We start from the raw sequence: 133306 nt of genomic DNA on the forward strand, positions 1-133306 counted from the left end.
TTCCAACTGAGTTCTTCACTGTATTATTTGCGATACCACGTATGGCTGGCTACCTGGCTCACTGGCGCGAGTCCCTTGATGACCCTGATACCAAGATCGCGAGGCCTCAGCAGGTTTGCTTTGTTTAAATAAGTTAGTTTATTTTTGTTCTGTAGAGAGATTTGGTTGGAAAATATAATTTGTAAAAGCAATTGGCATGACCCAAACAAGTGAAAAAGAATCACTGTGAATTGGAACATCAAAAGCACACTTGGATCAAATGAGGGATAATTTGAGCAAATCCGGTGATCTTATATTTTGGAGGCAAAATTGTTCTCTAGGTGGAAATTTTCACACACACATTAATGGGATATGGTTGGTGTCTTTCACAACTGCTGGAATATGCTAATAACCCTGCAAAAATAGTAATTATCATACTTGTTCTGTTAAACTTCAAGTAGTCTACACTCTATAACCCATGTCGAACTTTAATTGGAGTTTAATTAGAAGAAGATTGTTTTTGCATCCAAGCAAATCAGCTAAACATACCCTTTAATTAGAACAAGATTGTTTTACATTGTTACAATTGTTTTTGCATCACTTTAGGGTACAAGGGGCGCGTGTTTAACTCTCTGTCTACCATTTAAGATCTCAAAATATAATGTTGAAGTATAGAAATTATTAAACACCAACAACCCTCTATCTACGTTGTTTGAGTAATTGAGTATTACTTTGATAAATTTGATCCGTTGATTCTACAGGTATATACTGGGGTATGGTTGCGCCATTACATGTCTCTGAAAGAAAGAGGAATGTCAAATGACGGTGACTGTCTCGGCCAAGTGGCAGTCTCCAATGCCTCTAGACGCCGACTTTCCGGCTCCCGCATGTAACTTGCTTGCAGTTTTCCAAGAGAAATAAATAAATTAGGACATGTTGATAAGAGAAAAATAAATTTGAAGGACATGCTAATAAAGATGCCACATTTTTTCTGCCAAAATATTATAATAATTGTATTGTTGCACTTGCATGGCTCGAATTTTAGATGGACCAATGTATTTATTTAAATTACTAAAATGAAGAAAAATGTTTAATTCAAAAATAAAGGTAACCACTTGGTTTTTTTTTTTGGGAAAATTGACGGTGTGTCCATCTAAACTTTCAAAACAGCCAATGTTTTCATAAATATATCATAATAGCTAATGTCTCCATATAAACTCAATTTTATATCTTTTATCCCCTTTAATTTATTTTATCTTTTATTTAATTATTTTCAAAATAAAATTGACAAATATAACCTTATTCCCTCTCTCTTTCTGTCTCCCGCTCTAATTCACTGCATACACACAAAAAAAACTAATCTCATAGCCCCATGGCTTTCTCCACGACCTGGGGAGAATTACCCCAAGACAAAAAAACCAGTCTCATCTTGCTGCAGTTTGCTCCCATCACGGCGGTCAAAAAGGATTTCTCTCTCCTCCGGTTTCAATGAATCAAGGATCTATCGCAATCCAAGAAAGGTTGAATTAGTAGCGAACGCTGCCAAGAGTAGAACTCCTCACCGTTGATCAGTTGTATGTAAAGCTTTGAGACAGGTTTAGATGGTATTAGTCAGTTTTATAGCTACGAGGAATAATGTTTTTTTTATAAAGGATTTGGGTGAGAAATTTTATAGAATAAGATGCTTTCTCTTTTTTCTTTTGTCGGACACAGATAATCGAAGTTAGGAAAAAATGATTCATTTCTACTGTAATTTATTTTCGTTGATTGTTTAGATCCAATCAGGGCCTCATAGAGTAGCAATTAAGAAATTAATCAACAAAATATAAAACGAAGGATGGCATAATAACTCTCCAGAATTCATTGTAAATCAATTAAACTTTTTTTTTTTTGAAGAGCCAAATCAGTCAAACTTAATATGCTGTCGTGTATAGTGAAGGAGAGAGATGAGAGAGGAGGGTAAATTTGTCAATTTTATTTTAAAATGATTAAATAAAAAATAAAATAAATAAAATAGAATAAAAGAAATAAAGTTGAGTTTATACTGAGATATTAGCTATTATGATGTATTTATGGAGATATTGTCTATTTTCAAAGTTTAGATGGGTACCCTAGAAATTTTTTTTTTTTTTTTTTTCCTTGTATGCATTTATTTCTTATGGAGGAAAACATGACTCAACAAAATTGAAAGGGACGGCCCAGATTTACTCTCAGCTGGCGCCTATTCGGGATGACGCAAGGGGCCAGTATTATTTATGCTTTGAGATTCGTGCCAACTTAAAAGACGGATCCTGGACCGTCCATTTCAATTGTACTCGGTCAGGCAACCTGAGGGGATGTGAATTCAGGAAACACAGCAAATTTTGCATTCTTTAGATGAGGCAAAACGCAAATTGGCCTTCTTTAGATGAGGCAAAATGCAAATTTGTCTTCTTTAGCGTAAGCGGTAAGCGGCACCGCTAGCCCATAAAATTGGCTCAACCTGTTTTCACAAGGCACCAGTTGAGAGTTGAGACGCAGGATTATTGTAGATTCCTATCTTTTTTGCTCGAGAAAATTGTACAACTATGCTGATTGTTTTGTTCGAAATGTATAAAAAAGAACTATCAATTCTACATGACTACAACATTAAGCCTGATTCTTAAGCTGTATGCAATCGCAACTATATGTCATAACTTGTGGCTGGTCACGTGTAAAGCGGCAAGGATCAAGAGTAGTTGACTGCATATTGATAGAAATCCAGGAATGAGATTCTAAAAACATTTTGAATTTGCCATATTTAAGGATTTATTTTGATAATTAAGGTTCAAGAGGTAATAAATTCAAATCAATCCATATTCAAAGGAAAATGATCAAGGGTTGAGTCAGAAAATAAGATAGAATGGTAAAAATTTTCAGAATAGAACATAATTGTTTTATTATTTTAAACACAAGAAACATTTTTTTTTTTCAAAATTAAAGGTTGGACCAAGAGTAGACAACTGCTCTGCCACTGAAAATTATTTGTTTTCACCCGTAAGTTTTATTTGATTTATGAAAATGCAAGTCCTTGATTGCATTTTTTTTTTCGTTCTGCTGATTAGGTTTTCTTTGATTTGTCAAAATCTAGGTCCTTGACTTACTCCTTGGTCAGTTGGTCTTGGTCGTATATTTTTATTTTTTAATTTTAATTTATCCTGCTTAAGCGGGCTCAAGGCTATTGGGTTGGAATAGCAGAAGAGTCCAGTCTTTACTATTCTAAAATGCTAGTGTGTGTTTGGCACTGGATTTCAAGCGGAATAGCGTTATTTTCCAATGTTTGTCTTCCAATGCTAGGGGATTGCTGTTTCCAATTTCAGCTCTAATAATAAACTTTTCTTCTTCTTCTTTCTTTCTTTTTTTTTTTCTTTGAGAGAAATAAACTCTTCTTCTTCTATATAGAAAAATTCAACTAGTTTGATCATATTCCGATTAGCAGCACTCTTTTGAACAGATTAATGCACATTCTGATTCTTAACAAGTATCATTCTCACGAGAAAAAAAAAATATATATATATAGAAAAATTCAACTAGTTTGATCATATTCCTATTAGCAGCACTCTTTTGAACAGATTAATACACATTCTTGGTTCTTGACAAGTATCATTCTTACGAGAAAATATATTCGTTCTTCTACGCAGATCATTTTTTTTATATTCTTGTGAAAAGAAAACATTGGAGAAGTTGTCACATACTTTGACTAATTTTATATTTGAAAGTATCAAACACATCTGGTCCATTTTAGGATTTATTATTTTGTATTAGTTTCAGTTTTCTCTTTTAAAAGTATGCACCGTTGAAGAAAAAAGTCTAGCACAGTTGGTTAGAAAAAAAAAATTCTAAGACCTTTGATAGCTCCAATAAAAAACTAAAAGTTTGATTTATTCTTCACGACTTCGCAATCTCTGTAAAGGTTTTAGAATATATATATATATATATATATATATATATATATAGGACTTGGCCACGGTGCTATGGGTTGCATAGAGGCCTCCCGTGCTACGGCTCAATATTTGACTTTTTAAAATTCTAAAGGTCGATCCGAACCGTTCAGCTTGTTCTCCATATTAATATGTGTTTGGAGACCAAATTTTATATTTTTTGGAAATTGTTTACTATTTTTTTTAGATTTATTGAAAATCGATGTTTTTCAGACAAATCTAGACCATAAAAAACAGCGATATTCAATAAATCTAAAAAAATAGTAAAAATTTTCCAAAAAATGTAAAATTTGGTCTTCAAACACATATTAATATGGAGAACAAGATGAACGGTTCGGATCGACCGTTAGGATTTTGAAAAGTCGAATATTGAGCCGTAGCATGGGAGGCCTCTATGCAACCCATAGCATATTAGCCAAATCCTATATATATATATATATATATAGAGTTAGGCTGGGGTGCTATGGATAGTATAGAGGCCTCTATGCTACGGCTCAATATTCGAGTTTTCAAAATCCAAACGGTCGATCTGAACCGTTCATCTTATTCTCCATATTAATATCTGCTTGGAGACCAAATTTTACATTTTTCTGAATTTTTTTACTATTTATTAAGTATTTTACAAAATTGTTGATCCAACGGTGGCTGCACAAAACAGTAAAACCGTTGGATTAGAGATTTTCAAAGTGGCTTAATAAATAGTAAACAAATTCAGAAAATTATAAAATTTGGTATCCAAGCAGATATTAATATGGAGAATAAGATGAACGGTTCGGATCGACCGTTTGGATTTTGAAAACTCGAATATTGAGCCGTAGCATAGAGGCCACTATGCTATCCATAGCACCCCAGCCTAACTCTATATATATATATATATATATATATATATATATACAGAGAGAGAGATGGGCTACAGTGAGCCATGGAGTAAAATGAGTTGGTGCTCCATGGCACTATATTTTTATTTTAAAAATTCAAACGACCGATCCGAACTGCTCAACATGATCTCCATATTAAAATGTGCTTGGAGACCAAATTTTACATTTTTTTTAGAATTTTTTTACTATTTATTAAGCAATTTTGAAAATCGCTGATTCGATGGTCCAGAAATTTTTACTGTTCACAGTAAAACAACAATTTTCAAAATTGATTAATAAATAGTAAAAAAAATCCAAAAAATGTAAAATTTGGTCTCCAAGCACATTTCAATATGGAGATCATATCTAACGGTTCGGATCGGTCGTTTGAACTTTCAAAATGAAAATACAGCGTGGAGTACAAACGCATTTTACAGTAGCGTAAGCCCATCTCTCTCTCTCTCTCTCTCACACACACACACACACACACGTATATGCACTGCTGTCGGTTTGACCCATTAATAGCTTGCTTCTCTATTTTAAAAAAAAAAACAGAGAGTAGATTTTACGGGTGGGCTTCTTCACATTATTTTTAAAACTATCATAGAGTTTAATGCTGCTTAATTAAGATCTGACGGTCGATATTAAAATTCAAATTTTTTACGAACACAAGCTGGTATACTAAAATCATCATTGGGCCCATAATTGTTGCGCAATATTTTGACAAATCAATAATTTAATAATACTAATTAACAGTTTAAACAACTTACCTCATGTCGTATAATAAGAAATCCGATGTAGACTTGTGTAGAAAAAAAAAAAAAAAAAAACAAGACCACAGAAGTACAGAACTTACCAGTCACCTCATTTCAATTATTCCATCTCTATCAGGCTATCACCTGAGTCAGTAAATTTTTTGTAGTTTTTGGCAGGTTGTAATCAGCAAACAGTATGTCATGATATTTCTTTAGATTTCCTCAAAAAAAAAAAAAAAATCTTTAGATTAGGTTTGGCGCTACATAACTTTATTCGAACAGACAAGAAATTGATTTGATTTGTCTGATTTGTCATCTATCGCTCGTTAATACTTATCACCAATTCACCATCCCTATTCCCGAAAGGCCGAAACTCGTATCCTCTGCATTAGCAGATCGTGCGTTTAACATTAAAGGGACCCGGGCGTTGTAGTCGTGGGCTGGATTTGGTCGGATTCTGATCAGACGGCTGAGATGTATTAAATTCAAAAGATGCTCTTTTGAGTTAATGCAGATCGAAGATGCGGGCTTGCCGCCTTCGGTGTGTCCAGTTGGCCGTGGGCCCGTGGCCATAACCTCTCTGTCCCCACAAACTTGATTCCCAATTCTCTGTGGCAGTCTCCGTACTAAATTTATATACCGGATCAACGTTCAAGTGTTCAACTATTCGGCGGACCTAACTAATTGGTCCAAAAAAAATAAGCGCCGTGCTAAGTGATTCAAATCTGCTCATTTTTTTGAGAAAAGAGTACATTTTTATTTTTTCATCTGTACCGTTTAAAATTGATCATACTGTTTCAATTACTTTTTTTTTATATCAATATAATATATTAAAATGAATCAAATATAATTAAAGTCGTGTCATCAATGCTCGAATCAAATAATAGAAGGATACTCATTTTCTTGAGAAAATGAGCAGTTTTGAAACCCGTACTAAGGTAGCAATCGAATTGCCCTAATGCTCTTCCCTTGTGGGTCCCGCAGGACACTATTCCTGCGATCGGGCAGTGGCATCTACCTCGTGACAAGTCCTTGTTTTCCAAAAATTCGTCCCGGTGACACACTACGCAACTTGATTTGGTTGAATTGGAACGGAAAGTTTACTCAATGCTGTATGTTTAGCGTACTGTTGCGACTTGCGAGTCAAAACTGGTTACTCTGATAGTCTGATTCATTCAAAGAATAAATTGGTTTCCTCAAAAGAAAAAAGAAAAAAAACAAAGAATAAATTGGAACCCTGAGTGGAATATTATATGGTACTCTAGAAAAAGCGAATCAGTCGTCGCAGATTATTTATTTGGTATTTATTCGGGAGTAGTTGGCTGGCAATTGATATATGGTTCATTTATTACCCCTATGGCACTTATTATATGTGTAATTTTAAAACATTTTAGCAGCTTATGTATTACTTAAAAAGGGAAATTTGTATTTATTTTAAGTATTAAAAAGTTGGTCCTCTTACATTTCTACTCCGTGTAAATTTTCAAATTGTTTTGGAGAAAATTAATATATATCATTCTGAAGCATGACAAAAAACATTACATTTGATCATTAAAATGAAGTTAGTACTGAGTAGATACTAAATCATTTTAAAACAATAGTATTGATAATAATAATAATAAAATAAGTAGATGAATTTCTTTTTACAAAAATAAGTAGATGAAAAGGATATTATATAAAAAAAATGATGTTATGTTACATATTAATAAATAAAATAGTACGGATTTATGCATAAAAAATTAAAGCATCATATGCTTTAATTTGACTCCAATATGAAAGTCTTTAACTATAAAATCAAAACTACTTATCAAGCTGAAGCCGAATTTTTTATTAATATCCAAATTTAATATTAAATTTAAAAAAATAACCGGATCAGTAACGTTTTTCGAAATCTACCCTTTCCGGAATTTTTTTTTCCGGAAACAGCACAGCCTACAAATGCCCCCGCGATGTATGCCCGTCCCCGTCCCCATCACTTCCTCTTCACTGTTTTTTAAGGTAATTTTTTTTTAATTTAATTTATTTAATTTTAAATGGTTTAAAATAATGTCCAAATAATTTAGGAAATACCGAATGGTCTAGAATAATTTAGAAAATACCAAAATGGTTTAGAATAATTTAGAAAATACCGAAATAGTCTAGAATTATTTAGAAATTACCGAAATGGTGTAGAATAATTTAAAAAATACCAAAATAGTCTAGAATAATTTAGAAAATACCAAAATGGTTTAGAATAATTTAGAAAATACCGAAATAGTCTAGAATTGTTTAGAAATTACCGAAATGGTGTAGAATAATTTAAAAAATACCAAAATGGTGTAGAATAATTTATAAAAATACCGAAATGGTGTAGAATAATTTAGAAAAATACCAAAATAGTGTAGAATAATTTAGAAAATACCAAAATAGTGTAGAATAATTTAGAAAATACCGAAATAGTCTATAATTGTTTAGAAATTACCGAAATGGTGTAGAATAATTTAAAAAATACCAAAATAGTCTAGAATAATTTAGAAAATACCAAATGGTGTAGAAAATTACCTTAGTAATATAGAAAATTGTTCGATTAATTTAATTTTTTTTAGGAATCTCTTTTCCTTTCGGGTCCCTTTCGGAGCTCTGATTGTCTAATCGATCGGATTTGTGATTCAGGTTTTTACATTTGTATTTTTTTAATTTTAATTTAAAATATAATTAATCAGTTCATTTTAATGGTTAAGAATATTGTCTGATTAATTTAGAAAATACCAAAATGATGTACAATAATTTAGAAAAATACCAAAATAGTGTAGAATAATTTAGAAAATAACAAAATGATGTAGAATAATTTGAAAAAATTTAAGGTGATTTACAATATTGTTCGAATTTTGTAGTATGACAGACCCAGTACTTAAGCATAGATTTAGCCACCTGTTGTGGATAGTTCACGGTAATCACAGGATACCTGAGGTGTCTAAGGAGGTAAACATTTACTTATTTCGTTTTTCATAACTCTGTAAGTAATCAAATAAATATTGTAATTAATTTTTTTCTTATTTTAGAGTAAAGAGATTTTAACCGTGAGACATTATTGGCACAAATGCGAGTATAATGAGAGGTACGCACCATTTTTAATTCGAATGGGCTTATATCAGCTCGCGACATTGCCCGATATCGCCCTCGATGCGGCCCTCATTCATGGACTTGTCGAGCGGTGGCGTCTGGAGACGCACACTTTTCATCTTCCATTCGGAGAGATGACAGGTATTAACTAATTTAAATATATATTTTTTTTGATTCCTTACTGACAAGTCAAATATATTACAGTTTCTCTGGAGGATGTGAGTTGTCTCTGGGGTTTGCCTATTACGAGGGAGCCGGTAACGGGATTTACAAACTCGGTGAGTTTTCAAGGCCGACTGTATGAGTTGCTGGGGGTGAAAGATAATGAAGTGAAGGGGTTCATGAAGAAGAGGGGAAATGATACGTACGGCATGCTTATCGCCAAAAAAGCTGTCCGTGAGCGCTTCAAAACATTACCAACATGCAGAGGATCCGTCTCAGACACCACATGCAGTGGATCCTACTGACGGACACCACATGCAGTGGATCCGTCTTCTTATCCACCTCCTGCAGAGGATCCGTCTCAGACACCACATGCAGTGGATCCCACTGACGGACCGCGACGTTCACAGCGTGCTAGGGTTGACACTTCTCGCTTCTCACATTCGTAGTATCCGGACCACCATGTACATGCACAGCGTCGCTAGTAGGATTTATAGATTTTATCTTGTTATTTGCGTTATATCTTGTTATTTTTGATTATCTTGTAGGACTCCTCATATTTTTTTTATTTATAGATTTGTGTTATATTTTGTTATTTTTGATTTATCTTGTCATGTGTGTTGCATGGAAACCATATCCTATAACTTAACAAAATAAAATAATTCTCAACACATACAAATAAAATAATTCTCAACACGTACATAATAAAATAGTTCTCAGCACATACATAATAAAATAGTTCTCAACACATACAAATAAAATAATTCTCAATACATACAAATGCTTCACAAAATAACGTACTTAACAATGCTAGCTGTTCTGCTACAAAGGTAGGCTACAAAGTCTCAGGTATAGCAAGCTATACCATTTTAAACCTTGAATCTACTCTCGTCTAGGGTTGCAAGTGCACAACCCTATCCGTATAGTATATTAAGGTATCGATCCTCAGGGACGGTTTAATTCGATTCTAAATCACCACTTATCCAAGCTAGGTACTAGAAGTGTGAAAAGTTGGGTTTGGTTTGTTTATGTTTCCTAATTTTGGGTGTCAATTCAATTAACAGTAAATGAAAGCAATTAAAGGTTTTGGTTTTGAATCAAAGATAAAAGGCGTTCCTAGGGTTTCAGGTTTCATCCCAAACTTTGCCTTCTCTGGACCTATCATGCGACTCGCATCATCTCTGATGCGACCCGTATGATGCGACTCGCATCATCTCTGATGCGGGTCGCATGGCCCTCGAGCAGAGCTGACATGTGTTCGTATCTAAGTTGATTTCTTGTGCGAGGCTTCAACCTGTGGCTCTCGCCTACTGGTATCTAACCTAAATTGATTGTCTGGTTAACTAGAGGTATCTACAACCTTTCGATAATAGAAATTTCACCTCTCGGCTACTATTGATCTTAGATCTACCTCAAATGCTCAATCACAATTACAAGATACATCAAGGCCAAATTACTAGAAGAGATGCTATAGACATCTAACAGTAGACAATCAAGAATCAATCAAGAAATCACAATCAAGCAAACAATGAATACTCAAACAACAATCACACAAGTTCAAACTTAGATCAAAACATCATTCAACTCAAAGACAAGGTTTAGAGACTACATCCTAACCCTAAGAACTAGAGATCTACTCAAGCATAGCAAAAGAAAGCATAAAAGAGAGAGAGAATAGGCAGATCATGATGAAGCTCAAAGATCCAAGGTGGATTGGAGAGGATCTTGCAATCTTCTCTTCTTCTCCAAGCGATCTCCAATCTCTCTCTTCTCTCTTGATCTTTTCTCTCTCCTTGAGGCTTTGAATCTTTAAATTTCGGAACCCCCTCTCTGGTAGCAGGGGTGGCCTATTTATAGGCTTTTTAAAACGAGTGCTTCAATTCTGGGCCTTTGCTGTCTGCTCTGGAAACTCGCGATGCGACCTGCATCGACTCTGATGAGGGTCGCATCGGCTCTGATGAGGGTCGCATCGGATGTGATGAGGGTCGCATCAGATGTCTCAGATTTCAGTAACTTCCCTGATTTTGCCCGTTTTCGCCTGATTCCTGCAAAGTAAGAACCAAAACATAGCAGTACCACATTCTATGGATATTCAATGTAAAAGGCACCATTTGTTGGTTCAAAACATAGATTTTTGTATGGAAACAAGTCGAAATAATAGGTATAATAAAGTGATATCACTAGCCATACTTTTTTATCTCCCCCAGACGACGTGCTAGCCAGACTTTTTTATCTACAAAATCATCATCAAATATTTCAACTCGAAAATATTCCTTTATCTGCACACATCTCGGACAGTCATTTTTATCTCTTCCACAGAATTGACAAATGTTTTTATTTTCCTCGGTCTTTTCTCGATTGTTACTGTCCATCTTGGTGGTCTACAATTTCATAATCAGCAACATTAAAAAATTACAGAATAAAATAGTTCTCACCACATACAAATAAAAAAACACACATGTTAATTTCTACGACGCATATTGAAATGTTGTCCGAGGGTGCGCCAAACGGTTGTACTTGTTCTTGCTGGTTGCTCTGCCGCTGCTTGCGCCTGTCTTGCTGCCTCCTCTACATGTAGTGTAAAGCATGCATTAGATTGTGAATTTAGTTAAAAAAATTAACAACAGTTGGTTGATCAGTTATACCTGCAGCATTTCGATCAATTGTCTCACGATGAGCTTGGTGTCCTAGTCTCCGACCACGCATTCTGTCCATTTCCATCGGTATGCGGTCGTGCCGTCTCCTTCCTTTTTTTATCAGTCTCGACTCAGGTTTAATTTTCGGGCCCTCATACACAGGCCATTCACATTGGTTGCCTTTCGGTTCCCAATCGCGTACATGTCTGCGGACCACACTGGAACTGGGTCGGGATCTCATTGGTATATCCACAGAGTGCCGACCGGTACTAAGTCGGGATCTAACTGGTATTGGGTCTTGATCCACATGATTCTGACTGCTACTGGGTCGGGATATAACTGGTTGATCCACAGAGTTGCTACCGATACTGGGTCCGGGTCTCATTCTTACATCCACAGAGTACCGACTGGTGCTAGGTCGGGATCTAACTGGTATTGGGTCGGGTTCCACAAGATTCCGACTGGTACTGGGTCGGGATCGAGGTTCAGGAATCTGACTGGTACAGTTCTGTTCCAATTCTACATATAACTCCATAATCTGGAACCTTTGTGAAAAAGACGACACAATTCCTAAAATCATTTCGAATGATTGTTGGTCCATTACCGGTACTAATTGATAGTCACGTTGTCCATCGGTGGACATATTAAACCTGGCTTGAATTTCCAGATTTGCTTGACTAGCATTGTACCCAACAAATTTATAAATCTCATTATGAAGATAATCAAAATTGTGGTTCACGGTTAGCGGTAATGAGTATTTAGCTCGGGTACTGTAATAGACCCGTCATCATTATATTGGATTTCCCCTCCAATATAAATTTTCGCACAAATAGTTGTCATTTTTAATTTCGATTGGTCTGGCAATTTCAAAAATAACAACATATAAGTAATTAAAAATTGTGTTGCCATTGGTAAAAATATTCTATATTTTTTAAATTATTATAAACCATTTTGGAAGGTTGTAAACAATTCTAAATTTTCTGGACAATATTATAAAAAATAAAAAAATATTTTGGAATGAAGTAATTAATTATAAATTAAATTAAATTAAAAATAGCATAAAGAAAATAAAATTACCTCAATCGAAAACCGGTCGATCTGACTGTCAGAGCTCCGTAAGGAATCCGAAAAGCAAAAAGTTCCTAAAACAATTCTAAATCATTTCAGAATTAATCAAAATTATTTCATAATTAATAAAATTATTTTAGAATTAATAAAACTTTTAAAATTATTTTGCACCATTTTTTATTTTTTTCAATTAATATGACAATATTCAGAATTTAAATAATTTCAAATTAAATAGTTACATATTTAAATAATTACAAATTAAATACTTCTAAATTTAAATTATAAATAAAATAAATTTAAATTACAAATAAATTAAATTTAAATTATAAATAATGAAATTAAAATTATAAATTAATTAAATTTAAAATATAAATAAATTAAATTATAAATTATAAATTAATTAAATTTAAATTATAAATAAATTAAAACTTACTGTGAGAGAGCGGGTGCTGTGAAAGTGACGACACTCCGCGGATTTATAAACTAATTGAATGCATTTCCGGAAAAAAAATTTCTGGATTCGGAAACCGGAATTTTTTTTTCCGGAAACAGAGACCGTTTCCGGAAAAAAAATTTCCGGAAAGGGTAGATTTCGAAAAAGGGTGCTGATGCGGGTATTTTTTGAAATTTAATATTAAATTTGGATATTAATAAAAAATTTGGAAGCTGGAGTGATGAATATTATGTGGTCCATTTTACACGGAGAAAATGTTTAAAAGAGGAAACCAAAATTACGGCTAGTAATTCAATTGCATGAGCATGGGCAGGAGAATAGTTGACTTCTCTAAAATTCTGACCTCCATGCACCATGCTCACTTGTCACTGGGTTGATGAGATTTTAAATTATCATACTAACAGCACAATTTTTCTAAGAGATTCAGTTTACTTTTGTTAATCTATTTAATGAGCCACGTTGAAACACAGAAAAACCAACATAAAGAAAATCTACGTTCAAACTCTTACATATTATATATGATTATGAGTATGACCAGAATTTTTATCGAGTAAATAAAAATATTACTAATACGACTAGCGGGATGCGGGCTGCTGTGAATTAACTTATTCAAATTGTTGACTATTTAAAAGTAAACAAAATTTTATCCAAAAACAGATAACGATCAGATTATACATAACTCTGATGTGACTCTATGAGTCTATGGCTGTATACGAAATATGATGATGATAACGATGGAGGTATGACAGAAACATATTGGTGAATGGTGATAAATTAGACTCTTCTGAACAGTGATTTTTTTCTGAAGAACAATGATTTTTCTGAATAATGATTTTGATTTCCTGTATATTTTCTTTGATAGATACGAAGACAGTAACAAAATAATAGGACCGACTCTTTTTAGGCTCTACTAGCCACAAATTCCTTGTCAAAATAACTGTTACGAGTCCAAGGAGCATGGGCCCGCCAGAACCAAATGGCCATACCTAAAACAATAATTTTGGTTTAATAGTTTTAGTTGCGTGGATCCGGTACGAATACGTATCCTCTACATTAACTCTGAAAGAAATCTCTTGAGTTAATGAATTTCAACTGTCTGATTTTAAACAGAGTCAATTCGACCCTTACTTATTAGAGGTGTCAATGAGTACAATAGGGATAGAATGAAAGTATTTTCGTACTCATACCCCGCTAAAAATGATCTTACCCATACCCTATTCTTACCCGTTAAGATTTGACCTTACCCTATTTTATCTTTACCCGTTCAAATTATCGGATAACGAAACGGTAGCGGGTGAATAACGAATAATACGACTATAATAATTAGTTTTATTATATTTTACAAATAGAACATCAAAACTCATTTATTTCGCACATATACAATGATATTACTATTAAAAAATAAAAATAATTGTGCAATCAATTTCAAATAAATTAGATTATTTTATAAAACAAGAAAATTCAAAAACAAAAATATATCTTTCAAAAAAATTTATTATTTAATTAAAGAACAAAACATACAAATAAAAATAATATGTTTAATATTTTTCTTACAACAAAAATAATACACTAAATAATAAAAGTACTCACTAATTATTGCTCAAATATTATCATATTATTATATTTTATATAATTACCCTAGGTAACGAGTACGAAATAGTTTTTATCCGTACCCTTACCCATTTAGCTAACGAAAGAAATATTTTTACCCATACCCATATTCAATAAGCTAACGAAAAAAAACCTTACACATATCCGCCTTATCGAATATGATACGGGTCGGGTAAACGGCTAAAAGGGTATCATTGACACCCCTACTGCTTATGATATAGGGAGCCCTTTAATATTAGTGCAAATCTAGTCTGCATGAATCTTAAAACAAATCGGATGGTCAGGATTCATTAACTCAAAAGATTCCCTTTTGAGTTAATGCAGAGGATACGAATTCAAACAATACGAATACGTATCCTCTGCATTGACTCAAAAAGAAATCTTTTGAGTTAATGAATCTCAACTGTCTGATTTTAAATGGAGTCAATCTGGCCCATGCTTGTGATATAGGGAGCCCTTTAATATTAGTGCAGATCTAGTCTACACGAATCTTAAAACAGATCGGATGGTCAAGATTCATTAACTCAAAAGATTCCATTTTGAGTTAATGTAAAGGATACGAATTCAAACAATACGAATACGTATCCTCTGCATTAACTCAAAAAGAAATCTTGTGAGTTAATGAATCTCAACCGTCTGATTTTAAACGAAGCCAATCCGGCTAATGCTTATGATATATGGAGCCCTTTAATATTAGTGTAGATTTAGTTTGCATAAATTTTAAAACAAATCAAATGATTAGAATTCATTAACTCAAAAGATTCCCTTTCCAATTAATGCAGAGGATACGAATTCTTATACAAGAGCTCTAGCCTCTAGTTGCTTCTTTTCTCGATTTACTCTCCTGGCAAGTAAAAGTAACACCCTGCTTTAGTTGGAATTTTTTTATTTTTTTATTCGACTTTAGTTGGAATTAAAAAGATTCTATTATCGCTTTAACTAGTTTAGTCTAACATTGTCACCAGCAGCCATCCAAAACCAGGGTCTAATCACTAAACCAATTTTACCTAGTTCAAGCAACAACACAGCACAGTCACACTCAACTTTTTGTAAAAGAGTAAAGTAAATTTCTAAATTAGTGACACTTCTTTTATCATTATTTAGCTAATGCACCATCTCCTAGAACACAGATTATTTAAAATGCAAGAAAAGTTAAAATTCGTCTCCAAATTTACATGGGCTCAATTACGAGTAGACAAGGATTTGCGTGGATTTAGCCCTTTCTTGCTCGGTTTAGTTTTTTAATCTAATGATGATTGTCAGTTGTACACTTGTACTGTTATTAAAAAATAGATAAAATATTGGCTGTTGTCAAATATGAAGAAAAGTTGGGTGGTGATTTATCAATATAATTACTGACAAAAAATCCTTGAACGGGTTTACAGAATTGCAGTTTTCTTAACAGCTATCATCGTGGCCCCGCATGTCAGCAAACAAATCTATAGCACGCGGTCGTACTGGTCCATGCAATTTATCCTCAGTCAATATACTGACAAGATCCAAAGACCCAATGATTTGAAGTTTTTCATTTTTATAGAAAATAAAAAATTGGGGGAATTTCATATATACCACTCAAAAAATGTTAAATTACATATTTACCATCTAAATTTCTATAATTACGTATTTACCATCTTTATAACTCACATATTTATTCAATATAACTTTAGTATATATCAAATATACCCAAAATTCAGATTAATTATGTGTAATATTCTTAAAACTATAATTAATTAAGAACTAACTTAACACTTTATCTTATTTTCCTTGGATCCGTTCTCCTTTATATCCAATATAAGAGATTAAAAACAGATATATTCCAAACTGAGCTAGTAACAAAACACAGATTCTCAAACTCAATACTACTTTGATAACAGATTGTGATATCAACATTAAATTCAATTAGAGTTGTTATGTTAGAAAAGGTGGAGTAGTTACATTGTTTTTAGACGATCAAGCTGGAGTTGAAATCCTAATTTTCGAGTCTATTGCTCCCTTCTCTCCGAGTTTTAGCGGGAGAGACGAGATGAGGAGAGAATTTAAGCAGGAAGGGAAAAGTTACACCCAAAAAAGCGAGGGAAAATATGTGCACAGAAGAGGAAGGAGTAGAGAAGAAAAAGAGACTAAATAAACTTTTTTTATATAACATTAAAATTAATTAATCTCATTTTTTGACTAATTGAATAAATATGTGAGGTATTAGATTTTTAGATGGTAAATATGTAATTACAGAAATTTGGATGGTGGATATGTAATTTTACAGTATTTGAGAGGTACATATGAAATTCTCCCTTAAAAATTTCAACACATGCTGCTAATCCAATTAACAAACGGTAAAAAAGGCTTTTTACTTGACAGAATGTCTCGCACCTATCAACACGTGCGAATTCAAAGGCATCAGTCTCCTTCAACCAATTAAAAACAAAAACAAAATATCCAAAGAACACACCGAATTTGACAATTTGATACTGATACAGTCATACAGTGGATACTGGGGTGTTTATCCTCTTGCGCTGGAGAAGAGAAGAACAAGAGGGAAAAATGAAGATGGCATTGCAAAAAATTTCCCGTAATAATTACCATTATTTTCTCCTGATCTTGCTTAGCTTCACTTCTTTCGCTTGTATAAGATCTCAAGCTCAGTCTCTTCCCAAACAAGAAGGTAACTCCCCTTGTCAATTTTTTTTTTACCCTATTTTAATCTTTTTGGATCTAGAAGTACAAGTGTTCAATGAAAGATTGGTCCTTCTATTTTCTTTGTTTCCGTTTGGATTATTGCGATAATGAGAGTAGTGGAGCGTGGAACTTCAAAAAATTGAGGAGTCCAGTTTATAATTTTCATAATAAACATTCTCTATCTATCATTATCTTTGCATGAAGCGTTTATAATAATTTGGAAATGTTAATTGTCAAACACAAAAACTTAGAAAGATAGCTTGCCCATGACTTTATGTATTTTTATGGCGGTGTAAATAAGAATTGGAGGTGTCCAGTGATTTATCAAGTTGACGAACCCAATTTCCTCTATTTTTATTATTTCTCCTTTGAAATTATTTAGTGGAAGCTCTGAAGGCAATAGGGAAGAAGTTGAATAAAACGGACTGGGACTTTAGTGTGAATCCATGCAATGGTACCAATGGCTGGATCAATGGGACTTCTGAATATAAAACAAGTAATGTGACCTGTGATTGTACCTTCGATAACAATTCCACTTGCCATGTAATCAGCTTGTAAGTCCGCGCCTCTCTTCTTTAGATAATCATTTTTTATTTTATTTTTATCACTCTTTCTTTTATGTGAATATGTTGTATTATGGAGAGAACTATTTTCTAGGTAGATGTCAAGCCAATCTATCTATAGTTAAGAAAACTATGTTGTAGCGGGTACATATTGATTCCACTGTTAGGTGTTCAGGTCAAATACCGGTTTGTACCAGTGAGTGTGGAACCTATACTGGTTTTGAAACCATTTGGGCTTAAGTTGTTTATTTGTGTCAATTTAGTTATTTGCAAAGTTCAATGGGACCAAAATTGTAAATACAAGGAACTTTACTTCTCTTGTTATATTTGCAAAAACAAGATATACCTAGAGAATGTAAAAGTAACCGAGAAAACTAGGGTATGATGTGATTGGTGAGCACACATCCAAAAGGCTATCGGATTGACTTCGAACTACGAATCCAAACCGTTGAAATTCATGTACTTCGTGAGTGATGCATGTACATGCAAAAATTTTAAAATTTCAAATTCATTTAGTACATGGTCAAGCAATAAAAAAAATGATGAAAAATGAATACATAAAACAATTTAAAAAATAACTTATAAAATGTTCATTTTTTTTACCACTTGATCATGTGTTACATGAATTCAAAACTTTAAAATTTTTACATGTACATGCATCACTCATGAAGTAGATTAATTTCAACTGTTTGGATTCGTTGTTTGAAGCTAATCCAATAGTCTTTTGGAGGTGTATTCACCAACCCCTCTCGATGAACACATCACAGCCTAGTTTTGCTCAAAGTAAGCATATGTAAGTAACAGTGAGCACATATTGTTAACCAATGCTGGTAGTCAGGTTTGACGTGCCATCAAACCTACAATTTGCCACTTTGGTAGCTCTTTCTGAAATATTCCTATATCAGCGACCTAATATTTTGATATTTCTTTTATATTGTAATATTGTATGCCATTTAGACAGCTTACACGTCAGAACCTGACCGGAGTGCTGCCTGAAGAAATTGCGAATCTTACATATCTGAGATATCTGTACGCAATCCCTTCACTATCACATATATTCTTGGTACCCTTCGGGTCGTGTCCAGTACTAGCCCTAATGACTGTTGGCCAAATCTCAATTTGATCTTTGATTTTGGATTTTCTTGGCATTTTTCAGTGCTTAAGGATATCAATTTATTAGATTAGTAGTTGAGCAGTAGTTAATCTCTAGAAGATTTCTACAATAGCAGCTGTTTTTTACACATTGCTATTTTACAGTACCACTTAGTTGGTAGGGCTACACTTATTACCTCACATTTTGAGTCTCTGACTTGGTGTAAACTTAGAGTGATGCTGTTACCATATCAACAATTATCAGATCATTGGGCCATGCTTACCAGATGGTACTCTTTAATGTCTTAAGAACAAAAAATTATCATTTTACAGCGATTTATCTCGAAATTGTTTGAGTGGTACGATCCCGTCAGTGTGGTCCAGCCTTCCCCTGTTTAATTTGTAAGTACTCATTCCCCTTTCATGTCTCATTGAATATGACCATCTCAATAGCTCATTTTTCTTTTTAAGTTTTTCTAACTACAAAAATGTGAAAATTACAAATAGGTCCCTCCAAGGGAATCAGTTGTCCGGACTTATACCGAAGGAGCTTGGGAGCATGCCTGCACTTAAATCTTTGTCAGTTATATTTTTCAGAATTAATTTTACTACACATACATAAGTGCGAGCAATGCTAGATTTTAATGCATAACCTCGAACAATTGATATGTCAAAAGTATATTTATTTTAAAAGTATCCCCTGCCATAACATCTTAATGAAAAACAATCCCCTATTGATGTTTATGAACTTGAAAGAAAAAAAAAAAATATAACTTCCAGTATTTTGAATTTTCAGGCAGTTGGAAAACAACCGTCTTGAAGGCACTATCCCTCCTGAGATTGGAAACATATTAACCTTACAGAGACTGTGAGGCCTTCTAATCTTCTTCCTTTTATAAACCTCGAATCTGTATTCTTCTTCCAGCTTTCCTAAAGTATGCAAACATAACTTTCTTCTTTGGATTTATACCTCTTCCCTTACAGTTTCATCACTGCGAATAACATCACAGGCGAGTTGCCTTCTACATTTTCCAAGCTCACTAACTTCACCGATTTGTATGTATTTGGTTATTGTGTTTCACACTTCTACATTCTTTTATGGTTATATATATAGACACACACACACATTATTCATCTGATAAAAACATACTCTTTCATGTATATATAGTAGGATAGATGGGACTGGCATTTCTGGAAAGATCCCTGATCTCATTCAAAATTGGAGATCAGTCAACCGAATGTAAGTATTTTGTTTTTAAATGCCAAAAAAGGACAATACTTGTGGTTTTGGAACCATGGAATCACATATTACCCTTGTAAAGATATTCACAATTCATCATTTCTGTATGTCTCCTCAAAGTAAAACAATGTTGATAATCATCTGGCACAAGCCATACAAAATACTGGTCCATGTTCTGTCCTGGAGTGAACTCATGTTCTGATATTCATATAACCATAGTAACTTTTGATACAAGTAAAACTTCAATAATTTCATTTTATTATCTCTGTCTTGGGGATTTTTCTGCTACTCTGCAGAGTTCAAAGTCAACGGATGCTTAATATATGGATACATTAAATGTGCTATTTTACAATTTTTGCAAACTAAACTCTTTTGCTTGTGTAAAATCAAAATCTTCAGGGATATGCAAGGAACTTCCATGATTGGACCCATCCCAAGTAGCATTTCTATGCTTTGGAATTTAACTGAACTGTATTTTCTACTTCTTCTCTTACATATTTTTTTTAATTAAAATCTTGTTGTGCAGAGCAGAATTGTGTCCCATTTTAGCACATATGAACTATTTTCCGAGGTTTATGTAAATTCTTTTTTTTTTTTATTATTTTACAGGAGGATCGTTGACCTGGCTGGGCCAAAGACAACATTTCCACCATTGCAAAATGCTAACCACCTGACAGAGCTGTGAGATAATCTTACCTAATTTCATAGCTTTTGAACGTCTGTCTTCTCCTTATCATCATTTCAAAAGTTATAATTTATAATCATAATTGATTTAGTGTTTTGAGGAATTGCTCGATACATGGAGAAATCCCTTCTTATCTTGGCCAGATGATGTATCTTGTAGTTTTGTAAGTCACCATTCCATTATCTTTCTTTTTCTTTCTCAATTTGTTCTTCTTCTCTGTTTTTTCCTAATTTGAAATTGTTTCTCTAATTTTGCTGCTGCTCATCTATTTCGCCTAACATATCCAGATGGCTCACCTTTAGCACATCTAAAGTTGCTGTTTCTTAATAGATGGATTTAATAACTTTCAGGGACCTAAGCTTCAACGAGCTGACTGGACGAATACCTGCTAACTTCGAACAGCTATATACACTTCAATATTTGTGAGAGATTTATTTCTGTGAGATTGATTTTTCATTTTATCTTTTGTACTATATCAAATTGTAATATTTGGAACTCTAATCTGGCATATGCCTTCTTGACAATTCTCTTTATTTATTTGATAGGTATCTAACCAGTAATATGTTTACTGGAGATATACCTCCTTGGATGCTGAGAAATAGAGCTAGCAACAAAGTTAACATGTGTGTTCTCTCTATTGCAGCATGTCTAGATTTTTTGTGTTCATACAAAACATAAATTGACTTATGAACCAGTACAGCACTTTTATATTCATTTTTCTTTGCTCATTGTTTGATTAGGCCTAAAGCTTTCAGATAGGGAAACTCACAAAAGAGTTCAACTAAATTAATAGTCTTTCTTAACTTCTTTTACTTATTTATTTGCTTGTTCACAAAACTTAATAAATCCAGGGACATATCATACAATAACTTCACTGGTAATCCCCCAACTGACTGTCAGCAAGGAAATGTGTAAGCATGAGGCTTCTGGATTTCTTACATGCATTTTGGATTTAACTATTTTCCCTGTAGACTTGTACTTAAAATATTTGTTCTTTAATTTTTAAACAGGAATATGGTGTCCACTTTCTCTTCTCTAAATAACAGCATGTAAGTTTTCAGTATTAATCTTACACATTATTGATATTCGTACTTTGTTGCTCTTTGTTACCTACTTATTCTCATTGGTTTGCTGGTTTAATAAATTATTGCATTAATGATTTTAGCAATAACTTGGTGATTTCCGAGTAATACATTGGCTTCAAAAGTAAGTTTCTGAAACCAAATTAGTTTTTTAAAATATTATTTTTTTCTCCAGAACTCCATCGTGCTTGCGAAAGAACCTCCCATGCACCCACAAAGCAAAATGTAAGTTGACTTCCACAGTTACCTCTGTTGTTTTGTCAATTGTTTCTTATTGCTATTATAGCATACTTCCCTTTCCAAGTGATACCTATTTGTGTCAGCTTACTCTTTCTTGTGCATAAAAGTTTTGTTGCATGTGTCTAAGAATCTTTTACACAGATCAAAGTATTTCTTTGAGTGGTTCAATTCTCATCTGTTTTTCGGTACTTAACTTGTTCATTGTAACCAGATAACTCCTTATTTATAAACTGTGGGGGCAAAAGTGTAACTATCGACGGCAAAGAGTATGAGGATGATACAATCCAGATAGGCACCTCGTCTTTTGAATCAGCATCTGACAAGTGGGCCTACAGCAGCACAGGGGACTTTGTCGGGAATGAAGATGCTAACTACATTCAATATAACTCATCAAAGCTTTTAAATGTGCCACATCCAGAGCTATATACTGAAGCTCGCCTCTCTCCGTTGTCTCTAAAATATTATGGACTCTGTTTGAAGAATGGTGATTACAGGGTGATGCTTCACTTTGCTGAGATATTGTTCACAGATGATAAAACCTTCTTGAGCAATGGGAAGCGTGTCTTTGATGTTTTTATTCAGGTAATTTTGTTCTTACCTGCTGAAAATTTTAATTTGGTTCTATAAGGCTTTGTTGGGATTGATAAACCTTGTACCATTTTTCTTTAATCTTTTTTTTTACTGAAATAAGGATCTTATTGTGTATAATGATAAAGAGGGTTTTTTTTCTGAAACTTTTTATGCTGCAGAGACTTTTCAAATTTCCTGTTATAACTTGATTTCTTTTCTGTTTTATCCAGGAACAAAAGAAAAAAATCATGTGCTTCTTTTGAAACTTGAATTTAATGTAGGATGGTAGTACTAATTCTCTTTATTTGCCAGGTCATTAGCTGCTTCTATAGGTTTACACCAGGCCAATAGCAACCTGCCTTTACCTCATCTCATATTATAGGGACTTTTTTTTGCCTTTTGGTGCCTAATTGTGGAAGTTCCAGCACAGAACTCTGTGGAAATACATATCACTCTTTCACGAAACATAATATGAAATGACCTCGAATGTCATGTAAATTACTAAAAGACCCCTTGATGCAGGGTGTGAAAGTATTAGAGGACTTCAACATAGCAGAGAAGGCCAGGGATGCTGGTCGTGCAATTGTGCAGAATTTCAGCACTCAAGTGACAGATAATACCCTAGAAATTCACTTTTATTGGGCTGGAAAGGGTACCACTGCCATCCCTGATCGGGGCTTTTATGGGCCTCTTATCTCTGCCATTTCTATTGAGAGTAAGATTATAGTATTTTCTATTTTATTTTGAAGATTTTCTGGTATTCAAGTTCTTTATATTGGTATGCACAACATTTCCAATTCTCATTTTATTGGTTTCCGGGATATTATAGATATAAATAATATATAAGTGGAGATGGTAAAAAGCCCAGAGAGAAAGGTATATTTGTAAAAAGACTTAGTGCTTGTTTGTCAAACATAAAAGGAGCTATTCCATGTTAAATTATAAACTTAATTATTTGGAAGATGTATGAACAAAACAGTAATTATGAAGGGAGTCCTAAAGGTTTTTTGGAACTTGAAAAAAAAAAAACTGAAATTTGGAATTCAACGTGTTGCTTAGGAAAAAGTGGGTGGAATGGACATTCCATGTTTTGTTGGAAAGTTCAATATATATCTTAGGTCTACTTATATATGAGAGAGTCATTTTGTACGGGTGAGAGAAAAATGACATGAGAAATTTGAGAGCTTTGTGTTGAACTTGTCTCTCTATACCCCACCAAAATTTATCTTATTTCTATCATTCATACATTTTTCTCTCAATGCAAATGCTTTCTGTGTGCTAGCCAACTAATAATGAAAACAAGGAAGCACAATTTACAGTATTTCCTCCTTTTTCTTGTTTCTTTTTTTTAGACGAACACCCAAAGAACGACGATATTGTCTCTACGGGATTGATTATTGCAGTTGTGGCATGTTTTGTTGTCGTCGTGCTTATCTCCTGGATATTGTATATCAAAGGCTGCTGCCCTAAAGTGCATTTTAAATTAAATGGTGAGTACATTTCCCAAACTTTATTTGAGCTAAGCTGTTTTCTATTTTGTTATATATATTTGACACCTCTTACATACAACTTAACAAATAGTCTCACATAGACCTTAAAAAAAAAAGGGTCTCACATAACTATAGTTAAACAGCTTGGAATATATGGTTTGTATGAAGGTTGACTAGGGGCACAAAAGAGCCAAGGGAAAAAAATATTAGGACTCTGAAAGCATAACCCCTCAAAACCAAAAAATGAAACAATATAAAAAGACAAAAGGACCTTGCTAGCCTTCAAGTATCACAATGTGACTGTTTTATTGCTGTTCACCTATTAAGTTCTTAACCAAAGTGGTGCTAATATAAAAAACCTGGCTTCTAACCCACGGAATCTAGGTAAATCAAGCAATATTTTCCATGACATAAATACTTCAGAGGTACAAGCGCGTGTACACTATCTATTCAGCTTGAAAGAACTAGAAGATGCCACCAGGAATTTTGATCCCTCCAATAAAATTGGTGAAGGCGGGTTTGGACCCGTTTACAAGGTAACAACATCTAAGTTAGTCTTGTGGTTTCTAATTCTAGTGGCAAACATGTGTTATCAGCTAGTCAATAAAGCATGAGCGAGTTTGTTCGCATTCTTATTCTCTTCTAGTTTTGAATCTTATTCTCTCCTAATTTCGACGTGCTTTAAGAATTATTTAAATACTTTACATGAATCTTGGTTACACTGTAGAAGTTGGAAAAGTAGCAAGTTCTGACTTGCTTTTTACTTCCAGCTGGATGTCCATATTCAAAATCAATTCTAAATAGCTCTGCTCTGCATGTTTAATTGAACTCCCAAAATATCCAATAGAAGCCAAACCAAAGGAATTTAGCTGTACTAGCTTGCACATACTTGTAGTAAGCTTGTACTATTAGAAAATATAAAGAGAGAAGAATATTTGGCCTAAATCGGTACATTTTGTAGGGAGTTTTGACTGACGGCACAACAGTAGCTGTCAAGCAGCTCTCTGCTAAGTCAAGACAAGGAAACCGAGAATTTTTGAATGAAATCGGGATTATTTCAACTCTGAGGCATCCAAATCTTGTCAGACTCTTTGGTTGTTGCCTGGAAGGAAATCAGCTCCTGCTAATTTATGAATTCATGGAAAATAATAGCCTCGGCCGGGCATTGTTCGGTAAGAGTACAATTGTGCATTTCAGCATTCTTAAAAATTAGTTTAGTTTGAATACTTGCGGTGTGGTTGAGGTTTGGGCTGATGTGATAAATTGGAATAAAAAAATCTCATTGCCGGGTTATTTTACTGTACCGATTATGAGCAGCATAATTGGTTCCATTGAATGTTGTGGCATTAATCATGACACTCGGTGGTGGTACCTATTGGAATCAATCAATCAACATGTGATCCTTCCCTAAAATCTTATACTGTCTTCAGATATGACTATTACTTCTCATTAAAATATCTCTTTCTTGTGGTTAGGTCAAGTTGAACACCAGTTGAAATTAGACTGGAGTATTAGATATAACATTTGCATAGGGATAGCAAGAGGACTTGCATATCTCCACGAAGAATCAACCTTAAGAATAGTGCACCGAGATATAAAACCAACCAATATCCTTTTAGACAAAAATTTGAACCCTAAAATATCAGACTTCGGCCTTGCAAAACTCACTGATGACACTGGTGGGCACATCAGCACCCGCGTTGCTGGCACTGTGTAACTCTCTCTCTCTCTCTCTCTCTCTCCTTTTTTTTTCTGAAATCTTGGCAGGGGCCTCCCCTCTCTCTCTCTCTCTGTTTCTTGTTGAGTTAACATATCTAGGTTAAATATTGTCTGAATATCCAGGGGTTATATGGCACCTGAATATGCAACAAGAGGATCATTAACAAACAAAGCTGATGTATATGCTTTCGGAGTCGTCACTCTTGAGATAGTTAGTGGCCAAAACAACACTAGTTGCATGCCAAATGATGAGTTCCTTCATCTTCTTGATTGGGTAAGGTTTACAAATTTGTACACATGTAACCTTGCTGAGCTTTCATTTCACATTTTTGAACACTAAAATGCTTACTAGTGCAGAATGACATCTCCGAAACAGTTTAATGTGCACCAAAGTCCATGAGCTAATGATGCATGGTATTGATGCTTCTTTGTTACCCTATGCTGACAGATGCACTTCTTGCAGAACAGCTTGAAATATTTTTAGAATTTCATGAGCTTAGTTCTGATGCATTTAGCTTTATGCCAATTTTAACCTTTTTAGGCTTCATTGAGGCTTTTCTATTGAAACTTTTTCCTGGACAGGGCACTTGTCAATATAGAAAAGTTATGGTAATTTTAATGCAGGTACTCTATTTTTCATTATTTCACCTGTCTGAGTTAAATAGCCCTATGCTTGTAATTCTAATTTCTTCAATTCACTATACAAATCAGTGGGTTCTGTTCTGGAATGAAGTACCTGTTATGTACCACCTAACCTTGCCAGCTTTGTAAATTGCAATGCTTTTTTATGACAATCAGATCATTGACTATTATTTCTCATTTTCAGGCTGAAACACTGAAAGAGCAAGGAAACCTTCTAGAATTAGTTGACCGGCGCCTTGGTTCAAGCTTCTCAGAAATAGAAGCCCTTAGAATGATAGAGATTTCCCTTCTCTGTACCAAATCGAATCCGAACCACCGACCTCCCATGTCATCAGTGGTTCAGATGCTGACTGGAAAAATCCCAGTTCAGTACTCACTTAATAATCAGGAATCAAGTGGAAGATCAGGTTCTAACAACACTAATTCTTCTATCCAATTTAGAGACAATGAAGACAGTAGACGAATAGATTGCATATCAAGTGATTATTCAAGTGGTTCAGTTTATTATAATAATCACGAGATGGGTATTCTACCTTCAACCAGCATTTCTTCATCCCTCGAAGGAAACAGCCAGAACTGAAAAGTGCGACAATATTGTAAGTGTTTGGTCTGTTGTGTTATTTGTGCATAGGTACTTAATAACTCCTTTTTATTTATTTTTCTAAAGGTCTCCTACAAAATCACTGTACTAAATTTATATACCGGTTAAAAAAAAGAAAAAAAAAAAAAGAAGAAGAAAGAGCTGTAGTAAGTTAAGTAGCAACCGAATTGCCCTAATGCTCTTCCCTTGTGGGTCCCGCAGGCGACTATTCCTGCGATCGGGCAGTGGCATCCACAGTGACAAATGAATTATTCGGGTTCGGTTCGGCGAGATCAAAAATTCGTGATTCGGATATAATTCGGATATAATTCGGGAATGATTCGGAATTATCCGGATCAGAAATCTCAGTCCTGCAAGGGAGCAAAAAAATAAAAAACCAAAAAAATAATTGTTCTTGGAAAAATTCAGGAAAAATTAGTGAATAATTCGTAAAATTCGGAAAAAGTTTGTAAAATTCGGGAATTATTTGGGTTTAATTCGGTCAAAGTTCGGTCAACCGAATAATTCGGTGTTCGGTTCGGCATCACCCCAAAAAAGAATTAAACAGGTATAATTCGGATATAATTCGGGTATCTTGTCACTATGGCGGCATCTACGGATCTACCTCGTGACAAGTCCTTGTTTTCCAAAAATGCGTCCCGGTGATACACTACGCAACTTGATTTGGTTGAATTGAAACGGAAAGTTTACTCAATGCGGTATGTTTAGTGTACTGTTGCGACTTGCGAGTCAAAACTGGTTACTCTGATTACTTCAAAGAATAAATTGGTTTCCTCAAAAAAAAAAATAATAAATTGGAACCCTGAGTGGAATATTATATGGTATTCTAGAAAAAGCAAATCAGTCGTCGCAGACTATTTATTTGGTATTTATTCGGGAGTAGTTGGCGGGCAATTGATATGTATGGTTCATTTATTACCCCTATGGCTCTAGTTATATGTGTAATTTTAAAATATTTTAGCAGCTTATGTATTACTTAAAAAATAAAATTTGTATATATTTTAGGTATTAAAAAGTTGTTCTTCTTACATTTCTACTCCGTGTAAATTTTCAAATTGTTTTGGAGAAAATTAATATATATCATTCTGAAGCATGACAAAAAAAACATTACATTTTGATCATTAAAATAAAGTTAAAACTAAGTAGATACTAAATCATTCTAAAACAATAGTATTAATAATAATAATAAAATAAGTAGATGAATTTTTTTTTAAAAAGTCAAGTAGATGAAAAGGATATTATATAAAAAAAATGATGTTATGTTACCATATTAATAAATAAACTAGTACGGATATATGCATAAAAAATTAAAGCATCAGATGCTTTAATTTGACTCCAATATATAAGTCTTTAACTATTAAATCACAACTACTTATCAAGCTGAAGTGATGAATATTACGCGGTCCATTTTACACGGAGAGAATGTTTAAAAGAGGAAACCAAAATTACGGCGAGTAATTCAATTGCATGAGCATGGGAAGGAGAATAGTTGACTTCTCTAAAATTTTGACCTCCATGCACCATGCTCACTTGTGACTGGGTTGATGAGATTTGAAATTATCATACTAACAGTACAATTTTTCGAAGAGGTTCAGTTTACTTTTGTTAATCTATTTAATGAACTACGTTGAAACAGAGAAAAACCAACATAAAGAAAAACTACGTTCAAACTCTACATATGATATATGATTATGAGCATGATCAGAAATTTTATCAAGGGTAAATAAAAAATATTACTGATATGACTAGCGGATTGTGGACTGCTGTCTGCTGTGAATTAATTGATTCAAATTGTTGGCTATTCAGAAACAGACAATCGGTTGTCAATTAACTGATTCAAATTGTTGACTATTCAGAAACGGACAAGCGGTTGTCAAAATTTAGAAGTAGACTGTTTGCTTATCACTATATACGAAATAAGATATATGATGATGATGACGATGGAAGTATGAAAGCAACATATTGGTGATAAATTAGGCAACCTTTGTGGATCTTCTGAGCAATGATTTTTTTCTGAAGAAAAATGATTTTTCTGAACAATGATTTTGATTTCCTGTATATTTTCTTTGATAAATACGAAGACAGTAACAAAATAATAGGACTGACTCTTTGTAGGCTCTACTAGCCACAAATTCCTTGTCAAAATAACTGTTACGAGTCCAAGGAGCATGGGCCCGCCAGAACCAAATGGCCATACCTAAAACAATAATTTTGGTTAATAGTTTTAGTTGCGCGGATCCGGTATGAACCCAAAAACAATACAACAGCTCTGGCCTCTAGTTGCTTCTTTTCTCGATTTACTCTCCTGGCAAGTAACACCCTGTTTGGATGGACAGTAGAGGAAAGAAGGAGAGATGAAAAATAGAAGGGAATGAAATGGAATAGAAATAAATATTAAGATAATTTAATTTTTTTTTGTTTAGATGATTAATGAGAGAAAATAAATTTAATTTTTTTTTCAGTTTTATTTATTGTTAGGTTAATTAAAACTTAGAAGGTTAATGAGAAATTTAGTAGTTGTTGTAGGTTTGTGATAAAAAATTTGTATGATAATTATCTTGGTAAGATATAAAGTTGGACATTTATGTTGTTATTTCTAAAAATATTTGTAACAAAATTTCTTTCTATCTATTACACTTCAAATTAGGAGAGAAATCGATTCTATTAATTACAATGATATAAGGTTAAATCTTTCACATCCGACATAATTTTATCAACCAAATACGATTCGACGGAAAATTTTCTTTTCTTTCCATTCTCTCCCTTCTTCTATTCTCCATCCAAACAAGATGTAAAAGTAACCCCTGCTTTAGTTAGAATTAAAAAAGATTCTATTCTCGCTTTAACTAATTTAGTCTAACATTGCGCCAGCAGCCATCCAAAACCAGGGTCTAATCACTAAACCAATTTTACCAAGTTCAAGCAACAACACAGCACAGTCACACTCTTTTTGTAAAATAGTAAAATAAATTTCTAAATTAGTGGCACTTCTTTTATCATTATTTAACTGATGCACCATCTCCTAGAACTCAAATTATTTAAAATACAAGCAAAGTTAAAATTCGTCTCCAAATTTACAAGAGCTCAATTACGAGTAGATGAGGATTTGCGTGGATTTAGCCCTTTCTTGCTCGGTTTAATTTTTTGGGAAAATTTCTAGTGTATCTATTCAAACTTTCAAAATAGTCAATTTGCCCATGAATATATCATAATAGCCAATATCCCTATACAAATTTGATTTTCTTTCTTCTATCCCCTTTTATTTATTTTAAATGTTATTTAATTATTTTAAAAATTGTATTGACTAATTTACCCTTTTAAAATGGAGGTGTCCATTTAATTTCTATCTCCTTCCAATACAACTGGTCTCCGCTCAAAATCAGTCTGAGAGAATGTCAAATTTCTAACTCCTCCTGCTTAATAATAATTTAATTGGTTCTCAAATGAGAAACTTATTTTCGTTGGATTACTTTCATTTTCTTCTTTGTTTTTGCCTTCGTTTATTAGATCAAATCCACAGTGTGCAAATGCTGTGAAAGACTTCACCCAGAGTATCCAATTCTAAAACCAAATAAAAAAAAAATAAAGAAGATTTTGAAAAACGGACCACTGCAGCTTAGAAAGATTTTATTTTTTCATAGCAAGAGTACTAGATGTGCTTCTTTTTGGTCTATTATGGCAACATGGACGCTATTGAGAGAATGCTTCGAAAATTCCTTGAAGATGGCTAGGCAAGTCAACACATATAATTAGCTGGGATACCATTTGTCCACCGAGAAAGGAGGGTTAATTGGGCATCCCAAATGGAGTCAAGCTCGCCTGATTTGTTTGCTTCAGAAGAGAGATGTCACCCAATCTGTCCCATCGAATGTTTGATGGATGGACCTCTTTTTTAGACCACTGCCGGCGGCTTCACTTGGCTCATTTTGAACGCTTGAGCTCCTTGCTATATTGGGAGCACTAGAACTCATACTCTCAGTACCCTTGAAAGAGAGAGGTCAAGATATAGGATAATGAGCCAATAACACACGAAGAAAGAAAGATCGAGTGTTTTCTGATTAATTAAGCTCTTATTCAACCATCAATAGAAATTTAATGGACCCTTCATTTTTATTAAAAGGTTAAATTGGTCAATTAAATTTTCAAAATAATTAGAAGTAAGTTAAAATAAATAAAAGGGGATAGAAGAAAGAAAGTTAAATTTATATGGGCATATTAGCTATTATGATGTATTCATGAGTAAATTGGCTATTTTTAAAGTTTGAATGGGTACACCGGAAATTTTCCCTAATTTTTTAGTCTAATGATTATTGTCAATTGCGATTAATTAATGGGTACACCGGAAATTTTCCCTATAAAACATTGGTCGTTGTCAAATACGAAGAAAAGTAGGGTGGTGATTGATTAATGTAATTACTGACAAAAAAAAAAAAAAATCCTTGAACGAGTTTACAGAATTGCAGTTTTCTTAACAGCTATTATCGTGGCCCCACATGTCAGCAAACAAATTTATAGCACGCGGTCGTATTGGCCGAAATTTTTATTAATAGAAAATTAATTAAATAAATAATGATAATGGAGAACGAGTTTGAGTTTTTTCAAGATATAGGACAAACGTGATAGTTTACAACGTTCTCTGGACTATATACTATTACGACCTGATTAGCGAAAAACTAATTACCCTCTTTTCTAACTGAACCGTGCAAAAAAAAAAATCACAAAAAAAAACCTAGAAGTTATTCTCTATCATGGTCAGAGATAGAAAAAAAAAATTCGAGCCATGATACTCCATCACGGCAGAACAAAAAAAAAAAGAAATTTGGACTTTGATTAAAAAATAATAATATTTGTTAAAGTTTGAGACAGCCAATTGAGGGAGCCTTTGTGGTCAATGTGAGTTTTAATTTATAAATAATTATAATTTAAATATTTTAAAGTTTTCAAAGTTTAAACAGTCGATTCAAACCAGTGTTGCAAAATGCGGTATGCGGAAGGTATGCGGAAGGGCACCGCATACCGCATATACGGTATGCGGCCGCATATGCGGATTTTAAAATAAGAATTCATATATAATTTGTATCATTATATGCATAATCTCACAACAAAAATAAAAATACAAACATAAATGTGAAATAGTGAATAGCTGTAGTCAATATATCAGTTATCACAGGCCACAACTCACAAGTCAGTTATCACAGCATAATACATAAATTTCATAGCATACAAACATAATGCGGTTCTATGCGGCCGAATATGCGGCCGCATATGCGGAACCGCATATGCGGAACCTCATAGAACCGCATATGCGGCCGCATATGCAGAACCGCATATTAGACCGCATATGTTTTTTCCTATGCGGTTTCCAACCACATACGCATATGCGCCGCATAGAACCGCATTTTGCAACACTGATTCAAACCGTTCAACATGATAAATATATTAAAATATAATTGCAGATCAAATTTTATATTTTTTGAGTTTTTTTTTTATTATTTATTAAGTATTTTATAAAATTATTATTTTCATACCATTGAATTTTTATACACATTTTAATAAATAATAAAAAAATTTCAAAAAAAGTCTGAATAGTCATTCAAAGTTCACTATCTCTGCAATAGTCAAAGTCCACTGTCTCCGCTAATTTAATCAAAGCCCAATGCATCTCTGGCCATGATACTCATTACGGCCAGAATTTTTTTATTTTCTGCACCTCTGACCGTGGCAGACGATAATGTTAATTTTTTTTTTCTTTTTCTGGAAAAGTAATTAGTTTATCGCTAATCAGACTGTGATAGTCCATAACGTTCAGATACACTATCATATTTTCTCTATGTTTCAAAAAAAACTCCAATTCATTCTTCATTATCAATATTTATTTAATTATTTTTTTATTAATAAAAATTTCGGTCGTACTAGTACATATTGAATTCTAGTTTGTTTGAACCTAGAATTTGGAAATTTGGACGAAAATAGATTTTTAACAAATTAAATGAGTATATATTGAATTCTAGTTTGTTTGAACCTTTGGATGCAACTCACCACTAATCTTGAAGCACCTAATATTAATAAAATTTATGCATACTAAAAATACCGTTGACTCTTAGCTAGCAAAAAAATTGAATCTGATCTTGAATCGCTACATGACAAATTAGAAATTATAAAATAAATTAACCATTCAAATGAGAATAGCATGCAGCCGTTTAATGAAAATAGCACAAATCTCAAAGTTGGATTTAATTTTTGGAGAGGATTTAACCCAAATCAATTCCCTACTTCGGGTCCGGACCCCTATTCTTTCCCTTCTTCTTCCTCTGACCGACGGACCCACAGCAAAAAAAAATCAGAAAAAAAAAACCGGAAGTGTCGTGGCCTCGTGGGGGAGAAAAGAGTAAAGGGCATTTTGATCCGTGAAAAATTCAAACGCTGTACGCACAGAATTTTACGTTGTAAAAATGGGTTTCCGAATTTTAGTGGTTAACGGGTTTCTACGTAAATTCAATTAAATCCATTTTAGATTTAATTCGTTAAGTCGCCAGACAGTTTGATCTGAACTGGATCGAATTTACGGTGGATGCTTCCCATCGGAACCAACCGAATTTTTTATTAATAGAAATAAAATAAAAAAATTATCGAAAAAGGGGATTACTGTTGGTTATTATCGAAATATAGGTATGACGGGCCGTGAAAACCCGTCCACCGGACGGGTCTAATTATCCCGTCCGGGTTAGCAACCTCTTAATCACCTACAAACTAAATCAATATCAATGTCGCGCAAAAAAAATTAACAAAATCCGGACGGGTTGTGGCGTCCCGTCCAGGCACAAAAAAAAAATTAGGACGGGTTGTGGCATTCTGTCCCAGCGCAAAAAAAAAAAGGAGAGGAGTATTGAATTTTTTTATATGGTATTGAACTACTCTATTTAATAAAAAATTCCAAAGCAGCAGAGTAGTTCATTTAAGTTTGCCGTGGAGTTCCCTAGCGCAAAAAAAATCAATCCAAATGATATTGAACTACTCTATTAATAAAAAATTTAAGGGGGAATTTCACGTATACCCCTCAAAAACTTCAAAATTACGTATTTCCCCCTCTAAAATTTGAAATTACATATTTCCCCCTTTAAACTTCAAAAACTCACATATTTACCCATTTTATTGTCTTTTCTATTAAAATACATTCTAAATTTATAAAATACCTATTTTACCCTTTTATTAAAAAGCATAAAACACCCATCTGACTCCAATTTGAATCTAAAGGTTCTTCTACCGTCTGAATTGCTTTGAGATCCGTGCGCGCTAGATTAGCACGAATCTTGAAGCGAACAAACACTGAAATTGATGCAATTTACACAGATCTTAATGCGATGCACACAGATCAAAATTGCTTTGAGATTCATGCGGGCTAGATTAGCACGAATCTTGAAGCGAACACGCAATAATCTTATTGCAATATGTTCGGATCGGACTGTAGAGAAACCCTTCAGATTCAAATTTGAGTTTGATGGGGCATTTTATACTTTTAATGAAGGGTAAAATAGGTATTTTATATATTTAGAATGAGTTTTAATATAAAAGACAATGAAATGGGTAAATATGTGAGTTTTTGAACTTTAGAGAGGGAAATACGTAATTTCCAAATTTAGAGGGGAAAATACGTAATTTTGAAGTTTTTGAGGGGTATACGTGAAATTCCCCCAAAATTTAATATGGTATTTTACTATTCTGGTGCTTTGGGAGGTGTAACTGTTTACTCCATCAAATAGTTTTTTTTTCCTGAAAAGAAGAGATTTTACTATTCTGGTGTTTTTGTTCTCATCTGATAATGCAATGATCTTTTTGTTCTCATTGCAACTCTTTACCATACGCTTCCTTTGAGTTTACCTTTGTGCTGTTTAGTAATTGTAGGTTGTCTAAGGCAGATTTTTTTTTTTTTGGGGACGGGATGCTATAACCCGTCCGACTTTCCGGATTTTTTTTTTTAAGTGGGGGACGGGACGCTATAATCCGTCCGGGTTTTTATAATTTTTTTTTCTTTTGCGCGAATTTGATTAAGAAGCGTATTAGGGGATTAACCCGGACGGGTTTTCACAACCCGTTATACTTATATTTCGAAAAAAACTAACATTAATCTCCTTTTTCGATAATTTTTTTATTTTATTTCTATTAATAAAAAATTCGGTCGGAAGGTGCCGAATTTTTTATTAATAGAAATTAAATAAATTAAATATTTAAAAACAACAATACTGTTGAGTTTTATCGAAAACTAAGTAGACCGGGTTGCCTAAACCCGTCCCACCGGACGGATCCAAATACCCCGTCCCGGTTAATCCTAATACCCTTTGCCGTAATAAAAAAAAAAAAAAAAAAAAGACACCCGGACGGATTTAGAAGACCCGTCCCGGAAAAAAAAAGAAAAAAAAAGAAAAATGCGGACGGGTTAAGGCGTCCCGTCCAGACGCAAAAAAAAAAAAAAAATTAACCCGGACGGGTTAAGAGACCCCGTCCTGTCCCCAGCGCGTAAAACCCCCCTCCTTCCCTTTCGCTTTCGCTTTGCTCTCCTCACCCGCTGCTCTGCCTTTTCCTTCTGTCGGACCCAGCCAGCAGCGACGCAAACCGCAAGAACTGTCGGACCAAACCGGACGAGGCTCAAGGACGGACTAACACAATCCGTCCGGATTTCACCTTGGTGGCTGCTGTGCTTCTCCATTCCTCAATTCCTCATTAAAGGTTTGTTTTTTTTTTATATATAACTAAAATAAATTAGTGTTAAAATCTGTTAATTAATAATAATTTATATTTTGATTTGTTATCAAATTATGAATTATAGTAAATTTTATTAATTTGTTAATTGCATTTTAAAAAAACTAATAAATTAGGGTTTTAGAATTTGGAAAAATTGATTTATTTTTAAACTCATTTGATATGGTATAAATTAATTTAGTTTAAATTAGTTCATAGCATAGAATTAAGAGTGTTGATTAGGGTTGTTCAAATGGTAAAAATTTAAAATCGAAATAGATGAACCGATTGAACTTTCATATAATATGAATTTGATCGGAACCACCCCGGTTTATTTGTTAATATCCCGGTTTATGAACACCCCTAGTGTTGATAGCATTATTTTAATTATTCTTGAGATTAACTATCTACTCTCAATTATTAGTTGCAATTTATTAGATATGAATAATTCATAGGATTATTTGGACAATATTCTAGGCTAAAAGTTCATAGTTCATTAATTTTAGATTTTTTGGTAATACAAGTAATTTAGGTAATGTAGGTACTTATTTTTCTAATCTATTATGAAAATAAATTGAATTAATTAGATTTCATTTTATTAGTTTGGTAAGTGTATTTTGCAAGAAGTGATAAATTAGATAATTTATTCAACTCGTATTTTATTTATTTCTCAATTTATTTATTCTTGTGAGTTTTAGAGTTCATAGGTAATTGCTTAATTTAGTAATTTATTTAATAATGTTAGTGGTTAGTAAATTTAGATTGTTATTATTTTTTTTTTAAATATCATGCATGCAGAATGTCAATTAGTCGTGATTCGGGTGGCCCTTCACATGCTGCAGCTGCACATGATGATTTTGGTCTTGAATCGGCATGGTCAGCAAATAATTTTAGCAAATTATTATGGATGCTGCATGACCAACATAAGGTCTCACGAATCCATGATGTTGTAAGTTACTCCATGAATCATATAAATTTTTTTTTTATAGAATGATATAACTATTTGAATTACAATATTTTACTTTAATTAAATTGTATGACATTGACAGGATTACAGAGATGTAGGAGTGGACCCTCGAGGTATCTGGACTAAGATTAAGTACAACGACCTTTGCAAACCATTCTTGCTTAGTCTCGGTTTGTATCAGGTTTCTCAAATGGCTCACATAAAGATTGACCCATCACTCCTCGCTGGTCTCGTGGAGCGATGGAGACCAGAGACCCACAGTTTTCATCTTCCCGTGGGAGAGATGACAATTACGCTACATGATGTTTCTTGTCTCTGGGCGCTGCCGATCGTAGGGTTACCGGTGACAGGTCCTTCAGACCGTACTTGGTCTATCTTAGTGGATCGACTTCTTGGAAATGGAACCGCAAGTGCGGTGCTTAAAAAGAAAAAGAGATCGGGGCCAGACGAAACGCAAGAGGTTCGAACAATTTCTGGGTATGCAAAAGCCAGAGGAAGCAACTGGTTCTCAGCATCGTAACCGCACGCTATCAGCAATCTGCCTTGATACCTACCAGAAAGGAAGCATGCATCAATACTAATGATTGGCCTGAGATGAGGCACTGCAGCAATGCACGGACCGTAAGCCCACGCAGCTGCCTTAAACAACCTTTCTGTTGGATCATCTGTGGGTTCGTGCGCAACTCCGAATTTTGTTCCTGGATTGTCTTTTTTAATTGCTTCCAACAATGGAGTGAGAAGGTCGTAAGATTTTTCCCAACTACCGAATAGTTGTGCGATTGCCAGCTCTCGACCACGCCACAACTTGTTATATTTGGGAATGATTCCCTTGTATTTTTTACGGACTAGCCCTTTAACGCTTTTAATGGTTAAGGCAACATTTTCCCTAATATCTTCTCGTATAACATCGGCGACAATTTTTGCAGTTAATTGTGCATGATCGGTACGAGAAGCATCGGCATGGCATGTATGTGGTCCTGAAATTGTTCTAATTTCCCACTTAGATGAAAATAATCCAGACTTAGCATACAAACGCCACGTACACCTGGTGTCCTTGCAATTGACCACCATGCTAGTTCTATTGCTCCCCGTAATTTTTACTTCAATATTCTTTTTGATGTGATAACTATTTATTTTCAATTGTAGGGCCTCTTTTGAAGAGAACTCATTACCTACAGCAAGTGTATCATGAACATGATTCGGCCTACTGAAGAAGTTGACATCTGCGGGTTGAAATGCTGAGGTGTCATTGAAGCTTGCCACAGGGTGACTTACACCGCGGTCACTTATGGGAAAATGTTCAGCCTGAACGCGTGGTGTTTGGTGTGATTGCGTTGAGGTATCATCCCGGACATCCCCTTCTGAATCATCTTCATTATCCCAGTCAGCGTCATCCTCACATGAGTCAGCGTCCTCTTCATCATCACTTTGCGGCACATCATCAAAATCATCATTAGGATCAGCTGCCTCCGGTGGATCGATCCATGGGCTATTCTGATTACTGTATTCTGTCTGAACAGGCGGTGACAACTCGTTCATATTGGGATAAGGATGTAGATAAAGGTCTCGCCTCGGTGTTTGTTGTGTTGGATAGGGTTCGAAGAAACTGGGACCCGCATAGTTACCACTATATTGGGTCTGTTGAAGGTCTTGCCTCGGTGTTTGTTGTGTCTGATAGGGTTCGAAGAAATTGGGACCCGCATAGTTATCACTATGTTGGGCCTGTCGAGGTTCTGGATTTGGTTCTGGTACCATACTATTAACAAATAACTGCGGTTGTATTTCACCGATGATAGGAACCAACTCAATGTATAAATCAAGAAAAGTATACTGTGTTTGGGCACGCATACTTTGGATATAAATACCTCTCCAACTCTGATCGCACACGATTTCAATTTTCTCATAATAACGTCGGGTTGTTGTACCAACATTAACCCGTGCATGTGCTTTTAGGTTATACTCATTCTCGGAATATCCAAGTTGGCGATAAATTTCACCTTTCACATCATACCAACCGTGTTCATCAGTCACACTCAATGAGAATTGAGGACTAATACTGTACTCTACTCCTTTACGACCGTGTCGTATTTCACCACCAAAATAAATCCTCAGCATCAACATGATTAATTATTTTTATAAATTAACCTACACAAAAATGAATAAATCACATATTATTATTATTACAATAATAAAAACTAATATTAATTAAATTATTCTACGATAATTACTAAATGACACAGCAGAAAACAACAAAATCATTTAATTGAACAAATATAAATTTCAATAACTACATAAAAACAAATTAAATTTGATAACATTTTAGTCATATACAACAAAATTTATCTATTGAAATATATTTGATGCTAAAAATACGGTTGATATTAATTAAAATATTCTACAATAGTTATCAAATAACAAAGCAAAAAAATATAATTAAAGAGTTACCTGTTTAAAATTCGCTTCACACTGACAATAACCTCTGCTTTTATCTTAGCTTCTGTTTCTTTCTATCTGAGTTCTACCCGTTGAGTCTTCAATCGGTATTACTGATTTTTGTAGAATGAGGTGAATATGACTATTTTAATCTGCGGTTGATGATATAGGGTGCCCGGACGGGTTAAGTAATCCCGTCCGACTTTTTTTTTTTTTTTTTAAACCCGGGACGGGTTGTGTAGAAACGTCCGCCTTTTTTTTTTTTTTTTTCGAATTCGGGACGGGTTATGTTAAACCGTCCGGAGTTTTGTTTTTATTTTTTTTTCGGACCCGGGACGGGTTATGTAGAACCGTCCGGAGTTTGGTTTTTTGTTTTTTTTTTTCTTCGTCGTTAACAGGGTGATTATCGGACGGGGTGATTAGCGCGGACGGGGTGATTAAACCCGTCCGGTGGGACGGACTTAACTAACCCGTTCTACCTAGTTTCCGAGAAAATTCAAAATCATTTTTCTTTTTAAATATTTAATTTATTTAATTTCTATTAATAAAAAATTCGGTCGGAAGGTGCGATGGGCATCGAATCTACACCGATCGCAGTTCAGTCGCCTTCAACCAATAAAAATATCCAAAGAATACACCGAATTTGACAATTCAGATATTGATACAGTGGGATACTGGGGAGTTTATCCACTTGCGCTGGAGAAGAAAAGACGAACAAGAGGGAAAAATGAAGATGACATTGCAAAAATCTTCCCATAATGATTACCATTATTTTCTCCTGATCTTGCTTAGCTTCACTTCTTTCGCTTGTATAAGATCTCAAGCTCAGTCTCTTCCCAAACAAGAAGGTAACTCTACTTGTCAATTTTTTTTTTACCCTATTTGAAATGAAAGATTGGCCCTTCTATTTTCTTTGTTTCCGTTTGGATTATTGTGATAATGAGAGTAGTGGAGCGTGGAACTTCAAAAATTGAGGAGTCCAGTTTATAATTTTCATAATAAACATTCTATATGACTATATCCATCATTATATTTGCATGAAGCGTTTATAATAAATTGGAAATGTTAATTGTCAAACATAAAAAACTTAGAAAGATAGCTTGCCCATAACTTTATGTATTTTTATGGCGGTGTAAATAAGAATTGGAGGTGTCCAGTGATTTATCAAGTTGACGAACCCAATTTCCTCTATTTATTATTCCTCCTTTGAAATTATTTAGTGGAAGCTCTGAAGGCAATAGGGAAGAAGTTGAATAAAACAGACTGGGACTTTAGTGTGAATCCATGCAATGGCACCAATGGCTGGATCAATGGGACTTATGGATCTAAAACAAGTATAAGTAATGTGACCTGTGATTGTACCTTCGATAACAATTCCACTTGCCATGTAACCAGCTTGTAAGTCCACGCCTCTCTTCTTTAGATAATCATTTTTTATTTTATTTTTATCACTCTTTCTTTTATGTGAATATGTTGTATTACGGAGAGAACTATTTTCTAGGTAGATGTTAAGCCAATCTGTCTATAGTTAAGAAAACTATGTTGTAGCGGGTACATATTGATTCCACTGCTTGGGTGTTCAGGTCAAATACTGGTTTGTACCAGTGAGTGTGAAACCTATACTGGTTTTGAAACCATTTGGGCTTACATTGTTATTAGTTTCAATTTAGTTATTTGCAAAGTTCAATGGGACCGAAATTGTAAATACAAGGAACTTTACTTCTCTTGTTATATTTGCAAAAGATATACCTAGAGAACGTAAAAGTAACCGAGCAAAACTAGGGTGTGATGTGCTCACCAAGAGGGGTTGGTGAGCATATCACACCCTAAAAGACTATTGGATTGACTTCAAACTACGAATCCAAACCCTTGAAATTCATGTACTTCGTGAGTGATGCATATACATGCAAAAATTTTAAAATTTAAAGTTTATTTAGTACATGGTCAAGCGGTCAAAAAAATGATGAAAAATGAATACATAAAACAATTTTAAAAATAACTTATAAAATGTTCATTTTTTTTACCGCTTGACCATGTGCTAAATGAATTCAAAACTTTAAAATTTTTACATGTACAGACATCACTCACAAAGTAGATGGATTTCAACTGTTTGAATTCATCGTTTGAAGCTAATCCGATAATCTTTTGGAGGTGTGTTCACCAACACCTCTTGGTGAGCACATCACACCCTAGTTTTGCTCAAAGTAAGCATATGCAAGTAACAGTGAGCACATATTGTTAACCAATGCTGCTAGTCAGGTTTGATGTGCCATCAAACCTACAATTTGCCACTTTGGTAGCTCTTTCTGAAATATTCCTACATCAGCGACCTAATATTATGATATTCTTTTATATTGTAATATTGTATGCCATTTAGACAGCTTAAACGTCAGAACCTAACTGGAGTGCTGCCTGAAGAAATCGCGAATCTTACATATCTGAAATATCTGTATGCAATCACTTCACTATCACATATATTCTTGGTACCCTTCTGGTCGTGTCCAGTACTAGCCCTAATGACTGTTGGCCAAATCTCAATTTGATCTTTGATTTTGGGTTTTCTTGTCATTTTTCGGTGCTTAAGGATATCTATTTATTAGATTAGTAGTTGAGCAGTAGTTAAGCTCTAGAAGATTTCTACAATAGCAGCTGTTTTTACACATTGCTATTTTACAGTACCACTTAGTTGGTAGGGCTACACTTATTACCTCACAGTTTTGAGTCTCTGACTTGGTGTAAACTTAGAGTTATGCTGGTACCATTTCAACAATTATCAGATCATTGGGCTATGCTTACCAGATGGTACTCTTTAATGGCTTAAGAACAAAAAAAAAAATCATTTTACAGCGATTTATCTCGAAATTGTTTGAGTGGTACGATCCCGTCAGTGTGGTCCAGCCTTCCCCTGTTTAATTTGTAAGTACTCATTCCCCTTTCATGTCTCATTGAATATGACCATCTCAAATGCTCATTTTTCTTTTAAATTTTTCTAACTACAAAAATGTGAAAATTACAAATAGGTCCCTCCAAGTGAATCAGTTGTCTGGACATATACCGAAGGAGCTTGGGAGCATGCCTGCACTTAAATCTTTGTCAGTTATATTTCTCAGAACAATTTTATTACACATACATAAGTGCGAGCAAAGCTAGATTTTAATGCATAACGTTGAACAATTGTTATGTCAAAAGTATATCTATTTTAAAGTATCTTGTGCCATAACATCTTAATGAAAAACAATCCCCTATTGATGTTTATGAACTTGAAAGGGCAAAAATATAACTTCCAGTATTTCGAATTTTCAGGCAGTTGGAAAACAACCGTTTTGAAGGCACTATCCCTCATGAGATTGGAAACATATTATCCTTACAGAGATTGTGAGGCCCTTCTAATCTTCTTCCTTTTATCAACCTCAAATCTGTATTCTTCTTCCAGCTTTCCTATAGTATGCAAACATAACTTTCATCTTTGGATTTATACTTCTTCCCTTCCAGTTTCATCACTGCGAATAACATCACAGGCGAGTTGCCTTCTACATTTTCCAAGCTCACTAACTTCACCGATTTGTATGTATTTGGTTATTGTGTTTCACACTTTTACATTCTTTTATGGTTATATATATAGACACACACACACAAACACACACATTATTCACCTGATAAAAACATACCTTTTTCATGTATATATAGTAGGATAGATGGGACTGGCATTTCTGGAAAGATCCCTGATCTCATTCAAAATTGGAGATCAGTCAACCGAATGTAAGTATTTTGTTTTTAAATGTCAAAAAAGGACAATACTTGTGGTTTTGGAACCATCAAATCACATATTAACCTTGTAAAGATATTCACAATTCATCATTTCTGTATCTCTTCAAAGTAAAACAATGTTGATAACCATCTAGCACAAACCATACAAAATACTGATCCATGTGCTGTCCTGGAGTGAACTCATGTACTGATAATATATAACCATAGTAAGTTTTGATACAAGTGAAACTTCAATAATTTCATTTTATTATCTGTTAGTGTCTTGGGGATTCTTCTGCTACTCTGCAGAGTTCAGAGTCAATGGATGCTTAGTATATGGATACATTGAATGTGCTATTTTACAATTTTTGTAAACTGAACTCTTATGCTTGTGTAAAATCAAAATCTTCAGGGATATGCAAGGAACTTCCATGATTGGACCCATCCCAAGTAGCATTTCTATGCTGATGAATTTAACTGAACTGTATTTTCTACTTCTTCTCTTACATTTTTTTTTTATTAAAATCCTGATCTTCCGAACAGAATTGTGTCTCCTTTTAGCACGTATGAACTATTTTCTGAGGTTTACATAAGTTCCTTCTTTTATTATTTTACAGGAGGATCGTTGACCTGGCTGGGCCAAAGACAACATTTCCACCATTGGAAAATGCTAACCACCTGACAGAGCTGTGAGATAATCTTACTTAATTTCATAGCTTTTGAACGACTGTCTTCTCCTTGTCATCATTTCAAAACTTAAAATTTATAATCATAATTGATTTAGTGTTTTAAGGAATTGCTCGATACACGGAGAAATCCCTCCTTATCTTGGCCAGATGATGTATCTTGTAGTTCTGTAAGCCACCATTCCATTATCTTTCTTTTTCTTTCTCAATTTGTTCTTCTTTTTTTTCCTAATTTAAATTGTTTCTCTAATTTTTCTTCTGCTCATCTATTTCGCCTAACATATCAGAGGGCTCACTTTTAGCACATCTAAAGTTGCTGTTTCTTAATAGATGGATTTAATAACTTTCAGGGACCTAAGCTTCAACGAGCTGACTGGACGTATACCAGCTAATTTCGAACAGCTATATACACTTCAATATTTGTGAGAGATTTATTTCTGTGAGATTGATTTTTCATTTTATCTTTTGCACTATATCAAATTGTAATATTTGGAACTCTACTCTGGCATATGCCTTCGTGACAATTTTCTTTATTTATTTGGTAGGTATCTAACCGGTAATATGTTTACTGGAGATATACCTCCTTGGATGCTGAGAAATAAAGTTAGCAACAAAGTTAACATGTGTGTTCTCTCTATTGCAGCATGTCTAGATTTTTTTATGTTGATACAAAACCTAAACTGACTTATGGACCAGTACAGCACTTTTATATTCATTTTTCTTTGCTCATTGTTTGATTGGGCCTAAAGCATTCAGATAGGGAAACCCACAAAAGGGTTCAACTAAATTAATAGTCTTTCTTAACTACTTATACTTATTTAAGCTTGTTCACAAAACTTAATAAATTCACTAATCCAGGGACATATCATACAATAACTTCACTGGTAATCCCCCAACAGCTTGTCAGCAAGGAAATGTGTAAGCATCAGGCTTCTGGATTTCTTACATGCATTTTGGATTTAACTATTTTCTCTGTAGACTTTACTTGTAGTTAAATATTTGTTCTTTTAATTTTTAAACAGGAATATGGTGTCCACTTTCTCTTCTCTAAATAACAGCATGTAAGTTTTCAGTATTAATCTTACACATTATTGATATTCGTACTTTGTTGCTCTTTGTTACCTACTTATTCTCATTGGTTTGCTGGTTTAATAAATTATTGCATTAATGATTTTAGTAATAATTTGGTGATTTCCGAGTAATACATTGGAGTAGAATTTCAGCCAAAATGAATTGTATTTTATTAGAGAGCCTTTAGACTTATATAAAGCTTACAACTTACAACCAAGTCCCTAAACTTCTCTATATTGTCTTTTTATCATAAGGACTCTAAAAAAGCTACTAAACACACAAATAACAACACTCCCCCTCAAGATGGGCGAAAGATTTCAATCAAGTCCATCTTGTCACAAAGTCTAGCTAAATCTATCGAACTGAGTCCCTTTGTGAGACATTCTGCAACTTGCTCTCCAGTAGCAATATGACCCAGATCTAGTAGTCCGCTGCTCAACTTCCCTTTAATAAAGAACCGGTCTATCTCCACATTCTTGGTCCGATCATGCTGCACTGGATTGTTGGCTATGCTTATGGCCAACTTGTTGTCGTACCAGAGCTTCATTTGGGCCCCTCGGTCCATTTTTAGCTCTACCAACAGAGCTTTCAGTCAAAGCATCTCAGCGACCCTAAGACCATAGCCTTGTATTCTGCCTCAGCAGTCGACTTCGCCACTACTGACTGTTTTTTGCTCTTTCATGAGACCAAGTTGCCCCCTACAAATATACAAAACCCGGTGTAGACCTCTTGTCATCTGCACAACTCGCCCAGTCAGAATCGCAATAGCCCTCAATGTCAACATAACCATTCTTTAATCAATCCCTTTCCTGGTGCACTCTTCAGATACCTTAGAATCTAGTACACTGCATTCATGTGGCCCTTCCTAGGGTCATGCATGTAGCGGCTCACCACGCTCACTACAAATGATATGTCGGGACGAGTGTGACTCAGATATATCAACTTGCTTATCAATCTCTGGTATCTCTCACGATCAACTGGCTCTCCAGCCTCTGCACTCAACTTGAACTTCTGATCGATTGGAGAAACTACAGGCCTGCACCCCAACATGCCCGTTTCTGTAAGCAAGTCTAGGACATACTTCCTTTGATTCCCATTACTTGCTGCTTTTTGCTTCCTCTTCAGTATCTCCAGAAGCTCGTGATCCTCACCGGTAAAGACCGTAGTCTTCTCACTCTCGCCCTCTGCTACCATTTGATTTGCCCGGTAGCCTCCTCTTCCACCTCTCCTACCACCACGGCCTCCAGACTACCCCCTCCCACATGCATCTCGCTCCTTAGGTGGCTTAGGGCAAGCCTGTTTCAGGTGACCTACCTCACCGCAGTTGTAGCACTGTCGAGTCTCGCTCCTGAACCCTGTGTTACCTGAGTTGGAGATCGCTAGTGCTGACTTCACACATGGAAGTCCTGTTGCCTCGCCTTGTAGCCTAATTCGACTCTCATTCTCAGTCAAGTACCCCTCTAGTTCCTTCCCTTCTAGAATGTGCTTCACCCGATGTGATCAACTCAAATACGTAGCTGGCCCATCGAGTTTCTTATCGATAGGTGACAGCTCAACCTTCTGCAGCTTCGACTTGCTCTCACTAGCTGACATACTGAATGCTCACATGAGGATCGCGACCTCATCAAGGCTCAGCTTTGACATAGCCTCGGCTAACAGATTTGTGCTAACACTGTCACTCCCCTTTCCTTTTGCTGTCTCCATTGATCCGACTCAGATAGACTTCTCACACACTGTTCTAAGTCCGGATCCCTTCTACTTCTTCCCTAGACCCGATCTTGCACTCTCAAGATCTAGATCCACATCACCTCCATCATCTTCTTCTTCTTCTTGACCCGATCTTGATCTATCTCATCAAGATTCGAGTTCAAAACCCAATCAAAACACGATCTAAACCCGCTTCTCGGGTATCGTGTGGTATAGGTCTCCCACGCCGGCCTAAGCAACACAAAAACACAAACTAGGTGGTGGCCGGCCTAGAGAAAAGAGAGGACTCGGCTAGAGAGAAGAAGAGGCGGCCGGAAAAGAGAGTGGCGGTACTGTAGCGGATGTTACTGTAGCAGTACGGTTACGGTTACTGTGGCGCCTAGGGTTAGTGTTAGATTTTTAAAGCTCTGATACCATGTAGAATTTCAGCCAAAATGAATTGTATTTTATTAGAGGGCCTTTAGACTTACATAGAGCTTACAATTTACAACCAAATCCTTAGACTTCTCTATATTGTCATTTTATCATAAGAACCCTAACAAAGCTACTAAACATACAAATACCAACAATTGGCTTCAAAAGTAAGTTTCTGAAACCAAATTAGTTTTTTAAAATATTATTTTTTTCTCCAGAACTCCATCATGCTTGCGAAAGAACCTCCCATGCATCCACAAAGCAAAATGTAAGTTGACTTCCACAGTTACCTCTGTTGTTTTGTCAATTGTTTCTTATTGTTATTATAGCATACTTCCCTTTCCAAGTGATACCTATTTGTGTCAGCTTACTCTTTCTTGTGCATAAAAGTTTTGTTGCATGCGTCTAAGAATCTTTTACACAGATCAAAGTATTTCTTTGACTGGTTCAATTCTCATCTGTTTTCCAGTTCTTAACTTGTTCATTGTAACCAGATAACTCCTTATTTATAAACTGTGGGGGCAAAAGTGTAACTATCGACGGCAATGAGTATGAGGATGATACAATCCAGATAGGCACCTCGTCTTTTGAATCAGCATCTGACAAGTGGGCCTACAGCAGCACAGGGGACTTTGTCGGGAATGAAGATGCTAACTACATTCAATATAACACATCAAAGCTTTTAAATGTGCCACATCCAGAGCTATATACTGAAGCTCGCCTCTCTCCATTGTCTCTAAAATATTATGGACTCTGTTTGAAGAATGGTGATTACAGGGTGATGCTTCACTTTGCTGAGATATTGTTCACAGATGATAAAACCTTCTTGAGCAATGGGAAGCGTGTCTTTGATGTTTTTATTCAGGTAATTTTGTTGTTACCTGCTGAAAATTTTAATTTGGTTCTATAAGGCTTTGTTGAGATTGATAAACCTTGTACCATTTTTCTTTAATTTTTTTTTTTTTACTGAAATAAGGATCTTATTGTATATAATGATAAAGAGGGTTTTTTTTCTGAAACTTTTTGTGCTGCAGAGACTTTTCAAATTTCCTGTTATAACTTGATTTCTTTTCTGTTTTATCCAGGAACAAAAGAAAAAATCATGTGCTTCTTTTGAAACTTGAATTTAATGTAGGATGCTAGTACTAATTCTCTTTATTTGCCAGGTCATTAGCCGCTTCTATAGGTTTACACCAGGCCAATAGCAACCCGCCTTTACCTTATCTCATATTATAGGGACTTTTTTTTGCCTTTTGGTGCCTAATTGTGGAAGTTCCAGCACAGAACTCTGTGGAAATACATATCACTCTTTCACGAAACATAATATGAAATGACCTCGAATGTCATGTAAATTACTAAAAGACCCCTTGATGCAGGGTGTGAAAGTATTAGAGGACTTCAACATAGCAGATAAGGCCAGGGGTGCTGGTCGTGCAATTGTGCAGAATTTCAGCACTCAAGTGACAGATAATACCCTAGAAATTCACTTTTATTGGGCTGGAAAGGGTACCACTGCCATCCCTGATCGGGGCTTTTATGGGCCTCTTATCTCTGCCATTTCTATTGAGAGTAAGATTATAGTATTTTCTATTTTATTTTGAAGATTTTCTGGTATTCAAGTTCTTTATATTGGTATGCACAACATTTCCAATTCTCATTTTATTGGTTTCCGGGATATTATAGATATAAATAATATACAAGTGGAGATGGTAAAAAGCCCAGAGAGAAAGGTATATTTGTAAAATGACTCAAGTGTTTGTTTGTCAAAACATATAAGGAGCTATTCCATGTTAAATTATAAACTTAATTATTTGGAAGATGTATGAACAAAACAGTAATTATGAAGGGAATCTTAAAGGTTTTTTGGAACTTGAAAAAAAAAAACTGAAATTTGGAATTCAATGTGTTGCTTAGGAAAAAGTGGGTGGAATGGACATTCCATGTTTTGTTGGAAATTTCAAATTTATCTTAGGTCTACTTATATATGAGAGAGTCATTTTGTACGAGTGAGAGAGAAAAATGACATGAGAAATTTGAGAACTTTGTGTTGAACTTGTCTCTCTATACCCCACCCAAATTTATCTTATTTCTATCATTCATACACGTTTCTCTCAATGCAAATGCTTTCCATGTGCTAGCCAACTAATAATGAAAACAAGGAAACACAATTTACAGTATTTCCTCTTTTTTCTTGTTTCTTTTTTTTAGACGAACACCCAAAGAACGACCATATTGTCTCTACAGGATTGATTATTGCAGTTGTGGCATGTTTTTTTGCCGCCGTGCTTATCTCCTGGATATTGTATATCAAAGGCTGCTGTCCTAAAGTGCATTTTAAATTAAATGGTGAGTACATTTTCCAAACTTTATTTGAGCTAAGTTGATTTTGTTATATATATTTGACACCTCTTTCATACAACTTAACAAATAGTCTCACATAGACCTTAAAAAAATAACAAAGTCTCACATAACTATAGTTAAACAGCTTGGAATATATGGTTTGTATGAAGGTTGACTAGGGCCACAAAAGAGCCAAGGGAAAAAAAATATTAGGACTCTGAAAGCATAACCCCTCAAAACCAAAAAATGAAAGAACATAAAAAAGAGAAAAGGACATTGCTAGCCTTCAAGTATCACAATGTGACTGTTTTATTGTTGTTAACCTATTAAGTTCCTAACCAAAGTGGTTCTAATATAAAAAACCTGGCTTCTATCCCACGAGATCTAGATAAATCAAGCTATATTTTCCATGACATAAATACTTCAGAGGTACAAGCGCGTGCACACTATCTATTCATCTTGAAAGAACTAGAAGATGCCACCAGGAATTTTGATCCCTCCAATAAAATTGGTGAAGGCGGGTTTGGACCCGTTTACAAGGTAACAACATCTAAGTTAGTCTTGTGGTTTCTAATTCTAGTGGCAAACATGTGTTATCAGGTAGTCAATAAAGCATGAGCGAGTTTGTTCGCATTCTTATTCTCTTCTAGTTTTGAATCTTATTCTCTCCTAATTTCGACGTGCTTTAAGAATTATTTAAATACTTTACATGAATCTTGGTTACACTGTAGAAGTTGGAAAAGTAGCAAGTTCTGACTTGCTTTTTACTTCCAGCTGGATGTCCATATTCAAAATCAATTCTAAATAGCTCAGCTCTGCATGTTTAATTGAACTCCCAAAATATCCAATAGAAGCCAAACCAAAGGAATTTAGCTGTACTAGCTTGCACATACTTGTAGTAAACTTGTACTATTAGAAAATATAAAGAGAGAAGAATATTTGGCCTAAATCGGTACATTTTGTAGGGAGTTTTGACTGACGGCACAACAGTAGCTGTCAAGCAGCTCTCTGCTAAGTCAAGACAAGGAAACCGAGAATTTTTGAATGAAATCGGGATTATTTCAACTCTGAGGCATCCAAATCTTGTCAGACTCTTTGGTTGTTGCATGGAAGGAAATCAGCTCCTGCTAATTTATGAATTCATGGAAAATAATAGCCTCGGCCGGGCCTTATTTGGTAAGAGTACAATTGTGCATTTAAGCATTCTTAAAAATTATTTGTTTAGTTTGAATACTTGCGGTGTGGTTGACGTTTGGGCTGATGTGATAAATTGGAATAAAAAAATCTCATTGCCGAGTTATTTTACTGTACCGGTTATGAGCAGCATAGGTGTTTCCATTGAATGTTGAGTTGTGGCATTAATCATGACACTTGGTGGTGGCACCTATTGGAATCAATCAACCAACAAGTGATCCTTCCCTAAAATCTTATACTGTCTTCAGATATGTCTATTACTTCTCATTAAAATATCTCTTTCTTGTGGTTAGGTCAAGTTGAACACCAGTTGAAATTAGACTGGAGTATTAGATATAACATTTGCATAGGGATAGCAAGAGGACTTGCATATCTCCACGAAGAATCAACCCTAAGAATAGTGCACCGAGATATAAAACCAACCAATATCCTTTTGGACAAAAATTTGAACCCGAAAATATCAGACTTCGGCCTTGCAAAACTCACTGATGACTCTGGTGGGCACATCAGCACCCGCGTTGCTGGCACTGTGTAAGTCTCTCTCTCTCTCTCTCCTTTTTTTTCTGAAATCTGGGCAGGGGCCTCTCCTCTCTCTCTCTCTCCCTCTCTCTGTTTCTCATTGAGTTAACATATCTAGGTACAATATTGTCTGAATATCCAGGGGTTATATGGCACCTGAATATGCAACAAGAGGATCATTGACGTACAAAGCTGATGTATACGCCTTCGGAGTCGTCACTCTTGAGATAGTAAGTGGCCAAAACAACACTAGTTGTATGCCAAATGATGAGTTCCTTCATCTTCTTGATTGGGTAAGTTTTACAAATTTGTACACATGTAACCTTGCTGAACTTTTATTTCACATTTTTGAACATTTAAAATGCTTACTAGTGCAGAATTACATCTGCGAAACAGTTTAATGTGCATCAATGTCCATAGCTAAGGATGCTTGGTATTGATGCTTCTTTGTTACCCTATGCTGACAGATGCACCTCTTGCAGAACTTCATGAGCTTAGTTCTGATGCATTTAGCTTTATGCCAATTTTAACCTTTTTATGCTTCATTGAGGTTTTTCTATTGAAACTTTTGCCTGTACAGGGCACTTGTCAATATAGAAAAGTTATGGTAATTTTAATGCAGGTACTCTATTTTTCATTATTTCACCTGTCTGAGCTAAATAGATGCTTGTAATTCTAATTTCTGCAATTCACTATACAAAGCAGTGGGTTCTGTTCTGGAATAAAGTACCTGTTATGTACCACCTAACCTTGCCAGCTGTAAATTGTAATACTTTTTTATGACTATCAGATCAATTGACTATTATTTCTCATTTTCAGGCTGAAACACTGAAAGAGCAAGGAAACCTTCTAGAATTAGTTGACCGGCGACTTGGTTCAGGCTTCTCAGAAATAGAAGCCCTTAGAATGATAGAGATTTCCCTCCTTTGTACCAAATTGAATCCGAACCACCGACCTCCCATGTCATCAGTGGTTCAGATGCTGAATGGAGAAATCCCAGTTCAGTACTCGCCTAATAATCAGGAATCAAGTGGAAAATCAGGTTCTAACAACACTAATTCTTCTATGCAATTTAGAGACAATGAAGACAATCGTCGAATAGATTGCATATCAAGTGATTATTCAAGTGGTTCAGTATATTATAGTAATCACGAGATGGGTATTCTACCTTCAACCAGCATTTCTTCATCCCTTGAAGGAAAACAGCCAGAACTGAAAAGTGCGACAATATTGTAAGTGTTTGGTCTGTTGTGTTATTTGTGCATAGGTACTTAATAACTCCTTTTTAATTATTTTTCTAAAGGTCTCCTACAAAATCACCATACCTGACACTGAAGCTATAACCAAGTTGAAAGTGTTTAGTGGGTCATAACTCCTTGTAAATCTCCTTTTCTATTATTAATAAAATTCTTGAGTAGGCGAGACCTACTTTCCTCACAAAATAGGGTTTAGTGGGTCAAAATAAGAACATTCAAGGGTACATTTATAACAAAAGGGTAACTGGAGTGGTAGTCTGTTAGATCAAATAAGAAAAAAATAACTAGCGGTGGTTTATTGATGGGTTCTTTCTTCTGTGGCTTAGAACATATAAGGTTTTACATGCAACTGCAATATTTTGAGGTTTGCATTTTGTATCTGGAAGATACTTACAGTTGGTTTATTGTGGTCTAAAAAGATACTTTTTGAGCATTGACGAGATGGATGTTAACTCTAGTGTCTTTATCATGCTCAATTTAACTAAAATCAAGCCAAGAAGATTGTTTGCTTGGTTACAAATTTATATGAGCTGATCATAAATATATTTTTTGTTAATTGGGCAATTTGGTCCACTTTTCTGTTTACTGAACCTTAGTTTCGAGGATCCACTCAATCCTGTTGTAATATTCTGGAATTGTACTCGTACAAAATAATATTTTCTGGTTTGCTCACAGGCTCACAGCACAATTGGATCTGACTGGTACTTTGAATTGCAAAGAACTTGATCGTTAAAATTGTGCTCCGAATTTTTTATAATTTTAAGTTGATCAACTATTAACATTATTTATGTTCATTTGCAATCACCAGATCAACTCATTTATGAAGCAGCCGCAATAGACCAAATATAATTACCGCGAGGGGCAGCATGTCATTATGAGAAGATGCAGCCGCACAAGAGGTTAAAATTAAAGGAAAGCAGCTTAGTTATATACTTGCTAATCTAACTTTGAAGGATCATTAGCTCATTATATGTAAACTAGTATTATTCCCTTGCGTTGCAACGGAATACATTATAAGAGAAAAAAAATTTCATACAAAATAACATATTTTTATGAAAAATAGACTAATAAAAAATAATTATTTAACAATAAAAGAATATGCCAACGTATTCTCATATAAATAAAAGATGCAAGATATGCATGTAGATATCTGAAGAGGAGAAACAAGGAAACAAAAAAAAATCGTTAAAAGCCAGATAACTTGTTATCAAATATCCTGATATGTATAGAAACAAAATTGATAATATTTCTAGATTTTTCACGGTAATAGTTATAGAAACATAGAAGAGAAATAAGGAATGAAAGAAATAAGAAAACATAATTATATCGCTAAATTGGAGATGAAGAAATAAGGAATGAATGAAATAAGGAAATATATTATATTGCTAAATTTTAAAGTTTATTTAATTTTAATTGTAATGCATCATGTGGCGGTACGTGTGGCGAGTATATTTTTAGTTAAATTTAGACTTCTACACATTATTCAGATGCATTTAATCAAAAAAGACATATTATGTAATTGAATGGCTGAGATTAAATCTGAAATTTTAACTTTCAATCGTAGCCGTTGGCGGATTGGACACCCAACGTGCTTAATAATAGAATGGAGATGGAGATATACGTGTAATTTAACTGTGCACTGTTAGTCTAACACTAGTATTTTTGGGAGATGTCATTGTAAATACACTTAGATTTAGCTTCTCCAGCCAGCTTATTTTGTTGTAAGTTGCCTCGAGTTTTGTCACAATAGGTTTATCGATTGGACCGTTTTTTTTTTCTTACAACCCTCAAAAATCAGAATTAAATGAATACTACCCATTAATTTTGAATTTAGATTCCGTCACGTTCGCAGATTCAATCCGCACACGGATTGCCAACCCGTTCGCGTAATGGGTCTGCGAACTGACCCGCTCGCGTGACCCGTGTGCGTATTGAGTCGGCGCACCGACCCGTTTGCACCCTAAATCTGTGAACGTGGTAGATATGGATAAAAGGCGCTCCGCACTCATTTTTACCATTCTGAGCCGAGCCGTCCCTGTCTGTCTGCGCACCCGAGCACAGTAAAAGGTAATTTTTTTTAAGTAGTTTAGTTTTTTTAAGTAGTTTAGTTTAGTTTAGTTTAGTTTTATTAAGTAGTTTAGTTTAATTGGGTACCAAAATAGTAGTATATTGTAAATTAGACCAAATTTTTTTTGTAATTTTGTAAATATTTGTGTAAATTAGACCAAAATAATATATTGTAGTATATTTGTAAATATTTGTGTAATTTACAATATACTATTATTTGTGTACATTTTTTATTAAATAGTAGTATATTGTAAATTAAACCAAAATAGTAGTTTAATTTAGTTTAGTTGGGTACCAAAATATTTGTGTATTTAGACAAATTTAGAATTGTAAATTGTATTTAGAATTTAGAAATTATATTTAGAATTTAGAAATCGACAAATTTAGAAATGTCCAAAAATTGTAATATATTATTATTATTATTACATTATTGTATTTAGACCAAAATAGAGTAGAAATGCACCAATTTGGAATTATTTTTCTGAATTAGCGTAGATTGTATGATTTTTTACGGATTAATCCAAGAACGGTGATATATTATTGAATTACCATAGATATTTGTATTATTGTTAGATTTTTACTGTTTGAAATTATCGATAGAGGCCAAAATTAACAAAATTGATAAATTTGATGTTAGTATGGCGTCAACAACGGTAGCAATCAAAACCGTACACAAGATGATTTACAGTTGAATTTATCACTGACCCGTACCATATTTTCAAATATGAGGAAAGAGAGTATCAGCCCTCTTTGCTGGTATAAATTCGAGGAGCACTAGATCAGAAACGCATATGTAAGTTTATGTTTTGAGAAATGCAAATAATTTTAATTTTCATTTAGATAAAAATATGTAAGTTATGTTTGTTTGTTTTGAAATTGAATGCAGACTCATACCTTGACGACGACGCGGAACAATCAGATGAGTATCCTCTACGACGACTGATACGCTCCCGCGTTAAAGAGTTTGGGTCTGTGGCATGTCTCACAGCTGACCCCCATTGCCGCAGATGTCGCTCTTCTATCTGCGTTGGTCGAGAGGTGGCGGTCGGAGACACACACATTCCATCTGCCCATTGGAGAGATTACGGTGTCTCTCCAGGATGTCAGTTATCATGTTTGGGCTGTTATTTAGTTGACTTTTATGCTATTCGTACTGTTTGGACTGTTATTTCTTATATCATGTTATTCTAAATAGCTAGCTATAGCGGTTTTGGACCTAGAAAGCTAAGCTACGGGGTAAAACTGCGCTAATCGAGCTACGACCGCTATAGCGCTAATAGTGGTCCGCTATGCTACATGAGCTTATAATTTTGCAATTTTAATGGGCGTTAATGTCCAGATGAACTTTTTTTAATTTATCAAACTATATCAATATAATGGAACATGTGCGGGCTATACCGCTATATCAATTAAATTTTGTATTATGCATTATTGTTGGGTTTTCCAAAAATGAAAAATTAAAACAATGTCTAGGGACCTTGTCCGTGAGAAATTGAACTTCAATATAAATATTATAACTTCTTAATCAATTTAGTGTTTTTTTTCTCGATGAGACATGTTTACTATTAGTAGAAATATAAAATATAATTTTTGAAATAAGAAAATGCTATTTATGATAGCTTCCGCTATAGCTGCGCTATTCGCTAAAGTTTTTTTTTTGTCTCCCCGCTATGCCGCTATAAACGCTATTTAGAACCTTGATTACGACTGATGCAGCATTTTTTAAAATTCGACTTCGAACAAAACATGAGTTCTACATCATTTAAACTAATCACTTCGACTTAAAAAAAACATAAGTTATACTACAATAAAAATACACATAAGTTGTACTACAATAAAAATTAACATAAGTTATATTGCAATAGAAAATAACATAAGTTCTATCACCTCTTGAATGATGAAACTGCAATGAGAAAACATATATGTTAAAACAATTGTTAATGCATCAAAATTATTGATTTAGCAACATCTAAAAAAACAGTATTAGTTCTTGGTCAAAATAGAGCTGTTTTTTGCCATTTTTTTAAAAAAAATTTACCCTATTGCGTATTTTCTCTCGCATTCATTCTTCTTCTCGCATTCCTCTCGAGAGTTTCTCTACTGGTTCGGTGACCCCTTCATCGTCCTTCCAATACATCCATTCACATTTGGATTCGGTTATGCCGTCTCCTACCCAACTTCACCATCCTATGCTCGAGAACTAAGAGATCTCCTTCGTGCACCGGTCAATCACATTGATTGTCATACACATGAAATTCACCACTCCATGTGTCAATGAGTGTTTGAATGTTGTAATAATAATTGACGAAGTCATTTGGATTCAAATTCCTATAATGTTAACACATTAGTAAGTAATACCGTCCCTAATATGAAAGTTTTAAATTAAATAAAACATAATTTTACCTTGAAGGACACACCGCCATCACATGAACACATGGTATTCCGACCATCTGAGGCTTCTGGCACATACATTCCACCTCATGGTTGTTCTTCAGAATTACCTTGTACCTGCAGTCGCTAGACGTGTGCACCCATCTGCCATTCTTCATGTCAAAATCAATATTTTCACCATGTGAGGTCACCATAAACTCTCCATGATGGCCGTATGCAAGCGTTGATATTTTTTAGTCTTCTCAATGTGCTTATCCAGCTTCTTATGTACGCGAGTGGAAAAAAGCTGACCTGCTTTTTGCAATTGCACAACCGTCTCTCTTCTTTGAACAAACCAGCTGACACACTTGTAGAATGTCTGCTCAGTGATTGCAGCAACTGGTAACCTACGAGAATTAAAAATTACAATTAAATGAAGAAAATGATAATAAAAAATAGGAGGATTACAAAATAGGGTACCTGCGAGAAGTTTTGAAGACATGGTTGAGCGATTCGGAATCGTTGCTAGTCATTATTTCCCAACGAGATCCATCATCCATAGCTTGATACACCTTTCATGGCTTAGGCGGTTCTTCCTCGTCATTTTTATTATATTTGCCACATGTATCCAAATAAGCCAACCAAGCAGGATTTCGCCTCCTGATTGCATCAAGTCCTTCTTGCAATCTTCTTCTCTTCTTCTTTTTAACCATAACCTTGACAAAAGTGGAAGCTACCTTATCCTTAGTGTGCTTTCCAAAATTCTCAAACACATGTTGAGAGCAGTAGCGGTGAGCACACTCCCCTTTCTTTTCACACCAACCCAAATCATCTTGAATAAACACCTTTTTTATGCCTTTGTGTCGGTCAGATACCACACACATGTATCTGTTTCGCCCAATTACAATCTCCCGCACCCATTTCATGAACCATCCCCAATTCTCAAAATCCTCGTTCTCTACCAGTCCAAATGCTAACGGGATTAATTGGTTCTTTGCATCATATCCGGTTACAATTAACAGCTTACCTTTGTATCTGCCAGATAAGAAACAAGCATTGATACTGATGACGGGTCTGAGGTGACCGACTGCGGCAATACATGGTCCCCATGCCCATGCTGCTCTCATGAAAAAAATGATATCCTAGCTTAGTGGTTGGCTTTAAAACAATTTTATATTAGGTTCTTGGATTTGACCTTTTTATTGCCTCCAACAAAGGGACAATCAGCCCGTAAGACCCCTCCCAACTACCAAAGGCCCGAGCAATTGGTAACTCTCTACCACACCATAATTTGCTATACTTTGGAACGATGCCCTTGTACCTTTCAGCGCATAAGTCAGCGACTGTCCGGATAGAAATATCAACATTTTTTTCAATGACAATTTTACACAGTTGGCGACCATAGCGGACGTCAACTGTGCATGATCTAACCTGGATGCCGATGCGTGACATGTGTGCTTAGCCATATTCTTTGTGATAGCCCAAGTATTACCAAAGCCTGTAGCCCTCGCAACCAACGCCCACCTGCACCGGGCGTTAACACACTTGTACCTCAGCTTGATGGTATTGCTATGTGTATTTTTTATCTCCCTATTTTGTTTGATGTACCAGTGGTTAATTGTATCTTTCATCTTATCATTGATGTCATATGTCATCCCCTCAGACAATTTATGTCTTTCTCGCTTTTAATTTACAAAAGAAACATAAAAAATTAAACAACATCAATTTAATAACAACAATTTAATAATTAAATTAAATATAAATATAAATTAACAAACATACCTCACAAGTCGCAAAAAAAGAGCTATCGACCTCTTCAAATCCTGATGTGTCATGAAATTGCTCAAACAAATGTCTTTCCCCACGACCCACTATAGGCCACTTCCGTCTACCAAGCACATGAATACCAGTATCCTCATCACTGTGATCTAATATCCCACTGTCCCCATTATCATCCCAATTAGCCTCTGCCTCCCTTTCTTTAGGATCTTCGTCCGTATTGTCAACATAATAAAGTCGTTCAGGGGTTTTAGATCGGTCCCTTTCAGATTGGACTCGACTAGAGGACGAGGATGGAATCTGAGATCGACCCCTGTCAGATTGGACCCTACTAGGGCCTGCTACACATGGGGCCCGACTAGGACCCGCTACTGATGGGGCCCGGCTAGGACCCGTTACAGATTGCTCGAGCCCCAAGCCCTGAGTCAACTGCAATAATTGTCTGGTATTCTGTCTGGAGTTCTATCTAGGGTTTTGTCTGGGGTTGGCTACCACATATAACTCTAGGAACTTGAAAGTCATATTCATTGTCATTTGGATATATAATTCCCAACTGTTATCGTCTTGTACCGGTTTCTGTTGGAACCAGGTTTGGTTGCCTTGGCCAATATTGATCCTTGCGGTAATTACCAGTTCATAATTACGGTGGTCAATACCAAGTTGTTGGTACACTTCCTTATTTAAACCTCTAAAATCCAAACCTAAGCCGATATTGAACATTTGGTGGCTATAATAAGCGTCATTTGGTCCTTGTAATACTTCACCACCAAAATAACAAGCAATCTCAATCATAATTGGTTGAATGAACCTAATATTACAAAATAATGCACTAAATTAAAAAAAACTAAAAAATATATATATATTTTTTAAAAAGGATGAAAAGGTAAAAAACGCACCTATGCAGCAGCCTTGGTGAAGAATGAGTGGAGAAATAGAAGACAGAACTGATCTGCTGCGTATATAGCCTAAACCAAATACGTGCGCAGATCAGGGATGTGAACGGGTCGGTGCGCAGGCCCAATCTGCGAGCGGGTCGGTCCGCAGGCCCAGTACACGAACGGGTTCAGGATCCGTGCGTGGATTCAATCTGCGAACGTGGCGGAATTTGAATTCAGAATTAATAGGTGGTATTCATTTAATTATGATTTATTGTGGTGGTAACTAAAAAAAACGGTCGATTGGACAATAAATGCATAATTATTAATTATCTTGCTAAGAGTTGCTTTGTCAAAAGGTAGTTCTAGTGTATATTTAAATTTGGGAAAATTTCTAGTGTGCCCACACAAACTTTCAAAATAGCCAATATCTCCATTAAAACACCATAATATTCAATATCTCCATACAAACTTAATTTTTTTTTTCTTTTATCCCCTTTATTTTATTTAACATTTTATTTCATTATTTTATAAATGAAATTGACAAATATACCCTTCTCCCTCAACTTTGTCCTTCTCCTTCACTGTATATGTATATGTTTTTTGTTTTTGCTGCTCAAATGACAAGGGCCATGTCAGATCTCTTGTAATTTTAGAGCTAAAATCAAATATTTGATCTCAGTCGTTCTTTTGATTCAAAGGCTCAGATCGGTCTTCTCATTCTTCGTTGTTTTGATTTAAAGAATGATCAGTAGTGCTCTATAGATTAATTTCTGACAAATTTTTCAGACCAAAGATTCTTCCTTGCTTTGCGGTTTGAAAATTTTCAAAATAAGTTATTACTTTTAGAATTGAAATGCTCCTGTTAGTAGTTCTTATCAAGGCATAATCGATATAATTTTTTGTTGTACATAATTATATCGCAAAAAATAAAAAATAAAATCCTGGAGATCATGAGAAGTCAACTCTGATCTAATAATTTAATACCAGTCGGACCATTTCCATAATATTCCTTCACCAGCATTTTTAAGTAACAGAACAACAAAAATATGTTCGCAATAGAGAACGCATCCCTTCTTCAAGAGCAACTAGATACGATGACTCCTTATCTCGCACTACAGACAAAATGCAAGGCCAAATCGCCTTTGAATCAAAGCAACGACTGAGATTAAGTATTTGGTTTGAGCTCTAAATTAACAATACAAGGGGTCTGACATGACCCGTTTTGTTTGAGCAACAAAAAAAAATGTATACGGTGAAGAAGAAGGAGAAAGGGGAGGAAGAAGGACATATTTGTCAATTTTATTTCTAAAGTAATTTGTTCGCGTGAAAGCGCAACGCAAGTTTCGGTACGCTTGGGAGCGTACCTTTTAAAACCGCGGTTACACCTTCCGATTAGGGTTGCAAGTGCACAACCCTATCGAGGAGTATAATCGGGTATCGATCCACATGGACGGTTTCTTTTTCTAGAACCTACTTATCTTGACTAAAGACTAGAAGTGAGAAAGAATGAGTTTTGGTATTTAATCTTCCTAAAGAATCAATTCAAGCAATCAAACAATGCAATAGAATAGTGACTGTGCAAGAAAAGGTATAAGCTGTGTTTTGATTTAGGATAAAAGATGTTTCAAGGGTTTCAGACTTCATCTCTGATTTGCCTCTAGTGGTACGGGTCTTACCAAGTTGGTACGGCTAGGCCGCACCAACCTGGCCCGACCAAGCCGTGTGGGCTTGGTACGGGTAGACCGCACCACTCTTGTAAAACCCGTACTGATTTACCAGAACAGAGCTTACAAGTTCGAGTTGATGCATTTCTTGCTGGTACCTTGTATTAAACTCTTGAGAAATGTTCAATTGACCATACCTAAGGTTCCTAAACCTCAACTCTCGTTTGTTGGTTCAAGATCTAGGTTTTGGAGTCAATTCTTCACCTTCTAGGGTTTCTAAACCTCAACTCTCGTGTTTTGATCCAGATCCTCTAGTTGATTGATTGGAGATCTAAGGTATCCTCTAATCTGTCAATTAGGGGAGAATTCAACCTTTCGGCTTCAATTCGAACAAGTCTACCTAAAGGGATTGGTTTGGTTGAGAGAAAGCAATGGTCACATGACCTTGTTAGGGTTGATCTACCACTATAGACACACCACATGCAATCACAGCAAGACAAAGCAATCAAGACAAGCAAATACACAATCAATACAATCAAAAGAGTTCATACAAGATCCAAATCAAGAAAAGCAACACAAATCAAGAAAATCCATCTACAAACCCTAGAAACAATGATCAACTACTCACAAGTCATAGATATGTCCAGAAATACAAATAAAGAGATAAAAAGAGGCATGATAGAACTAGATCGAAGATCGGGAGTGGAGAAGGGGTTGATCCGTCGATTTTCGCCTCTTCCTCTTCCTTCTTCTTCTCTCCTTGCTCCTTTGCTCTCTTTCTCTCTTTCTCTGAGCTCTCAATCTGGAATGAAATGTGTATATCCGAAAATGGAGAGATCCCTCGCTTTAAATAGCCTCTGCCAAGATTTGAATTCTGTCAGGCGGCATCTATGTACGGCCCGTACCAAGGTGGTACGGCCAGGCCGTACAAGATGGGAGAGAGGCTGGATCGGCTAAGTTTGGTATGGCCCGTACCAAGCCTGGTAAGGGTCGTACCAGGGAGTCCAAAAATGTCGTTTCTTCATGTATTTTGCTCCAATCCTACAGAAAACAAACAAACTCTCAGCAGTACCAAATTCTAAGGATATATCAATGAAATGCACATGATTTTGACAATTTAGAACGTGAATTTGGTACGAAATCAAGTCAAATATAGGCAAAATATGCGAGGTATCATAATTAAATAATATGTTAACTAAACTAGAGGGGATAGAAGAAATAATTTCAAATTTGTATGGGGATATTGGATATTATGGTGTTTTAATATATTGGCTATTTTGAAAGTTTGTATGAGTACACCAGAAATTTTCCCTTTAAATTTTATGTACCTCAATTTGATATCTTCAAAAATATTGTTTAATTAAAAAATGAACTTGTAGATATATAATTTATTTCATAAATAGCACGCTTATCAAGTTTGGACCGATTTAAAAGTTGGTTAGCTTTACATTAAGTAATTTATAAGTTTTAATAATAGAGTTTTATGATTTTATGATGAATGACCAACCAAATTCTAAGCCTGATCTAAATAATTAAGAATACATTTATAAATTTACTTTTTCAATTTGAATATTTTTTTAAAGATATCAAATAAATATATGCTAAAATTACCTAATTAAAATCTTACTTGATTATGTCAGTTTCTCAACAGATAATAATACGACATAGAGTAGAAAGTAAAATCAATCCAACTTCCATTGTTGATAGTATGTGGCTCCAATTAATAATGGCAAGCTATACCAAGTGAAATCAATACTTTTTAAATGAATGAAATTATATTAGAGTAGAACTAGGGTGTTTTTAAGTTCACGAAGACTTTTTGTAAATTTAATTTTAAAACTTATTGAATTGACTTTAATGACAAATTCAAACTTTTTTTTATTGTGAAAATGCACGTAGGCCTTACAAGTCTTACATGCTACATAAAAATATTGTTAAAACAACATATAGTAATTTTGTTGAATTTTAAACTATACATCCCTAAATATTGGATATAAATATGACAAATTCAAACTGTTAAAATCTATCTATCTTATAAGTGATGCGTCTACATAAAAAAAATAATAATAAATTTTCAAACTAATTATGTATAGGGTAAACTAGTAAAAAAAAACGTTTAAAAAATAAACACATTAAAATTAATTTATAAACATTCTAATTTTGACCACTTGACTTTATACTAAATTAATTTGAAAGTATAAAATTTTTACATTTAGACACATCACTCGTAAGGTAGATGAATATTAACGGTTTAAATTTGTTGTTTAAAGACCGATAGATTTCATAGTTGAATTCACAATAGAACTTTACGAACTTAAGAACACCCTAATTCTACTCATTATATAAAGTACTTAAGGTATGCTTAAAAAGAAATAATTTCCAATTTGTTCTCTCTTCGATATGAAGTTCCCAACAACCATATTTGAAAAAAGAGGACTTGCAATTAAGCAATGCCGAATAAAATATACCGTTCCTGCAAACATCATAGTAAATATCACATGGCATATCTGACAACTGTCATAATTGTCATGGTTGAGCCAATGGCCATTATATGTTATCTTAATATGCCTGTATTTAATGAATAACTTGGTGAAACCTTCCTATCCGACATATCTAACCAAGATTTCTCCCCTCATAATTATCTCCAAATAGCTGATCAGATATATTATACAACTTGCTATTGTTATTTCAGTCAGTGTTTGCTGATTCATTCCCAAGAAATCTGGAGTTTGTATTACTATTTCTCGTATAAATTACAGTGTAAGGTCGAAACTGTTCCAACTTCTCTATTATATCTAATACATGTGACGAATTGCTAACTTAATCGCCATGTAGAGACTAAACAAACGTTTTGATTGTAGTTTGGATAGCTGCTGCTGATGGTAGGTGAGCAATATTGATTGGTATTTTACTATTTTAGTTGAATAGTACTGACAAGATAAGTTTTTCTACTTTGCATCTTGGGCTTTTAATGAAGGAAACCGTAAAAGGTGCACACTTAATTTTTTGGGCCCGGTGAGTCGGTGACAAGACCCCAATTAAAAGCTCCAGATCTCCTTTAACTAGCGAGGAGCAGAATTTTCTATTTACAGAAATTATATTAAAATATTATAATTAAGCTATTATACTGATTGATTTGAAATTTCAATCTAATAGTCCTAAAGGAGATTTAAATAATTTTTAAAGGGACTGAAGATTTCAATTTCTTTCTAAGGGACTGAAAAATTTGTTCGTTTTCTTGTACATAATCGAAATTTTAAGACAATTATTTTAATAACCTATATTATGTTATTATGCAACACAAATAATTTTTCTTATTTTCTTTACCTGTTGTTTTCTTATTGTGCGTGCGTGTGTTAGTGTGTGAGTTTAGGTGTTTATGCTGGTTTAATTGGTCTTGAACTTCACAAGAAATACTATCGCAAGCTTCATCTTAGTCTTTTTTAGAGCAAGCAACTTGTGAAGCTTCATCTCAGCCGGACCTCAAAAATCTTGAGCAACTTATCTTGTCCGCACTTGAAAGCAAGCAACTCTCTTGAGTAACTGTTTGTAGAGTAGAACTAGGGTGTTCTTAGGTTCAACCGTTCAATATAAAGGTAATAAATTGAATACATTTGTGAGTTTTTAAAATTTAGAAGGGTGAATATGATATTAAGAATTCTAGAGGGGTAAATTTGTAATTACACAAAAATGAGGGGTATAGATGAAATTCCTTGGGTTTGGGAATTTGGGATCCTTGATAGTATTGGAAAGTTCCAATAGAGATCCAATGGATGAGATTGCATCAAGATTTATGCTAAATCCCATCGTTTTTTGTCTTAAAAGATCAAACAATGTTAATTAAATTGGGCTGAGAAAATTCTAACCATGATGAGAGTAGGGCCATACAAATATACAATTGAGAAAAGGAGCCTACATAAAAATAAAAAATAAAAAGAGAGAATTAGTCTTTAGTCTAGTGACAGAGACACATAATTTTCATGTAAGGGATCATGAGTTCGAAATTTACAAAATGAAAATTTTTTCTTTAATATAAATATGGATTTGAAGGAAGCTGGTAGGCTATACCTCCACTTTTCATTTCGAAATAAATAAATAAATAAATAAATAAGAACAAATTTTGATTTCCCATATATTTTTTTAAAAAATTATGGTATCTGGCCGGGTAGTTGATTAGAAAATTTTGACCTTTATTTTTTTTTATCTATACATAAAATGGGACGATTTAATATGTTACGTCGCTTGATCAATTCGCGCGGGGGATACAGCAGAGTCTCCGCCAAGTAGTGCACTAGAATTTCGTACCAGTGTTGTATTAGTGTAGATTAGAATCAAGCGATACTAGTTAGTATAACATTTGTACAAGTTATTAAGATTTTATAAATCCTTTAAATATTTTAGAGTCGTAATCCTTGGGTTGAACCTGGAGGACACCGACTGCTGCACGAATTCGTATCCTCTGCATTAACTCAAAAATAAATCTTTTGAGTTAATGCATCTGGACCGTCCGATCAACTTTAAAATTCGTGCGAATTAAATCTGCACTAATATTAAAGATCCCTATATTTTAGACGGAGATCAGATAAACTCTGTTTAACTCAAAATGCTCTTTTGAGTTAATGCAGACGATGCGGACTCCTGGTGCATCAGCTGATTCCGAAAATCCCAATTTCGTCGCCAGTACCTATACGGATGCCGTACCGGTACAGGCTCTTTTCCATGTTTAACGTGCGTCTCTTACACTACCAAACAAATAGTCAATTTTTTCGACCCACCATACTCTTTTGACCGTACCCCTTGACCCTCCATTGACCAAAACGGTAATTTATTTCATCGTGCAGTTTTTCCTAGCTATTTGGGGTTGTTTTTTAATGTAACACTAACAACTTTTGTTATTCTAGAAGTTTTGTTTCTCTGTTCAATTTTTGCATAGGTATATTTACGAGTTAGATTCTGAGCAGTGTTGTCCTTGAGGTTCTCTGTTTTTCTTTTTATAAGGGATGTGATGAGTTCCGTTGGTATCTTTTGTAAAAAAAAAAATTTAAAATTGAGATGACTATAATTAATGTAAATAAGATATATTTTGAACTCTCTTTTCTGAAAATGCATGAAATTCATGTGCTTAATTACAGCAAAGTCTTCGTCTCATTGCTAATACGGTTTGTATGATTGTATCTGCCGTATTCAAACCCTCTTGTAATAATCACATTCTAAGAACCATCCAAAATAAATATCTATCTAATATTAATCACTACTAAAGACCCATTCAAACTCAATCATATTAGAGACACATCAGCATCCAAAGGAAGCAACCATCTATTAATTAAAAGATAATCAGTACAAGCTTTGAAGTCACGGGATCAACCAAAAGTACCCAACACCTTATCACCTCATCTACATAGCAACATGATTATATTCCGTTGCTACTCTGAGATACTGTCAACTAAACATGTCGGCTGTGTGTTGTTCATTACTTGATATTCTCTCCATACATACATACATACACATAGAAGTAAATAATTAAAAAGAGGGGATAATTCAGATACTTTAGGAAGACACCATAAGAGGAAGGCTTGATACAAGAGATGAAGAAGTTAGTTTGAATTAATCAAGTGGTGCTCCTTTCTCTGTAGCTCTTGAGGAAAGAAGAACTCTTCGTAAGCTCACGTAACGGCTTTTTTGTGAAACGGATCAGGTTGTAAGCCCATGCACCCGCAATCGTACCGCATATGGGTCCCACTATGTACACCCATATTGACTTGTACCTGTGTTGGATAATCGCAGGACCGAGACTCCGGGCAGGGTTCATTGAGGCACCCGATATAGGCCTGTCAAGGGCAGAACAAATAGGAAACAAAATGTTCAAATTTGTTAGCGAGCTGACTTAATATGTCATGCAAGTCAATGCAACAAAGGAGAGGAAAAATTGTACTAAATTACTGAGTTTGTCATATTTTAATATTTTCCATGCATACCCACAAACCTTGCAAATGATAAAAGGTAATTATTTTAACAGTTTATTTGATAACAATAATATTATTAATATTACTAATAATAATAATTACCCGCCAATGAAAACGTTAAGCAGGATTGTAGCTCCTACAGCTAACCCAGCCAACTCTCCAATCTGTTTCACACAATAAAAAAATAGACAGAGAATCAAAATGTGATGGCCGTAAGCGGTACAGGAAAATTGGTACTGGTACAAGCCAAGGGTGGTCAGAGAACAAAGAAAACCAGTACCTACTGGGAGAGATTTCGGTTTCTGCAATTTACTGAGTTTTACCTTTTTTTTAGTTAATTTACTTTATTCTAGACTTTCTTCTGCTCAACTTTTTTGAGCCTTCGTTTTTTGTTTTTTTTTTAACTTCTGTAAACCGGTTACAAAACTTTTTGTAACTAATTAAATGAAATCAAATGTGTACTTGATCCACGTTTTTTCTCAAAAAAAAAATAAAAAAATTAATTTAGTTGCAGAGTATGCATGGGACCTATGTCCAAAGATTTATAAACATCAACCTAATAAATTTAATGCTACAAGTCCAAACCACTGTACCTGATTTAATTTTTAAAAAATAAGAGTGATGAGACTGTCAAAAGAAAGTCAATTACGAAAGCACAATGAAAACTCAAAACAAATTTTTTCCTCAAAAAAACTCTAAAAAACCAAAATGAACCTAGATATTGCATGGAAGTTCAATTGGGGCCAGTTTGGATCTAAGGTGAATTTTTTTGGGGGGCTAATATTTTTTAGCAAATTAAAGTCAAGAAAACCCAAGTGTTTTTGTCTAATATTCACTTAGACAAAAACACTGTCCTGCAATGTTTTTGAATTTGGAATATGAAAAAGATTAAACTAAACCTCCTAAGTTTCCTAAGATCTGATGATAATCTAGTGAATTGCACAAGTGGAGAGTTATTTGGAATTAGCAACAAACTTCTAAAGTAGGTTAGACTATAAAGATGAAAGAGAATATTGTTCATACAGCTCGGTTATCTGTGGCAACACCAGAGATGACGAACATGAGGTAAAAAGATATAATGAATTCCACAACTAGAGATTGCACATCGGACCCCGTTGGCATTGTTCCGGGGAAGTGTTCGTGCTTCTGGCCAAATAATAACCAGAGGGTCCCGCTTGCCAGTATCGAACCCAACACTTGGGCTATTATATAAGGTGGCACCTACAAGCAAAGTTTTTGAGTCAGAGAAGTACTAAACAAAAAAGAAGAAGATGGAATTCTGTTTTCTCTTATGCCTTTGAAATAATTTTGGAAATGCAAAATCATATCCTGCACAAATAAAATTTTAACAGAACCATTTTCATTTTTAAAGGAAAAAAAAAGAATTTTTTTTTTACTTGTGCGGGTTTGCCAGAAGTCCAATATATACGGATTCTTTCAATTTATATTAATTAAAATCAAGAACCTCAGCCTCAGGTAAGAAATCTTAAATGAAAGTAAAAAAAAAATTGGAGGGTTGAAAAGAGAAACCTGTCTCCAAGGAAACCTTCCACAAGTGGCGAAAGCAATGGAGACGGCAGGGTTGAAGTGTGCACCAGAGATATGGCCCACAGAGTAGACCATGACCATGACAACAAGGCCCCACACTATGCATATCCCAGGAAATGTTATGACTCCAGTTCTTTCGTTTATTGTCACTGATGCACATCCAGCAAATATGACAAAGTAGGTCCCAAGTACCTCTGCTATTAGCTGCATATAAAACAAAAATTAACATAGAATTAAAATATTTTTTGTACAAGAATGACATTAAGACAAGATCCATAGTCAGCACTAACAATTATAAATTAGAGATATTGCATCATTTAACTAATTTTAAGACAAACAGTTGTACCAAAATATTGACCAACAAATAACAGTATTACGATTCAAGAAATCGTGAATTATATATACTCTCTGGAGAAAATAAATAATTTCAAACTACTGTCAACTTCCATTATATGTTATTTTTTAATGTAAAAATATGATAAATATTGGTACAAAACTACAACATATGTCATTTAACTATGAAAGGTCAAAGCTGAATCTAGCCACACAACAGCAGTTCAAATTAACTTCTTGCTTAAACAAGGAAAGATATTTGTCAAATTAAACCCTCATTTATGAATGAGATACTTTTCAAGGGACCAATAAGTGCGCTCTTAATTAAACCTTAATATACGAGCAAAATGGAAGTTAGTTTTGTAATAAGTAGATAGTAACTAGCCAACTACCTAAATATTTTGTGACATAAATACAATTTCGGACCCGGCCAGACAAGGTCAGTTAGGTCAGAAAAAAAAGGGGATATGTTTTCCAACTTAGACCGAGTTTTGAAGACAAAATGTGTAATAAATTTCACTCTTACACGGCTTACAATGATAAGAGAACAAGGAAAACAAATAATCCAACCATGCTCTACAACTACAAGCAACAAAATACCCACAGAGAAATCAGACTGTCGGTACCGGAGCATCTTTTGCCATTAAAGGGGTGGCAAAACAAAAAAGAAAAAGAAAAGCAAAACCATAGTTATAATGACTAGTATATATGTTGGTGAATCAAAACATCAAATCCAAACGGATCAAATCACAGTTTTTTATTAATTTCTTTTAATCTGATATAAATTAACCGCCCAATTATCATGATCTGATGGTCTATGTGCAAACAATGGCACATTTGTGCCATAATTCTTATGACAGCGGCTGTGGAGTCCTTGAAAGGGAGCCCAAGGATCAGATTTGTATTTCTGTTGCTGATATACATAAAAAGAAAATATCCAAAAAGCCAGTTCTCATCGTGTAATTTAGGTTTGTAATTAACTTAGCATATCTGCAAATTTTACATGAAGTATGCTAACCTTTTGAGCGAATTGTACAGTTAACATTCCAGAGTTGTCTCTTGGGGTAGAGCTTTTCTCTAGGCATCTTCCTTCCTCCATCACTACCTCATCATGCACCAATCCATTTGCTCCAGAGATCTCTGATTTTCCTCCCATCTCTCTCTCTCAAACAACTCCGCTTAGAGACTTAAATAAAAAAAAAGCTCCGAGAAAAGTGAATGGTATGTCAAAGAGAAAGTCCAATTGAGATCAACCCTTCTCGTATACAGAGAGATGAACTGGCGTAGGTTCCTATTTATTGGCCTCGAACCCAGGAAAGTGGATGTTTATCTAATAATTTTATCCGATTTTGGATTCTATTTTTGTTTTCTTTTATTTTATCTCTAAATTGACTAGTATATGGTTATGACACTAATCTGTCACATGAGTGGAAATTTAAGCGCTTGACAAGGTAGAGGGGAGATGGAAATAAGTTGGAACAGAGTTAATTAGTAATCGGTTTGCATCCGCTGCAATCATCGCCGAGCTCCGAGATCCATGCTGTCAATTTCATTGTCGTCCGATCTGGATTGGACGGTCTGGATTGAGTGGTCCATGTTTAATTCATACGCTACTTAATCCGAACCGTTTTATGAATAGTGAGTTGACTGTTAAGAGTGTCTAAATTTAGAGGGTCAGACTGGGGGGTGGGGACAGAACGCGACCGAGGCCATGCGGCCATGACAACTGCCAACTTTGAGGAAGGGATCAAGAGAGAGAGAGATGGAGAGCATTGAAAGCTGATCCAACAACCCACCAACGACAAATTTTAAAAAAGTAAATTATTTTAGGCACTTAACCAGACTACTGAATGCTGACGGGACTGGCGAAAGAGGCGATTGAATGCTAACGGACTGGCGACTGAATGCATGGAGAAATATCCGAAATATTCAAAAAAAAAAATGGATGCATGGAGAAAAGATTGTATTTTTATTTTTATTTTTCACAGAGGCTACGAAATAGAAGCGGGATTAAACTCTTAATTTTTAGATAGTCACAGTTTTAATTTTTTTTTTCTAAGCAACTATGTAATTAAAATTCAAAATCATATCGGTACAACTATCTATACGAATATTCAGATATCAGATAATGATTTTTGATAGGAGGAATATGATAAATTTGCTGCAGGAGTATAACGGTGCCATCAATTTTTTTTAGTCATCAAATATATATCACTATTTGTTTCATATTTTTATTTTAAAAATATAAGTTTAATCCAAATTATTGATTTGTGTTATTTTTCATGATGAATGCATTCATATAAAAATTTATGATTATTAGAATATGTTGAAATTAACAAGAGCAAGACTTCATAAGATGCGCACAAATAATATTGACTATAATGGATAATATGTAATGTTTTCATTTTATGTGATCTCCATCTAGTATAAAATGTACTATAAAATTATAAAATCATTTAGCTTGTTTATAAACTTTTTGTTCATTTAAAAAAAAAAAATTATAATTTTTTTAACCGTAAGGTAAATCCCCATAAATACCAAGGTACGGTGCACCCACCAAAGAATAGTTGCACTGAAGCTGGGGGTCATGACCACTATTTAAAAGGTACACATAATTTTATAAAAGACACATTCTTAGTAAAAATCAACAGATTTATCTACATGGATTTTAAATTTTATGTAGACACATTTGACATTCTTTAATTTTAAGAGGAAATTTTTTTATCTCCATGCTTATATTACGCACGTAAATGTTCTGATTCGCCAACGGTATTAATTAAAATATGAAATTTCTGATTGAATAACAACCTTTCAATCAATTATTCTGATTTTATGTATTTTTTAATATTTTTATGTGTATAAGTCCATATTTATTTAGATACGTAATCGCCACACATACTCTCTATATGCAAATTGTATCATCTTTCTGGTTGGTCATGATTTCTTTCTATTTTTTAAATGTCATTTATCAAATTTTTGAATTGATTGGTCATGTCTTCATTTAGTTCTATTTTTTATACGTAAAAATTATGAAAACATGCCAAAAGGTTTAAAAAAAAACATATGTCATTTAATATGTCATTTAAGAAATGTTATTTGCGTGTAGATGTTATTTAAGAAATATTAATTGACATATAGTCTAAATTTTTTTTATGAAAATATGTCATTTTGTATGAGATTTTTTTTTCTTATAATATATCTTCGTTGCAACGCACAGACACAATACTAATATTTTAATATTAGTCCATTATTAGAATTGAAGTCTAGACTTAATTTAAGTAATAAAGTTAAGTAAAGAAGTAATATCTCCGTAATATAACTTCCTTTTTCTAAAAAATAATCCTCTACTGAATTTATATAACATAATGCCCGTCCTTCCTCTGCTAGTTCAAAATTTCGAAGATTAATAATAATAAAGAATTAAATTTTCATGAATATAAGTAAAATAAATAACTAAATAAACGAAATTGCCAGAAAAATGTAAAAAGACTTGATAAATTAAGAATAAATGAACATTGGCAAAATAATAAAATAGTAAAGCAAAGGATAATAAATTAATAATGCGTTCTGCATAAGTAGCAACTGTGCCATGTAATGTACATGGTTTCCAAATATTTTCTCAAGGAATTTGGAAGGATCTAATTACGTGGCAAATGGCAATGGATGGAACCAAGCGTTGATTCTCAGGAGATCAATTCAGATTGAGTCTGATCTAGATTTCGCAAATAAAACGACAAATTCGAGCTGTTGTTTTTCATCAGCTTGCATCATAAATTGAACATTTATTACTTTTCAATTTTAAATTCTTTTGAGTCTGTTTTTCTAGAAGATTAAATTGTCACAAATTGTCAAAAGATATTTATTTTTTAACCTTTTGGTATTGTACAAAATGAATTTAATTATAAAAACTCTAATGTAAATGTTCGCGCATGAAGTAAAATAATATTAATAGTTAAAACTTGTCATTTGAAGCTAATATAATAATTTTTAAATTAAAATCATACACCTCTCTAATGATTTTGTATTCAGTCAGCAATAACAATTAAACTTAGGAATGAAATATGCTGCTATTTAAAATCCATGTTATCCGTACTCTTCTTTCTATCTCTCTCCTCTTTCTCTCTTTTATTTCTCTTTCCTCTTTTTTTAAGAAAGAGGTAGAGAAAAAAATGAAGAACACCACCGTGCTATTCTTTTTAAAATAACAACATTTTTGAATCCTTAAACTTAGGGGAGATTGGGAGGGGTTGCAACTACAATCCTCCTGAATCTTTGATTTATGTATTAATAACAGATCCCAATACATATGCAATCATTATCTATTAAAATTTAGTAAAACGGCTTCAAACTTTCTTGTTTTTTTAAAGTCGATTATTAAATAAAAGAGTATTTGTCCGGGATAGAGACACGTGGGTCCAAAAGGTGATACTTGTCCAAAAAAAATTCAAAAATATATTTATGTTACTATACTTTTTCAGAAAGAAATTTGTTAAAATATGTTCGTAGATCAAAATAATTATGTGAACCACCGCCAATGACTATTAATTAATGAACGGAGCTTTTTGGAATTGAATATATAGTTGTATACATATTTAAATTAAAATTTTAATATTATACACAATATGTAAACTAATTTGCCAAACACATTTAATACAAATATGAACCTTTCACTTCACATATGAATAATGTGATTGTGAACATATGACTTTTCTAAGAGTATGACTTTAGTTTTCAGTTCACATACGAATTTTAAAATTTATATTAAAGTTTTATGCATTGATTATTTTACTAGATACGTGTACTCATTTAATAACTCAATAATCAAATTTGCACAACAAAATTAAAGAACATTATTCGACGACGTAAACTAGTCAAAAGGAATATTATTCGACGACAGAATGGAACGAACCAACCCATAGATCATGTGAAACATGGAAAATTGTGATATTTTGTTTAAGAAATATATTATTTTTCTTTTTTATGTCATTCTGATGGAGAACTCAACGACTTATCCGAGTTTGAGTTTGAATTTGAATAAGATTCGAATTGAACTGATTTGATTTGTTTCAGAACGAACTAATTTCGATTCGAATTAATTGTAAACTACAATTTTTTCGAATCGAAATTAATGGAATTATGAACTACACATTTTTTTGGTAGCCTTTATGCATTAATTTGCTTCTCACAAAACAAAATTCACACGGTTTCCTTTTACCTTTTACGAATTCACACTAATGGATTATGGGCCAGTTTAAGATTCCCTTACTTTTTATGCTGCTGGATTGATTAAAATTATGGCATGGACCTAGTCAAATGAAACTTATTCCATTGTTAATTTGTTATGATGTTGAAACATTTTTCTATTATAAGTTATCATTATATTAACAATTTTGAGCTCTCATATAAGTTTGGTTCTTGTATTATTAAAAAATTGATTATTGAACCTATTAGTTGCATTATTTGAGATTTTAACCTAAATAATTTGCGAATCATTTTGAACAAATTATATCCAGTTTGAGTTTGGTTTGAATACGATTCGAACCGAACTAGTTTAATTTATTTCAGAACGAACTAATTTTGAATCGAATTAATTGCGAATTCTTTTCGAATCAAACTCAAATTGAATCACGAACTACGAACATTTTGTGCGGCTCTAACTTCATCAGTCGCAAGTCAACTTAGGTATAAACTAAATGATTAGAAAGATGTACATTTTGATGTTATATTATATATTGAGGTGTATACTTGACGAGTCAGGTCAGATTATGTTTGTATTTTCAATGTGATTGAATCATTGAAACCAATCAATTTGCAATATATTTTATTTATAATTAAATTATCAAAGATTAAGAATCAACGATCTCAAGCATTTATGCCCCGATATTTTTATTCATAGCATATATAAATAAAAACATAAAACATGTACCAACAATTTTTACAAATTTTAAATTTATACTACACAACTGAATAATTCAACGGTCAGCACTCAGCATTGACGATCCCACCAAATTATTTAGCAGTTCATTTCTGTTTTTCTAAATATGTTGCTTGTTGAAACTTAAAGATATATATTTAATGTTTTCTTTTAACATTATGCATGCAACAACTCAACAAACAAATTTAGGTCGCATTTTCAATATCCAGATAAAACAAACTTTTTAAAGGTATTAAATTAATTTAGGTGGCTAGATCCCAACCCAACTTCACTAAAACAATAACTCAGCAAACTTTAAAAAAAAAAAATGTTTGAAGGAGTATGCATTTAATATTTCTTTTGGAAATTAGAAAAATGAGTTTGAGGAGACATACCTTTAATGCTTTCTTAAACATTATGTCATCAACAAATAAAATACACTATATACACAACGTCAAATGGCCATGCTAGTTCCTACCGACACCCAACAACCTCACCTCAACAAATTCAGTGAGGCCTTCGACGGTCTATTAGGGCCTGTTCCGCCGACAAATGGGAATGGGCACGGGCACGGGATTTGAACTGAAAAACACTGTTTCCGTGGGAAAAAAAAAAATTCAGTTGAACTGAATTTTTTTTTTCCCACGTGAATAGTGATTCGGCCGAACAGACCCTTAAGGAATAGGAATGAGAATATGAATCAAAAGTTTTGAACTAATTTTTACTGTTCACGTGGGGACAAAAAAAATAGTTCGAGTAAAAAAATTTTTCCCACGTGAACAGTAACCTGCACTCTTCTGCCGAACAGGCCCTGAGAGAACTCATAACCTCTGAAGCCATATAGACCGCTAAAATATTAAGCAATCCTGCTATAAAACGAGATTTGATGAAAAGTAAGATATATAGATATTATTTTATTTATATATTTATTAATGGTACTAATAAAAAAATATTTTTATTCTAGATTTAGCTAATGCCCAATTTTCCAACGTGATTTCATAAAAAACTCACTGTCTAAGAATGGACTAGAATAAACACTTTGTACCGTTAGGATATGCATTTTTCTGAACTAAAATAACAAACTAAGGTCCTGTTCGTCATATTGCTGTTCACACGAGGAAAAAAAAATTCATTCAAATCAAAGTTTTTTTTTTTTCCAAACAGTAAAAATTAGTTCAAAATTTTTTATTCTTATTCATATTCCTTAGCAGGTTGCCGAACAGAACCTAAATTGTTTCAGAAGAACTGCGGTGTCATGTGTTTTGACTTTTGATAGTTATTAACATTTCTTTAAAATCCTAGACTCATTATTCTAACTTGTAAAAAATACATACTTCTTTCAATTAGATTAATTTACATCTTTTTTTAGCTAAAATGCATATTTCTTTAAAATTGAAATAACATTGAGTGGTACAAAATAATTGATAATTGTTACAAAATAACACATCATGCAATAGGAACACGCGCTTTTTAAACTGAATTGACACTTAATAGCTTAATACGTCTTCATTATTTTTATTAAGGTGGGACCAAATGCATGATGTATTTGGAAGCAGAGACTTGAGGAATAAGTATACACCATAAAAAAATTATAATATTATCCAACCAACAATTAGTGAAGTAATTAATTAAATTAAGATGGCTTGTATCAAAAATCTAAAATTTACAAAATGCCACGTTATTCTTGCATTACGATTAATAATATATGTAGTAATATTATATATAATCAAATTATGCTAAAAGAAGATGAATTGCTTGCATTTTATTTACTTCCACCAATATTTTGTGTAAAATCCATGTTCGAAATTTGTTTGCCCAATTTATCAGTATTCAATATTCAGATCCAACCAATAATATCGAAATCCTTGATTTTATAATTTCAGTGAAATGGATCAGTCAGGTTGTTCGAATTCTATTAATTTGTACTCCCAAATAGGACTGGAAATTTTGATCTAGGCTGATCTGGTAATTATATGAAACTTGAGGGTACTTTCATTAACAAATGACTACAAACGGATCGGATACGGAATGGATAATGATAAAATTATACCCGTATGTGCTTTTATTTTTCGGATACAGATACTGATTGGATATTTGACGGATACAAATCGGATATACGTTTTTTTTTTTTTATAATGCTGAATAACATAATATTTTTAAACTATATATATCTACTATTTAAATACAGATAACTAAAATTTACAACTATATTTGTATTTAATCCGCACAGATATTCCGATATCAAATATCTGTATTTAATTTTCAGATAAAAGTTTAGATACAAACAGATAATATCCCTATATGTGTCTGATCTGTTTGCACCTCCTAAGTTACAGGATCTGTATCCTCCCAGGTATAGGATCCAGCTCAGATTTACTCTCAGCCGATGCTTGCTCGAGATGGCGTAGGGCAGTATTATTGTGCTTGGAGATGACATGAATATGATAGTTTGGACTTTGGAGGATATATCATTTAAATAATATATTTAAGTAGGTACATAATTTGGATAAATATACCAAGGTAGTTGGTGTTTATATTTCAAATCATTCCGCAAATCAGGGAGGAAAACTATCAGTAGACGAATCAGGTCAAGTCGCTCAATTTCCTCATTTGGTAATTCAAAAAATAAAGAGCCAATAACAAGATTCATTTAAAATCACAAATTTTAAAAATTAAGCAGTTCGGAAATTAAAATTTGCATACTTATTTGACGGCCAGTTTTTCAATAATGAATCAATTTACAGTAATTTCGTGTCAAGTTAAGAAGAAAATTTTGGACCGTCTATTTCATTTCATTTATTTTTTTATTTATTTTCTTTTTGGTTCTAGTCTAATTCAATTGTGCTCAGTCCGGTAACCTGAGGGGATGTGAATTCCTAATAAGTTACAAATCACCAACCACGAGTGTTGAAATTTGCAATGAATAGAGAGAAACTAGGCTGACTAGCTGATGCATTTAATCATGTCACTTTCTATCACGGATTCGGCCGCATTAATTGTTTATAATATTCAACCAAGAAGTAAAAACGAGGCTGCATTATTAATTTGGATCTCAGCTACCAATCTACCAGTGAAATGCACTTTTTCATTTATTTGGTAACAAGACATGACGAAGTTCGAATGGGATCCACAAACAAAGATGGAGATTTTAAAAGTTGGATGTTTTTATTTAGGAAGCACCTGGCTATCTTTCCATAACAATCCTTCATTTCATCTCTAGTAATTAACTACTTCAATAATTACTAACTACTTAGGGGGGTCACTTACTATTTAGAGCCAAAATTTTAAAAAATACCATTTTATTAAAATTAATAAACCAAAACACCAAATTGGACTGGAATTATTAAATTTCGCATGGCCGCTGCGAGGGGAAGCGGACACTTATTTGGGCCGCTTTGGGGGCCAGCGACCACATTGATTTTGCCTTCTTCTTTTTTTTTTCTTTTTTGGAAAACATAATTTTTTTTTGTATTAAAATATTAAAAATGTTGAATATATTTCTTTGAAAATAGATAAAATACAATATAATTTGATTTATTAGAAAGACTGCAACAAATAACCCGGATCAATATTTTTCAGATAGGATATTTCGCGGCTATAAGAAAAATTAATATATTTCTTTATGTGTTATTGGAAAAAAATAAAAATAATTAGATTTTGAGTTATTGATCCCGGTTCAAAAGTCACTTCTAGGTAATCCAGAAAATATTGTGACCTTTATAGTACATTTAATTTATAAAAAGTTGTATCTATTTTGATAATTCTTTTTGAAAAACAATAATTAAATAAATTAAAGATTTTGATTTTTTTTCAAAAATAGATACAACTTTTTATAAATTAAATGTACTAGAAAGGTCACAATATTTTCTGGATTACCTAGAAGTGACTTTTGAATCGGGATCAATAACTCAAAATCTAATTATTTTTATTTTTTTCCAATAACACATAAAGAAATATATTAATTTTTCTTACAGCCGCGAAAAATCCGGCCTGAAAAATATTGATCCGGGTTATTTGTTGCAGTCTTTCTAATAAATCAAATTATATTGTATTTCATCTATTTTCAAAGAAATATATTCAACATTTCTAATATTTTAATACAAAAAAAGCAAAATCAATGTGGCCGCTGGCCCCCAAAGCGGCCCAAATAAGTGCCCGCTTCCCCCCGAAGCGGCCCGGTTCCAAGTGCCCGCTTCCCCGGGAAGCGGCCATGCGAAAAATATAATTTCCAGCCGAAATTGGTGTTTTGGTTTAATAATTTAAAAAAATGGTATTTTTAAAAATTTCGGCTATTTGGAGACCACATAATATTTAAAAGATTTTACAACTGGCGCGCGCAAGTATTCATCTATAACACGTCAAATATTCATACCTAATATATGTTAGTTTGTAATAATCTAGAAGTCAATAATACGATAATTTATCATAAAGCTTTGTTCATGAATTGAATGTTTATTTATATAGCATTTTGTTGCCTTGAGTATTATTGAATTTATGGATCATTTCGAGTTCATGACTGAAATTGTGAAACTCCATAATATAGATGATATATACTCTTAAAAGGTCACTGACCAAGGTAATTAGCAGGAACACTAATTACCGCGATAAGGTTAGTATGTGGATTAAAAGATGGTTAAGTTTTACAAACCACCTGACACAAGATGTCATTTTAATCACATAGATACATGTTTTAGAAACATGGTATTTGACAGACCCCGAATGAAACATTAAATAGAATTGTGTTCGTGTCATTTATGTTTTCATTCAGTGTCACGTTCTACAGTATGAGGTATTTATCGTTCCCACTGAGAAATATGTATGTGTGATTGTTATCCACCGCTGTCCGTAAAAAGCAGTCATAACGGTAGTTTTTCCATATGTATAGCTTAGCTGAGGAAGTGATAGTTTACCAAGAATACTATTTGTCCCTCGTATCTCTATACGAGCTATAGCATCACTGGGCCCCTTGATAGAGTAAGATTATCTGCTAGCGGTATAATTACAAGAGTAATTATATTTGATAATCTGCTCAAGATCAAGAAAAGATTAAGTTAGCAAGGATGACACACATCTACCTTGAAACTAATCTGATAGCTATGAGACAGAAGAACAGACACAAGTAAATTGTTTACTGGATCGTGATATTGTACAGTACAGCATCATCTGTGTAATTGGATGGTCATGATGTGTTGCCAGACGCCACCCATGATTATAGAAGTTAAAACGGTTTTAACTCTATTTACCAACATAACACAGATCCTATTGGGTCACACCATATAGGAGTTAATCGGAGAATCTTATTTTGATTGATTATAAATTGGTTATGATCAATGATAAGATGGTTATAATTAATTATACATGTTATAATTAAATTATAAATGTTATGTAAAAATAACAAGCAAAAACATTGGTTAATTTATAAACGTGTATGACACGTTGTATAAAAGTTAACCGGTTAATTTATAAATGTGCATGACACATTGTATAAATTACCGAAACAACAACCGCAAGAAAAATATATATAATTATTCAGAATAATTATACGAATATTATTTGTGTTCGGGCCGAGGGCATTCGGATCTTTTCAGATTCGTCCTTATCCGCATGACATGTCATCGATCCTATCCAGATGACACGTCATCGACACCGAAACAAATAACCGAAAAAAAAATATATATATAATTGTTCAGAATAATTATACGAATATTATTTGTGTTCGGGCCGAGGACATTCGGGTCTTTTCAGATTCGACCTTATCCGCATGACACGTCATTGATCCTATCCAGATGACATGTCATCAATCCTATCCACAAGGGCAAAATGGTCATTTCACACCTATGCCACCTTGCATGTGTAGATGCATGGAGAAGAATGTGGAAGGGTGTGGAAGGGGTATTTTGGTCATTTCACATATAAAAGGATGAGGTGTCAATGGCATATCTTGTAAATAGGCCGAACTTGGAGGGCATTTTGGTCTTTTGCAACCGAATCTAAACACTATAAATAGGGGTGGAGGGGTAGAGAGAAATATATATATATATGCACATTCACATGTATCTTTTCGTGCAGAAACGAATCGGTATTTTCTCTCTTTCTCGGTTTCTCTCCCAAATAGTGTTTCGGTTGAGAAAAGAAAGTTATACGTACTTGACGTATAATCTTGCGGGTTGTTGTGGAGTATATTTACGGGATCGATGAATAGTGTTTTACCGAATTTAGCGGTATGTCAGTTTTGCATATTGATGAAACTGAGCAACCGAAAATTCGTGTTTACGGGTTTTCGTCTTTTCCCCGTGAATAGTGTTTTTGCAGAATTCCGCGGTTTACGGTAATTCTGGCAGAAGAAACAAACCGCTCTCTGGTTAGTCCTGGTGGATAACCGATAGAGGCATCAGACGTCTGATGCTCCGTTCCGAGTCGATTCCTTCCCTGGTGAGGCTCTACTCGCTCGGTCTGCATTCCAACTGTGATTTGGAAACAAGGTATAAATATGTTATATTAATCTATTTAATTGGTAAGTAGATTAAAGTTTTAGAAATCAATTATGGAGTAGATCTGTAAAAGGATTAAATTGGGTTTTGATGCCAAAGGAATACTGAAGGTGGACCGCCTTGGAAAGTTTCTTGACATACCCCATTTAATCCTGAGCTTAAGTTGGCCGTAGAAATTTTTGTTCTACGGTCATTCCGCACCTTAAGCCTAAACGGGTTCCGGTTAGCACCGCGTGAACCCCAACAATATATCAATGTCACACCCCGGAACAAGGGGTCGCGCAGTTTTGTTTTAAAATGCGGTTTTGTTCATGCGGTATTTATATATATATTGTTTTGTTTTTGTATGTGGGTCTGATTCTAGGAGTATGCGGGGGGTGGCAGGGGGGCGGCAGCCCCCTGCGAGCGTTGTCTGAGGTTACGAAGCACCGCTCAATAGAGCCCGGAAAATTTTATTTCGGAGAAGTCAAATTGCATAAAAATCCTTTAACTGACGGCCCAGATTAGTCAAATTATCATATGATTTGATTTAAAACAAGTTTGGTTCAAATCCGATTTAATTTGGCTAAGATATACCCAAAACAACATTTTTCAGAACCCATTACGGCCCGCAATAGGGCTGTTGCGGCCCGCAACAAATTCCAAAATTTCCAGCCTCTGCAAATCGCCTCTGCCTCCATTCATTGCGGCCCGCAATAAATGTATTGCGGCCCGCAATGACCTGGTTGGATTTTAATCTGTGAAATTCCCTCTGTCTACTCTCATTGCGGCCCGCAATAGGGTTATTGCGGCCCGCAATAAGAGTACTGTTTTTCATTCCTTTGCCCATTTTCGTGAAATTTCACCCCGTTTTCAAACCCGATCAAATCCCCGTATAATTAAACAATTATTCCCCATTCACTAGCAATTTTAATGACATTTAATATGCAATTTCAACATTTAAGTCATAACAACAATTTAAAACATATCGTTAGGGTTTTATAACATAATACGGTTCGATAATAACCTATACATCAAAATAACCGACTACGGGTTCAACTACACATTCAAAATGGGCATAAGGGGTTTGGCATAACCTATTAGCTCGGCCTAAACTCACGCGTCGAGCCCGAGTCCCACTTCACTCGCGTTTACCTGCACATTTCAATTCAAAGGGAAAAATTCCCCGATGGGAGGGGGTGAGAAAACCTGTCATCCGTTTTCTCAGTGCGGAATTTAAAAGGGCTACTGGATTTGTGAGAAATCCATCACCAGAACTAAATATACTAGCAAAAGGATATCTATTTATTTATTCACCAATAATAATAAATGCACATGTACCGAGAATAGATTCAAACGGATTTCAATTCACAGCTCATCAACATCAATCAACGAATTTCCACAAAGATTTGGTTTCACAGATATAATATATATAAGTCTGGTTATGAGGTACAGATATCAACTATCGATCACCTCCGGCTTAACAGTTCTATTTTCTGGTTTCAAGTCATACAATCTCATCAATTCATCACTTAAAATATAAACGGGCATATTCCGCGAATATGCAACAGAATACCACTTTTCTCAAAAGAAATCACTGACACTTTCACTGAATCACTGAACCACAGTTCTACCTAAAATTACACTGCACTTCCCTTACCCAACCGGTACTGGGTTCACTAGGGCCATTCTCCAGATGCGCATAAGGGTCCTGGATGAAAGTCTAGTAGCTAGCTAGACTTTCCACTATGATACACTTTTCACTTCACACAATCAATCCAAGTCATACTGTGGTTCCACTCACTTATTCAAAACGACAGATCAACAATCGATAAACCGTACCAACATGAGAATCATAACAGTTATACAATTCAATTACACTAATATCACAATTAATGCAATGCGGCAACAAATGCTTTCAATCAGAGATTCAACATGCTATGCACAGTTTATTTAAATCAAGCAATCAACATAAATATAATAATATGCACCGTTATTTAGTTCTACGAATAAACCCCAAAACAGATCCCGTGAACCCCCGCACCTGGTTACGTAGGGCACATAGAGGGTCCGTGATCTCGCGACTCGGTAAGCTCGTCAATCCCGCTAGCCGTGCTCGTTAGGATCTATACATAGGTCAATTTATTAAATTCCGGCACTTTTACAATTTAAACCCTAATCAATTTTTGGGAAAATCCGTAAATTGGAATTTGGTTGCACTTTGGAACACGGAATCAATCAATTTACACTATAGAAACAACAAAGGCACGGAATAATCAATTTGGTACGATTCTACGGGTTTTCACCGAAACCCTAAAAATACGGAATCAAGAAATGAGAGAGAAATAGAAAGGAGAATTACCAATGGAACGGATGGATGTGCGAGGTTTGAGCTCCTCTTCCTAAATCTCCGTTTTCGGGCAATACGGTCACCGGGGTTGTCTCTCTCTCACTCTCTCGTTGTCTTTCTCTCTTGGCGGAAACAAAGGAAAAGAGATAAGGGGTGGGGCGCAGGAAAGGAAAGGAAGGAGGGGAAAGAGGAAGGAATGACAAGGGCCCCCACTTGTAAGTGGTCTTTTTGCAAAATAAACCCTCCACTTGTTCGATATTGATTAAATGATTTATATAACACCTATTGCTCCTCTTTCTTAACACAATTAATCGTATAATTATTGTTCACCATCCACGTCACTAATTTCGTATATACGTATATATATATTATTCGATTTAACCACTTATTATTTTAATTAAATCTGAATTTTAAAAGTTCACAGTGTTACAATCAAGTATTTTAAAAAAAAACTGGACACGTTTTTAGAGGTGTGATTTTTTTTCTTCGTTCAATCTAATTAATATTTCTGACGATCAGTGAGAAATTTTGCAAATCTAATACTACGAATATTTTTGACATAATTTTATCTTTAAAATGAGATCCATGATGATATACTTTCGAGTTGTCTGTTGTACAAGTATTCATCCATTTTTTACACGTTTTTGCAAATCTAAGGGCCTGTTCGGCACCTCTGAAATTGATGGGAATTTCGTCGGTTGGGATTAGATGGGGGCAGTAATTCCAATAAGGTGTTCGGCAGCCACAATTTGTACCCAAAATTTCCTTTGGGATGTTCCCATCTGTCTCCAATATAGTGCAATTTTTTTTAAAATTGAACCCGCACTCAGAGTGCATTTTTTTTTGCCAAATCACTCTCTCTTCTCCTCTGTCCTCCACCTCAGCATTTCTTGCTTATTGATTCACTTCTTTTAAGACTCTCTCTCCTCTCTCTACTACACTAACAACTCAACGGGATAGAAGTTCTATATATGAAGATTTATATCTTATTTAGTACTTTTCTTGTGGGACTATTGAATAGAGACGGATCCGAACTTCCTCTCTGATCGTTTTTGGTTAATTTTGAAATATGATGCATGATGCATTCTTATTTTTAATTGATGGTAGGACATGCAACTAAATCGATCATTTTACCAAAAATATTTTTATTTAATACTTCTTATTTAACCTCATTAAATATTTCTTATCTAATTATAAAAATATTTATATTTTATAAAAGAATAATTAATATGAATGTTATGTTATTATTTAATATATTTTAGTTAATTACATTATTAATAATTTTATTTATAAACATAATTGTATAATATCAAATATTTTAGAAAGAAAAATAAGATTTCACACAACATAATTAAAAAAATATGTTTACCAAATGTTACAATTTACAATCCATTAAAATATTAAATTTACAATATATTATTGGTCTAAATAAATAGATGGTGGCACGACAGTTTTTTTCATTGTAATTTTATATTTAATTATTTTTTTATATTAAGCTAGCTTTAACTTAATTGGTTAAAATCAATACAAACAAAACGCTATACTATTCAAAAACAATAATTAAATAAAAATTATTTATAACTAAACTAAACTAAAACAAATAAATATACATATTTTAAAATAAATAAAGATTTCCCACAATTAATCCCATGATACAAATGAACAATCATTTTCTCATATTTTCGTAATTAATCCTGTGCATTCTGTACCCGTGGGTTCCCACTTTTTCAAAAGTGAATTCCTATTCCCATTCCCATTCCCATTCCGTAATCCCGTGACATCCGAACACGCCCTAAAACTACGAACGTTTTCTACACAATTTTATCTTTCAAATGAGATCCATGATGACATACTTTCGAGTTGTCCGTTGCACAAGTATTTATTTCTTATCGAGAAAGTATTAATCCTCATCGTGTAAGTGCAAATATAAAAACTGGACACATCACTCATCCATCTTTTACACGTTTTTAGAGATGGATTATTTTTTCTCCGTTCAATCTAACTAATATTTCTGACGGTCTGTGAAGAATTTTGCAAATCTAAAACCACGAACGTTTTCTACACAATTTTATCTTTCAAATGAGATCCATGATGACATACTTTCGAGTTGTCCGTTGCACAAGTATTAATATCTTGTCACGCAAGTATTCATACCTAAGATATTAAGTATTCATTTATACACATTGAAGTATTCATATCTAAGACATCAAGTATTCATTCATATATCTCAAAAAAAAAATTTAAAATTTATTTTTATGTCATTTATTTAATATGCAATGGCCTAATTCACCATTAATAAAGTTTTGTTCTTTGCAAAACTCGCTATTTCATGAGGAAGGAGAACATAAACATGAAAGGGATTAATTGCATATACATATACAAAATTATTTTGATACGATTAACAGTGACGAATTTGACCCGGTAGAGACGTGCTCTAGTATTCATTCATACACGTTGAAGTATTCATTCCTGGCAGAGGCGTGCTTGATTGGGATGGAGTGACGTATGATCTCCGGCAGAACGTTCGCTGGAGCAAGAGCAGCAGGCATAGAGGAAAAAAATCGAGGCGAAAGTGTAAGAGGGAGGGAGCTTATTGTATTTACCATTTTGATGTGGGAGAGGGTGGGAGGTGGGAGAGGGAGGGGAGCTTATGGATGAAAAAACAGAGGCGGAGGAGGAGGTGGGATGCAAAGGTGGGAGAGGGAGGTAGAGGCAGAGGTGAGGTGAGGTGAGGTGTGGGAGGCGAAGGTGAGAGAGGGAGGTGGGAGGCGGAGGTGGGAAAGGGAGGTGGAAGGCGGAGGTGGAAGAGACAGAGGTGGGAGAGGGAGGCGGAGGCAGAGGCGAAGGTGGGAGAAAAAGATGGAGGTGAAAGAAAAAAATAGAGGTGGAAGAGAAAGAGAGAAAGATGAAAGAAATAAAGGTTGTTAGAAATAGTAGTTATAGTTATAATTAAAATAGAAAGTTAGTTGAAGAATGAATAGGTGAGAGAAATTATAATTATCATTTTATTTATTGACAACAAATTAACCTTTTCAATTCGCAGACATCTATACGGAAAATTATTACAACTCTCAGAAGTCAGAAGTAAAAAGTTGGTACAATTGTACACGTGCCAAAGACTGACTTCTTTTTGTTCGCAACATCTACATTTTTTTTTTCTCAAAAAATATGTACAAATTTAGCTATATTGTATTGCATCAAACGGATTTGCAGACATCCTATTACCAAAAGTAAATTCATGCATAATGACTGTGAAGTTTTAGTTCTAAAGAAATTCAAATCGTACTTTAAAATTTTAAATTATCAAATAAAAAATGCCTTAAATAACTTCCACCACAAGACTTCTTTTGTTAGAATGAAACTTTTTTTTTTCAAATTTAATATAAAATGAGTATATATGGCTAGAACAAATGACAAATTCATATCAATTGATTAATTCATTAAATAAATTTATATACCTCACAAATTTCATACACAGTGAGGAGGTATTACATATCAACGAAATCTAACGTAAAAAACTTTACTTCTGCTTTGAGATTTATTAAAACAATAGATCAAACAATTAGTTACCATTATATAATATCAATTGCAAAAACTAAATGTTCTGGAAATTTCATTCCCCTCAATGAAAACCAAGATGGAAATATATGTTGTACTTCAAATTTGAGAATTCTTGGCGTGTATTAAAACAATGAAACAATTCTAAATTGAAATGATGAAATTTGTATGAGAGAACTGTACAAACTAAGTACAAATTTTATACCCACTTGAGATTAAAAGAAAACAATTGGGCAAAACACCATATTATTTGAATCTAATTTATCCACATTTGGCACTGATTTTGCACTAAAATTTTGGACAGATAAATTCCTCCTTATTAAACACACATTAAAAAAATTATATAATCCACTTGAGATATTAAATTCGTATTGTTAACTTAATTTTAAATATTGAAAATATGATTTCTTGTCATATTTACAATGGAGGATATATGACCGTACTTTTCACTTATTTTTAAATAGAGTAAATTACATCAGAGACTACTAAATTTTGCTCTTTGCCACACACTTAAGTTTGATTTGTCATTTTATAATTATTGAACTTTTTATTTGTTTTAATCAAATTACTATGTAACTTTTTCTTTCCGAATATTAATGAGATATGTTTATTTCGTCCAAAATACTAATGAAACATATAAAAGTTCAATAACCACTTATGAATAAATTAAATTTGAATGAACAATTTGTAACAAATGAGAAAATTTAGTGACCTCCAATAAAATTTACCCATTTTAATAATATCACAATTATACAAGCCAGACCCAGATGTGAACTGTTTTTATGCTGATTTATTCTTCTTTACCTTTTTTCTGGAGCATTTAGCCTTTATTTTCTGTTCCCAACCTTTGTCTCCCCACTCCCCGGGCATTCTGATGTTGACTAATGGTAATATGATTCTATGAAATGTACTTTCATTATATTTTAGTGGTCGAGTAAGGCTTGGGTGCTATGGATAGCATAGAGGGCTACGGTGCTACGGCTCAATATTTGAGTTTTCAAAATCCTAACGGTCGATCCGAACCGTTCATCTTGTTCTCCATATTAATATGTGTTTGGAGACTAAATTTTATATTTTTTGAAAATTTTTTACTATTTTTTTAGCTAGATAGAAAATCAAATATCTGAATGGTGCAGAATTTTTTAGATCAAGTGATTTTCTACCTAGCTAAACAAATAGTAAAAAAATTTCAAAAAATGTAAAATTTGATCTCCAAACACATATTAATATGGAGAACAAGATAAACGGTTTGGATTGACCGTTAGAATTTTGAAAACTCAAATATTGAGCCGTAGCACCGTAGCCCTCTATGCTATCAAATTTGCAGCCCCATTTAGCAGGTCACAGGGGGTGTTTTGGGTTGTTGTAATATGCACAGTGAGACTGTAGAGCCAATCTGAATAAATATAAAATTTTCTCAAAACGGATGTGTTTTGTTTTTTTTTTTTATTATGGCATTTAAAAAAATTTCGGGGGTCCAAACGGGCCTTTGTATGGACACTGTTTCGGAGCAAATACATTTGTCAACGACTCAACGACCATTGCATGCGTGATGGATCCATTAAATCAACGATATTAATTTGGCTGTTCCCACTTTTTCTTGGTGCCATTCGGTTAGGGTAACAAGCATAATCAATTGAGTATTATTGAATATATTAATTGAGTTGTTATATTGATTGAGACTTGGTTTGCTCTTGGTTGCTCTTGGTGCCATTCGGTTAGGGTAACAAGCATAATTAATTTTTTGGGCCTTTTATTATTCAATACATATATGTCAATTACATTTTTATCTATGTTTTGACTTCAATTTGTTAATTTGCTAAGAACAATCTCACTTTGAACTGTGCCAAACGAACTTTTAATTAACTTAGGAAAAATATTTATGTATCAATCAATTTTATAGTTATAACATATTTTTTTAATAAACATAGTTATAGGGACTGAATTGTAATTGTTTATCCGATAAGTTAATGGATTTGAACCTGATTAGCTATTTAAGCCCGATTAGTGCCCTACCCTGACATAATTTCTGGATCCGCCCCTGAGTCACGCTATGACCCACATGTCATTTTTGAACATGACTAATCACGTTTGTCACTTTTGGTCAGGTTTAACTATTTTATTCGTAATTTAAATTAGTTTATTTCAAATTCACCATTTGATTAGGATCTAAAGATCCTGATCATGCATGACTTGTGTGACCTCGTGTCGCGTGCATGCTGTGTCAATTTTTCAAAAAAAATAGTTATCACGACACAAGATCTGTGAATCACAATACATAATCGGCACATATATTGTGTTGTGCCGTGACAAAACCGTGCCATTATGTATATAATTATGATGTGGTTTTTTTTACATCCCTAACAATATGTTAGAATTACATGCAAACTAAAAGTTTCTAGATTGATAAACTTTACCACTTTATATAATTAAGCTTCCCAAAATGCTAAGTGCGTGCACTAAATCAGTGTTAGAAGGGCAACATTTTCCTTCTTTTGAAAAAAAAGTGGTTAATTTCTTTGACTTCTGATTGTGAATGTTCATCTAAGCTTCTAACAAATTGTAGAACTCTACCACAATTGACAGTTCGTTCATGCTCAGTTGCTCTTTTGATGCCTCTCTTTCATCTTTTTTTGCGTGTCGATTCTTTTGAAATTTTTGTGTATGCTTAGACCCCAAATTTCGTTGGTCTTAAAAGTGTTTTTGTGATCATTCTCATGCTTCTAGTATACTTTTGACTGCATACGTTTATTTCCCATTTTCTGGGCTACATGCAATGATTACCATCTGTTCGTGATTTACATGATTTGATCAACGGTTTAAATACCTTCTTTTTGCCAACTTTTAGTTTAGTGGATTCGATCTTTCACCTATGCAAAGAATGACGCATAGGTCATGGGATCTACAAATACCCTAGAGCTTTCCCACAACTTTGCACAGAACTAGCACTTTTTAAAATACTTATAAACAAAAATAATGGGTTGGTAAATTTTCAAAAAGTCATCAAATCTTTGACTTCAATTGTGAAGTTGCCTGATTCGAAGCAAAAGGTCTTTTGTTCAATTAAATAAATGTGTTGATATTGTCCTAACAAATCGCGCATTATAATTTTAAAACGTTACCATTACCAATTCAAATCTACGCTAATATATTATTGATGTTCATGAATATGTCATCATATGACTCCGTATTACTGCTGTTCATGCCTTGAAACAGAAACAGGGTTAATGCTATACTGATCCTAATCTGAGCCGTTGAATCCAAAACATAATGAATTTTATTTAAAGCACCACTTGGAATTTAGAAAACACTCAATCCGTTCGTTGAATGCTAATCCTACCCGTTAGCATCAAAATTAAGCGGTTGAGAGAACCTGCTGCTGTCGTCACTCGTCATCTAAAGTAACTAAAACAGGAATTCGCATCCTCTGAGATATCTCAAATTTTGAGTGTTTTCTTGGAAAATCTCAACCGTTCAACTACGTTCTACACGAATCTCAAAGAAAAATAATACTGGCATTATACACGTTGGTCACGCAAAATTTGAGAAATCTCGGGGGGGGGGGGAATTAATCTGCTGTTATTCCGATCCCGACTGTTGATCTTCGTTGAGATTCGTGCTAAAAACTCATTTCTTTGAGATTCGCACATAAAAGAGTTTGAACGGTTAGGATCGGTATAACAGGTTTAATTCCATCTCAGAGGATACGCACTCCTAAAACAGGGGACTAGGGAAGGAATTGAGGAAAGTTCCTCTTTATAGATCCATACCCATTGGGCCAAACTGCTATAGGCCCATGGACTGAAATTAAGCGGGCCAATACACCCCCCGCCGCCTCCGCTTCAATTTGCTGGAGTGCTTTATTTAAGGCAGGAGGCTCTGCGTGACCGTGTGTTTGTCTATGGGCCTTGAGGAATATTGTTTGTGAAGAGAAGCCCAGCCCAGAATGATTATAGATTCAGATTTCCCCTACATCTTTATTAGATCCCGAGCTCTGCAGTCGTCTGACTTGAGTCAGATTTTGAGTTAATGTATAATGAATCTTCCGATTTGTGTTGGCACGAATATTAAAAGAGTTCAGTGTATTTCATCTTGGACCAGATCCATCCGGATTTTAATTGAATGGTCGAAAAAATCTAAATTAATGCATAGAATATGGATTCATTGAGAGATGTATTCCCACCGGCCCTCCCCCGGAATTCAGATCCAGTGCAATATATGACCGAGTAGAATGAGATCTGAGTCATTAGTTTTAATCTAGTACGAATCTCAAAACAAATCTCTATATCTATTTTCACTGAATTCCAATCATTTGCCAACACTCAATTTGTACCGAAAACATGTTTAGAAATCTAGAGTCATTTACTTAGAAGTGTTGGTCAAATAATTACATTTAGATGATGAATCTTTTGAATAGAAATATACAGATCTAATTGTCAAAATTTAGCATTTTGAACGTGCATTCAGACGATATTCTAAACGCATGTATTCATATTTGAGACATAATTTTTTTATTCCTTTAAAATATAATTATTATTCTTTATATAATCTGAAATATATATAGAAAATGTTCGGATGATATCTAATATCCGAACAAGAAACTATATTCTAATGTCCCGCTTCTCATAATAATAGTGTTTGATCTGTTTAATTGACATTAATTAATAATTAATCATATTAAAGTCGCAATTACTAATATATATATATATATATAGAGGGAGAGAGATAGATATTAAGTGCTAACTTTTCGTCTTCTTATTTTTAAATAAAAATGTAACATTTAAATTCAAACGACCAATTTGAACCCGTTATTCTCTTTTTGTACAATGAACAATGAATTTATGTTGCAAGTTGTAAAATGTAAGAGTCTGCCTTAAAAAAGCATCACTATTTTTCACTAGAATAAATTTGAATTAATAATTTTATTTTATTTTCCATCTCATGATGTACAAGTTAAACTCTAATATTTCATAATTTTTGACATGAATGTAAAATCAGCAAATCCAATACGTCGTCTTGAATTATATATTTATAGAAGAAAGGAGAGATAACACAGCTAGAATTAAAAATTTAAGACTGTTAGTTATTCAAAAGTCGAGAGTTCAATTCACTCTCACAACTTCACAGTCTCTACGAAAATTTTCACAAAGAAAAGAAAAAAAATATATATATATTTATAGAATGCATAATTTGGTAAGTTTTATATAGGCAATCAACTTCATAGAATAAAGCCGTTATAGGCAATCAACTGCAGGTAGCTTCTCCGACACTAAATATAGCAGCGTTAAATAGATATTTTAGGTACCTCATGAATATGTGGAATAATTTTTTAGTTTTAGATAGATTGTCCAAGCATAAAGCTAAATAAGTGAATATGTCTTTACTTCACCTAATTTAGGCGTCCAAATAAGACTTAAAATCATTGCACAATTAGTAAAGCAACTTCTCACCTCTGGTTGGATGCGAATATTTCAAATAATACAATATATAGGACTAAAGCAATGTTTTCAAAAATAGTTAAAAGGGGAAAAAATAGAAGAAAAGATAAGATTTGATCGAGTCAAAATCTCTCTTTTAGAAGGGCATATGCGTAAAAGTCCCTTTCCATTTTCCTTTTTGAGATGGCAAATAATTAGTTTTATAGCTTCGTGTGGCCTTCTTAGTCTTTCCTTCAAACAATCAAATTCCTCTAAAATCCCCAAACTTCTCAATTATCATCCCTAATTTCAGGCCAATTTTCTCTGCATCTCCAATTGATTCTTGTTACAGCGACGCTAATGGAGGAATCCGACATGCTATTCCCCTTTTTCGAGCCTGACGAACCTCAGCCAGAATCCGATAAGGCTTCAAGTCCGCCAGAATCGGTCGAATCCGGAGTTTCTTCCTCTGTTGGAGGGGCGCAAGAAGAAGAACAAGATTCTTCAACGGATGAGGTCAATTTGTTCAATTTATATCATATAATGTGGAAATTTTGTTTGAAAAGGTAGCTTTAGTCTGGTTTTAGTGCTGAATTTATATGTAGCTAGGATTGATGATGCGTTCTTGGTCTCAGCTGTACCGTAATTTAGTATTTAGTGCACTTGGCGTATGTAATGACCCTACCCAAAATTGGAACGCGTAGATAGGAAACTTGTAGTAACTACTGCAGAACTGAACAAATTGGTCCAATTTAAGGTTGAGTGTAATTTTGACCCATTATTTATATGTCTGTTTATAACAAAAACCTTTGATCAAATTACTCAAATGCTTATTTCATCCATGACAATTATCCTCTGATGGTAATCAGGCTGAAGATTCAAGAAAGGATGCACAAACTGAAATTGATTCACCTTCAACAGCAGACAGTCCAGAGAATCTGGATTCAGACAATGCTTCTGATCCTCAAAATAACCTCAGAGCTGAAGAAGACACATTGAACCAACAATTAGGAAAGTACTTTTTCTACGACCCTCCTCTGTATGAAGAGACTGGGATGTGGATTCCTGTCTCGGTGCCCCCAATGACCGGTACTGGCCACGAAGACTGGCAACGCGGCTTTGGGTCTGAAGGTGCCTACTTCCCTGACGAAGAATTCAGGTGGGACCCGCTTGAACCAAACACACAGATGACCATGTGGGATGTGTTTGCAGAAATGTTAGGAGCTGCAGGAGGCAAAGTTTCCTCTCTCATCTCATTAAACAATATATTGGGTCATCACATGTCATATATTTCCACTTCTGTCCCTATGCCTATGGATGCGCTTCAGGAGGCATGGAAGGAGATGGCTCAAACCCTAACTGACGCTCATTTTGGGTATGCGAATGGGTTGCTTGAAACAGAGCCTGTCAGATGGCTGCCAGACAGTGTATCAACTGCTTGCATGTTATGTAGTGCAAAATTTCATCCTATAATATGTTCAAGACACCATTGTAGATTTTGCGGTGGGCTTTTCTGTAGTGACTGCTCCAAAGGCAGGAGCTTGTTGCCTTCCAAATTTAGGGCCACTGAACCTCAGAGAGTGTGTGATGTGTGTTGTGTGAGGTTGGAAGGGATACAGCCATATTTGATGGGCCAGGTCAGCCGAGCATCTCAGCCATTGATTCATGATCTGACAGACCTGAGTACACTGAGGTCATGGCTTAATTTCCCATGGGCTCGCACCATGGAATATGAGATATACAAAGCTGCTAACTCAATACGTTCTTATTGCAAGGTACATTTTAGTTTGGTGGACTTTTTGTGTTGTTCTTTTTCATCTTACTAGTGCATATTTGTTTAGCACTGACTTATGATGCCACCTGGTGCTGGTATGGCAAGCTGGAACTCACTAGCCTACTAATATATGATTTCACTAATTGTTGCTCAAAGCTCGAATTTCGTAGCAATTAGACAGACAAATTTCTTGAATATTGTAAAAGATGACGAAAATGGCAAGAGCGGAAATAAAAGAAATAGATAAGAAAATCATTATTAATCCATAACTGAGAAAAGAGGGGATGTGCAGGAAAGAGTTGTAGTACTCTGTACAAAGTTTTAAGTTTTTGTACCCCCAATTTGATGGATAATATCCAATCTTTCCCATTCCTACCTTCCCCTCCACCTCCTGTTACTTTTGTGGAGTATAGCCTAAAAATACTGTAAAGAAATAAGTTATGGCCAGCACCCAATTATCAGGATGTCTGATACATCCAATAAATGTGCATACCAGTAACAGAAAATGGAAGTATCAGCTAAATGTTCCTGAGTTTGAATTAAACTTTTGTGAAGGTGGGGAAGATGAAGCCAGAGAAGTCCATCCCTGACTCAATCCTTAAACAAGCAAAGGGGCTTGCTATAATAACAGTGGCAAATGTGGGGATGATGATGACATACAAAATTGGGACAGGGCTGGTAGTTGCACGTAGGGAAGATGGCTCATGGTCTGCACCGTCAGCTGTCTCCACCTTCGGCCTTGGCTGGGGTGCTCAGGTGAATCCTTTTATTTAATTTCTAGTCATTTATTTGCTTTGTAGAAATAACTGGCTTGTGTATATAAAAAAAGTAAATAATTAGATGTTAGAAAACAAATCTTCATCTACTTTTTTGGCTTTCCTGTATGACTTTGTTATTTTTGTCTTGGGTTTGGGTAGCCAAAGTCTCGGGGATGTTGATTCCTATAATATGGGATGAGTTCACCGAAAAACATAAAAATTTAAAGTAACATCTGGAGCACAGGATCACTCATTTCTGAAGAAATGCTTGTCAAATATCTTGGATGTCCCTATTTTCATGTCCTGAAAAAGATACACAAACTGACCCGCCTTTCTTAACAAGCTATATTTTATTTGCACTGATGATGAAGAAAGGAAGGGTGCTTAGGGAATTTTTCTATGGGATAGTTTCTCGAATAAGAATCATAGGTCTTTATATGTTTTTTTTTTCTTTTGTAGGTTTATGCATTTCAGTTTTAGCTCTTATAGAAACAAAAAATTTCTTGCCAACTATATATTTTGCCAACACAAGATGTATAAGAACAAAGCACTGGATTTCTTTCCATCTTTTCTGACTTTTTGGGTTGTTGGATAGGCTGGAGGTGAGATAACAGACTACATAATTGTGCTGAGAAACAAAGAAGCTATTAAAACTTTTTGTGGAAATGCACATCTGTCGGTGGGGGCTGGTGTCAGTGCAGCTGCAGGTGCTGTGGGTCGTGCAGCTGAGGCCGACCTACGTGCAGGAGATGGTGGCTATGCGGCATGTTATTCGTATAGCTGTAGCAAAGGTATTCCGCACTTCCAAATATACAAGCGTCTTTTTTTATTACTCACTCTAACAGAGGCTTAATTGTATTTATACCCTTGCATACTCTCAAAATTTTGAAGTTTCCTTTAAAGCAAGTATTATCCAAATAACATGATGAATTTGAAACTACTGTTTGCAAAATCTCTCATGCTTTTTAATGTTATGTGGAGACTTTGTCTGTAGGAAGTGTACGCAGGGAGTTTTGCATTAAAGAAGGGAATAAAAAAATGGGATAGTTAACCTCTTGCACGAGGTTCGATCAAATAAGGACCTGAAGTAAAAAAATAATGAGAAAAAAAGGATAAATAAATAAATAAATAGTGAGTTGAACCATAGTTTGCACATGACACTCCTGTATTTACTACAAATCTTCTGACAAGCACCGAACCTTGTTATTATCATAGGTGCATTTGTTGGTTGTGCATTGAACGGTAGCATGGTTACTACCCGATCGTCAGAAAATGCTCAGTTCTATGGGACCCAGATGAAGGCATCAGACATCCTCCTAGGGTCAGTTGCACGGCCACCAGCTGCTGCCATTCTTTATCAAGCACTTTCTAATCTCTTTGATAAGATAGAGAGATCACAATCTACGCGGTACAATATATATCCAGCTCTTAGTACATAGCTTCAACTGTGTGGGTGGTGTCTTCTTAACCACGCATTTATTCATTGGTAAGCTGGATAGTGTGGCAATTCAACAACAATTGTACATCATCTATACATTGGATGGAACTTTGGATGGATGTTCTGTAAATAACTAAATATCATCTCATACAAAGCATGATTTAGTGTTTTTTTTTTACTATTTAGAGTGCTCTTTATGCCTAGTCGAACACTTAAACCGTCCAGTTCCAGCAGCTGTACCTGTGCTCCGTCCCAGTTGAATGTGTACTGGCTGTAAGCATGTGCTAGCCAGTTGGTGTATGTTGTGGTTTCATCATCATGGGTATTTACAATTTGTTTAAGGTACCTCGTGGGAATTGAACTGTACATATTGCAACTCGGATAAACAAACGATTTATTCTGTAAATATTATTCTACATTTTATATAATTTTAAGAGGACTATTTAGTTAAATCATGGCAATATTATCATGGGCAAGGCGTTCTAATTGGGAAGGCCTTAGTAAATTGCAGTTACTAAGACCCAAGTTGTTACTCAACTGCTCGTATATCCTACAAGTCCATTCCAGTCCCTCAAGTAAAGCGTAATGGACACCATAAAATTGTGCAAATTCAAGCCCCTCCGAGCAAATTAGGCAGAAGCATTTATTAAAAAAGGGAAAAAAATTGAATGGAGAAAAAGGATAATTGTTATGTCCATTCAACTTTCATGTACACATTCATTTGATATTTTGAAAAAAAAAGTGCAAGTAGAAAGTTAATTTGTAGAAGCGTTATGTATTTCTTAAATAGCTTGTGTATCAAATTTATTCTGATTTGGTAGCTATGTAGCCTTTTTATCAAATAATTTTAAACTGTTGATAGTTGGGCTTTAATGAATTTATAATGGATGACCAATCAAATTTTAAATGACTCAAATTTGAGGTATTTTCTAGAAGTATATATTTATATGTTCTTTCAATTTAAATAATATTTGTAAAAGAGTTGGACTATTGTGCTTCATAAAAGATTATATTTTACTTCATATTTATATCTTCGTCTAATATTTTACTTCATATTTATATCTTCGTCGTTAAAATTCAAACAATTGATATATCTCCATATTTAAATGTGCATGACCAAATTTTTACATTTTGTATAATTTTTTTACTATTTTGTTTTAAATATGTAGAAAATTCATTGATCAAGAGATTTTGGACCATGAAAAACAGTGATTTTCTACATATTTAAAAGAATAGTAAAAAAAATCTATAAAATATAAATTTGGACCCTAAGCATATTATAATACATAGATCATATTGAACGATTCTGACTGACTGTTTAGACCTTCATGAATTCTTTGTAAATATAGTCCTTCATCAACGGATATATTACAAGGAAATACAAAATTGATATGCATGACCACGACCATGCAGAGACGAAACTAGAAAATTTGCATAGAATGAGATAATCTATAAAATGTAATATATAAAAAAAAAAATACCAATAGAGAGAGAGCGGAAGAAAAAAAAAAGAAACCCTAGCTGCCACCACATCAAATCTCCATCTTCCCTGCTCCGCCCCTTAGTCTATCCTCTTTCTCCCCCTCCGCTTGATCACCTTCGCCAGCAACTCACTTTCTGTCCTCCATCCGAAAGGAGTGGAGGACGGAGACCGGTAGTAAGCCACCCCTAGCTTCATGTTCTCACCAGCAAGTCATCTCCTCATTTCCATTCCATGGTTCCACCACAATTTCTGCACCTCCTTGTTGTCCTTTACACTCTTCGAGAGAAGAGAGAGTCGGTGACGATAGCCTTAGCCGCTAGCTCTCTCGTCCCCTGACACCTTCATCGAGAGTTTCAAGAGAGTTGGCGACAATAGCCCTAACCTTCATCTCTCCCATCTCCTAGCGCCTCCAACCCTCCCACCACCATCCCTTACACAAAACCCTTGATTGGGAAGGGGAGGCCGAGACTACACTGGCTTCTCCCACCCGCAAACCTAGCGGAAAAAAAAAGAAAAAAAATGATGCTCCCTTTCTTTCAGTCACTGGCTAGTCGATGTCTACTACCGATGGAGAGAATTTATTTATTTATTTATTTTAGTTGTTAGATGTTGAGATTTAGATGTTAATGTTTGGATGTTGATGTTGATGAGTTCGAGTGGATGACTTTTTGGATGTAGAACGATGAATGTAATTTATGTTTAATTAAAAATTATATAAAAAAAGAAAAAGACAAAAATAGTGTGATTAGTGAAAATTTAACTCATAACCTTACACATACCAATTAGAATTCAAATTACTAGACTATTAATACACATTTATTATTTTATGAAGGAGACTCCACTATATAAAAGTTCAAAAAAAATAAAAATTTAATTAAATTTTAATATACATAATTAAAAAAATTTAAAACATAAGCCAGGCTTAGCACACCTGACATGTACGTAAATCCGTCCAGCGACCATGGAATCATTTGGTCGGAATCATTTATGAGCAAATCGAGCACATACGTACAATATAAAGTTATTTATAAATCGGAGTTCAACATCACGTTCCCCCAATGATTGTAAGCAGACATTATCGCGAATGTTTTGGTTGTTGCCTTGTTGGTACAAAATAGTTGACCTCTTATGACCATCTTTCCCAATGTAAGTCCGCTTTTAGTTACACCACAGCAATCTATTTTTGTTTAGTTCTTCATTAAGACACTTGTGCATAATTAAAATACAAAGTGAGGTTAATGCGGACAGCTAGTTTAGCACTGCAGAATTGCAGATATGTCAAGGCAATCATGAACTAAAATTACCAACATGGCAAGGCGACATGTACTGCAGTTTACAATGCCAGTTCTACAAAAACATTTCGATAAGAGAACCTTAGTGAAATAAAAAAATTAAGGGAGGGAAAAAAATTGTGCCATATAGTCAAGAAGAATTTTGCTCCATCACCAATAGACTTGAAACATTGATTCCATGAACAAATAAAGATAAAATTATAAATATAACGGTCACAAATTCAACCAACATCACTTGCACAGGAACACCTTATCATGCACAACAAGGCCCGCTACTTTGTGCAATTGGACTGCTGTACTCTTTTCCAGACCATTTTCTTCTATTTGGGGAAAAAAACATAACTAAACTGATTAACTGAACATATATTTTTTGATTAAATAACACCAATCCAAAAAGGGTTGGATCCTTTCGTCCTCCAAGACGTCTAGTTCCCCCCTTCATCCCTTCTATAACCACCAAACTAAAAAGTTGAAAAATGAAAGCAGAAGAAAATAAAAAAGGAATGAAAACACCACCCAATTTAAAAAACAAACTGACCACCTTCATGTTGTCACTGAACCCACTATTGCAAATTGCAATCAATCAGCTCTAGTGTTCGAATTCCCAAGGGTCAACTCCAACTCATCAGAACCACAATCCTCATGGATCCTCTCCCCTTCCCAGGCCTTTACCAGACCAGTAACCCGCTTATCATCCTCATTGCTACCTGACTCAAACACAAACTCGTCGGACCCACTATCCACCATCTGCACATCATCCCTTGGAAGTGCCCCACCTCCTCCCATAATGGGGGAACAAGTCCCACTCTGACCGGGCGTGCACATCCTACTAGAAGAAGCCCCACCTGTTAATGGGCCTTTAAAAAGCCCGAAAGGATTTGGTGCAACAAGGTTAAAAGTAGGAGAAGAGGGCCCTGCGGAGGAGATTTGAAACCCCGCAAGCCAAGCTGGGTCCGGTACGTACTGCCGACCTGGGCTCGGGGGTGTTGAGTTGGGGAGAGAAGCATAATTTGAACCTGACCCAGTAACCCAAGAGGATTGAGCAAAATGGCCATTTGGATTAGGGTTAGAAATGTCCCAATCGGGTTTGATTCGTGGGGTGTGGGGTGGTGACCCAGATGGTGGGGTTATGGGTGCGCTAATGGACCCATTACCAATATAGAGATGGTGGGGGTGGTATTGAGGGAACTTCGATGAAGCAGCGGAGTTGGAGAGGTTCTTGAGCCATGGGATCAGAGATGTTCCCTCAAGATTGTTGCTCATGAACAGATTGTTAGGGTTTGATGCCATGTATGATGAAGAGGAGGAACTGGGGAAGGAGGAAGAGGCCGGGCTGTGATTGTAAGAGGTCCGTGGGCTTGGCTGGTATGAAGTGCATGGGCTGGGATCGGCTGAGCCACCAACCATTTCCAATCTCTCCGTCACCGGAGGCTTACAGCCCTGAAAACAAAATGCAAAAGTTATCTCTGGTGAATTGTAAGCATATCTGTTAAATAAAGAAGCATTATTTCCATATCCTTCTTATTGTTACGTGAGCAAAGCAAAAATTAGGATACACAATCACACAATTAACAATTTGCTGAGGAAACTAGGAAATTAATTTAACAAATTATTGTTTTAAATGCAGCACCGAAGAATGGTGATGATGCATTAAGCTGTCCTAAACCTTTTGCAGACTATTTTTTTTTTTTATTAATTGTAACCCGTAGGCTTTACTTCATTACTTAAAATCATCCTTCTAATATGCCAAAATCAAAAGGAAATAACGACTAAACAAACAACTAAATACCAGTAAACTAGAATCCTAATATCAGTAAATAAAACCCAATACCAGTATGTGAAAAGCTACTAATAAAAGCCTAAAAAGCAGGGATAAAACATCAACCACACCCAAAACGGGGAAAAAAAAAAAAAAAAAAGAGAGACAGGAATGCTGCCTCAATTGAGCAAGAAATCAGGAACTAAAATTCATATGATAATATTAGAACCCAACAGAACTACCACCTCCTAGAAAAAAAAAATAACGAAAATGATGGACTTATATTAACTTGCCCAAATTGCAGGGATCAGTAGAGAATTCCCCCACTAGGCATGGCTCCCCACGCAATTCAGCTAATTATATTGAGGATCAACCTACAAGTTTCCTCAAATAGCTAATATTTTCTAAATATCTTCTCCCGCTCGAAATTCAAAACAATGCAGGTATCAAACAATACCTGGCGATAGGTAGTTCCGTCGGGCTCAACGACCCATCCCGCCTCGTTGCATAGTGCCTTCAAGACCTCGTTGTTGTCACAGTGCTTGGGAAGGTTGTAGTTTCCGTACATCCTTAGCCCAGCGTATATCTTGGCCGCGATTGCTCTCCTCCGGCGCTCCCTGCGCCGGTTGTTCTCCCTCTCCCGCCACGTCGGAACACGAGTCCCTGACGTCATCCTTCCGGCGGTTGGCTCTCCGCCCCTTCGTACGGATCCGATCTGAGCTTCTCTCTGAGGCGAGTTTGGATCTGCTACTATGAACGAGCTAGAGAGAGAGGAGGAGGAGGTATTTTCTTTTCTTTTTGTGATTATAATTTATTTTTAAAGAGAGAACAGGGTTGGTTTTAGACAAGGACTGGTCTAAGTCCAATAAAGAAAGGCTGCCACTTGATTGGGATTAGAGAGTGCTGTGGGGACATTTAAACAGGGTGTTTTTCAAAAGTACCCTTCAACCATGAATAATATTTCAACGAACACCCGGAATAGCTTAAGAAAGTACTTCGTGAGTGTAAGGGTAGAGTAGTAATTAGCAGATGGGTTACTGCAGTTGAGAAAGACTTGAGCATCATTGGATTTGTCTCAAAAGTAAAACTTCTGGTTGCACCTACCCTTGCCGTACATGTAAACCGCTAAGACGAATAAAACGCAGTAACCGCGTCCAACACGAGTGGATCTTTGAATATTTTACTTGGACCAGGTTTAACCCACTATGAAATGATAACGGAGGAAGACTGTGTTAAGCACGTGGCATATATCGTACGTTATGCAATTGCGTTGAAACTTATCCGAATATTTAGTGATCTAGCAATGATCACAAATGCGGCTCATTATGTACAAACTATAGACCTGGTCTAGACTAAACTTCATCTGGTAACAGAGATGAAGGGAAGACGCGAGTTTCAATAAGGTGTGCGTCGGAGACAGGAGAGGAAAGAAAGGAGCTAGAGTGGGGTCCACATGAGGCTATGGTCACTTGTCAGTTGCTGACAGAATATAATAATTGGGATCAGGACCGGAGCCATGAACCACTAGCGGTTCGGTTATTCGATTCCCGGTCGAGGGGTTGAACCAGCCTTGGCGGGAACCACGTGAACAGAAGCCGTGATGTCAAAATTCTTCAATATTCTTTAGTTCCACCCAACTGGAGTCTTCATATCAAGTTCGCATTAATGACTTGTATCTATGTAAAAAAATTGTTATAATACGTCAAACTAGTCAGATATACATAGTTTTTAGTTAATAATATCTAATCCTAAACGAAGAATCATATTTGTATGAAGAAGTCTATGAACAATCTACTAGACGAAGAATTTTGTTTACTTGACCTGAAAAAATGATAACTACAAAGAAAAAAAAGGTGAGAGAGACATGTTTTGGACTGATGAAGCCACGTTTTGCAGCGAGCTGTCTCTTTTCTTTGTTAGGACGGTAAGTAATATACTCCTCTTTTACATCTTATTTATTTGAGCTTGTATTTATCTTAGCACTTTTGTGCAAGGAATTTATCTGATCACAAAAAATTCTCGACAAAACGACATTTTTACAAATGAGAACTGATAGTTACGCATCACACTGTGACTGAATTTGTTGCCTTGGACGATATATAAAGCCGGAATAGAGGTTCTCTACTTCAAATATATTTATCATGTTTGTTTAATTTAATTAATATTATCATGGTGTTAATTTAACATAAAACAGATTGGAAAAACCATTCTTTAGGTATTTTCCAAATCCAAAAACTCTCTCATTTTCAAATGAGAACTCAATGATTTTTTGTACTTTCATATAAACTTAATTATATTTGGATATTCTCTCCATTTTTATTTATACGTGTTTTTTTTTTTGTTAATACTATGTATGTGTTTGGGTATTATAACTACTTAACAAAGGCTATTTTTTTAAAATATTAGAGTTCTTTTGAAAAACAAAAACATTATTATATTGAGTAAACCATCATTCATTCGGAGTACAAAGTCGAAAATATGAAATAAGAAAATAAATATATCGTAATTAATATTATTTTGATTTCTTGATCTTTTCTTGAGATAGATAAAAATATATGAATGAAAAAAGACAGAGCAGAGATATATTTAAGTGCTATTCGCAGGAATAAAATCTGCAGCAGTAAAAAATTACAACCTGCCAAATATATAGTAACTAGTTAATTTAATCCATGAGTAAATTATGAAGTTACAAAAGCTGTACCTGTAAACCGACCTCCTAAAGCAAAATTTAGCACAAACTACAAGGAAAGTGTACTTGGCCAGACCACCCGTTCACTTTATCCTTGGTTTAGCGTTCTTTTTATTTGTCTAAACGAAATTCGTTGAGAGACACTACAAAAAAAAATAAAAAATAAAAAAGGGTGACCGTTCGAAACGGCTGAGGTCAGAACTCAGAACAAAGAGCATCATGGCATATAGTAGTGAAAGGGTAAAATGGTCTTTTGACTTAATTCGTTGCATCTCTGCCTCTCTCTGGCCTTGACCATGAAGTGTTCAAAGACCGTTAAGCGTTACTGTCCAACGACTTCCCTTTTTATCGCGAAAAGTTGAATAAAACTTGAATCATGGCATATGCAGCATCTAACTAGAAAAGGTAACCCTGTGTTAGCACAAAAATCCGTTCAGACCATCTGATATGCATTACCACTTTACTTGTACGGATTCTATTTGATAATTATAAACTTGGAGTCTTGGATTATCAATTTTCTACATTACAATCTAGATTAAATATGATCATTTGTAGAACATATTAAATTTAAAAAAAAGATTCCCTTTTGAGTTAATGCAGAGGATACGAATTCCTAATTGAAATGGACTCAAAGGAGGAATTCTTGGTGAAGCAAATCTTATTATCAGAAACATCAAACTGACAAGATTTGACAATGCTAAATTGACATTTGTAAATTACGTGAAAAATAAAAATCTTTGATGAAACAAAGTATCGCGGCGCGTCCGAACTATAAAACAAATCTGATGGATCCGAGCAGATATCAGACTGATTTAGATCTAGTAATGAGCTGAAGACGAAAAGAGATATGAACATATCTTCCCTTTACCTCTACAATCTCCATTGATTTTGTAAACACTTCTGTAAATTCAAACTCCAATTGAAGTTTAGTGACATTATCAATAAAGTGAATAAAGTTGTTGGTTTTTTAGTGAACCAAATCATTTAAACTAAATTACATTCCACTCTCTTTACTGATTTCAAGTGAAATTTTATAAAATGTATGCTCCGATTAAAAGATTAATTAATATATTTAAATTGTCTAATAAAATATGTACTAATTGGATGGGAGCTCAATCATGAGAACTCAGGTTAGGATAGTTGGCTTGCGGCCTTTTATAAAAGTTCTATTGAGGGAGGATATGGTACTATGCATAGCTCATGTTGGCCCCTGCTATGGACTTATATATTCATTTTGTAAGTTCTAACAATTAATTCGAACAATTCAATATGATATTCAGACGAATATGTAATTGCAAACCAAATTTTGTATTTTTTTACTATATTTTAGATACTAGAAAATTACTTGATCTGAAAATTTTGAACCATCCAAAAACAATGATTTTGTACCTATCTAACAAATAGTAAAATAATTTAAAAGAATGTATAATTTAGTCTATAAGTACATATTTATATGAAGATCATGTTGAAAATTTCGGATCGATCATTAGAATCTTAAAAACAAAAATATTGATGCGTAGTATCATAGCCTCACTCCTTTTAGTTTGTTGGATCGTAATTCCTCAAGACCCACAAATGATATCTGATTTACAAATACTTGACCCAAAGTGTTATAGGCCATATCAATAATCCATTTGCATTCTAATCAACCCAACGGTATTTCAAAAGAGGAGGGTTCAAATGCATTTATTTTTTGTGCCTCCACCATGTCTCTATTTTAAAAAAAATTAATAACTAAAATTTTAAAACTTAAAAGTCAAAATAGAACCGTTAGATGTGAACTATGTTATTTTCTCTACGTGCTCATAAAAAATTATCACATTTCAATTTTGTTTTTAATGTGAATCAATAAGTTGAAAAATCAATATCTAAAATTATCCACATTAGTACGTTTTTTATAAGCTCTTGATGACAACTAAAATAAAATTGGAAAGTCATAATTTTTTACACATGTATAGATAAAATGATGTAGATCATATCCAATTGTTTTATTTTGACTTTTAGGTTTTAAATTTTGAATTATTAAAGTTTTAAAAAATGGAGACATGATGGAGACAAAAAAAAATAGAGATATTTGAACCCTCCTCATTTCAAAATATGAAAGATTTCACTATTTGCATGTTTGCATTCGACTTTCACTCTCCCACGTTGACGAAAAAGAGTGAACCAAAATCGCTCTCTCTAACCATTTTCATGAGAAAATTGTTCAATAATCGTTAACGTACTTTCGATGTGTATACAAGAGTTACGAAGTGCCGTAAAAGATAAATATTATATAGGAGTAGAACTAGGGTGCTCTTAAGCTCACCAAAGTTTTGGTGAGCTTAACTCTAAGACTCATCAAATTGATTTCAAATGACGAATCCGAATCGTTGAAACCTGCCTACCTTACATGTGATGCATCTACATGTGAAATTTTTAAACATTCGAATTAATTTAGTATAAAGTCAAGCGGTCAAAAAACATTCAAAAAATGAATGCACTAAAATTAATTTATTAACCTTCTAATTTTGACCGCTTGACTTTATACTAAATTAATTTGAATGTTTAAAAATGCACATGTTAATACATCACACGTAAGATAGACAGATTTTAACGGTTCGGATTCGTTATTTGAAATAGATTTGATGAGTTTTAGAGTTAAGCTCACCAAAACTTTGGTGAGCTTAAGAGCACCCTAGTTCTACTCATTATATAGATTTGAATTCTTATAAATGCTCACATATGGTAAAACATACATGCTTACTGACATATCAAATTTCACGATTTTTGGACAATTTTCTCCTAAGAATTAATCTCATGTTCACAATAAGATTTTGTCAAATTGTCGCCTCAGTTACAAGAGAAAGCCATGTGTTTTACATCTGTAGTTGCTCTGTTTTGATTTAAGTAGGTTTTAGCCATTTAGTTTTTTTTTAAAGTGGGTTATTGACGAAACTATATCCTCTGAGGTAACAGAATATTTCTGTTTGGATTACGGCTGTTCAATTGAAATTCAGACCAATCCGGTCCAAAGTAGAACAAACAGAGAGATGTTTTAATAATCGTGCAGATACTGATTGGCCGGTCCAGATTCAAATAGAAATATTATATTACCTTATGTGATAAGAATTCGTTATTGGTTTATAGAATAGGGAGACTACCATGCATTGCAATGCATAGGCATTTTTGCACATTGGACTTAAATCAACAGATTCAAAGTTCAAATGACCAATCCAAACCGTTCATCTTGTTCTTCATATTAATATGTGTTTGGAGACCAAATTTTACATTTTTTGGATATTTTTTTACTATTTATTAAACCACTTTGAAAATCGCTGATCCAACGATAACAGTAAAATCAAAAGGCACCGTTGGATCAGCGATTTTCAAAGTGGCTTAATAAATAGTACAAAAATTCCAAAAAATGTAAAATTTGGTCTCCAAACACATATTAATATGGAGAACAAGATGAACGGTTTGGATCGGTCATTTAGACTTTGAATTCAGTGATTTATAGTCCAATGCAAAAAAATGCCTATGCATTGCAATATATAGTAGACTTACTCTCTCTCTCTCTCTATATATATAGAGAGAGAGAGAGTGACCAATGTGCATTCGTATGCATATGGCCCGATATGCATACGGTCCAAATTTAAAATTTCAAAATTCAAAACGTCGATCCGAACCGTTCATCTTGTTCTCCATATTAATATGTGCTTGGAGACCAAATTTTACATTTTTATGAATTTTTTTACTATTTATTAAGCCACTTTGAAAATTGCTGATCCAATGGTGGCTGCTGATTTTACTGTTTTGTTAAGCCACTGTTGGATCAACAATTTTCAAAGTGGCTTAATAAATAGTAAAAAAATTCATAAAAATGTAAAATTTGGTCTCCAAGCACATATTAATATGGAGAACAAGATGAACGGTTCGGATCGACGTTTTGGATTTTGAAATTTCAAATTTGGACCGTATGCATATCGGGCCATATGCATACGAATGCACATTAGTCACTCTCTCTCTCTCTCTCTATATATATATAGAGAGAGAGAGAGAGAGAGTAGAATTAGGGTGTTCTTAAGTTCACCAAGTTCCTTGGTAAACTCAAGTCTAAAACCCGTCAAATTAGCTTCAAATGACGAATCTGAATCATTAAAACCCGCCTACCTTACGAGTGATGTATCTACATGTGAAAATTTTAAACATTTGAATTAATTTAGTATAAAGTCAATTGGTCAAAATTAGAAGGTTAATAAATTAATTTTAATGCATTCATTTTTTAAACGTTTTTTTACCGCTTGACTTTATACTAAATAAATTCGAATGTTTAAAATTTTCATATGTAGATGCTGATATCTCCATATTATATCTAAATTATGGCCCTGATTTACACTGAAACCTGTGTTTTAAAGCCTATAAATGTGGACTTTTTACTTGTATTTCGATGAAATGTGGTACTGCTATGCTTTGTTTGGTATTTTGCAGGAAAAAAGAGCGAAAAAACTGGATCTGACTACTTTTCATACGGTCCGTATGACATTCTGTACGGACCGTACAAGATCTGCCCAACCACACAGAAGGTTCCACAACAGAGGCACAAAGTCTCCAAGTCAAAGCACAGGCATACGGTCCGTACCGAATCCCGTACGGACCGTACGACGCTAATTCAGAAAATCCAGTTGGAATCTGAAATGAGCATAATTTAAGGAGGCCGAAAAGGAAGCCTCTGGGGGCGTGATCTGAGGCATTAAAGGAGATATTCCACAGCAGAAAAAGGGGGATTAGGTCATTGAATCTGGACAATCTTTCCTAGAGCAAAAGCAAGAGGAGGAAAAGAGGAAGAGAGGTGAAGAACATGAGTTTGCAACGGATCTTCGGATTTTCCACTGTTTTATCATGAACTCTTTCATTTCTTGTTATTTGTGTTATCTTGTGAACATGAGTAGCTAATTTACTTTGTTTCTAGTGCTAAGATGTAGTTTCTAGTTTGGCTTTGTTTGCATGCTACTTGGATTTTGTGTTGAATGCTTTGTTTTTACCTTGTTGTGTAGTATTTTGATTGCTTTATTTGTGCTTGCTTGAATTGATTAGTCATCCCGTTAGATGAATGCGCACATCTAAGTGTTAGGAGCCAAGTCTATGACATTTAATCCAATCGAATAAAGTATATGAAGTAGGGTGAAACCAAGGAGTACCTGAAAGGTGAAACTTTCCTCGAGGCGAAAGTCCTTGGATACTTTTAGTAAACCAACAAGTGACTTAGATAAATTAGGCCAAAATGCGAAAGTTGAGGTTTAACGCATCTAAGAGGGAAGTATTTAAGTCCGGTAATCGGGTACTAAGCCAAAATGCGAAAGTTGAGGTTAGGTATCTAGATTTGGTCGATAGAAACCCTAAACATTAATATCAACGCAGAAAACAGTAGCTGCAACATCAACTCGGGGTCCCATACGGACCGTACGTGATTCCTATATGGGCCGTATGCCTCGGGGCTGAACAGAAATGAAATCTGAACCCTGGAAACGTTTTTTTATCAATTGAAAACAACTTTAATTCTCTTTTATTGTCTTTTAAACTTGTCATAAATCAGTAGAATTGTTAGAACTAAACCAAACCAATTTCTCTCACTTCTAGAATCTTAAGTGATTTTAGGATAAGTCCGGTCGTTTTCTTCCGTCCCTGTGGATCGATACCTGAGCATACTCATCGATATGATAGTACACTTGCTATCTGATTTGACAGAGTATAACAAAGGTTTAAAAGGTATAGCTTGCTATACCAAAACTTTGTAGCATTTATTCTGTGCGAACAGATGCATCACTCGTAAGGTAGGTGGATTTCAATGGTTCAGATTCGTCCCCTCTCCTCTCGCTGTCCTAATTCTCGCACAGATGATCGCACAGGCGATGGAGGCCTCTATTTCTCTTGCTCTTTTCCAACTATCGCACGGCGTCGCCTCCATCGATTCTCTTCCTCTTTTCCACACCGCGTCGACCTAGTTTGGTTCTTCGCGAGTTACTGACAGTGCGAGAGCTTCAAGAGGAGGTGGCAGCGGCGGCGGAGCATGCGACTCAGGCTGACGATCTTAACTCAGGTAAGGTCTCTCTTAGACATGTGAAATTGATTGTGTTAGTATTTTGTGCAAAAAAAATTTGCATCGATTTTTCTTTGGATAGTGTTTATGATAATATTTAGCATTAGTTTTTGCTACCAGCTATTAACTATAGTAACTTGTTAAATGTAATTTTTAACCTAAAAATATTAATTCTAAAATAGCATGATAATTCCAAAATGGCATTGTGGAATGTGATTTATGATCTTCAATTTGTACTTAAAAATACTAATTATCTTAAACGTATTAAAAATTGACAAGATCTTGATTAATTGAGTGTATGATTAGTTCTCTTACACTTACAACATTTTGGGATAATTTAGCTTTGAAGGAGTTTCAACCATAGAGGCAGACTCACAACTACTACATAATCTACAACTCGATCAGCCATTTATCTCTTCTCAAGGTTAGTATTCATTGATATTTAATTAATTCGTGACCTATCATTTTGTTAGAGGAATTGCTTATTTTTAATTAACATAGCACTTACATTATTCTTCTTGCTAGAAACTATGTCAAACAATATTGAAGAAGGTATTTCTGATGACAATCAATTGTCAGAATCCCAGATACCAACAATTGAAATGAAATTTGCATCAGTAGAAGAGGCATATAATTTATATAATGCCTATGCTTTACAAGTTGGATTTAGTGTGTGAAAAATTATTGATAGGAAGAACAAGTCCAATGTTATTACTATGAGACATTTTACTTGTAACAGAGAAGACAAATCTAGAGTAAGATTACCAACTAAAGCTCCACCAAAATTTACTAAGAAGAAGATCAGAATTGAATGTACTGCATATATGAAAATTAATATTTGTAGTAAAGGAGTTTACACAGTAACTTCTTTTGATTTAAACTACAATCATGCCACTTCAACCCCAACCAAAGTGAGAATGTTGAAGTCGCATAGAAGAATAAGCAATGGACAAAAGGCAATGGCAGATTTGGCTGATGCTGCTAGTATTAAGCCAAAAACAACATATGACCTTTTAGGCAAACAAGCTGGAGGGCGACATAATCTTACTTTCATTTCAGACGACTACAAAAACTACTTGAGAACAAAAAGAGAGAGTGCTATAGCATTAGGAGATGCTGGGGCACTAATGCAATATCTTCGAGACCATCAAAATGAAGACCCATCTTTCGATTATGCGATTCAACTTGATAAAGATGATCAAATTACTAACATCTTTTGGGCTGATGGAATATCATTATTGGACTATGAATATTTTGGTGATGTCATTTGTTTTGATAGTACTTATAAAACAAATGACTATGGTAGACATTTTGCTATTTTCACAGGCATTAACCACCACAAACAATTTATCATATTTGGTGTCGGTTTGCTTTATGATGAGACAGCTCTTTCATTTGAGTAGTTGTTTTGTGCTTTATTGAAAGCTACATGTGGAAAAGCTCCCAAGGTGATGTTATAAATTACTTTTATATAATTTAGTTATGTTTATGTGATTACTTCTATGATTCTATCTAATTAGTTTGACAATTTTTTAGGTAATTTTGACTAATCAATACTTTGTCATGAGTAAAGCAATAAAAAATGTTCTGCCTGATACTATCCATCATTTGTATGTTTGGCACATGTACCAAAATGCTGCTGAGAACTTGAGTCAAGTATTCGGCGGTTCTAAATCTTTCAAGCGTGATTTCAGCCATTGTGTGTATTATTGCAAAGATGAGTAAAAATTTTGTGCGTGCATGGAAAAAGATGCTTAGAAAATATGATTTGTCCGATAACAAATGGTTGACTGATTTATTCAAAATTCGAGAAAAGTGGGCCCTTGTGTATGATTGACAAGTCTTTTGTGCTGATATGAAGTGAACTCAAAGAAGTGAGAGCATAAATAGTGTTATTAAGAGATATTTAGATAGTCAGACAAAACTACTTGAATTTTTTAATCATTGGGAGAGACTTTTAGAATAGCGGCGCCATGCGGAGTTGGTGGCAGATGTTAATGCAAGTCAAGGCAACCCTAAAGTTTCATTTTCAGAAATGCTCAAACAAGTTTCAGTTATTTACACTCCAACTGTCTACAAAGAGTTTGAAGTTGAATATGGACACTTTCTTGATTGCTTAATACAAGACAATGGCCAAAGAGAGAATTATACGAGTAGATTGTGACAATGAATGATATGTGTTTTGAAAGTTATATTTTAATAATAATTTATGTGTTGTTCATGATCTTATTACAAATGTTATTATTTATGTTACTTGAGATTTATATATTATAACTTTGGAAGTATTCAAGAAGATATTTTTGGTCTTGAATCATATAACTCCTAAGATGAGAAACATTTAATCACTAAATAAGTTCACGATCGTGATAATTAAGGATGAACATTAATTACCAATAAAGATTGTTATGTCGATTAAAATACATTGAAGTTCTATAAATGTTGATAAAGATTATCATTTAATTACATGAATATATAAAAATGTGTGTTTTATATATTGAACATGACTTAAATGAATTGAATATTATATGGATTGTGTTTTGTGTCATTAATATTTTCATTGTGTCTTTACAATTTTAGATATGAGATGTGTAGATTTTTCACGTGAGAATTATATAATGTGATTGCTATTTAAATATATTATTTTATGATATTAATGAAATAGTAGTTTGTTGTGTACAACTTGTGCTAGAAAAATCTATATGTTTATTATCATTGTTCCTCGATTTTGAGTTATGATATTACTGGACCCCTTAATAAAGTGAAATTATATCGCATGCAATATAACTGATGTAGTTATAATTATAATTCACTTGAGAGACCAAGAAAATGAATATAATGCAAGAATGACACGATCCTATTTTGCATATTATTCATAATATCATGTGACAAGGATAGACATAAAATTAGTGGATCGATTTAATGATTACTATGTCATTTGAAAAACTATAATGTAATTATAAAATCTCTTATAATCAATAATATAAAGTTTTATATTATTACCAAGATGATATAGATCATCTATACGGTCACATCAATGGAAGAGATACAACGAGTAGTTTACATTTTGATATTGATGTATAAGACAAAATACATGAGATGACATGCTAAAATAAAATATTATAATATGACATGCTTAGATCATACGTGTGAAGTTATGCAAATATTATTTAGTATAATGTTTGTGTTATACTTAATGCACCGCTAATCGCTCTAATATCTGAAAATAAATGCGATTAAAAGTAAATAGATGAGTTTAGAGAAATTTGACACGCAGGGTGATAATGGAGTTCGGCAAAACAAAAGCCTACGTCTCTGGGGCGTCGCAACCTCTTCTAGGTGCGCATTTCCAACGAGAAATGATTACAACTTGTGAACCGGTGAGCCCTTACAAAGCAACGAAAAGTCACACAACCAACTAGAGTAGATAACAAAGTCTCAAAGTATAGATCCTCAAGAGAAACACTCTAAATCTCACTCTGACCTAATATAACTCAAGATTGTGAAGTGGGTTTGAAGTTGTTTGAGAGATATTGAAATTTTAAGCTCAATCAACAATAGAGGACCTTTAGCTCATAGAAAATTGCTTTTTAGGAAGTTAGAATCGGCTGTGATTGATTTGGGAAATAAACCCCAAGTCCTATTTTAGAGACAACTCCAAAGGGAGCTTTTTGACTTAAAATGTTACAGACGTTTTATAAAACGTTATAACGTTTTATAAAACGTTATAACGTTTTAGTTCAATTTGAATTTAGGTTTTCTTTTTTTGCGAGATAGGTCAAAACGTTACCAACGTTTATTAAACGTTATGTAACGATTTGCTCTGTAAAAACTTAATCAAAAATAGGATTCTTGAAACTTGAAATTCAATTAAAACGTTACAACATTTTATTATATTCCCTGAGTTTGTAACTTGGAATTTAAGTAAAACGTTACAACATTTTCAACAAACGTTACAACGTTTTATTATATTTCCTGAGTGATCAAGTTGTTCCTTGGTGTTTTACAAACGTTGACAACGTTTGTACCCTATTGAAACAAACATCAAAAACATTTTACCAAGTTTATAATTTTACAATTTAAATTTTTGATAAGTGTTTTAATGATTTTTTCACTTCAAGCAATTTACATTACAATTCCAATTGTCTTGAATTTGCATAACTCTAAAATAGAAGAAATCATAAAATTCAATAATTGTATGTTTTTGCAAATTAGTCAAATAGACGAAAAAGATTATTGCTAGAACAACAATTTGAATGCATTATAAGAATAATAGAGACATTGTATAATACAATAACATGACTAATATTATTTGTTCATAAATTAATTTATTAAACCAATAGTAAGATGAGATTAAAGAGAGCATGAGATGGCTAAACAAGACTAGTGATATTTGTGTAATTGATTCAGAACTTACACAAAATATTGAATAGTCTAATTGTCACAAAAAATAATATGATAAGTATTTTCTTGTAATTATTTAAAAAAATGATTAAAATATTTCACTGATTTATTTATATCATTTCTAATTTGTATTTTTTTTCAATATTTTACGAGATGTTACAAACTTACCTAAACCTTAACGGGTAGATGAATTGACAGCTACACTTTTAAACCTTTCATCTTTTACCTATCAAGTCAATTAATTGTGTTGTAGACTTGCTCTTTAATAAGTGGATTGCCTAAAGGATTCGAAAATAAATCTACTACTAGAGAAATGCCTCGCTTTGCTTCGGCAGTGAGATTTGAAATATATTGTATGAATTGTTTGTGATATGATAGAATGAAAATAGTGATGCAGAGGCAGAAAACAACTATATAGAAAGTTGGAATATAATGATATAGACATAGGCATGACAAAAGCTGTATAGAAATTTGGAAAAAATAATTTACGTTAAAATGATAGTATGAAATTATTAGTCTACATGATATACGGATAATTTCAAATATTTGCCTAACCGAAAAGTAGTCGTTGAACATTTATAAGATTTGAATAATTTTTTCTTAAATTAACAGTAAAAAGATAGTCATTACTCATTACTCCTCTGTCGATGCAACTTAATTAGCACGCTTTAATGTGTCAATAGCTTCCTCCACTATTAGCTTCTGATTCTTTTGCATGAGAAACTCAGGTATGATGAAATGTGTCTGCCATTAAGAACCAGCAAATATTGGGAAAAAGTTAATGCTAGTTCAACATTTAGAATATGAGGCGCTTTTAGTAATTGGTAACATATAGTTTTTCCTATTTGGTTCTTTAAACTTCTGAGTTTTCTTTGTATTTAGCTAGATTTTATCCAATTGCATAGCCAAAACAAAATAAAAAATTCTTAACATTAATTTTCAAGCATAATGAAAAGTGGACAGGCCATTATGCTTCCTATTTCAACCCAAGATCACCATTGCAACATATTCTCTTTATCTTGTCATTTTATTTTCTTTATTCTCAATCATCCTTCTCACTTAAACAGTTTTTTTTTAGTTTTTTTGTTTTATTTGTTTTCATTTAACTGGACAAATACTTCGATATTGTAATGCTCAAAAAAGATTTCTAAACAAAACCTTTACAACAATTATGCAATGAATCATGAATAGGGCTTGGACCCTTGTTCCAATTTAAAAAAACTAACAGTACAAAGATCAATTCAAAAGGTACAAAAGTTCGAAAAGTACTTCAAACCAACCTCACTGTAGCTTGCAGAGAGGCTACAACTGATGCATAGCATTTCTCTAAAGGGTTAATTTTGTAGATACCTTTCAAAACAACTTCAATTTCTTATTTACCCCTCAAGTCTTAAATTTATCTTATTTATCCCTTAACTCTTACAATAGTTTCTTATTTACCCATCACTTAACCAATTCTATATTATCCCTCAGTGACACAATCACCTCACTATGTCACTATATCACTGTTGCAGCTGCACAATAACTTTTCATATATAATTTTGCTTATTAATTTTCTGCTGAGTATAGTTTAATCCCTTTGTTATTCTTTTAGTCCAGGTATATTTGATCTCAATAGACTTCTCCGATAAATTACCATTTCGACTCAGACACCAGTCAGTTAAGATAATCGTTACCTTGATTAGAGTACCAGTAGATAAAAAAACTCAACTGAGATTAGTATAGGTATAGTATCATAATGCATTGGATTTTCTTAGGGAGCATATTGCCGAGTGGTGCTTAATTTATACATATTAAGAAAGATTTTAACTTCTCTGGCCTCAAATGTATCTAGTAATTACATACAAGAGTCTTAAAATTCTAAAAACAATCCTTAATATCTCCCATCCTTAATATAAACTTTAGACCTATGAATTATTATAGCATTTTAACATTCTCAGGGGTCAATTCCCCGAATCAAACTTATACTGTGATAATGTATTTCAGTATTTAATGGTAAAGTATGAGGCCTAGAACCATGTAAACGTTGATTAATTTATAAAGATATTTACAATTACTAAATAAAAAAAACTTGACAGAAATTATTACCTCTCTTCTACTTATAAATAATCCTATTGATCAATTCTAAACTCTATAATGTTGTTTTATCATAAGAGAATCTAAAAAGGAAAATAACAACGTAGGTAAGAAATGAGAAAATTTTCACTTCATTAATTTTTCTTTCATCATATTATCAAGATTAGAAAAGAAAAGAAACAAGTATTCAGATTAATTAAGAAAAGAAACAAAGAAGGGGATGAATTGTTTTCACTATCTTCTTCTGTTGTAAACGTATTAGCTAGCCATCTTCTATTATTTTTAATCATATTGAAGCAAAGCAAAGTGACAAAGGAGCAGCTACAGAGAGATGGGTGGGGGAGGGGGGCGAGAAAGATAGCAGGTGCAAAGAGGGGAGAATGAGAACAGCATGTAATGAAGGGTAAGACTGTCTTTTATTTTTTAATCAAAGTTGAATCAAGAGTTTTTTATAATTTAACTAGGGATAATATAGAATTAGTTAAGTGGTGGGTAAATAAGAAACTATTGTAAGAGTTAAGGGATAAATAAGATAAATTTAAGACTAGAGGGGTAAATAAGAAATTGAAGTTGTTTTGAAAGGTATCTACAAAATTAACCCTTCTCTAAATGTATCCTCCCTCTAAAGAATGTCCCTTGCACACCCATGTTATAATCTAGTGGTAAGGGAAGTCCATGAATCATAATTATAATGCTTCAGAATTGTTAACATCGATCTACCATTACATAATCTAGTCTTATCTCAGTTATTTGAAAATAGAGTATTATAGTATAACAGTAACAACTTAAAACAAATTACGTTCTTTGAGCTTTGCAAGGGTAAGCTAGATTGTAGACACTGGTGCGACGGGCCCAGTGACCAATCCCTCAGTGACACAATCAACTGCCATGACATCATAAAAAATTAGCAGCATGCACTCCTTTACGACATTCACATGTGCTGGGCCACTCGCATATTTCAAGAGCACCTCCTTCAATTCACACTTATCAAAAGAAAGAGATAATAATGTTATATTTTCAAGCAACCAATAAATTGAAGAATAAATAATCAATTTTTTAATTTTAAAATTAATTTTCCGAAGCATCTATATTTATGTGATGTTTAGAAATTGAATACAATGTAAATCTACTTGTATCAGTTTGCATTGTAACTGTAATCATACCACTACGGAATCTATAAATAGTGCCCACTGGTACAATAGCCATACTACCCATAATAAAGCCATTAAGGATTTCCCAAATTTTTAGTTCTGAATGAAAAAGATATACTTACTCGCAAGAATGTTTTATAATTATTCAACTTGTAAACTATTATTTAATCACTGCAAAAGAAAGGCTCTTCAAATTATTGAGAAATAGAAAAGTATTATGTTTTTTTTATCAAAGTTGTGTTGTAATTAATCAATTTAGCATTTGGTAAAAATTCAAAACTTGTACCAAAATTTTCTGTATTTGTGAATTAAATAGTGTATCATCTTAAAGCTTACTTAGAAAACAATCAAACAAATGGACGGAAAATCAGAAAAATGATATAAAACTCAATATATTCTTATTTATTTCCACTTACCAGTATATTGTAACTTGTAAGTACGATTGTTCCGTTTTTTGCATATAACACGAAGTACTTAATGTTATGCAAATTACACCCAACATTTTGAGGTATTTGCGCATTGCACATCTTAGAATGTCTGGGGTGCACCTGTACCAACTCGGTCCGCCTAAGCAGCTGGACCCATTTGTAGCCGTTAAGACACATGATCTAAGTTTGGGTTCGATATAAAGGATACTGAAATGGGTCAATCGAGATCATGATTGAATAGCTTCAAGGGCGGTGGGCTGCTGTGTAAAGGAGAATTTTTCCCCTAAAATCAAATTGTATATAGATGTTACTCCCACAATCAGAATCTAACAATAAACAATATGCTAAAGGTGGAGCAACTACTAAGAAGTAACAAACCAAACTGAAATCTTCATGTTTAATTGAAGAACTGTAATTAAAAAAAAAAAAAGACAGGCTGACACCAAGCTTACATGTCATTCCCATTGAATACATTAAAAGTGTACATTAACTTATGCTTTAATATTCAGTTCTACACATACATCACCTACTTGAAACATTTTATTTGAGAACATGTCCTAAACTGATATATAAAAGGAAATAAATGAAAAAAGTAACTAACCAATAAGACAATACTCCTCGTATCCAGTGCATCAAGCTCAGCCTCCCATTGCAGTGTTTCTTTTGTTACATCTAAGTCCAACTAAAACATAAAATGACAATTAGAACCAGTGTAAACCTATAAATTAATAGTATTTATTTTTCTAATGTACATATGGCTGTGTGTTTTCCTAACATAATGTATAAATGACAAAGATGGTAAAAGTTGCGCATTTTTACTAGATGATCAAATACAAATCTATATTAAGGTTTTAACTGGTTGTGTTTTCCTAACATAATATTGCAGTGTCTCTCCTATTTCACTGATTGCAAACCAACTTAAGCCATCAACTCATATAATTAACCAAAGTTTAATGTAGGGCTCAAGAATCTGCTATTCTAACACACACTGACATATTTGGCTCCATATTGATATCTCCATATTATATCTAAATTACGGCCCTGATTTACACTGAAACCTATGCTTTAAAGCCTATAAATGTGGACTTTTTACTTATATTTCGATGAAATGTGGTACTGTTATGTTTTGTTTGGTATTTTGCAGGAAAAAGGGCGAAAAAATGGATCTGACTACTTTTCATACGGCCCGTATGACATTTTGTACGGCCTGTACAAGATCTGCCCAACCACACAGAAGGTTCCACAACAGAGGCACAAAGTCTCCAAGACAAAGCACAGGCATACGGCCCGTACGGGGTCCCCTACGGCCCGTAGGACCCTAATTCGGAAAATCCAGCTGGAATCTGAAATGAGCATAATTTAAGGAGGCCGAAAAGGAAGCCTCTGGGAGCGTAATCTGAGGTATTAAATGAGATATTCCACACCATAAAAAGGGGATTTCGTGGTTGAACCTGGACAACCTTCCCTAGGGGGAGCGAGGGCTTGGCTTGGAGAACAAGTAGAGAGGAGAAAAACGAGAGTTTTGCGACGGATCTTCTTCGTTCCTCGAGTTTTTCCATGAGCTCCCTTATCATTATCTTTACTTGTTTTATTTGCTTTCTTTTCTTTTAGTTTCTAGGGCTAAGATGTAGTTTCTAGTTTGGTTTTGTTTGTATGCTACTTGGATTTTGTGTTGAATGCTTTGTTTTTACCTTGTTGTGTAGTATTTTGATTGCTTTATTTGTGCTTGCTTGAATCGATTAGTCATCCCGTTAGATGAATGCGCACATCTAAGTGTTAGGAGCCAAGTCTATGACATTTAATCCAACCGAATAAAGTATATGAAGTAGGGTGAAACCAAGGAGTACCCGAAAGGTGAAACTTTCCTTGAGGCGAAAGTCCTTGGATACTTTTAGTAAACCAACAAGTAACTTGGAAAATTAGGCCAAAATGCGAAAGTTGGGGTTTAACGCATCTAAGAGGGAAGTATTTGAGTCCAGTAATCGGGTACTAGGCAAAAATGCGAAAGTTGAGGTTAGGTATCTAGATCTGGTCGATAGAAACCCTAAACATTAGCACCAACGCAGAAAACAGTAGCTGCAGCATTAACTCAGGGTCCCCTACGGGCCGTACGGGCCGTATGCCTCGGGGCTGGACAGAAATGAAATCGGAACCCTGCAAACGCCTTTTTATTCTTATTAAACAAAACCCCAAAAAGATTTATTGTTTTGAATATTATTGTTAATCTTTTTAAAACACCAAAATCACGTTTGCAACTTCTAGAGTTTATTTAATTTAAGTAAAGTCCAGTTAAGTTTCAACCGTCCCTATGGATCGATACCTAATAATACTACGCGATTAGGATTGTATACTTGCAATCTGAGTCGAAAGTGTAATCAAGGTTAAAAGGTACAGTTTGTTGTACTGAAACTTTGTGCATACTTTTGTGTGAACACATGTCACCATATGTTTTATGGGTCTTTGAACGTTGAAGACCAATTTGTTTTTTTTTTTTATGAATATTGATAAAATTAAGTAACCCATAAGAAAACCCTAATTATCTGAACTCTTATCTAATTAGTCACAAATTTCTATATTTCTCTAATATTAACAAATTGTGTCTTCAATGCGCATTTAATCTAAATAGCGTGACATGGAACAGTAGAACATGAACATGATAATAAACAAATGTAGCAGAAAAATAGTAAAGAATGAAATCTGGTGAATTGATTTGAGCAAGAAAAGAGAACTTGCAACTCCAACATGAAACGTTGCTTTAGATGAAGCCACAACTCCTCTAATCCATCCAATGCCTTCTGATGAACATAAAAGATCCTGATTTCAAACAAATTGTTTTAAATCATTCTCAGCCAATTAATCAATGATCTAATCAAGAAGTCATATGACCTGAAAATGGGAAAGATGAGGCCTTGAGTTTCATGTGTCCCAATATGAGTTGATTCCCCACTAATATAATTACAAAGATAATAGTGCTTCACCCACATCAATAACTCTTTACCCCAAATTGTACAATTTTTGCAACAGCTTGACCTGCTTTGCTCAAATTTTGCAATTAGTATGAAGTCCACCCTAATAAAATTAAAATTGGCTTATAATTATCACTAGGTGTTAATCAGTCAAACTGATATCAAGCACGACAGGAACAATATCAGAATTCAACATGTAGTCATCAGAAAGCTCAGTTGAAAGAAACATAATTGTAATTTGAAAGAGAAATTAAAGAAAATATATTACATCTAGAGAGAATGAAGATGACGGGAAAGAGAGCTCGAGAAATCATGCATCCATTCCATACGGCTCCTATAAACCTTCTGGAGCTTATTCACCGCCTTGAACGACCCGTCCGTAATTCTCGAAGCTTCGTTTCAAGGTCGCCACTGTTCGGGTGAGCTGGAAGCACAGTCTCTACCTCCATTGAGAGAGAGATCAGCTATTGGATTTGTTATTATCGGTCTGACGATTGTTCTCACTAATTATTCGCTTTTGTTTGAATTGAAGAGGAGCCTTGTAGAAGAAGCCGAGGCGGAGGAGGGAGGAGATGGGAGAGGGGTGGAAATGAGGTTTGAGCAATTGAGAAGAGGAGCGTAGTGGCTGCGAGAAGGTTTGAGAGAGAGGAGAGTTGTAGCGAGGGCCAACTTTCTAAAGAGAGCGAGAAAACAGCGAAAAGGAACGAAGGAAGAAAATGATAAAGGGTTTCCCTGAAGAGTGGGATCCGTCTGTCATAGAAACTGTTCATGAAATTGTTCATTCACCGACCCAAAATTAAGATATGAGATATAGATATGGCTTAAATTTTTATTCGAAACACATACTCTTGGGCATAGAAAACATTGACTGATGCGCAGCAGACTAAAACTGGATATCGAGCCCATTTTTGGTCTCACCACAATAAAAATTAATTTTATGTTTTCTAAAAGTTTCATATAAGTTTCAAATGTTTGAAACAGGGTATATGAATATTAGAGATAGAAATTATTTTTGAAATTTAAAATGATTTAGATGGATTGAGAACTTGAGAGATATATATACTTAACTAAATAAGATTGAATAGTGTGGCAAGATTGCACATGTGTATACTTATATGGTGAGAAATTAAAATTTTTCTATCACCACTTGGCCCAATACACAAAGAACCTCATTTATATGACAATAACAAGCAAGATTTTTCTCTTAAGTATTTCATCAAACACCTAATGTGCACTAAATAGAATAAATAAATTTCATTTACTTTATTGCTAGAGATGATGTAGATCATTTTACCTAAAGAGATTGTCAAATCTCTTAATTAGAGAAAAGTTGATTTCTCTTCTAGATCTCTTGAAAACTCTATCTCTTTTAGAAGCACATCTTGGTTCACCTTGAACCTAAACAACGAACTACCACACCTCTTAAATAGATAGATGTGGAGTTTAAAGCTTAGATCCAACCATCTAGCAAGAAGAGATGAGAGTGAATTTCGGCCTAAGAGCAAGTCTCTCAATTTTCAACCAAGGAGCAAGCCTCTCTATGTTCGACCAAGGAAAAGGAGAAAAAGGGGGCTGCTCAAGGAGAGGATTTCGGCTAGGTTAGAGGCAGAAAATTGCACTAATTTTCCTTAATTATTCTCATTTAAATAGACAAGGGTTAGGACAACTCTTTGGATAAGGTTTGAATTAATTATACAAATGTCATTAGTCTTGTTAAACCATCTCATGCTCTCTTTAATTTGAATTATTTTTGTTTGTTGTTTTCTGTTTGCCAAGACATGCATCAGGCGCCGAAGACTCGAGTAAAACAAACAATCGGACGGCTTCAAGAGAGCCCAGTTAACCAGCAGAAAGAATCCTGCGGCGAATCTTATCTCCATTTCTCACCTGCATATGAACGCAAATGGACTGCATAGTCTTTTCGCTTGGTCGATTGTGGCGATGGAGGGATATTATGCATGTCATTTATTTCTTTTTTCTATTTAACAATCTGGATGATCAATGATGAAATGATGATATAGCCAAAATCAACTCGCCACACGTTGATTCACACGAGATTCTCAGCAGATAAAGTTGTGGGAGAAGGCGACACGAATCGATACCATCCGTTGTCTGATCAAACTCAATCTTCATGCATGTTCAACGGTTCCGATCCGAGGATCGGTTCTCTGCCTGGTTTCTCCCAAGGCTCTGCGGTAATTAAGATTTTGATGTGATTGCACCGGACAGTCTCTCTCGGGTACGATAAAGATCAGTTGGTAATACCCATACTTATTCGCTATGAATTACATTATTCATTATTCATATTCTACTTTGATCTATTATGATTGTCGAATAACGAAACGGTAGCGGATAAATAACAGATGTTATTAATATAATAATTTTATTATTATTTACTAAATAAAATATTAAAATACATTTATTTCACAAATACACACACATGTGCTTTAAAGGTCTAAATTTTATTGAGATTTTTTGAAATTTATTTATGTGTTTTAATGGTTAATTAAGTGTAACACAACTATAAAAAATAGTTGGAGAATATATATCATTGCTCATTAATATATATAGTTATATATAATTTTTATTATAATTACACCTCTTGGGATATGCATTTTTCGGTACATACGAAGATATATTCAGTGTATAAAAGTGTACCATAGGTCTACTATGCCTTATAATTTCGGTGTTATTCTTCCTGATATCTTATCAAGATTGGACGTCAAGTTCTTTTTAACTACTTTTGATATATGCGAGTCACATTAAAAAACAATAGTCGGCAGGTATTTGGTATACCTTGCCTTGTGAAATAGGCAACATTTTTTTCCAGACAGAAAGCAAAATCTCTTGCAACAAATTAAGAATCTAATTAATGATAATTTTATAAGATAGTGAAATAAAATTTCATATCAATAATGGGAAAAAGTAACGCGACATATATATGTAACCAAACGCTTAATAATTCTCCATTCAACAATTTCTTGAACGAGAAGCAGGATTTTCAAAAAAAAATTATTCTCTTATAAATTTGGTGCAGTCGCATATGCAGATTGGACATGGGAGAGATCAAATGCTTACTTTTTTTTAAGTAAAAATTAGAGGTGAAACTACTCAACTATTTAATATCTTCTTATTCAAATTTTGGAATTACGATCTTCAGTAAAAAAAAACAATATCTTAATTTACCACTGGATCAGAAGACTAGTTTTTCAAATGCTTACTTATTTTCCTACCAAGCGTCCAATATCCAACTGTGTCATGCTAGCTAGTCAGCTACCAAAAAATAATTTTAAATGGCAAATGCAAGTACTAAAATTATCCTTAGATTTTGCTCCTAAAAAATAATATCTATTTCAAAATAAATACTTTACAATGATATTTTTTATAAAATAATCTTACATAACAAAATTTTGTAATTTTAAAATCGTAAATATCTGTATAGTAAAAAATAACACTATTAACTGTATGAAAACTATCAGAGAAATACAAATTTATGTTCTCTATTATTATATAATTAGAGAGCATGATAAAATATGAGTCGTTTCATCATCATAATAAGGTGCGAGATATAATGAAATGGATGATGATGTTGAATAATGTAACACAGGTAAAAAATATTTTGAAAATTAACCCTCTTTAATTAAGAAGTATAGATATACAAGAAATTTCATAAAAAAAAAAATAGTATTTAAAAAGGAAAAACTGTCAAGAAGCAAGATTGTAAATGAAGAAGGATCAAATGCTTACTTTCTTTTCACTATGCTCTAATTGTACCTTGCTATTAACAATTTCAAACAAATTTAAATAATCACCGGGTTCTACCTGAAAAGCAATATAATGCATTTTCGAACAGTATTATAAATATAGTTTATGTTGTACAAGTATTAATTGTTTTGTCGATCTTACGGAAATATAAATTTTATCATTTTCAAGATATCCATTCTAATGACGTAGAATAAAATCAATGTTGACTTAAATCATTGAAATTCGGATTTCTATTTCATCAGCGGGAAATATACGCAGTATCTTTTTCCAAACGGAGATGATACGGTTTATCTTCGTTGCCACACAATGTATGTACAAATGCCAGTAATTGAGTTTCAGATGCAAATGCAATTCCTGGGAACTTTTATGCTGTAGTTGGGATAAATTATATATGCATAAAATTTTGAAGAACTATACTTGAAACGAAATAGTATCGAGTAATTCAACAATCTGTTAACCATTTACACAAAAGCTACAACACTAAAAATGGCATAGCTCATAATTGTAATGACAAGCGCTGCAAACAATATTACAATGCGCTTCACCTTTTGTCTTTACTGAAAAAAAAAAAAAGCAAAAGAGAATTGTTTTCATATTAACTAAGAGGACACCTATATAATTTAGAGTTAATTAAGCTCTTCCTATCCCTAAAGAATAAAAAATAAAATAAAATAATAAAATGATGTCGAACTCGAACAACTAAACTATTTTCCACCTAGATATATATATATATAGCGTTGCTATATATCATGGAGCCGATGAGGTATGCGTGTGTTTATTGCCCCGACGGCTTGGCCCTGAAGAAGGGATGCTCCCTCTCGCCAAAACCACATGTAACATCTTTGAATTTGTATTTAGCATCCGATTTCTTTGGATTTGGTAAGTCGGCATGAAACTTGGTTTCGGCCTTGCTAGAGAAACTTCGACGATGACTAGGACCAAGAGAATAAGTAAAAGTACCTTAGAGGTGTTCATGGCATTTGCGTTGGTGTGTTTTTATTTTTTGTGTGGGTGGGTGGGGGAGAAGGGTTGTTTGTTGGAGGAGCGATAATGGGTTTAATTTATATTGGATTACGTAGATCCACATATATTCCTAGCCTTTAAAGTTTTCTAATATACTTGGCAAATTTTAATAAATATTTGCTGCAAATATTCTTTTTATTACTTTTGACCATGTGTAATATATTTCTACATTCTAAAGAGGAAAATTTAATTTTGAGATAAGAGGGTAGTTGCCGCCATCTAAAAGTGCAAGCGTGGAGTACACTCATATTCTCTAGCAAAAGTTGACTAATTTATTGATTTTAGATGTCTATTCACACTTTGTTAATCCTTTCCCTTTATTTTCAAGCTGAATTTCTACTCCGTGAAGACGAAGCTGATAGAAACCTTACACTCATAAGTCATAACTAGGATTTGAATTCAATGTACATGTCGAACTTCTTTTTCCATGTCAAAAAAATAATAAACAAAACAAAGAAAACTTATAGTTATCTACAAATTTTGGTTGAAATAACATAGTACACAAACGAAATCTCAAGTGTGCAATTTATAAGTGATCAGAAAAAAAAAACATAATGTTGGAATATTTGTACATAAATTGGAGTTTTTCATCAATTTGTGCTTCAGTACTAGTTTTATCACATCTATAGACTAAAAGATATGCTCAACATTTAATTTTTCTTTTAAACATTTGGCTAATTTAAATATATTAAATAAAATTTAGTGCAAATATATATTTTCTGAACTCCAATTACATGACATTACATATAGTAAAAAGAAAATCTAATTAGTTCACAAGCCTATACATGCGCAACAAGAAAATAACTTGTTAAATATGCCCAAAATATTATTAGCTAGCCGTAGACAAAAAAAAAATGAATTACACGAATCCAAGAGATATTTGATCAAAATTAAAAGATAATTTTGTGTAAACTGTAAAACTACTACAGTCTATATCACTTCGTTACTTATTATTATTATTTTTGAGTCCTAAAAGAGTTGCATTTGTATGGCAATGTGCAAGAAACCTTTTAAATTTCAATAGGCCCAAAAAGCCCACTTGGCCCATTTTTCATATTACTACATTCTTTTTTGCGTTTTTCCTTTCCTTATCCGAAAGTCTGATCTGAGTTGAAACTTTTTGGGCCAACCCTGATGAATCTCTCGCATTCTTCATTGCCATCTACTTTGCAATTACAATCGCTTCCCCTAGCAACTCCTTCCCTCGCGGTATCAAACCCTAAATCTTGTAAATCCGCAGTTCTCCCCCTCCTTTTCCTCCGAAGTTCATCTCTCGCGCCATTTTCTCTTCCAATTCGAAAACAAATAAAGATTTGCTGAGTAAATAGGGGGATTGAATTTGTTGATAGCATGGAGTTGAGCGTGGGAGTAAACTGGATCCCTCGAGTAGACATGGAATTCAACACCGCAAAAGAAGCCTGGGATTTCTGGGTTAACTACGGTAGTACGATGGGATTCAATGTCAGAAAGCATTGGACGAACAGGAGCCGGACCGGCGAAATTACTTCACAAACTTTTGTTTGCTCCTCAGAGGGTTTTCGAAAAAAGGATAAACGATACGACTTTAATGATGCCAGAGCTGAGACACGAACTGGTTGTGCTGTTCGCATGGGGATCAAATTGATTAGAGGCACACAAAGGTACCATGTTGTTGAGTTTATTTCTGGGCATAATCATGAACTCAGAAGGGGGGAAGTAACTGAGGGTTCGGGCTCTGATACCGAACCCGATGGACCCGTTAATGTTGATTTTACTTGTGTAGATGAGAAAAATTACTTGAGGGGTAAGAGTCAAGGAGCTCTGTTTTACGGGGACGCAGTTAGTTTGTTGAGTTTCTTTAAGCGACAAGATTTGGATAACCCTGATTTTCTGCATGTAGAGCTATTAGATGGCGAGAACCGAATTGTTAGCGTTTTTTGGGCGGATTCGAAAATGTTGAGCGACTATGCCCATTTTGGTGATGTTGTTACCTTTGACACAACGTATTGCAGAAATAAGGAATTTAGGCCCTTTGGTGTGTTTGTTGGATTGAACCATTTTAGAGAGGCCATAGTATTTGGAGCGGTATTATTATACGATAAAAGTGTGGAATCCTTTGAGTGGCTCTTTAATACCTTTCTGGAAACACACAAAGGAAAGAAACCTGTAACTATAATTACCGATCAGGATTTGGCAATGGTACAAGCCATAGGAAATGTAATGCCGGGAACAGTGCATGTATTCTGTGCGTGGCAAATAATGGAGACTGCAACCAAACATCTCGGCTTAGAGCTCATCGATGCATTTAGAGTTTGTTTGTATGAGCTTGAGCAAGAAGTGGAATTTGAAGCAGCCTTTACTGATCTCATAATCAAGACAAATGGAAACACTTGGTTGGCTTCTCTATACAATGACAGGAAACAATGGGCTTACTGTTTTGTTAAGAATCTTTTTAGCCTGGGAATGAGAAACACACAACCATGTGAGAGTCTGAATAAGGCTTTGCACAACTATCTGAAGTCAGATGTGAATATCATTGGTTTCTTCAAGCATTTTGAGAAGGTGGTTAATGAAGTTCGTGAGAAGGAGATTGTATTGGCACACGAAAAACCAATAATCAAGGTCAAAGCCCCCATTCTCCACCAAACAAGCAAGTTGTACACACCAAGAGCTTTCCAGATCTTTCAGGATGAGTATGAACTCTCCGTAGCCGCACTTATTGAAGGCCTGTCAGACAATAACTACTCCATCAGAATATCTGATCTGGATGATGCTTATCGCTCTGACAAGTCTTATAAAGTTTTTGGGAACCCTGTCAATGAAACTATCTCATGTAGCTGCTACAAGTTTGAGAGTTTTGGATTGTTGTGTTGTCATGCACTGAAGGTGCTCGATGCGATGAACATCAAGCGGTTGCCTGAAAAATATATTTTGAAGCGGTGGACCAACGAAGCAAACAAGGACATGGTCGAGGATACGAAGTTGATTGCGGCACGTCGAAAATGGGAGCTCTGTCGCAAGTTTACCGAAATAGCCTCCAAGGCAGTTGGTTCTGAACAGTTGTCTACACTGGTTGATAGTACATTACACACACTCGGTAGGCAAGTTGACGGTTTAGATATGATTCTGGTGCCCGGCAATGTTCAGAATCCAGCTAGAAAACGGCATTCTTCAGAGATAATAGGGGGTAAAAGGGTCAGGGAGAGAAACGATGGTTTGGTTCAGAAAGCGCAAAATACAGATGGAAGAAAAGCTACCGGTGAAAGAGAAGGTACAGGGGGTTCTAAGCGAAGCACCGCAAAGCATCTGTGAGGTACAGTTATTTAGGGGTTTTCAGAAAATTAGGATTAAATAATTCATTGTGCTCTCAGATAACTCTGGATGTTTGTCATTTGCAATGAACACTTCATAGTTTGTCGAGATGTTTTCAAATAGCATACAAGTATACAACTATTAGGTCTGATACTACAAATTAACCTTTGAATAAATTGAGGCCCTTAGCTCTATAAATATACATGAACTAACTGTAAACCAATTTGGTTGAGTTAATTCGAAAAAAGAAAGGGCAGATTTTAGACAATCTTAGTCACCTTAAACCTGAGTTTTAGACTTGGGTTTGATCTGCAAATCATGCAAAAATACTAGGCCTCTTAATCTAATCACTAGAAACGTGGAGATTATTAAAATGTGGTAGGTAATATATAAAGAGATGCTAGTATGTACTTAAAGTTTATCAAGGGGATTGGTGTGCTTAACTCCAAAAAAATTTAGATGGGCTTCAAACGGCAAATCTAAACCATTGAAACCGTTCTACTTCATGAGTGATGCATGTGCATTTCATATTTATAAATTTTCGAATTTATTCATTACAAAATCAGGCAGTTAAAAAAAAAAAGGTTGTGGGTTAATTTTAATGCTTAAATATTTCATTAGTTTTTTACCGTTTGACTTTGCATTAAATAAAATTAACAAATTTAGCATATAAACACCACTCATCAAGCAAATCGGTTTCGGATTTGTGGTTTGAATCCGATCCAATTGATTTTGGAGATAAGATCACAACCACCTTGGTAAACTTAATTACATACTAGCTTCACTCATTTATGAAACCGTGGTTCTGAAACCCAGACCGGACTTGGCTTGATGTCTATGGATCAGAATTGAACAACTCAAATTGAAATTGTTGGCTCGAACAGTTAAATATAGTTTTCATGAAAGATATTTTTATTCTTACAAAAACTAAGAAAATTGAAAGAAATTAATTATGGAAAATCTAGCAAAAGTTTTTACCTAATATTATGCACTAGTGCAATACAATAATACTTATACAAAATAAATAAGAATGAATATAATTTATTTCTGATGTTGTTGTTTAAAACAAATTTGTTAGAAATGAACGGACCAAATATATTGTATAGATTTAGATTTTCCAATTAAACTATTCTTAGGAATATCAAATCTTGCAATTACCTCTCTCATTTTTCATGTTTTTTGAAACATTAAAAAGAAATTCGTAATTTTCCAAAAAAAGTTTCTTGATTTATGGTAAAAATTCGTGTCAATATTGTTTAATTCAGTCATGACTTGGTCAAGTTAGTCCAATCATGCAAGTTTCTGACGAACACTCGTGCTTAGGTGGAATTCCGTGAAACTTACTTGACTCTATCTGAGTCCGATCCGACTTGGTCAAATTGACTCGGACTCATCTGAGTTTTCAAGCCATGGGGAAACTCTGAAGTTCATTGCAATGTTTCTGACTTCTGAGAATGTTATATGTTTTGTATTTAATATCCTGAACCTGAAGCACCAAATTTAATTGGATGGGAGTATTATGTGGGATTGCATCAGGAATATGGCCGTTGCACTAGTTATACACAGTTTCCAATGGTAATAGTACTTTAAAAATCAATTTTAGATAGTAAATGTCTTTTTTATTTCACGGCCATTTTTAAAATGTTTTTTTTTTTCCTTCTATTTGTGTTTTTTATGGATGTCCAAGTGATGTCTTGCCTTCACCTATCTATCTTGCAAGAGGCGTAGGCAAGTAAAATGTTAATTATTTATTGTATTGTATTCTGTGTGGTCTAGAGATTATACTTGTGTCCACATCTGAACCCATCATTTATTACTTGTATGCAGGATGCTGGCAGCAGGAGAAACATAGGTTTGATGTATCCTGTAAGAATAATGATCAAATGTGACTGGATCAATGAGTATGGGTTAATTGAAGTATTTCCTTCTGACAGAAAAACCTTGATGCTTGTGCACTCCAGGCATGCTGTCAGTAGGCTGGTTGTACCAGTATGAGATGAGAGGACCCATTGGACATCCAATCTTGTGAGCCATAGGTAAGATAGAATGGCCCTCTCAAGACTAATTTAAACAATTGAACTAGGCTAGAATTGTAATTTTGTAAACTAACTTGTCTCGTTTCAATGAATTGTGACCCATTTATTGCATTTCTTATGGCAAGACTATTATGATACAATGCTGGATATGCAATAATGTAGATTATGCCTGTTATGTGTACTTTCTAGAGTGTTTTATGTCATAATGGTGAACTTCGGTGCAGTGCCGGCATCTCTTAAAAAATACACGAAAATCTCGACCGCAACAGAAAACCAGAATGTTCAGTGTACTTGAGCAAGTCGGGCCTTTTGGACATGTCAATGCTATTTATCCAATCTTACTCGAATGGAGCTCGATATATTCTGACCAGAAGACTGGAGCATGGGCACATAAACCCAGTAAGGCAACGCTCTGAACATGAAACAAAATTGGGTTGTTCATTGTTAAATCATGTTACAGTTCAATTTCAGTGCGATCATTCCCGTTTTTGACGAATATTCTGAGAAACCACGTCTAGTGTCTGAGTTGAAGCACTGTTTTCTGTAAGGGAGATGCCAGTTAAAAAATCGTTTTGTGAACTTCGTTTCGCGTTTTCTTATGCTTTTTGAAGAAAATTCCGTATCAGTTTCTTCACTCAAAAGCACCGTACTGCTAAAATCTTTGAGTCTGTCATCATATCCTTCTTCAGATTCGAATTAAAGTTAAAGTTTCATATCAAAATACTTAAATAACAAAATGTATGCATGACATGACTCTATGTATCATTCAACATTATAACAGTACAAATTGAAAATACGACATCTACAGCTAATAGGTTGTAGAAATCCAACGGCGGCCAAACGGTCTTAACGGTCTTAATGGTCGTTTAATCAGTGTTGTAAAAAATAGTCTTAACTGGTTATAATACGACATTATAACCAATGTTGTAAAAAACGGTCTTAACGGCCGTTTAATCGTTAATGGCGGCCAAACTGTTACGAATATACTTAACGAATGCATATTTGCGCATGAAAACGATTAATCAGCCATTTTACCGTTTAATCGTTTGTTTATTCCCGTTTATTTCAATTTATTTCAGTGAATATTTATTTTTTACATTGATTATTTTTTCTGTGATATTGTGTGATAATAAGTTTTATAAATCATGTATTGTAGTTTTATTTGTACTTGGACATACATTTAATATTTTTTATATATGTTTTTTTTCTTCTTACTTACCTTGAAATTGATTAATTCATCTGCTATTTATATATCATATATTTTCCTACTAATTACTGATGTAATTTTTTTTTCAATTAGTACGACATATACATTTATAAAACTAAGTTGTTATCATAAACTAAATTTAGTGATTTTACGTTGAAATGTTTCATTTCTTTGAAATAATATGTTATTAGTATTTGAAAAAGTTAAATTCTTGAATTTATTTTTTCATTAAATAAATGTATTACTTAAACATGTAAAGTGCTTATGTGTTAAGAAAAAATAAACGTAGTGTCATGTCATAATATTGGAACTAAGTTAAATTACGTTTATTTGATAAATTTAATGAGTTAAATAAATTTTTTTAAAATTATGATATATATACACATAAATTTAATAAAAACGTTAAATTATCCGCATAATTATGATTAATCAGCCGCATACCGATTAATTGCTTGGCGGTACTCCGTCCATCCAACAACCGCATACCATGTATTTACAACACTGAGAATAACTACTACTTCAATACCATAATAAAAGTATTTATTATAGAATTCAACCATAAAAAGATGTGTTAGTAAAAGATAATATAAGGAGCAAATAATTTTTATAATCACCAATATTATAGAGACCTAAAACGAAGATTTACAATCACTAATGCATATCACTACAAGTAGTTATGTTATTAGAATATATGATCTTATATTAAAAATTAAAGGAAATTCATAATTATTATAATTACATTACATATCTTGCTTTTAGAAAAGTAAGAAACTTTTTATTGGATCAATAACAAATTAAAACTGAAATGCCACAAGATTCAAATACTAATATAATAAAATAGATGGATCATCTTTCGAAATCCAAATACGAACTCAACAAATTATTAGATATATTTATAAAAAAAAAACTAATTATAAATTCATCCCTTTAAATTTAAATCATATTTTAATATGAATATTCACAATCAATTAGCGGGAATTACTGGAGATGCCAGAATAGTTTATCGAGATAAAATTTGAAATTGTGAATCGAATTTGCTTATTCGATTTTTTTGTACAGTAATTGAAAGAATTTTTTTTTTATGAAATAAGACAGTAATCTGCTAATTTGAACCTGACTAGAGTTCATA

The 133306-nt window shown here is 34.1% G+C and overlaps 7 protein-coding genes, 1 long non-coding RNA gene and 1 pseudogene across 18 annotated transcripts in view; 6 read left to right on the forward strand and 3 right to left on the reverse strand.

The window, feature by feature from the left end:
- Window positions 1-1035, forward strand: part of LOC144571489 (citrate synthase, glyoxysomal-like) — a 4956-nt gene extending 3921 nt beyond the window's left edge. The window contains exons 12-13 of the mRNA XM_078320786.1: window positions 1-113; window positions 741-1035. The exon at window positions 1-113 is cut by the window's left edge and continues 11 nt beyond it. Of these exons, the coding sequence (XP_078176912.1) occupies window positions 1-113; window positions 741-872 (245 nt within the window). The 3' untranslated portion in view covers window positions 873-1035. The remainder of the gene's footprint in view (window positions 114-740) is intronic.
- Window positions 1036-16979: 15944 nt separating this feature from the next.
- LOC144571491 (putative LRR receptor-like serine/threonine-protein kinase At1g53440) lies at window positions 16980-53156 on the forward strand. Of its 5 annotated transcripts, none has more exons than XM_078320795.1 (25): window positions 16980-17242; window positions 17639-17810; window positions 18777-18848; window positions 19245-19313; window positions 19419-19490; window positions 19708-19779; window positions 19896-19967; window positions 20080-20151; window positions 20551-20622; window positions 20761-20832; window positions 20928-20999; window positions 21187-21258; window positions 21382-21459; window positions 21688-21747; window positions 21847-21885; window positions 22094-22143; window positions 22370-22740; window positions 23251-23443; window positions 24081-24218; window positions 24603-24754; window positions 25180-25390; window positions 25694-25931; window positions 26061-26211; window positions 26764-27175; window positions 53059-53156. In XM_078320795.1, exons 1-24 carry the CDS (start codon window positions 17122-17124, stop codon window positions 27157-27159), a joined length of 3087 nt encoding a protein of 1028 aa, XP_078176921.1. In that variant the 5' UTR covers window positions 16980-17121; the 3' UTR covers window positions 27160-27175; window positions 53059-53156. The 5 variants fall into 5 exon arrangements, with proteins under 5 accessions (XP_078176921.1, XP_078176922.1, XP_078176926.1 ...); XM_078320796.1 differs by having other exon boundaries at window positions 24642-24754; XM_078320798.1 differs by having other exon boundaries at window positions 17045-17242; window positions 18781-18848.
- LOC144571490 (putative LRR receptor-like serine/threonine-protein kinase At1g53430) lies at window positions 39981-53156 on the forward strand. 7 transcript variants are annotated; one of them, XM_078320789.1, is made up of 25 exons: window positions 39981-40164; window positions 40537-40714; window positions 41694-41765; window positions 42164-42232; window positions 42337-42408; window positions 42620-42691; window positions 42809-42880; window positions 43004-43075; window positions 43476-43547; window positions 43681-43752; window positions 43848-43919; window positions 44100-44171; window positions 44295-44372; window positions 44608-44667; window positions 44772-44810; window positions 47160-47209; window positions 47436-47806; window positions 48318-48510; window positions 49150-49287; window positions 49670-49821; window positions 50247-50457; window positions 50769-51006; window positions 51137-51287; window positions 51814-52226; window positions 53059-53156. In XM_078320789.1, exons 1-25 carry the CDS (start codon window positions 40044-40046, stop codon window positions 53072-53074), a joined length of 3126 nt encoding a protein of 1041 aa, XP_078176915.1. In that variant the 5' UTR covers window positions 39981-40043; the 3' UTR covers window positions 53075-53156. The 7 variants fall into 7 exon arrangements, with proteins under 7 accessions (XP_078176915.1, XP_078176917.1, XP_078176914.1 ...); XM_078320791.1 differs by having other exon boundaries at window positions 49709-49821; XM_078320788.1 differs by lacking the exon at window positions 53059-53156 and adding an exon at window positions 52298-52383.
- LOC144571492 (uncharacterized) lies at window positions 49325-49676 on the reverse strand. Its single transcript, XR_013517525.1, has 2 exons — window positions 49557-49676; window positions 49325-49496 (listed from the first exon to the last, which is right to left on the reverse strand). It is a non-coding gene; the product is annotated as an uncharacterized LOC144571492 (long non-coding RNA).
- A 13150-nt stretch (window positions 53157-66306) lies between the features above and the next one.
- Window positions 66307-70316, reverse strand: LOC144571631 (aquaporin NIP1-1-like). Its single transcript, XM_078320982.1, has 5 exons — window positions 69871-70316; window positions 68502-68723; window positions 67995-68192; window positions 67074-67135; window positions 66307-66836 (listed from the first exon to the last, which is right to left on the reverse strand). Exons 1-5 carry the CDS (start codon window positions 70006-70008, stop codon window positions 66617-66619), a joined length of 840 nt encoding a protein of 279 aa, XP_078177108.1. The 5' UTR covers window positions 70009-70316; the 3' UTR covers window positions 66307-66616.
- Window positions 70317-92773: 22457 nt separating this feature from the next.
- LOC144571442 (RING/FYVE/PHD-type zinc finger family protein) lies at window positions 92774-96708 on the forward strand. Its single transcript, XM_078320724.1, has 5 exons — window positions 92774-93077; window positions 93431-94336; window positions 94891-95091; window positions 95689-95884; window positions 96309-96708. Exons 1-5 carry the CDS (start codon window positions 92922-92924, stop codon window positions 96530-96532), a joined length of 1683 nt encoding a protein of 560 aa, XP_078176850.1. The 5' UTR covers window positions 92774-92921; the 3' UTR covers window positions 96533-96708.
- A 2697-nt stretch (window positions 96709-99405) lies between these two features.
- Window positions 99406-101954, reverse strand: LOC144571579 (protein BZR1 homolog 3-like). The gene is made up of 2 exons (XM_078320918.1): window positions 101523-101954; window positions 99406-100746 (listed from the first exon to the last, which is right to left on the reverse strand). Exons 1-2 carry the CDS (start codon window positions 101736-101738, stop codon window positions 99886-99888), a joined length of 1077 nt encoding a protein of 358 aa, XP_078177044.1. The 5' UTR covers window positions 101739-101954; the 3' UTR covers window positions 99406-99885.
- An 8010-nt stretch (window positions 101955-109964) lies between these two features.
- LOC144571939 (protein FAR1-RELATED SEQUENCE 5-like) lies at window positions 109965-111799 on the forward strand (annotated as a pseudogene).
- Window positions 111800-126792: 14993 nt separating this feature from the next.
- LOC144571293 (protein FAR1-RELATED SEQUENCE 5-like) lies at window positions 126793-131140 on the forward strand. The gene is made up of 2 exons (XM_078320527.1): window positions 126793-128935; window positions 130762-131140. The coding sequence occupies exon 1, from the start codon at window positions 126994-126996 to the stop codon at window positions 128932-128934; it is 1941 nt and encodes a 646-aa protein (XP_078176653.1). The 5' UTR covers window positions 126793-126993; the 3' UTR covers window position 128935; window positions 130762-131140.
- Window positions 131141-133306: the final 2166 nt, after the last annotated feature.

Source organism: Carex rostrata, chromosome 19, assembly GCF_964058835.1.
Source record: "Carex rostrata chromosome 19, lpCarRost1.2, whole genome shotgun sequence".
NCBI classification, from domain to species: Eukaryota; Viridiplantae; Streptophyta; class Magnoliopsida; order Poales; family Cyperaceae; genus Carex; species Carex rostrata.

What these genes read in the sequence shown, in the direction of transcription:
- LOC144571491 (XM_078320795.1), top strand. Translation starts at nt 17,122, where the DNA reads ATGAAGATGGCATTGCAAAAAATTTCCCGTAATAATTACCATTATTTT. An exon ending in GCTAACCACCTGACAGAGCT is followed by an intron (nt 20,833 to 20,927) that starts GTGAGATAATCT and finishes TAATTGATTTAG; the next exon opens with TGTTTTGAGGAATTGCTCGA. An exon ending in CTCTGCCATTTCTATTGAGA is followed by an intron (nt 23,444 to 24,080) that starts GTAAGATTATAG and finishes TCTTTTTTTTAG; the next exon opens with ACGAACACCCAAAGAACGAC.
- LOC144571490 (XM_078320788.1), top strand. Translation starts at nt 40,044, where the DNA reads ATGAAGATGACATTGCAAAAATCTTCCCATAATGATTACCATTATTTT. An exon ending in AGTGCATTTTAAATTAAATG is followed by an intron (nt 49,288 to 49,669) that starts GTGAGTACATTT and finishes CACGAGATCTAG; the next exon opens with ATAAATCAAGCTATATTTTC. An exon ending in ACCCGCGTTGCTGGCACTGT is followed by an intron (nt 51,007 to 51,136) that starts GTAAGTCTCTCT and finishes CTGAATATCCAG; the next exon opens with GGGTTATATGGCACCTGAAT.
- LOC144571631 (XM_078320982.1), bottom strand. Translation starts at nt 70,008, where the DNA reads ATGGGAGGAAAATCAGAGATCTCTGGAGCAAATGGATTGGTGCATGAT. An exon ending in GAAGGTTTCCTTGGAGACAG is followed by an intron (nt 68,193 to 68,501) that starts GTTTCTCTTTTC and finishes CTTTGCTTGTAG; the next exon opens with GTGCCACCTTATATAATAGC. An exon ending in TTGCCACAGATAACCGAGCT is followed by an intron (nt 67,136 to 67,994) that starts GTATGAACAATA and finishes TGTGTGAAACAG; the next exon opens with ATTGGAGAGTTGGCTGGGTT.
- LOC144571442 (XM_078320724.1), top strand. Translation starts at nt 92,922, where the DNA reads ATGGAGGAATCCGACATGCTATTCCCCTTTTTCGAGCCTGACGAACCT. An exon ending in AAGATTCTTCAACGGATGAG is followed by an intron (nt 93,078 to 93,430) that starts GTCAATTTGTTC and finishes GATGGTAATCAG; the next exon opens with GCTGAAGATTCAAGAAAGGA. An exon ending in GCCTTGGCTGGGGTGCTCAG is followed by an intron (nt 95,092 to 95,688) that starts GTGAATCCTTTT and finishes GTTGTTGGATAG; the next exon opens with GCTGGAGGTGAGATAACAGA.
- LOC144571579 (XM_078320918.1), bottom strand. Translation starts at nt 101,738, where the DNA reads ATGACGTCAGGGACTCGTGTTCCGACGTGGCGGGAGAGGGAGAACAAC. An exon ending in ACGGAACTACCTATCGCCAG is followed by an intron (nt 100,747 to 101,522) that starts GTATTGTTTGAT and finishes TTTTGTTTTCAG; the next exon opens with GGCTGTAAGCCTCCGGTGAC.
- LOC144571293 (XM_078320527.1), top strand. Translation starts at nt 126,994, where the DNA reads ATGGAGTTGAGCGTGGGAGTAAACTGGATCCCTCGAGTAGACATGGAA.